The 122,581-nt window shown below is 41.6% G+C and overlaps 5 protein-coding genes, 1 long non-coding RNA gene and 2 pseudogenes across 13 annotated transcripts; 5 read left to right on the top strand and 3 right to left on the bottom strand.

The window, feature by feature from the left end:
• Positions 1-6,158: 6,158 nt before the first annotated feature.
• Positions 6,159-7,371, bottom strand: mcee (methylmalonyl CoA epimerase). Of its 4 annotated transcripts, none has more exons than XM_021607163.2 (3): positions 7,092-7,371; positions 6,480-6,823; positions 6,159-6,349 (listed from the first exon to the last, which is right to left on the bottom strand). In XM_021607163.2, exons 1-3 carry the CDS (start codon positions 7,117-7,119, stop codon positions 6,197-6,199), a joined length of 525 nt encoding a protein of 174 aa, XP_021462838.1. In that variant the 5' UTR covers positions 7,120-7,371; the 3' UTR covers positions 6,159-6,196. The 4 variants fall into 4 exon arrangements, with proteins under 4 accessions (XP_021462838.1, XP_021462837.1, XP_021462840.1 ...); XM_021607162.2 differs by having other exon boundaries at positions 6,480-6,829; positions 7,092-7,358; XM_021607165.2 differs by having other exon boundaries at positions 6,480-6,829; positions 7,290-7,314.
• Positions 7,372-9,103: 1,732 nt separating this feature from the next.
• Positions 9,104-13,801, top strand: LOC110526941 (annotated as a pseudogene).
• Positions 13,802-14,473: 672 nt separating this feature from the next.
• On the top strand, positions 14,474-25,184 carry LOC110526314 (IST1 factor associated with ESCRT-III). Of its 3 annotated transcripts, none has more exons than XM_036980660.1 (11): positions 14,532-14,619; positions 15,155-15,173; positions 15,272-15,368; positions 16,650-16,830; positions 18,692-18,779; positions 19,179-19,262; positions 20,731-20,841; positions 21,640-21,795; positions 22,062-22,187; positions 22,766-22,772; positions 22,905-25,184. In XM_036980660.1, exons 2-11 carry the CDS (start codon positions 15,171-15,173, stop codon positions 23,075-23,077), a joined length of 1,026 nt encoding a protein of 341 aa, XP_036836555.1. In that variant the 5' UTR covers positions 14,532-14,619; positions 15,155-15,170; the 3' UTR covers positions 23,078-25,184. The 3 variants fall into 3 exon arrangements, with proteins under 3 accessions (XP_036836554.1, XP_036836555.1, XP_036836553.1); XM_036980658.1 differs by having other exon boundaries at positions 22,727-22,772; XM_036980659.1 differs by lacking the exon at positions 15,155-15,173 and having other exon boundaries at positions 14,474-14,619; positions 22,727-22,772.
• A 410-nt stretch (positions 25,185-25,594) lies between these two features.
• On the top strand, positions 25,595-30,321 carry LOC110526317. Its single transcript, XR_005052191.1, has 4 exons — positions 25,595-26,176; positions 26,309-28,994; positions 29,537-29,582; positions 29,720-30,321. It is a non-coding gene; the product is annotated as an uncharacterized LOC110526317 (long non-coding RNA).
• An 8,614-nt stretch (positions 30,322-38,935) lies between these two features.
• Positions 38,936-48,355, bottom strand: LOC110526940 (polycystic kidney disease protein 1-like 2). The gene is made up of 19 exons (XM_036981771.1): positions 48,300-48,355; positions 48,108-48,170; positions 47,739-47,894; positions 47,464-47,582; positions 46,368-46,488; positions 46,163-46,285; positions 45,813-46,032; positions 45,373-45,554; positions 45,015-45,245; positions 44,812-44,913; positions 44,517-44,695; positions 43,515-43,661; positions 43,123-43,325; positions 41,951-42,138; positions 41,543-41,678; positions 41,255-41,450; positions 40,827-41,046; positions 40,632-40,716; positions 38,936-40,023 (listed from the first exon to the last, which is right to left on the bottom strand). The coding sequence occupies exons 1-19, from the start codon at positions 48,336-48,338 to the stop codon at positions 39,977-39,979; spliced, it is 2,757 nt and encodes a 918-aa protein (XP_036837666.1). The 5' UTR covers positions 48,339-48,355; the 3' UTR covers positions 38,936-39,976.
• Positions 48,356-51,628: 3,273 nt separating this feature from the next.
• dhodh (dihydroorotate dehydrogenase) lies at positions 51,629-60,684 on the top strand. The gene is made up of 9 exons (XM_021607154.2): positions 51,629-51,717; positions 52,171-52,380; positions 53,176-53,375; positions 55,588-55,670; positions 57,281-57,468; positions 57,974-58,087; positions 59,100-59,253; positions 59,390-59,549; positions 59,660-60,684. Exons 1-9 carry the CDS (start codon positions 51,700-51,702, stop codon positions 59,751-59,753), a joined length of 1,221 nt encoding a protein of 406 aa, XP_021462829.2. The 5' UTR covers positions 51,629-51,699; the 3' UTR covers positions 59,754-60,684.
• Positions 60,685-74,251: 13,567 nt separating this feature from the next.
• Positions 74,252-85,905, bottom strand: LOC110526312 (trace amine-associated receptor 13c-like). Of its 2 annotated transcripts, XM_036980657.1 has the most exons (4): positions 85,226-85,892; positions 84,955-85,116; positions 76,691-77,044; positions 74,252-75,973 (listed from the first exon to the last, which is right to left on the bottom strand). In XM_036980657.1, exons 3-4 carry the CDS (start codon positions 76,956-76,958, stop codon positions 75,054-75,056), a joined length of 1,188 nt encoding a protein of 395 aa, XP_036836552.1. In that variant the 5' UTR covers positions 76,959-77,044; positions 84,955-85,116; positions 85,226-85,892; the 3' UTR covers positions 74,252-75,053. The 2 variants fall into 2 exon arrangements, 1 of the variants encoding a protein (XP_036836552.1); XR_005052190.1 differs by lacking the exons at positions 74,252-75,973; positions 76,691-77,044 and adding an exon at positions 79,680-79,991 and having other exon boundaries at positions 84,955-85,905.
• A 20,214-nt stretch (positions 85,906-106,119) lies between these two features.
• LOC118964918 lies at positions 106,120-108,909 on the top strand (annotated as a pseudogene). Its single transcript, XR_005052189.1, has 4 exons — positions 106,120-106,285; positions 106,614-106,723; positions 107,779-108,045; positions 108,227-108,909. The product of XR_005052189.1 is annotated as a haptoglobin-like (transcript).
• Positions 108,910-122,581: the final 13,672 nt, after the last annotated feature.

The raw sequence follows: 122,581 nt of genomic DNA, 5'->3' as shown, positions 1-122,581 counted from the left end.
TGAGACCTTCCCAGGGCGCCCACCCCAACAAGGTTAATTGACCCACAGTCCCACACGGTGATATGATATCCTTGACGTGATGTAAAAATGAGCGATAGAAAATCGATCGTTCAAATGTCACCATGGGTATAGGCTGCCCATGTCGCCTATACCAAAATCCGCCACTGCTTTTATGGTAGTGACAAAAATAACTACAATGTAATTGTTGTAAAATTGGATGAGGTTAAATATTTTTTATCTAAAATTACCAGTCACATAACAGGGTGACATTTCTGTTTAAAATAAACAAATTTAAAGAAATGTCATTGAATGGGGAGAGATTGTATGTATAAGCCAGTAATTCTTCCTAACGCATCAGTGGGCAGCTCATTGAGTGATCATATTTAGCAAAACGACATTACACAACAAAAAGAGGACGAGATTGGAAACCATCGTACTTCATATCACGCAATAAAATCCATGAATCTTTGCCTCCAGTGGCAAGTTATGAATTAATTACAGTACCTTCAGAAAGTATTCACACCCCTTGACTTTTTCCACATTATTTGTTGTTTTACAGCCGGAATGTAAAACACATTAAATTGAGATTATGTGGTACTGTGTGTCAAAGTCAAAGTAGAATTATGTTTGTAGACATTTTTACAAATGAATTAAAAATGAAAAGCTGAGATGTCTTTAGTCAATAAGTATTCAATCCCTTTGTTATGGCATGCTTAAATAAGTTCAGGAGTAAAACTTTGCTTAACAAGTCACATAAAAAGTTGCACAGACTCACTGTGTGCAATAATAGTATTTAATATGATTTTTTAACCACATCCATACTATTATCTGTAAGGTCCCTCAGTCGAGCAGTGAATTTCAAAAACAGATTCAACCAAAGACCAGGGAGATTTTCCAATGCTTCGCAAAGAAGTGCACCCATTGGCAGATGAGCATGGTGAAGTGATTAATTACACAATTGGATGGCGTATCAATGCACCAAGTCACTACAAAGATACAGGAGTCCTTCCTAACTCAGTTGCCTGAGAGGTATTTCACCATGTGGCCAATGGTGACTTTAAAACAGTTACAAACTTATATGTCTGTGATAGGAGAAAACTGAGGATAAACCACAACATTGTAGTTACTCCACAAAATTAACCTAATTGATAGAGAGAAAAGAAAGAACGCTTTATCTTGAATACAAAGCGTTATGTTTGGGGAAAATCTAACACAACTGAGTACGACTCTTGATATTTTCAAGCATGGTGGTGGCATCGACAAGGACTACAGTTTTTTTTTTATAAAAAGAAATGGAATAGAGCTAAGCACAGGCAAAATCCTAGAGGGAAACCTGATTCAATCTGCTTTCCAACAGACACTGGGTGACAAATTCACCATTCAACAGGACAATGTAAAACACAAGACCAAATATACACTGGAGTTGCTTACCAAGACAACATTGAATGTTCCCGAGTGGCCCAGTTATAGTTGACTTAAAAATCGTCTTGAAAATCTATGGCAAGACATGAAAACATCTTGACAGAGCTTGAATCCTCTTTTAAAGAATAATGTGCAAATATTGTACAATCCAGGTGAACAAAGCTCTTGGAGCCTTACCCAGAAGGACTCACAGCTGTTATCTGTGTCAGAGGGTTGAATACTTATGTAACCAAGATACACCACCAGTCAAAAGTTTTAGAACACCTACTTATTCAAGGGTTTTTCTTTATACTATTTTCTACATTGTAGAATAATAGTAAAGACATCAAAACTATGAAATAACACATTTGGAATCATGTAGTAAGAAAGTGTTCAATCAAAATATATTTTATATTTCAGATTCCTCAAATAGCCTGCTTTGCACACTCTTGGCATTCACAACCAGCTTCATGAGGTAGTCACCTGGATTGCATTTCTATTAACAGGTGTGCATTCTTAAAAGTTCATTTGTGGAATTTCTTTCCTTCTTAATGCATTTGAGCCAATCAGTTGTGTTGTGACAGGGTGGGGGGTATACAGAAAATAGCCTTATTTGGTAAAAGACCAAGTCTATATTATGGCAAGAACAGCTCAAATAAGCACAGAGAAATGACAGTCCATCATTACTTTAAGACATGAAGATCAGTCAATAAGGAACATTTCAAGAACTTTGAAAGTTTCTTCAAGTGCAATTGCAGAAACCATCAAGCGCTATGATGAAGTTGGCTCTTGTAAAGACCGCCACAGGAAAGGAAGACCCAGAGTTACCTCTGCTGCAGAAGATAAGTTGTTCTAGGCACCAGACTGGTGACAAATTATTGGCAAAGCTACTGAATGTGCGTATTTCACATCAAATTAAACTATTACATGTTTAACACCGCAGAAAGTCAGCGACATAAACACATTGCCTGAAATGTAGTTCCAAAACAAGAGCCTGACTAATGTAATTAGGAATATATGCTGAGGGATATGAATTGATATTCATGCGGAAACTGTGAGGAGGTTCCTTTTGCATTTCTTCACTCCAATTCCTAACAGCCTGGAGAACTACGGCACTGAGGAAATAAGAAAAGCCTGCTGCAACACTAAAGATAAGACTGGACAGGCTTCTTAAAATGTTCCTGCAATTAAGCTTAAATGCTTTTAGTACACTGAAACAACCTTATTACCCTCAATATGCTTATCAGTTCATACATTTTTATATTAAGACATTTGTCCTGTTGCATAGCAAGTTCAAATTAGATTTCCAGAAGTTGCAAATCAAAAGGCCATTTTGCTTTTCTTCACAATGAGAGAGAGCATTCGTCTGAGAGCCAGCTGAAAGGTGCATGATTATTGAATTCTCTCCAAATAAATATTTCCACAGCAACTCTGTTTAAATCGGTGTGAAAATAAGTTATTTCATATAAAAACATTTATCTATGTACACGTGAAAATGAATTAATACATGTGAATTTACTCACCATAAGTGCTTAGAGTCGATCATAGAATTTATTCACAGCAGAGGCAAATAGACACTTCGTTTTAAGGCAGATAAAGCTTTTTCTTTTATTTTTAAAGGAAAACAAACCAATACACTACCGGTCAAAAGTTTCAGAACACCTACTCATTCAAGGGTTTTTCTTTATTTTTGACTATTTTCTACATTATAGAATAATACTGAAGACATCAAAACTATGAACTAACACATATGGAATCATGTAGTAACTACAAAAAGTGTTAAACAAATCAAACTATATTTTATGCACTCAAATGCATTTCAATTAACGGGTGTGCCCTCATAAAAGTTCATTTGTGGAATTTCTTTCCTTCATAAAGCGTTTGACCCAATCAGTTGTGTTGTGACAAGGTAGGGGGGTATACAGAAGATAGCCTTATTTGGTAAATGACCAAGTCCATATTATTGCAAGAACAGCTCAAAAAAGCAAAGAGAAACATCAAGACATGAAGGTCAGTCAATACGGAACATTTCATGAACTTTGAACGTTTGTTCCAAGTGCAGCCGCAAAAACCATCTAGCGATATGATGAAACTGGCTCTCATGAGGACCGCCACAGGAATGGAAGACCCAGAGTTACCTCTGCTGCAGAGGATAAGTTCATTAAAGTTACCAGCCTCAGAAATTGCAGCTCAAAGAAATGCTTCAGAGTTGAAGTAACAGACACATCTCAACATCAACTGTTCAGAGGAGACTGTGTGAATCAGGCCTTCATGGTCGAATTGCTGCAAAGAAACCACTACTAAAGGACACCAAGAAGAAGAGACTTGCTTGGGCCAAAAAACCAGAGCAATGGACATTAGACAGGTGGAAATTTGTCCTTTGGTCTCGAGTCCAAATTGGAGATTTTTGGTTCCAACCGCCATGTCTTTGTGAGACGCGGTGTGGGTGAACGGATGATCTCCGCATGTGTATTTCCCACAGTAAAGCATGGAGGAGGAGGTGTTATAGTGTGGGGGTGCTTTGCTGGTGACACTGTGATTTATTTAGAATTAACCAGCATGGCTGCCACAGCATTCTGCAACAATACAACATCACATCTGGTTTGGGCTTAGTGAGAGTATCATTTGTTTTTCCAACAGGACAATGACTCAACACACCTCCAGGATGTATAAGGGCAAATTTAACAAGAAGGAGAATGATGGAGTGTTGCATCAGATGACCTGGCCTCCACAATCTCCCTACCTCAACCAAATTGAGATGGTTTGGGATGAGTCGGACAGCAGAGTGAAGGAAAAGCAGCCAACAAGTGCTCAGCATACAGTGCCTTGCGAAAGTATTCGGCCCCCTTGAACTTTGCGACCTTTCGCCACATTTCAGGCTTCAAACAAAGATATAAAACTGTATTTTTTTGTGAAGAATCAACAACAAGTGGGACACAATCATGAAGTGGAACGACATTTATTGGATATTTCAAACTTTTTTAACAAATCAAAAACTGAAAAATTGGGCGTGCAAAATTATTCAGCCCCTTTACTTTCAGTGCAGCAAACTCTCTCCAGAAGTTCAGTGAGGATCTCTGAATAATCCAATGTTGACCTAAATGACTAATGATGATAAATACAATCCACCTGTGTGTAATCAAGTCTCCGTATAAATGCACCTGCACTGTGATAGTCTCAGAGGTCCGTTAAAAGCGCAGAGAGCATCATGAAGAACAAGGAACACACCAGGCAGGTCCGAGATACTGTTGTGAAGAAGTTTAAAGCCGGATTTGGAATGGAAGGAGTATCAGACCACTGCAAATCTACCAAGACCTGGCCGTCCCTCTAAACTTTCAGCTCATACAAGGAGAAGACTGATCAGAGATGCAGCCAAGAGGCCCATGATCACTCTGGATGAACTGCGGAGATCTACAGCTGAGGTGGGAGACTCTGTCCATAGGACAACAATCAGTCGTATATTGCACAAATCTGGCCTTTATGGAAGAGTGGCAAGAAGAAAGCCATTTCTTAAAGATATCCATAAAAAGTGTCGTTTAAAGTTTGCCACAAGCCACCTGGGAGACACACCAAACATGTGGAAGAAGGTGCTCTGGTCAGATGAAACCAAAATTGAACTTTTTGGCAACAATGCAAAACGTTATGTTTGGCGTAAAAGCAACACAGCTGAACACACCATCCCCACTGTCAAACATGGTGGTGGCAGCATCATGGTTTGGGCCTGCTTTTCTTCAGCAGGGACAGGGAAGATGGTTAAAATTGATGGGAAGATGGATGGAGCCAAATACAGGACCATTCTGGAAGAAAACCTGATGGAGTCTGCAAAAGACCTGAGACTGGGACGGAGATTTGTCTTCCAACAAGACAATGATCCAAAACATAAAGCAAAATCTACAATGGAATGGTTCAAAAATAAACATATCAAGGTGTTAGAATGGCCAAGTCAAAGTCCAGACCTGAATCCAATCGAGAATCTGTGGAAAGAACTGAAAACTGCTGTTCACAAATGCTCTCCATCCAACCTCACTGAGCTCGAGCTGTTTTGCAAGGAGGAATGGGAAAAAATGTCAGTCTCTCGATATGCAAAACTGATAGAGACATACCCCAAGCGACTTACAGCTGTAATCGCAGCAAAAGGTGGCGCTACAAAGTATTAACTTAAGGGGGCTGAATAATTTTGCACGCCCAATTTTTCAGTTTTTGATTTGTTAAAAAAGTTTGAAATATCCAATAAATGTCATTCCACTTCATGATTGTGTCCCACTTGTTGTTGATTCTTCACAAAAAAATACAGTTTTATATATTTATGTTTGAAGCCTGAAATGTGGCAAAAGGTCAAAGTTCATGGGGGCCGAATACTTTCACAAGGCACTGTATGTGGTAACTCCTTCCAAGACTGTTGGAAAAGCATTCCAGGTGAAGTTGGTTGAGAGAATGCCAAGAGTGCGCAAAGCTGTCATCAAGGCAAAGAGCAGCTATTTTTATATATATATTTTGATTTGTTTAACACTTTTTGTTACTACATGATTCCATGTGTTATTTCATAGTTTTGATGTCTTCACTATTATTCTACAATGTAGAAAATAGTATAAAGAAAAACCCTTGAATAAGTAGGCGTTCTAAAACTTTTGACCAGTAGTGTATATATTATATTTCATAGATCAATGCCCTGCTATTATACATGTAACATTTTTTTATCTTTGCTATCATTATTACTGGTGGAAAAGGCGCAATAATAAATCCATTTTCAAACCGGCTAATTGTGAACTACAGAGTTTATGAGACCTGTGGGTATTCAAGTTTGCTCCAGTTCCACAAGTACACCATCACAGTCTTTTGGGTGGAGGAACATGACAGGTTTCCCATGAGCGCCTATCCGTGGTTTAGCTGACAGGGTTCTAATGTTCCTAGCCTTCAGATCCACTATCGCTGCATTGATATCATCAACCTGAAATCACAAAAATAACATACAATATGATTACATTAGAGAACAGATGAGGGGACAAGGATAGAGAGTGTGAACACAGCCCATTCATGTGGGTTGAACAGCATATGCAGCATTGCTAAGACTGACTCACCTCAATGCAGATATGGTGCATCCCACCAGATTTGTTCTTCTGTAGGAAGCCTGCAATGGGGCTCTTCTCCCCGAGTGGGTGCAGCAGTTCCAGCTTTGTGTTACCCAGCTCCACAAAGACAGTGTAGACTCCATGCTCAGGAAGGGGAACTTTATCGCTGACCTGAGCCCCCAGTACATCTCTGTAAAGAGCAGTGGCTTTCTCCATGTCTGGCACAGCTATAGCGATGTGATTTAGCCTTCCCAGTTTCCATACAGATCCTGGAATACCTTGGCAGAGTGGTGTTGAGTTTGAAATTGCCCTCAGCATTGGAGAACAAGTGTGACGAACACACTTTGAGAGACCTGTAACTAAATAAATAAATAATTTAGTTCAGCCATACTGTTTTTGGATGAGTACGAATCTTATTGGATTGAAAATGCTACCTGGATAGGTCAAGTAGCTAGCAACAGGAAACACTTGCTAAAAGTAATTCTGCACTAACAACGGTGGATTTAGCTTACTTTGTTGTGTAGCCCGAGATAAAAGTCTAAAGAGACTGTTTCTTACATGTGAAACAATATTTATCAGCTGCAAGCTGGCTAACAACAACAGATAGCTATCTATACGTACGTGCAACCTTCAACACCGACGCCGCCATATTTTCGAAGATTCGTGCAACGTGGGAATAGCGAATTGCTTTGAATGTCAAGACAATGGGATAGAGTACACGTATATTGCTTTTCAATTAAACCCCGTACATTGCCCTTGTAAATACAGTTATTTAGGATATTAATGTTGTCTATCCAGCTAGCTACGTCTAAACCTGACCTGCTATCCGGATCTTTATAGCACAACAGATATTGTTTCCGGGGGGGAGAATATTTTCTTGTTATACACATGTTCCCATGTGAGCAAAAACTATGGCTACCGGGGACATAGGTAACAACGTTGGAGGGCTGTTTAAAGCTACTCAGCATAAGAAACTGCACATCCAGAACATTTCTTATGTAAGTGCAACATTTTATAATAATATCTCGATATGTTTAACTTAAAATCAATTAATTAACTTGCTGCCATCGTTACACAATGCTAAGGCTAGCTAGCATCTATCAAATCAAAGTTTATTTGTCACGTGTGCCGAATACTTTTTATTGTATTTTTTATCCGTTATTTTACCAGGTAAATTGACTGAGGACACGTTCTCATTTGCAGCAATGACCTGGGGAATAGTTACAGAGGAGGGGAATTAATGAGCCAATTGTAAACTGGGGATTATTAGATGACCGTGATGGTTTGAGGGACAGATTGGGAATTTAGCCAGGACACCGGGGTTAACACCCCTACGATAAGTGCCATGGGATCTTTAATGACCTCAGAGAGTCAGGACACCCATTTAACGTCCCATCCGAAAGATGGCACCCTACACAGGGTAGTGTCCCCAATCACTGCCCGGGGGCATTGGGATATTTTTTTAGACCAGAGGAAAGAGTGCCTCCTACTTGCCCTCCAACACCACCTCCAGCAGCATCTGGTCTCCAATCCAGGAACTGACCAGGACCAACCCTGCTTAGCTTCAGAAGCAAGCCAGCAGTGGTATGCAGGGTGGTATGCTGCTGGCGACAGGTGAAGGTAGACCTTACAGTGAAATGCTTACTTACAGGCTCTAACCAATAGTGCGGGGAAAAAAAGAAATACAACAATGGTAAAAAGACATTTGAAAATAACAATAGCAAGGCTATATACAGACACCGGTTAGTCAGGCTTATTGAGGTAGTATGTACATGTAGGTATGGTTAAAGTGACTATGCATATATGATGAACAGAGAGTAGCAGTAGCATAAAAAGAGGGGGTGGTGGGACACAATGCAGATAGCCAGGTTAGCCAATATGCGGGAGCTCTGGTTGGTCGGGCCAATTGAGGTAGTATGTACATTAATGTATAGTTAAAGTGACTATGCATATATGATAAACAGAGAGTATCAGCAGTGTAAAAGAGGGGTTGGGGGCACACAATGCAAACAGTCTGGGTAACCATTTGGTTACCTGTTCAGGAGTCTTATGGCTTGGGGGTAAAAACTGTTGAGAAGCCTTTTTGTCCTAGACGTGGCACTCCGGTACCGCTTGCCATGCGCTAGTAGGGAGAACAGTCTTTGACAATTTTTAGGGCCTTCCTCTGACACCGCCTGGTGTAGAGGTCCTGGATGGCAGGCAGCTTTGCCCCAGTGATGTACTGGGCCGTACGCACTACCCTCTGTAGTGCCTTGCGGTCGGAGGCCGAGCAATTGCCGTATCAGGCAGTGATGCAACCGGTCAGGATGCTCTCGATGTTGCAGCTGTAAAACCTTTTGAGGATCTCAGGACCCATGCCAAATCTTTTTAGTTTCCTGGGGGGGAATAGGTTTTGTCATGCCCGCTTCACGACTGTCTTGGTGTGTTTGGACCATTCTAGTTTGTTGTTGATGTGGACACCAAGGAACTTGAAGCTCTCAACCTGCTCCACAACAGCCCCGTCGATGAGAATGGGGGCATGCTCGGTGCTCCTTTTCCTGTAGTCCACAATCATCTCCTTAGTCTTGGTTACGTTGATGGATAGGTTGTTATTCTGGCACCACCCGGCCAGGTCTCTGACCTTCTTCCTATAGGCTGTCTCATCGTTGTCTGTGATCAGGCACTGTTGTGTCGTCTGCAAACTTAATGATGGTGTTCGAGCAAGCATCCACCTGCAAGCATTCCCTGTTTGGTTAGCTAGAACACGTCATCAAATATTCTTAAAGATAGCCCAGCAGCACCGATTCACTTTATTCTAGTAATTTAGCTACCCTTGATTAGTGTGGGTACTGGGATAGAACAAAACCCTGCACGCCCTGTGGTTTTCAAGGCCAGGGTTGGTTGAAGAAGACTGTTAACGTTATTAACCACTACTACTTGAAGAATACTGTTAACAACAATTGCTTTTTGTATTTTGTCTTTGTGTATAGTGTTCACTTAGTGAAGAGGAGATGAGAGATGGAGATTTGCAAGATGAAGATTGGCAAGGAGAAGAACCACCCATGCTTAAAACTGCTATGGATGCCTTGAGAAGGGATAACACAGACGAGGACTCTGATATAGATTTTTGATGTGGACGCATTAGAAAAACAAGCTCAACAGAAGAATGCTTCTGTGCTCAGAAGGGAAATGCTCAGCAGGGAGAGAGTCAAACCACTGGGTCCTCCATCAGAGGTTGATGACCAGTTCTTCAAGCTCTCAGAGATGGAGTCCTTTCTGGACGATATGGACAGAAGGGAGGGGAGTAGACTACTTCCAGGACTTGCCCTCTGCAGATGAAGATGATGGCGTAGACCTCTTCAGTGAAGATGTTTCTTCCAAAAAAAACAAAAAAACAAGCACAGTATGTATCATATAGTTTTTCTCTCTGCCAGACCTAACTACTATTCAGCTACTTGTGTTTGGTGGTGTTTCTGGTCATTATTGTAGACAAACACACTGAATTCCTATTGATGTACTATGTTCTTTCTGTAGCTGAAAAGTTCCAGGAATCTGAAGTACAAAGACTTCTTTGATGCTGTGGATGATGATCCTGTACAAACAGCTGACCAAACAGATGCAGAGGATGAGGACAACAGTATGGATGGACTGCAAGAAGATGATGATGATGAAGAAGAAAATTAGTAAGTGGCTGATGCAGGAATCATGTGAATGTCATGGTTGGAATTGCATTAATAGGGAATATAGGGCAGGGATATTTATTTTGTACTTAAGATAAGTTGTTTGTTCCTTTGCTGTTTTAGGGACTTCGTTGAGGATGACGGGTGACCTTTAACCTACCTGCAGAAAGTGATGACAGTGAGGGAGAAGACATGGCGGACATCTTTGGTGGAAAGTCTCAAAATGCAACAAAGCCTGAATCCAAATTATCCTTTGAGAAACGACAAGACAAGGCAAGCTTTTCCTCGAGGGCTGTTTTAGAATATGTAAATTAGGTTGGGTGTCATTTCATTTACTATTTTTTTCATCTGCCGTATATATAACTTTATGTAGCAGACTAATGAAATTGTAAATTCTTACCTTACACAGATGGCTGAAAAGATCCAGGATTTGGAAAAGGCTGCCATAGGAGAAAAGCCATGGAAACTAACAGGAGATGTGTCTGCTCAGACTCGTCCAGAGAACAGCCTTCTTGAGGTGGATGTGGCATTTGACTCGGCCTCCAGGATGGGTACGTACCACATGCTTGTCAGTCTGTTCAGTTTAAGCTGTCAGTCCCATTGGAGAAGGTTTAGTATTTTACTTACTGCAAGTTTGTGTGTCGGAGAGGGTGCTTGTTCAACATTTGCTCTGTTTTCTCTCAGCCCCTGCTGTAACAGAGGAAACCACTTTGCAGCTGGAAGACATCATCAAGCAGAGGATTAAAGACCAGGTCAGTGTCTAGACGGGTCGGTTGTTTAGCAACAAAAACGACGCATGCTCAACTATGGGGCAAAACAGACTGGGTTGGCTTAGATGTAAACTATATTTAGTCGCCAAAGTTTATTGAAAACATACATTTTCACAATGAGAATTGTCTTTCAAGTACATCGTTATAGTTGTTGGTTAGCTAGCTAGTGAATTTGAGCCATTTTAGCTTAGACATCAGTCAAAACACCTCAAAACAAGACATAGTATCGAGAACAAGATGAAACTAGCTGAAAAGAGTCACCTATGATTCCCCACATGGCAGCTTCTTGTCATTGTTGATAACTACTGTATCTGGCCATTCAGAATCACAACAACACACAAATGGTCTGCACCATTTAATCGCGTGCATTGTTTTCGTGACGTTGTCAGCTAACCCGTCTCTAGAGACAACTCAATCCTGACAACAAACTGAACAACTATTTTCAGTTGAATCCAGCTGAATATGTCATCATCGTTTCATTGTGAGTAAATGGGTCGAACAAGTATAGGTCTATTTCGTTCCGATGTAACCACATTGGGACATTTCAAAGGCAATTTTATTTTCTGACTTGTATTTTTTTCCAAGGTATGGGATCATGTGGTGCGCAAGGAGAAGCCTACGGAAGAGGTATTTGAGTACAAGAAGAGGCTGACTGGACCATGAGAAGAGCAAGCTGAGCCTTGCAGAGGTTTATGAGCAAGAGTACCTCAAGCAGAATCAGGTAGTTATTCCATTATATTTTAGTGTGAACATACTTGGCTTTTCTCTATATTGCAATTCATATATTTTTTGTTTGTTGAATGAATTATTTACATTATTTATATCTATTTCCCTTGTATTTCAGCAGAAGACAGAGGACGAAGAAAACCCAGCCCATGTAGAAATTCAAAAGCTTGTGGATTCTCTATTCCTTAAACTTGACGCTCTCTCTAACTTCCACTTCACACACAAACTGGTGAGTTTTCCTGTCAATGTTTCCATGTGCCCTGGATACTGCAAAGCTGCAGCTGGCTCAAAACAAAGCAGCACGCCTTACCCTTAACTGCACACACAGAACTAACATCAGCACTATGATAGTCTTTCATGGTTAACGGTTGAGGAGAAATGGACTACTTCTCTTCTAGTCTTTTTAAGAAACAGTTGTGTGTTGACAATGCCTAACCTTTTGTATAATCTATTTGCATACACTTCAAACAGACATGCATGACACTCCACTATGGGTTTCTTCATGGTACCCAAACCAAAAACAGATTTATAGTGTCACTCAGTTATGTATAGAGCTATGTCATTGTGGAACGCTCTGCCACCAGAGGTTACACAGGCAAAGTTTAGCTTTAAAACATCATCTTGTATCACAGCACTGCTCCTCTTTCTAAAGATCTAATTGAACTGTACCGTATATATGAATAGTGTATAAGTAGTATTTTTGTTGTCTCTGTGTCTTTCCTATATGTAACTTTTTAAAAAAAGAAGTAATGTCTTATGTTCTTGTCTATTACTGTTCTGTACTTTGTCATGTATTTGTACGTTTTATGTGGACCCCAGGAAGAGTAGCTGCTGCATGTAAAGTAGCTAATGGGGATTCTAATAAATTAAACACTGTAGCATTTGCATGACAACCATAATTTATGCTTGTCTTTTAAATATGGTATATTTAAGCAATAAGGCGCGAGGGGGTGTGGTATATTGCCAATATACCATGGCTAAGGGCTGTTACGCACGACGCAACGTGGAGTGCCTAGAAAATACATGTTTTTTCATACCTGTGGTATACAGTGCTATACTAGAGCTTTCAGACAATCAGGGTTTGAACAACCCAGTTTATATAATGAAGGATTTTGTACAAATGGAAACGCTTTTTACACCATATTGATATGTTTGACCTTTTCTTTGTGTCCTGCAGCCTGTTCCTGAAGTGAAAGTTGTCTCCAATTTGCCTTCTATTGCTATGGAGGAAGTTGTGCGAGTAATGCCACTCTATTGGCTCCAGAGGAAGTCAAGGTTAGTCATGCATCCCTTTCCAATATGTTTCATGTTATGAGAAATCATATTCTAGTAGAGTACACTGACGCGTACAAAAGCATTCAAGTGTTGAAGTCAACCAATGTACTTCTGTGTTGTCTACCATATTAGCCTTTTAGTAGATTCTTCTGAGGACAGGGTAACACTATTTCCTTTCTGATCTTAGGAGAAGAACAAGGCTGGTTGACTCTGAAAAGACCTCCACAGACAAGAAACGAGAGAGACGCAAGAAGAAGAAGGCGAAGAGCATCAAGATGAAGGAGAAGAGACGGAAACTGAAGGACAGAACTGGAGAGAATAAGAAACAATCAAAGGCAGAGGTGGCAGAAAACCTCAAACTCACAAAGGGAGTCAAAGCAACATTATTAAAGGTCAGTGTTTTCTTGTTCTCTTCATGTCTCATTTTTATATTTAGTTAACCTTGTCTTTCAAATGCAAGCACCTCCATTATATTTCTTTGTGATCAATATAGACTATAGGCCATTGTGTTCTCCACACATTTTCATTTGTATTTATTACAATAGCTAGGATTCAGCTGTCTGTCACAGTTGCAAATAGTTTCTTAAAAATATATATTTTTAAATTTGTTCTCTGTTCAAGGATGAGGGGAAGGATAAAGCTCTCAGCTCCTCCTCCGCCTTCTTCTCCCAACTACAAGACCAAGTGAAGAGCCAGATCAAAGGAGCCAAGGACCCAGGCTCCAAGAATAAGAAACACAGAAGTCTTAGCCAGCAAACTCAAGTTGTAGCATTTATTATGATGCATGTGTTATGATAATTCATATTTCTTGGTACAGATTTTTTTAAACAGGAAGCTGCAATTTGTTAAACAGTGGTCGATAGTTTGTAATTTGCAATAATAATAAAAAAACAAAGCTTGTCATGCTGTAATTTATTCAAACTTTTTGTGACCAATTAGATTCACACTTTTAATATGTTCAGCTAATCGATCTGTGGGCAGCAGGTAAAACATCTGCTGATGTGCACATGGGCAAGGCACTTAACCATAATTTGCTCCAGGGTTGCGATACGATTATGGCTGACCCTGTAAAACGGGTGCCAAACTCATTCCATGGAGGACCTAGTGTTTTTCGTTTCAATCAAGACCTAGACAACCAGGTGAGGGGAGTTCCTTACTAATCCATGAGCGAAAACCCGCAGATACTTGGCCTTCCATGGAATGAGTAGACATGCTGTAAAACCACATTTTGTTGCACCTATCCAGTGTATGTGACAAAAACATGTATAATTATTTAGCTAAATAGTTGGTTCAATGAATGAATATTGTTCAAGGTTCACACTACCACTTGCAGCTTCATTTTAATTTGAGTGAGTATTTAAAAGGGCTTTTCTGATCTAAAAATGTTGATCTGTGGGGTGTAGTTTTGAAACTCAGCCTTGCTGCCCTGTGCAGTTTGACCAGCTATATTGTGGTCGTCTTCCTCAAAGCATATCTGGCTATGTAGCAAGCGTACTGTACATTTATGGCATTGGGTCTAATTTCTTTGAAATCTAGTTTATGGCTCTCAAATCCACTATCGCCTTCTAGTGGTGTAAACAGCAGGTGTGACACGCCCACGTTTAGCACATTTCCCGTGACGTCACTGTCTTTCGGCGTTTATTGAAGGAGGAAGAGTCGCATTCTCGGAAGTCAAGCAACTCGACAAGTTGCTGTTAACCTAGCTAACGTCCCTAACAGGTAATGTCAAAAAAAATTGTGTTCATTAGATATGAAATGTAAAGTATAATATATACGATGCCTTTTATTGTTTGGTCGTTTTTTAAGGTAACTACTGTCGCTAGCTGGATACGTTTTATTCGAACAGCACTGCTTTGTTTATCAGACGTTAGCTAGCATAGCTAACGTTAGTAAACTATATTTCTTCATCCTTGTTGTGCAAACTAGCTAGTTAGTTCACTATTTCCTTTACTATGTGATCCATCAACATGGATTTAGTTAATTAAAATGGTTATACTTTCTGAATTTCTGATAGAGGCGATGTAAGCTAGTTAGACGGTTATTGGTTTCAGGGGTAGATACTGTTAGCTTTTTAGCTAGTTAAGTTAGCTACATAGCTCAATGTCTGTCAGTTTTAAATGTCCGCTCCAGTCCTACCTGCCTGTGTAGTTACTGGTGTGGCCATCAACCCGCTCACATGATGGTGATGACTCACTAGTGTCGAAACCTCTCCTTATTCCCTCATCTCCTTCATCTTCACGTTCTCTGAACAAAGGATAGGTGAAAACAATATGGTGGGTGATGACAGTATGTCAGTGTGGCAAAGAAATTGTCAGACTTGCCAGTATGTATTGGCTCCTCTTTTCAATACCAACTTATTTTGTTTCCTTAGCTGGCCATCATGCTTGGGGGAGGATTCAAAGCAGAAAGACTCCGGGTCAACCTCCGACTGGTGATCAATCGCCTGAAGCTCTTGGAGAAAAAGAAAAGTGAGCCAGGCAACAACAGTACCAGTCAAAAGTTTGGACACACTTACTCATTCCAGGGGTTTTCTTTATTGTTACTATTTTCTACATTGTAGAATAATAGTGAAGACATCAAAACTATGAAATAACACACATGAATTCATGTAACCAAAAAAAGTGTTAAACAAATCCAAATATATTTGAGATTCTTCAAAGTAGCCACCCTTTGCCTTGATGACAGCTTTGCATTCTTGGCATTCTCTCAACCAGCTTCATGAGGTAGTCACCTGGAATGCATTTCAATTAAGAGGTGTGCCTTGTTGAAAGTTAATTTGTGGAATTTATTTCCTCAATGCATTTGAGCCAATTAGTTGTGTTGTGACAAGGTAGGGGGTAGCCCCATCTTCTTCTACAGAAGATAGCCCTATTTGGTAAAAGACCAAGTCCGTATTATAACAAGAACATCTCAACATCAACTGTTCAGCGGAGACTGTGTGAATCAAGCCTTCATGGTCAAATTGCTGCAAAGAACCACTACTAAATGACACCAATGATAAGAGACTTGCTTAGGCCAAGAAACACTAGCAATGGACATTAGACCAGTGGAAATTGGTCTGATGGGTCCAAATTTTAGATTTTTGGTTCCAACCACAGTGTCTTTGTGAGATGCAGAGTAGGTGAGGTGATGATCTCCTCGTGTGGTTCCCACCGTGAAGCATGGAGGAGGTGTGGGGGTGCTTTGCTGGTGACACTCTCAGTGCTTTATTTAGATTTCAAGGCACACTTAACCACCATAGCTACCACAGCCTTCTGCAGCGATGTGTGGTTCCCACCAGATGACCTGACCTCCACAATCACCCGACCTCAACCCAATTGAGATGGTTTAGGATGAGTTGGACCGCAGAGTGAAAGAAAAGCAGCCAACAAGTGCTCAGTGTATGTGGGAACTCCATCAAGACTGTTGGAAAAGCATTCCAGGTGAAGGTGGTAGAGAATGCCCAGAGTGTGCAAAGCTGTCAAGGCAAAGGGTGGCTACTTTGAATAATCTAAAATATATCTTGATTTTTGTTTTGGTTACCACATGATTCCATGTGTTATTTCATAGTTTTCATGTCTTCATTCTACAATGTAGAAAATAGTAAACATAAAGAAACCCTTGAATGAGTGTGTCCAAACCTTGGACTGGTACTGTACATACACACACAAACACTGTGCAAGCTGTAGTCTCTGTTATTTAACATTTTTGTGTCTCTTGATTGTCTGTAAAATAAATGCTTACAGAATGGATCTTCTGTCTCTTTGTAGCTGAGCTAGCTCAGAAAGCACGGAAGGAGATTGCAGACTACCTGTCAACAGGAAAGGATGAGCGAGCACGGATCCGTGTGGAACACATCATCAGAGAGGACTACTTGGTAGAGGCCATGGAGATCCTAGAACTGTACTGTGACCTGCTGCTGGCTCGCTTTGGCCTCATCCAGTCCATGAAGTAAATGAGCCTGCCTAGAGGACTCAGGAAAGATTCTCCTTTTCCAATTGTTTATTTCCTTGCATCATGTCTCCTTGCTGCCTCCTCAAAACACATTGGATGAGGTTAGAGAGGGGAGGAGCCTTGGGACTTCTCTTCCAACGCATTTTGAGACGGAGACGAGAGAGGATGCAAGGAATCGAGTAAAGACAATTGAAAGAAGAGCCAAAATTTCTCCTGGTCAAGGAAAAACCCCTTTCCTTATTATGGGTGTTTTGAGTTTATCCTTCAGGGCTCGACATTAACGCTTGTCTGGGACAGGTAAACAATTAGTTGGACAAGAAGAATATAGATTTACTGTAAATTGTCTGGAAGGACAAGCTAAAAAAATGCAATCCTAAAATTGCACCGATCACAGTTTTGCGGTCACGAGATGATCAAAGCTCAGAGCCTATTTGTTGATATTCCTTGCTAGTTAGTGAGTTATTTGCCCACTGACGGTACATTTTTGATTAGCGAACAGATCATACGGCCATGATTATCCTGGAAAAGTAATGTGTACATCCCCTGCATTTATGCCAGTGTGATTGGGCCTGAGGAGAGAGATTGTCGCAGCTAGACTATGGCCTATAAAATAATGATACACTAACAGACGGATTAGTTAGCCAATTCAAAACATAACCAGCCAAGCTACATGATATCTTGGTAGTTAAGTATTTAGCTAATAGCATGTATTGATGTCCTTCAAAAATGTTGTCCAGCACTCCTGAATAAATGACCGTCGCGCAGTTGATGAATGGGTGCGTTAACCTACTCCTGTTATATATATATATATATATATATATATAAAACATTTAATTAAAAAGCATCTCAAACACAACACTATTCAACACCGGGCATGTCATTTTGACAGTGTTAAAAATATTCTTAGAATAGCTAGGGCTGGGATGAAACCAGTATCGCAATATTTCTTCCATGAGAACCCAAAGCAGTCCCAACTCTTTGGTCCTTTAAAAACCGTCTGTATGTAAAATATTGTGTGCTATAGCTTGTAAAATACAGAAATATGACTCTGGATGAAAAATGTTAGTTTTTTTCCAACATGGAGCGGATTTAGGTAAACAGCCCTGTGTTTTGTTTCCTTGCCCCGATAATGACGAGTATCGCCCCGGTCCTAAGAGTAGCCTAATTTTGAAATTACTCCTATCCTGTCAATAGATCTCCACGAAAACCTTCATATTTCAGCCTTACATGGTTATAGATAAACATGTCTTCAAGAGTTACCTTGCTTTGAAGTAGCCTACTTAAGCCATTTGATCCCTTAATCATTTAATAGTATTTGGTTGTAATTGTAAAGTTAAAAAATGATTTATGTTATTTAAGGATTGCCAACTATCCTCCAGGAGAGCCTTAAAGGGCGGCAGGTAGGTAGCCTAGAGCTTTGAGCTAGTAACAACTTGTTGATTGGAATGCCCGAGCCGACGAGGTAAAAATATCTGTCATTGTGCCTTTTGAGCAAGTTACTTAATACTAATTTGCTACAGGGGGCGCCGTACTACTATGGCTCACCCAGTAAAACGACACATTTCACATTTCACTGCACCTATCTGGTGACACAACATTTGTATTTTTTTAAGGGGCTGTGTTCTATTTTGAGACAGTCTGAATATGCAAAGAAGTCAATGGGCAGAGGGTGGCTTACATTTTTCTGATTCTCTGTATGGTAATGATAATTGTTTTGTAAAGTGGTTCCTTGCATCATACAACCCCATGTTAAGTCACCCTTTTGGCCCATGATGTTACAGACCATTTTTAATTTGAGCCTTCAGACAAGTAAAACATCTGTCAAGCCCTTAACACCTATTTGTCTGTTTCTTGACAGGGAGCTCGACCCTGGCCTGCAGGAAGCTGTGTCCACTCTCATCTGGGCAGCCCCACGTCTACAGTCTGAGGTCAACGAGCTCAAAATTGTGAGTAGTATGCATTGTGCGTTAACATGTCTAGCATGTCTAGTCTCTTGGATTAGTCTTATTATACTGCCTAATTTAAACACTTCCATCCTGCCCCTTACCCAATACACATGTAACTATTGAACTATAAATTGTGCCTTCCTGTATTATACTTATGTTACAATATATTATTCTATTCAACTGCCATTTACTTTATGTTCGTATTTTTATGTTTTATTGTTTCATTGTCGAAGAAACCTGCAAGTAAGCATTATGTTGTGGACCATGTATACCATGCATATCCTCTACATAGGACTAATAAAACTTAACTAGTCCTCAGTAAAATAAAAAAAGAAATGTGTGCATTTTGTACACTTTTTGCTGTGTTGTGATCCTTGATACTGTGCTTTGTCCATACAGGTGTCTGATCAGCTGTGTGCCAAATACAGCAAGGAGTATGGCAAGCTCTGTAGGACAAACCAAATCGGGACAGTCAATGATAGGGTATGCATTTTTAGATGGTCTGCTTCAAGATACAGTACCAGTCAAAGTTTGGACACACCTACTCATTCAAGGGTTTTTCTTTTTACTATTTTCTACATTGTAGATTAATAGTGGAGACATCAAAACGATGAAATAACACATATGGAATCATGTAGTAACCAATAAAGTGTTAAACATATCCAAATATATTTTAGATTCTTCAAAGTAGCCACCCTTTGCCTTGATGACAGATTTACACACTCTTTGTGGTATACAGAAGATAGCCCAATTTGGTAAAATACCAAGTCCATATTATGGCAAGAACAGCTCAAATAAGCAAAGAGAAATGACAGTCCGTTACTTTAAGACAGGGTCAATATGGAACATTTCAAGAACTTTGTACGTTTCTTCAGGTGCAGTTGCCATCAAGCGCTATTATGAAACTGGCTCTCATAAGGACCGCCACGGGAAAGGAAGACCCAGAGTTACCTCTGCTGCAGAGGATAAGTTCATTAGTTACCAGCCCAATAAATGCTTGACAGAGTTCAAGTAACAAACACATCTCAACAGCCACTGTTCAGAGGAGATCGTATGAATCAGGCCTTCATGGTCGAATTGCTGCAAAGAAATCACTAAAGGACACCGATAATAAGAGACTTACTTGAGACAATAAACACAAGAAATGGACATTAGACCAGTGGAAATCTGTCCTTTTAGTCTGATGTCCAAATTTGAGATTTTTGGTCCAAACACTGTGTCTTTGTGAGACGCAGAGTAGGTGAACTGATGATCTCCTCGTGTGGTTCCCACCGTGAAGCATGGAGGAGGAGGTGTGGGGGTGCTTTGCTGGTCACACTGTCAGTGCTTTATTTACAATTCAAGGCGCACTTAACCACCATAGCTACCACAGCATTCTGCAGCGATACACCATCCCATCTGGTTTGCGCTTAGTGGGACTATTTTTGTTTTTCGACAGGACAATGACCCAACATACCTCCAGGCTGTGTAAGGGCTATTTGACCAAGAAGGAGAGGGATGGAGTACTGCGTCAGATGACTTGGCCTCCACAATCACCCGACCTCAACCTAATTGAGATGGTTTGGGATGAGTTGGACTCTAGAGTAAAGGAAAAGCAGCCAACAAGTGCTCAGCATATGTGGGAATCCTTCAAGACTGTTGGAAAATCATTCTTCATGAAGCTGGTTGAGAGAATGCCAAGAATGTGCAAATCTGTCATCAAGGCAAAGGGTGGCTACATTGAAGAATCTCGTATTATATATATTTTGATTTGTTTAACACTTTTTTTGGTTACATGAATCTATATGTGTTATTTCATAGTTGATGTCTTCACTATTCTACAATGTAGAAAAAAGTTTAAAAAAATAAAGAAACCCTTGAATGAGTAGGTGTATCCAAACTTTTGATTGGTACTGTAGATATGTGTTTGTTTCTGCCTGAAACATTTCCCTGTCTCTACTTTACCCCATAGCTCATGCACAAACTGAGTGTAGAGGCTCCTCCTAAGATCCTGGTGGAGCGCTACCTCATTGAGATTGCCAAGAATTACAACGTGCCCTACGAGTCAGACGCCATGGTCAGAGTGAGTATCTGATGATGAAACCTGTCTGCCTCCCGCCATTCACCTGTGTGCCTGTCTCCCTGTGCCCACCCCCTGACTGACTCTACTATTTATATACTACCAAGTCTGGAACCAACAGGACCCTGAACAGCTTCTAGCCCCAAGCCATAAGACTACTAAATAGTTAACTAAATCCCTGCCCGGACTATCTGCATTGACCCTTTTTGCACTCTTGACTCATCACTCATTACCTGTCCTGTTGCCTAGTAACTTTATTCCTAGTTATATGTACATATATCTACCTCAATTACATTGGCCCAGTACTGGTAATCCGTGTATATAGCCATGTTATCAGTACTCATTGTGTATGCATTATTACTTTGATTACGTGTTATTATTTTTCCGTTTTCTTTCTCTCTGCATTGTTGGGAAAGGCCCATAAGTAAGCATTTCACTGTTAAAGCCAATTTATGCTTCATCTGAAAATGTGGTCAGAGGCTTCGTATGGAGGGTGTGACGCTCATTGCGGAGCCCCCTCAAATTTTGTAACAATGCAAAGGGCTCTGTTTAGCACCGCATTGACATGATTGGTTGACGGTATGTGAGGGAGGGAGGTCCTGTATAAATGCAAACTCACTACCTTGACAACTGCTCTGCTGCGCGCGAGAAAGTATGAATGCACCGACTTCTGCAGAGGCCATATCACCATAAACGCTGCACGGCCAATGCAGACGTTGGATTGATTATGCAGTCCTTTTAGTCTACACCTGTTTACGATGCATGTGACCAATTACATTTTATTTGTACCCACCCACGCAGCCGGAGGTGTGTAAAGGCGAAGAGGCTGACCTCATAGACGTGGACTCTGACTTCAGGAAGCGTGGTGGTGGCGGCGGCGGCGGCTTCACCGCTGGAGCTATGCCTATGCCCATGGGCCCCCCATCAGCGTTCAGCTACCCAACACACAAAGGAGCAGTAAGAATTTTTTTTTTCTCCCAAAAGTGGTGCCACTGACCGCTATTGTTCATGCAGCATGGGAAAAAAGTGCATTACGTATGTGCTTTTCTGTCGCGTGTGCGATGTCAGAGAAGAAAACAGTGTTAGTTGTTTGAAGTAACTTCGTTGTCGTAATATCTCAAACAGACATGGCTGTTTCACCATTAAGTATTCCAGCTGTAATAAATATAGAGATGTTGATTTATAAATGTGTTTTTATTTACATTCGGTTTTTTTTTCTTTAGATTCCCGGCCCCATAGGGTTCAACGGCCCCTCTGTTGGCACATATGATGCCTTTAACAACTTCCAGCCTCCAATGAGAGGAGGACACCCCCCTGAGCTGCCCAGCTGCCCCCCTACCTACGAGTCTGTAAGTGTCAGAGCCCCCTGCCCCTTCTGCTTCTCCAGACAGATGGACAGCCGGCCAGTTCACCTTTCAGGGAAGAGGAGTTCATTATAGTTTGCTTGTGCCATCGCTTGTCTCTGCAGCACAGTGCTATGATACAGGGACATGATAGAATGTGGAAACGGTCATAGCTGGTATTAACTGCTAATCACTAACCTTGTGCTGAACTGCATACGAATGTCTTTTGAATGCTCTGAGTGATTTATAATATGCTGAAACAGATCTACTTGCTGTCAAACTAGTATGTTACTGGATGTGGCAGGGAAGCCATGTTCCTCATAGTGAAGTGAATGCAATTTGAGGTTAATTATATTATTAGCTCTTGCTTTTTGCTCATTCTTACCCCAGCGGTGTTGACTTTTTCAGCAATGCACTACTTCAATGATTATTCCCCCTCCAATCACATACTAACATACAAAACATTGTTTTTCTCATGTATCTATACAACTTTAACAGTTCAACATGCAGGCAGGGTAGAGCGATCATGTGTGTGTATTTTTCAGATTGATGAGCTGTCTATTAAACCTTCTGATCGATCCCAGGTGTCTGGTAAGTTGTTTTCAATGAATATTTCCTTTCCTACATGTCAATCTCTTCAGCGATAGTATTGCTTTCTTTTTGCATAACGGTTGCATTGGGGTGTATTTGTAATGTCAATCTAAACATATGTTCTTTCCACAGGCCCCGGGCCTTCATCCCAGATCTACGATAACAACGCCCTCCCTGAGCTGCCCTCAGTTCCCGACACGCTTCCCACTTCCTCCTTTGGAGTTGGACGAAACACTGCGAGCTCTGATGACATCGACTTTGATGACCTGTCACGGCGCTTTGAGGATCTGAAGAAGAAGACCTAATCCTCCAGTATCCCATCATGCTGTGTTGTCAGTCACCGCAGTTACAGGAAATGTTTAAATATTTGGATTGGCACCCTTTGCAGTGAAACTCTCCTCACTGTGTAGTTTTACTGATGTAAACATGAACTGTACCTCATTCAAACACACGTGTCTGTCTGGCATACTGAAGGTGAAGGCCCTTTAGAGGGCTATTTGACAGTACATTTTGCAGTACACTTTATTATCGACTACGTCCAATCAACTGGACCATATAGGTGTCATCTTTATATGAGCACTTTGGATATAAAATGGCCTTCCTGATAGTAACTAGTACTCTATGTAACCTCTCAATCTTTCTCGTTGTTATGGTTGTCCCCTATCCCCTTGACTCACAGTATGAGACAATATTTGGTTAATAATCAAATAGTCTTAACTAGTAGGGTCTCTCGTCCAGAGACTGGATTGAGTAATCCAGAATGTCAATAGTGTGTCGTTGGTGGGTTTCATGAACCTGTTTTTTTACCTGCCACTGAATCGCCTACTAGAACAACCTGTTTTCTGGCACACCCATTATGTCGAAATATTCAGGCCTAGGACATTTTCAAGACCGGGTGCTACGGCCTGTCGGGTTTTACCCTCGTTACTCTCTGGGTCTGGACCTTTGGGGACATCTGAAACCGGTTCTTTGACATATCTGTTACCTTACATGGGGTGAAGGGATTTAATTAGACTTGATTGATAAAGTGGGGTATTGAGATATGAAATACACAATGCTATTTACAGGAAGGATTGTTTTAATTGTACAGCAAACAAATGTTGGTAGGAGGTTGAAGGCAAGAGTTGGAAAATATTTTTATTTTGTACATTTGTTCTAATAAAATTCACTTGATGTTTTAAAGATGATTTAGTTTAACCCTATACATGCACTTTCCATGTTTGTGTAAAATAACCCATGCAGTGTATTGGTGACTGGAATGCATGATTTCACTGGTGACAGAAATTACTCTATGACAAACCACTTGACCATGTAAGTTTGATGTAAATACGTTCCTCAAATGTAATGGGTTCTTCTTCCTCTTTGTGTAATAGAGGTTTATAGTGTGATTCAGTATGTTATCTATGTATGTGCGTCACACTGCATTTACCATCATCCAAGACCTTCCCATTCTGTAAGTATATTCAGACTATGTACACGTAACATGCTGTGGTGGAAAAATGACCCAATTGTCATACTTGAATAAAAGTAAAGATGCCTTAATAGAAAATGACTCAAGTGAAAGTCACCCAGTAAAATACTACTTGATTAAAAGTCAAAGTATTTGGTTTTAAAATACTTAAGTATTGAAAGTATAAATAATTAGAAATTCCTTATTTTAAGCAACCAGAAAACACAATTCTTGTGTTTTTAAATTTTGCGGATAGCCAGGGACACACTCCCAACACAGACATAATACACAAACTAAGCATTTGTGTTTAGTAAGCCCACCAGATCAGAGGCGATAGAGATGACCAGGGATGTTATTTTGATAGTGTGAATTGGACCAATTTTCTGTCCTGTTAAGCATTCAAAATGTAACGAGTACTTTTGGGTGTCGGGGAAAATGTACAATATTTTTTGGGGGGGAAAGTAGTGAAGTAAAAGTTGTCAAAATTATAAATAGTAAAGTACAGATACTCCAGAAAATGACTTAAGTAGTACTGTAAAGTATTTTTACCTAAGTACTTTACACCACTTGTAACATGCCTATTTCTTAATTTATATAATCTTTGTTAAAATTAGTTTTAAGTTTTTTTATTTTATGAACATTGAATCTTGGTGATGGAAGTAGTTTTGATAAAGGAGAGAAACGGGGCTGGATTTGCTGTTCCAGTCTTATAGCTTGTTTTCACTCATTTACTATGGATGGAAGTTAGGACTGTCTACTCCACCATCCTAAAATAAGACTTTAACACTACCGTACAGTGACCCGCTCACTGCTTTGACTGCTCATCCTCTTAGGTGTAATATAGGATTGTTTGAAGAGTGTTTGATACTAACTTTGATTAGCAAGTGTACTGTATATCTTGTCACAAAACAGATATTAGCCTATGTTTCTTATGTCTAATAAAGGACATATTTCTAATTGAAGTTCTGGGGTGGCTAATTTTCTTAGATGTAATTGTTTCTGTGTCATATCTTTTCAAGTGAATAAGTGCTACTGTAATCAAGGAAGTCGGTTGGTAGTGCAGTGTAGCTACTAGTGCTGCCACTAGAGAGGGTAGATTACCAGTGTTAGTTGTTTGCAGTAACTTTGTTGTTGTAATATCGCCAACAGACAGGGCTGTTTCACCATTAAGGATTCCGGCTTTAAGACTGAAATATAGAGATGTTGATATGAATGTGATGTTTTTATACATATTCGTTTTTTTCTTTAGATGCCCGGCCTCATAGGGTTCAACTGTTGGCACATATGATGCCTTTAACAACTTCCAGCCTCCAATGAGAGGAGGACACCCCCCTGAGCTGCCCAGCTGCCCCCTGCCTACGAGTCTGTAAGTGTCAGAGCCCCCTGCCCCTTCTGCTTCTCCAGACAGATGGACAGCCGGCCAGTTCACCTTTCAGGGAAGAGGAGTTCATTATAGTTTGCTTGTGCCATCGCTTGTCTCTGCAGCACAGTGCTATGATACAGGGACGTGATAGAATGTGGAAACGGTCATAGCTGGTATTAACTGCTAATCACTAACCTTGTGCTGAACTGCACACGAATGTCTTTTGAATGCTCTGAGTGATTTATAATATGCTGAAACAGATCTACTTGCTGTCAAACTAGTATGTTACTGGATGTGGCAGGGAAGCCATGTTCTTCATAGTGAAGTGAATGCAATTTGAGGTTAATTATATTATTAGCTCTTGCTTTTTGCTCATTCTTACCCCAGCGGTGTTGACTTTCTCAGCAATGCACTACTTCAATGATTATTCCTCCTCCAATCACATACTAACATACAAAACATTGTTTTTCTCATGTATCTATACAACTTTAACAGTTCAACATGCAGGCAGGGTAGAGCGATCATGATGTGTGTGTATTTTTCAGATTGATGAGCTGTCTATTAAACCTTCTGATCGATCCCAGGTGTCTGGTAAGTTGTTTTCAATGAATATTTCCTTTCCTACACGTCAATCTCTTCAGCGATAGTATTGCTTTCTTTTTGCGTAACGGTTGCATTGGGGTGTATTTGTAATGTCAATCTAAACATATGTTCTTTCCACAGGCCCCGGGCCTTCATCCCAGATCTACGATAACAACGCCCTCCCTGAGCTGCCCTCAGTTCCCGACACGCTTCCCACTTCCTCCTTTGGAGTTGGACGAAACACTGCGAGCTCTGATGACATCGACTTTGATGACCTGTCACGGCGCTTTGAGGATCTGAAGAAGAAGACCTAATCCTCCAGTATCCCATCATGCTGTGTTGTCAGTCACCGCAGTTACAGGAAATGTTTAAATATTTGGATTGGCACCCTTTGCAGTGAAACTCTCCTCACTGTGTAGTTTTACTGATGTTAACATGAACTGTACCTCATTTAAACACACGTGTCTGTCTGGCATACTGAAGGTGAAGGCCCTTTAGAGGGCTATTTGACAGTACATTTTGCAGTACACTTTATTATCGACTACGTCCAATCAACTGGACCATATAGGTGTCATCTTTATATGAGCACTTTGGATATGAAATGGCCTTCCTGATAGTAACTAGTACTCTATGTAACCTCTCAATCTTTCTCGTTGTTATGGTTGTCCCCTATCCCCTTGACTCACAGTATGAGACAATATTTGGTTAATAATCAAATAGTCTTAACTAGTAGGGTCTCTCGTCCAGAGACTGGATTGAGTAATCCAGAATGTCAATAGTGTGTCGTTGGTGGGTTTCATGAACCTGTTTTTTTACCTGCCACTGAATCGCCTACTAGAACAACCTGTTTTCTGGCACACCCATTATGTCGAAATATTCAGGCCTAGGACATTTTCAAGACCGGGTGCTACGGCCTGTCGGGTTTTACCCTCGTTACTCTCTGGGTCTGGACCTTTGGGGACATCTGAAACCGGTTCTTTGACATATCTGTTACCTTACATGGGGTGAAGGGATTTAATTAGACTTGATTGATAAAGTGGGGTATTGCGATATGAAATACACAATGCTATTTACAGGAAGGATTGTTTTAATTGTACAGCAAACGAATGTTGGTAGGAGGTTGAAGGCAAGAGTTGGAAAATATTTTTATTTTGTACATTTGTTCTAATAATATTCACTTGATGTTTTAAAGATGATTTAGTTTAACCCTATACATGCACTTTCCATGTTTGTGTAAAATAACCCATGCAGTGTATTGGTGACTGGAATGCATGATTTCACTGGTGACAGAAATTATACTCTATGACAAACCACTTGACCATGTAAGTTTGATGTAAATACGTTCCTCAAATGTAATGGGTTCTTCTTCCTCTTTGTGTAATAGAGGTTTATAGTGTGATTCAGTATGTTATCTATGTATGTGCGTCACACTGCATTTACCATCATCCAAGACCTTCCCATTCTGTAAGTATATTCAGACTATGTACACGTAACATGCTGTGGTGGAAAAACGACCCAATTGTCATACTTGAATAAAAGTAAAGATGCCTTAATAGAAAATGACTCAAGTGAAAGTCACCCAGTAAAATACTACTTGATTAAAAGTCAAAGTATTTGGTTTTAAAATACTTAAGTATTGAAAGTATAAATAATTAAAAATTCCTTATTTTAAGCAACCAGAAAACACAATTCTTGTGTTTTTAAATTTTGCGGATAGCCAGGGACACACTCCCAACACAGACATAATACACAAACTAAGCATTTGTGTTTAGTAAGCCCACCAGATCAGAGGCGATAGAGATGACCAGGGATGTTATTTTGATAGTGTGAATTGGACCAATTTTCTGTCCTGTTAAGCATTCAAAATGTAACGAGTACTTTTGGGTGTCGGGGAAAATGTACAATATTTTTTTTGGGGGAAAGTAGTGAAGTAAAAGTTGTCAAAATTATAAATAGTAAAGTACAGATACTCCAGAAAATGACTTAAGTAGTACTGTAAAGTATTTTTACCTAAGTACTTTACACCACTTGTAACATGCCTATTTCTTAATTTATATAATCTTTGTTAAAATTAGTTTTAAGTTTTTTTATTTTATGAACATTGAATCTTGGTGATGGAAGTAGTTTTGATAAAGGAGAGAAACGGGGCTGGATTTGCTGTTCCAGTCTTATAGCTTGTTTTCACTCATTTACTATGGATGGAAGTTAGGACTGTCTACTCCACCATCCTAAAATAAGACTTTAACACTACCGTACAGTGACCCGCTCACTGCTTTGACTGCTCATCCTCTTAGGTGTAATATAGGATTGTTTGAAGAGTGTTTGATACTAACTTTGATTAGCAAGTGTACTGTATATCTTGTCACAAAACAGATATTAGCCTATGTTTCTTATGTCTAATAAAGGACATATTTCTAATTGAAGTTCTGGGGTGGCTAATTTTCTTAGATGTAATTGTTTCTGTGTCATATCTTTTCAAGTGAATAAGTGCTACTGTAATCAAGGAAGTCGGTTGGTAGTGCAGTGTAGCTACTAGTGCTGCCACTAGAGAGGGTAGATTACCAGTGTTAGTTGTTTGCAGTAACTTTGTTGTTGTAATATCGCCAACAGACATGGCTGTTTCACCATTAAGGATTCCGGCTTTAAGACTGAAATATAGAGATGTTGATATGAATGTGATGTTTTTATACATATTCGTTTTTTTCTTTAGATGCCCGGCCTCATAGGGTTCAACTGTTGGCACATATGATGCCTTTAACAACTTCCAGCCTCCAATGAGAGGAGGACACCCCCCTGAGCTGCCCAGCTGCCCCCTCCCTACGAGTCTGTAAGTGTCAGAGCCCCCTGCCCCTTCTGCTTCTCCAGACAGATGGACAGCCGGCCAGTTCACCTTTCAGGGAAGAGGAGTTCATTATAGTTTGCTTGTGCCATCGCTTGTCTCTGCAGCACAGTGCTATGATACAGGGACGTGATAGAATGTGGAAACGGTCATAGCTGGTATTAACTGCTAATCACTAACCTTGTGCTGAACTGCACACGAATGTCTTTTGAATGCTCTGAGTGATTTATAATATGCTGAAACAGATCTACTTGCTGTCAAACTAGTATGTTACTGGATGTGGCAGGGAAGCCATGTTCCTCATAGTGAAGTGAATGCAATTTGAGGTTAATTATATTATTAGCTCTTGCTTTTTGCTCATTCTTACCCCAGCGGTGTTGACTTTCTCAGCAATGCACTACTTCAATGATTATTCCTCCTCCAATCACATACTAACATACAAAACATTGTTTTTCTCATGTATCTATACAACTTTAACAGTTCAACATGCAGGCAGGGTAGAGCGATCATGATGTGTGTGTATTTTTCAGATTGATGAGCTGTCTATTAAACCTTCTGATCGATCCCAGGTGTCTGGTAAGTTGTTTTCAATGAATATTTCCTTTCCTACACGTCAATCTCTTCAGCGATAGTATTGCTTTCTTTTTGCGTAACGGTTGCATTGGGGTGTATTTGTAATGTCAATCTAAACATACAGTATGTTCTTTCCACAGGCCCCGGGCCTTCATCCCAGATCTACGATAACAACGCCCTCCCTGAGCTGCCCTCAGTTCCCGACACGCTTCCCACTTCCTCCTTTGGAGTTGGACGAAACACTGCGAGCTCTGATGACATCGACTTTGATGACCTGTCACGGTGCTTTGAGGATCTGAAGAAGAAGACCTAATCCTCCAGTATCCCATCATGCTGTGTTGTCAGTCACCGCAGTTACAGGAAATGTTTAAATATTTGGATTGGCACCCTTTGCAGTAAAACTCTCCTCACTGTGTAGTTTTACTGATGTAAACATGGACTGTACTTCATTCAAACACACGTGTCTGTTTGGCATACTGAAGGTGAAGGCCCTTTAGAGGGCTATTTGACAGTACATTTTGCAGTACACTTTATTATCGACTACGTCCAATCAACTGGACCATATAGGTGTCATCTATATATGAGCACTTTGGATATAAAATGGCCTTCCTGATAGTAACTAGTACTCTATGTAACCTCTCAATCTTTCTCGTTGTTATGGTTGTCCCCTATCCCCTTGACTCACAGTATGAGACAATATTTGGTTAATAATCAAATAGTCTTAACCAATAGTGTCTCTCGTCCAGAGACTGGATTGAGTAATCCAGAATGTCAATAGTGTGTCGTTGGTGGGTTTCAGGAAACTGTGTTTTACCTGCCACTGAATCGCACCTGTTTTCTGGCAAACCCATTGTGTTGAAATTTCCAGGCCTAGGACATTTTCAAGGTCGTAGCACCCTGTCTATGTCAGGTTGAAGCAGTGCTACTGTAATCAAAATGCAGTGTAGATACTAGTACTGTCACTAGAGGGTAGATTACTATATGAACAGTGAATGATATGGATGCCTCAATGGATGAGGCAGGTAAAGGGTTACACACAGGACACAGAAACGAGTCTCCTAAGCCTTGAGGGACCCATCTCCAAGAGAGCAGGATTTCATTCAATGACCTTGAAAATACTTTGAAACAAACAGAAAATAAAAATAAGTGTACTTCAACTAAGTTTGAAGTGGACCCTTCGTTTTAGGAACTTTCCCAAGGTTTGAGCTTGCAGAACATGACCCAGGATCCTGCAGAGGGAGGCTTGTTTGACACTTGTCTTGCGTAGATCTGTAGCGTTGCAATGGGGTGTTTTCCTGGAACTCAGGAGCTTGAGGCTTTTTTCAACGCTGTCACAACATTTTGTCTTGATGTGTTTTTCCAGTGGATGTAAAGGAGTTGGGGTGACTCGGTGAAGTGGACTGTCCCAACAGTACAAAGCTCTATGACAATATTACTTTGGATGATTTCTATGTGGAATGCCTACTCTCTGTGCCAGTTGCGTTAAAGTGGTTCAGAATAAGTCCCTCAGAGTCACAGAGGGCTGTTGAGGGGAGGACGGCTCATAATGTTTGGAATGGAGTAAATGGAATTGATGTGTTCGATACCATTTCATCCACTCCGTTCCAGGCATTACTGTGAGCCTATCCTCCCCAATTAAGTTGAACTGGCCTACTGTGCTCAGTCCTTATAACTTCAAAGAGAAGATATGCTACATCAGAGTGGTCTTTGATCTGTGGCTCTCCAGTTGCATTCATGGTCACATCGCAGAGCATCCTGTCCTGTCCAGATTACTGTCTGAGAGGTTATTTTTTTTCACCTTTATTTAACCAGGTAGGCGAGTTGAGAACTAGTTCTCATTTGCAACTGCAATCTGGCCAAGAAAAAGCAAAGCAATTTGACACATACAAAACACAGAGTTACACATGGAATAAACAAACATACAATCAATAATACAGTAGAAAAAAGTATATATACAGCATGTGCAAATGAGGGAGGACAAGGGAGGTAAGGCAATAAATAGTCCATGGTGGCGAAGTAATTACAACATAGCAATTAAACACTGGAATGGTAGAATGTGCAGAAGAAGAATGTGCAAGTAGAGATACTGGGGTGCAAAGGAGCAAGATAAAAAAAATAGTTAGTTGGATGGGCTATTTACAGATGGGCTATGTACAGGTGCAGTGATCTGTGAGCTGTTCTGACAGCTGGTGCTTCAAGCTAGTGAGGGAGATAAGAGTCTCCAGCTTTAGTGATTTTTGCAGTTCGTTCCAGTCATTGGCAGCAGAGACCTGGAAGGAGAGGGAAGAATTGGCTTTGGGGGTGACCAGTGAGATATACCTGTTGGAGCGCGTGCTACAGGTGGGTGCTGCTATGGTGACCAGTGAGCTGAGATAAGGCGGGGCTTTACCTAGCAGAGACTTGTAGATGACCTGGAGCCAGTGGGTTCGGCCATGAGTATGAAGTGAGGGCCAGCCAATGAGAGCGTACAGGTCGCAATGTTGGGTCGTATATAGGGCTTTAATGACAAAACGGATGGCACTGTGATAGACTGCATCCAATTTGTTGAGTAGAGTGTTGGAGGCTATTTTGTAGATGACATTGCCGAAGTTGAGGATCGGTAGGATGGTCAGTTTTACGAGGGTATGTTTGGCAGCATGAGTGAAGGATGCTTTGTTGCGAAATAGGAAGCCGATTCTATATTTAATTTTGGATTGGAGATGTTTAATGTGAGTCTGGAAGGAGAGTTTACAGTCTAACCAGACACCTAGGTATTTGTAGTTGTCCACATATTCTAAGTCAGTAGTGATGCTAGGCGGGCAGGTGCGGGCAGCGATCGGTTGAAGAGCATGCATTTAGTTTTACTTGCATTTAAGAGCAGTTGGAGGCCACGGAAGGAGAGTTGTATGACATTGAAGCTCGTCTGGAGTTTAGTTAACACAGTGTCCAAAGAAGGGTCAAATGTATACAGAATGGTGTCGTCTGCGTAGAGGTGGATCAAATAATCACCAGCAGCAAGAGCGACATCATTGATGTATACAGAGAAGAGAGTCGGCCCGAGAATTGAACCCTGTGGCACCCCCATAGAGACTGCCAGAGGTCCGGACACCAGGCCCTCCGATTTGACGCACTGAACTCTATCAGAGAAGTAGTTGGTGAACCAGGCGAGGCAATCATTTGAGAAACCAAGGCTGTTGAGTCTGCCAATAAGAATGTTGTGATTGACAGAGTCGAAAGCCTTAGCCAGGTCGATGAATACGGCTGCACAGTAATGTCTCTTATCGATCGGCGGTTGTGATATCGTTTAGGACCTTGAACGTGGCTGAGGTGCACCCATGACCAGCTCTGAAACCAGATTGCATAGCGGAGAAGGTACGGTGGGATTCAAAATGGTCGGTAATCTGTTTGTTTACTTGGCTTTCGAAGACCTTAGAAAGGGAGGGTAGGATAGATATAGGTCTGTAGCAGTTTGGGTCTAGAGTGTCTCCCCCTTTGAATAGGGGGATGGCCACGGCAGCTTTCCAATCTATGGGAATCTCAGATGATACGAAAGAGAGGTTGAACAGGCTAGTATTAGGGGCTGCAACAATTTCGGCAGATAATTTTAGAAAGAGAGGGTCCAGATTGTCTAGCCCGGCTGATTTGTGGCGGTCCAGATTTTGCAGCTCTTTCAGAACATCATCTATATGAATTTGGGTGAAGGAGAAATGGGGGAGTTTTGGGCGAGTTGCTGTGGGGGATGGAGGGTTGTTGATCGGGGTAGGGGTAGCCAGGTGGAGAGCATGGCAAGCCGTAGAGAAATGCTTATTGAAATTCTCAATTGTAGTGGATTTATCGGTGGTGACAGTGTTTCCTCGCTTCAGTGCAGTGGGCAGCTGGGAGGAGGTGCTCTTGTTCTTCATGGACTTTACAGTGTCCCAGAACTTTTTTGAGTTTGTGCTACAGGATGCACATTTCTGCTTGAAAACGCTAGCCTGAGCTTTCCTAACTGCCTGTGTATATTTGTTCCTAACTTCCCTGAAAAGTTGCATATCACGGGGGCTATTTGATGCTAATGCAGAATGCCACAGGATGTTTTTGTGCTGGTCAAGGGCAGTCAGGTCTGGAGAGAACCAAGGGCTATATCTGTTCCTGGTTCTACATTTTTTGAATGGGGCATGCTTATTTAAGATGGCGGGGAAGGCAATTTGAAAGAATAACCAGGCATCCTCTACTGACGAGATGAGGTCAATATCCTTCCAGGATACCCGGGCTAGGTTGATTAGAAAGGCCTGCTTGCTGAAGTGTTTTAGGGAGCGTTTGACAGGCAATGAGGCAGTGATCGCTGAGATCTTGGTTGAAAACAGCAGAGGTGTATTTGGAGGGGAAGTTGGATGGGATGATATCTATGAGGGTGCCCGTGTTTACAGATTTGGGGTTGTACCTGGTGGGTTCATTGATAATTTGTCTGAGATTGAGGGCATCAAGCTTAGATTGTAGGATGGCCCGGGGTGTTAAGCATGTCACAGTTTAGGTCACCTAGCAGCGTGAGCTCTGAAGATAGATGGGGGGCAATCAATTCACATATGGTGTCCAGAGCACAGCTGAGGGCAGAGGGTGGTCTATAGCAAGCGGCAACGAAGAGAGACTTTTTTCTGGAAAGGTGGATTTTTAAAAGTAGAAGCTCAAATTTTTGGGGTACAGACCTGGATAGTAAGACAGAACTCTGCAGGTTATCTCTGCAGTAGATTGCAACACCGCCCCCTTTGGCAGTTCAATCTTGTCGGAAAATGTTATAGTTAGGGATGGATATTTCAGGGTTTTTGGTGGTCTTCCTAAGCCAGGATTCAGACACGGCTAGGACATCCGGGTTGGCAGAGTGCGCTAAAGCAGTGAATTAAACAAACTTAGGGAGGAGGCTTCTAATGTTAACATGCATGAAACCAAGGCTTTTACGGTTTCAGAAGTCAACAAATGAGAGCACCTGGGGAGTAGGAGTGGAGCTAGGCACTGCATGGCCTGGATTAACCTCTACATCACCAGAGGAGGAGTAGGATAAGGGTACGGCTAAAGGCTATCAGGACTGGTCGTCTAGTGCGTTCGGAGCAGAGAGTAAAAGGAGCAAGTTTCTGGGCGCGATAGAATAGATTCAATGCATAATGTACAGACAAGGGTATGGTAGGATGTGAGTACATTGGAGGTAAATCTAGGCATTGAGTAATGATGAGAGAGATATTGTCTCTAGAGACGTTTAAACCAGGTGATGTCACCGCATATGTGGGAGGTGGAACAATGGTAGGTTAAGGCATATTGAGCAGGGCTAGAGGCTCTACAGTGACATAAGACAATAATCACTAACCAGGACAGTAATGGACAAGGCATATTGATATTAGGGAGAGGCATGCGTAGCCGGGTGATCAATAGGGGTCCAGTGAGGGGTTGGGCTGGCTGGAGAGACTGCGATTCAGACAGCTAGCGGGTCGGGGATAGCAAGCTAGCAGAAGGGCCATAGAGGCACGTCTCAATGGAGGAATCTCTGTTTTAGCCACCGCGTGCAGTGACGTCGATAGACCAGTCGTGATGGATTAGTAGGGTTCCGAGTAGCAGAGGGGTCCAAGTCCAATTGGCAAAATAGGCATAGTGGCCCAAGAAATTGGCTGATGGATCTATACAGCTAACAGTCCAATATGCTCTAGACAGCTGGCGGGCTGCAGCTAGCAGATGGGCATTCAGGGGATGTTGCGATGTAAAGGCCAGGCACCGCTCATCATCATCCACAGTCAGAGAGGTTTAGTGCCGATGCACAATGACTCACCTAGCTGGGTCAGTTTGACACTCTCAGAATAAGCAAATTCATGCAGCTACAGACACCTTAGATTAGAACTAATAAACTAATAATCCAAGATGGTGTAGCAGTCAGACATCTTTGTCAGTAGTAACCACATTTGTTTTAGCAAGTCAGCAATATCAGCTATGTTTTTTTAAAAGTCAATAAACAAAACAAAATGTATATACTGTATATATATATACGTATAAGGCTGAATGAACTGTTTCGCTGCCAGACAAGGCTCCGCTGATAGCCAGGTGTAGCAGTGGTAAGGTGTTGGGACTCTGCTGTTGAGACAGCTTTATGGCGGCCCTAACAGTTTGTGGGCATCGTATGTCACCGCTATAGTGCAATTAATGTATTGTTTAGGGTTGTGTTGTGTAGTGGCTTTGCTGGCATGCATCCCACATTTTTTGGGGGGCCCCACGAAGATTTACATGGTAAAATTGCCACTTACTAAGACAATTAGGTTATTGCTATACACAATATAATATTAAAACCATTCTTATTACATTCTACCTGAGGACAACACAACCCACTCTCTGTAGAGTTTAGAGTTTGAGGGGAGAGAGTTTAGTTAAGGGTTTTAAAATAGTAAGAATAAAAAGACAACAACCAATTGAAGAAGGCTGCTTCCCTGCCATGAGTCACCTAGGCGGAGGTTGAAGGCCTGAAGCATTCTCTTTTCTGCTCATGGCCAAACTCAATTTGTACTACGCTAAAGGGGAATTGACTGACTCAATATAGGCTCAGAGAATATTAATATCCCCTCTTCCAACATTTAATTAGCTGGCAATTCCCCAAGAAATGTACTAAATTCATTTCTCACATGGACTTGAATTCATTCATTTGTGATTTTAATTAAAAACAAATTCTGCACAGGGCCCAAATCATTTTAACTGAGGTTAGATATTAGTTTGGAATGGATAATGTTCTGTCTGACCATTGGACCACCAATCATTTCTGCCCTCCGAATTCATATTCATTATATAAACAGGCCCTTTTAATTTTGTCTGGCTTGCCTTTCCAAATAAAATGGAATATTGTTTGTTCATATAATTTAAATAGCAGGTCACTAGGTGTAGGGAAAACCATAAGCAAATAGGTAAACTGTGATTTGACTAAAGAGTTAATCAGGGTGATTTTTCCACAAATAGACAGGTATTTTCCTTTCAATGGTATCAAGATCTTATCTATTTTTGCTAAATTTCTATTAAAATGTATTGGAGTGAGATCATTTCTTTCTTTTGGGATATGTATACTGAGTATGTCCACATCCCCGTTAGACAATTTTTTTGGTAAACCACACGGTAATGTAAAAGTAAAAATGTTTTGTGATCCAATACTACACTTATCATAATTTGGTTTTAATCCAGAGGTTAGAAAAAGTATCTAGTATCTTTTTTTTTGCATTTTTTGTTGAAGATTGAAAAAGAATGTGTTACATTTTCCCCCATATTCCATCCAGTTTGTTTTATTTTTATAATATATTACACTGGATCTGTCGCTGTTGCTGGTCAACTACATAGCTTGCAGTGACACACAGAGTTACGGACGTGAGTCAGAGGAGTTCTTAGACAATCTCTACCATGGCATTGAGATACAGTAACGTAGATAACTGTCTGGGGTGATATGAGTGTCTTACTAATAGGTGTAACACTTTCTTTCATAACAATCTGCTGTGCACAGTGAAAGTAGGACTCATGTTGTGATGGGGATGAGGGGAGAACACGGGAATACAACCTTATTTATGGAAAAACAGTTTCAAAGACATAACTTGTTTTAATAATTTTTCAAATGTATTCAAATAAATAAATATACTTATAATACTAAGTGAGCCCACAGATACAGTCACCTCCAAAAGTATTGGCAGCCTTGACAAAGATGCAAAATAGACTGTATAAAATAAATAATACAAATACTAAGGTTTATTGTATGCTCAGATTTTTTTTCAATAATATTATTTTATATTAATACAGCTGAAATAGATTTGGTTGAACGTTTTACTGCAGTGGGTTAAGTCAGGGTCACACAGTCTTAAACAAATCTACTTTGAAACAAAAGTATACACACGTGGTTATTTTATTAATATAATTTTTTTTTTGTGGATTTTACCCCCTTTTCTCCCCAATTTCGTGGTATAGTGTTAAGAAGCAGTGCGGCTTGGTTGGGTTGTGTTTCGGAGGATGCATGGAATTCGATCTTGTCTCATCGCTACAACTCCCGTACGGGCTCGGGAGAGACGAAGGTCGAATTCCATGCATCCTCCGAAACACAACCCAACCAAGCCGCACTGCTTCTTAACACAGTGCGCATCCCGGAAGCCAGCAGAACCGGAGGAAGGAAACACCGTGCGACCTGGTTAGCGTGCACTGCGCCCGGCCCGCCACAGGAGTCGCTAGTGCGCGATGAGACAAGGATATCCCTACCGTCCAAACCCTCCCTAACCTGGACGACGCCAGGCCAATTGTGCGTCGCCCCACTGACCTCCCGGTCGCGGCCGGCTGCGACAGAGCCTGGGCACGAACACAGAGTCTCTGGTGGCACAGCTACCCTAGACCACTGCGCCACCCGGGAGGCCCTCACACGTGGTTATGGGCTGAAAAAAGCAAGATATAGAGATGAAATGTATTACATTTTGAGTTTGCATCCCAATATTACAGTTTATATACATCACAGAAGACTGAAATATAACAAAACCGTTTGACATAGAAACACCGGATTTTCAGAGACTTTTTACAAATAATGTTTATTAATTATGAAATTATGAAAAATATGAATAACATTCCACCCATGAGGCCACTAGGTCGTTTCACTGCAGGAAAGGCTACCAAGAAAAAACAAAATAAAAAAAATACTGTAGGTGTTAAAATGATTGGTACCCGTAAATATTCTTATCAATAAAATGCATTTGCATTAACATTCTACTTACAGTTCTTTAAACTGAGATTTAAAAAAAAATATCTTCCATGGCTTCCTGTTTCACTGGGGTATGAAAAGAGGTAACACCCTTTGTCATCCATCACCGTGGGGAAAGGCAAAGCGCTCACAAAGAAAAAAAACAAATGGCTGTTGACTTTCATAAATCAGGCAATGGGTACAAAAAAAAACACACAAAAAAACGAATATACCACTAGCCACTATTAGGGCAACAATTAATAAGTTTAAAACCACTGGAGCAGTGGTGAATTTGCCTGGTAAAGGACCCAAGTGTATCTTGTCCATACTCACAGTGATGAAGATGGTTTGTGATGAAAAGAAAAGTCAGAGGGTCACGGTTGCCATAAAAAAAAAGCTCTTTTGAGAGAAACCAACAAATGTAAACACTTGGAGTTTGCTAAACGTCAATGGCACATGGATTGGAACCAGGTGCTATGGTCAGATGAGATGAAAATAGAGGTCTTTGGCCACGCACACCAGTGGGCTTTGAAAATATTATTTTAATTTAACCTGGCAAGTCAGTTAGAAACAAATTCTTATTTACAATGACGGCCTACACCGGCCAAACCCAGACGACGCTGGGCCAATTGTGCGCCGCCCTATGGGACTCCCAATCACAGCCGGTTGTGATACAGCCTGGATTCAAACCAGGGTGTCTGTAGTGACACCTCAAGCACTGAGATTCAGTGCCTTAGACCGCTGCGCCACTCAGGAGCCAAGACCATATGCATCTTTCTTTTGTAAGAGAGATGCAAATGCAGAAAATAACCCCATGCCTACTGTAAAATATGGTGGTGGATCTTTGATTTTATGGGGCGGTTTTGCTTCCTGGTGATAGTGACATTGAACGGTACCATGAACTGTACCAAGTACCAGGACATTTTAGCCCAAAACCTGGTTGCCCCTACCAAGAGGCTGAAACTTGGCTACAAGTGGATCTTCCAGCTAGACAATGACCCCAAGCACAGATAAAATCCACAAAGATATTATTAATTGACAACAAAAAAAAATCTACATTTTGCAATGGCCATCTCTGTCTCCGGACTTGAAACCCATTGAAAACCTGTGGTTTGTACTGAAGAGGGCTGCCCATAAGTACAGACGAAGGATATAAAGGATCTGGAAAGATTCTGTATGGAGGAGTGGTCTAAGATCATTCCCAATGTGTTATTTAATCTCAGAAAACATTCAATATAGCTCTGGTTTTCTAGTATTTATTTTATACAGTCTTTTTTGCTCATCTTTATCAAGGGTGACAATGATTTTGGAGATGACTGTATGTTACTTAAAAGTAAATATAAATGTACAGTGTAAAATAATATATCAGCGGTTTGTGATAAAATAAATATAACAGAGTAATTCCATACATTGAGTAACTTCATACAATCCACAAGAATAAAAGTTTCTAACTATCAGCTTATTACTAAATATTGCAATTTCAATGATACAGTAGTTTTCAGTACATTCATACATATTATGCCTTGTACCTTTCTTATTAAGAGTAACAAGTATTCAATAAAAACCTAACAACTATATTTTCTAATAACTTATATTCTCAGTTTGCCACGTTGATAGTCAGTGCAGCAGAGCAGAGGATGTCTGTTGTAGGGCATCAGGTCTTCCAAACCCATCGATCCTCTGGAGACAGCGTGTAGAGCTAAATTGTGTTTCTTCAGTGCATCTCCCTACCAGAGTACAATTTACACATCTCCTGTTGTTCTGTAAGACAGATAAGACAGGCCTCTTTGTGAGGACTTTTCTTTTCAACATCGCAGAAGGGAAGCTCAACAGAATCCCTGTGAGCCTGACATGGTGTGGCACACTAACACAGGTTTTAGATATTTGTACCTTTATTTTAGCAGGTTAGTCTCATTGATATTAAACATGTATTTTACAATAGAGTCCTGGCCAAAATGGCAGCAAAATACTACCATAATTCTATGCTTCTCCTACTATCTGAGGGTAAAACAGACTTATACAGCTCTATTGCAGTCTAAAATGTCTAAAATATACCATTAATTATGCATAATAGATAGGTTTGACAGAAGCCATTTATATTCAAGGCTTTGTTGTTCTGTGAGAGAGTAGGCATGGATATGAAAAAAAAATTGTATTTTCTCTCTATGACAGTCCCTTACTGACTGTAACCCTTCTCTCTTTAAAACCCTTCATCGACACTGAGATTTTGGTTGATGTAAATGCCTTTTCAGAGATCTAGTACTGAGAAACCCAGATCAATTACGCCTTTGTAAAACTGACACTAAGGTAAAGCATAATGGTTTCGTGAGAGCCCTGTACAGTAGGTCTTCTGTGCTCGAGGATCTTACCTTTCAGGAGTAGTCCAACCTCCTCACTGTCTTCTACTGCCACTGGTTTGAGGAGGAGGGCAAAGAAGATCGCCATACCAATCACCTAAGAATAAACACAAGCATCAAATGAAATTCTTCTTTTTACATCAGCTGATGATTGAACAGAACTTCAGGACTACGTTCTTCATGTAAGACATAGAGCCCTGGTCTTACCTTAAGAGGCTGGAGGATGAAGATGCTCTGGAAGAGGGACATGGCCAGAGAGATAACCCACTGGATGGACTTCTCCCTCCCATAGGCAAAGCCATACATCAGGGTAAAGTACGTGGACACAACACTGATGGAGACGAGCAAGAACCAGCCCACAAACACAAACCACCAGGGCAGCCAGCAGCTCGAGCTTTTCCTTTTCTCCCTAGCAACACGGGGAGGACTGGGAGAGGAGGCACAGAGGAAACACAGGTATGTTTAGGTACTTGGTCAGAGTAATGTATGACAATGATATTCACATAAATACAGATCAATTTAACTTGATTGGAAACTGAGAGGAAGGGAATGACGTGTAAAGTATTTTTTTTGAAAAGCTTAACTTTTAATTCCGTTATTTATATTCCCTTCTCTACACAGGTATATTGTCCAACCTGTAAGCCATGTGGCTGGTGAAAACCATCTCGGACGTCTTCTGCTGCAGGTGGACGGTGTTCAGGATGTGTTGACGGGCCTCTGGGGTGGGGAAGGCACTCTCATCCAGCCGCTCCAGGCACATGGACAGGTGGTGGAGGAAGTACAGGACAAACTTGCTGCAGTAGACCCAGTGTGGCTCACTCTCACTCAACCCTAGTAGGCAGACGCATCAAATCTCCAACAATTACAATGATGTCAAAACCTGTGTGACTTGTAAGGTTGCTCTTGCAGTGTCAGGGAAGCACCTTGCATAAGCTGAATGACCCCTTGCACTCTGCCCAAGGCTGAGCAAAGGTCATCGCATGACTCCAGCTTCTTCTCTAGCTCAGGCACTTTGTTCCTCTGGCTCTTACAGAGCAGATTCACCATCTCCTCTGTGTCCTAGATAGGGACGTAGTATGCAGGAATACAGTACTTAAGGACAGAACATACATAACAGTTGCCAGTATCAATGTTGCCAGTATCACAGTTGCCAGTATCCATGTTAATGGTTGCTATAACCAATAAGATATTGTATGGCCTTGGAGGTAAGAAAAAAGGCAGGCACAGCTGAAAGGAGTAAACGATGGGAGTGTTTGAAGGTTATAGACAAAGTATAGCGCAGAACTATAGCACAGCAACAACACTTTATTTTGAAAAGGTAAAGAGAGGACCTTAAGAATGGTTGGCATGGTAACAGCGAGGGGTTTCAGGCCCTGCATATCGGGGTTCTTCTCCTTCGGTTGGACGAATCGTGGCTTGATACTACGGAATATGGTGATGATGAGGATGTTGATGGGGAACATGAGCAAACCGCTTTCCACCCCCACCATGATCTCCTCCCAAGTGACCTCCAGCGAACCTGGGACATGAAAGCACACCATTATGGAGTCAAGGCACAATAACAGAAGCTATAACACTCAATATATCATTCAATGTCAAAACACTTGTTGTGTTGTTCTGGGTCAAGTATTTCTTAGCCATATGAAAGGTTTATCAAGGGCTTGGGTTCATTGAATAACCACTCTGTGCTGTGTGACAAGGTCTTTCAGGTCTGGATAGTCAAAGGAATGTGGCTGAAACATTGTCTATTGAAGGGTTATGAAGAGCCTTCCACTGCCTACAACTACTAGTCCTTGTAACTCTGTGAACACCAAGGAGAAAAGAGCCTTGAGTTGGATCTAACATTTATAATTGAGACCAGTCCTTGTCTTTGATTCTTAACGCAGCTGTATCTAAAAAGTCTGATGTGTCATCATCCACATTGCAGGCTAATCGTAGTTCCCATGTACTGCACTGCTCTCTTTTTACTGTCGAAAAAACTTTTTCCGGGTGGCCAAATTTTCCAATTTCTATGTGAGTGGAGGATAAAATTGCCCATCCTTATCAGAGGCAGCTCATTATTGCCCATCCTTATCAGAGGCAGCTCATTATTGCCCATCCTTATCAGAGGCAGCTCATTATTGCCCATCCTTATCAGAGGCAGCTCATTATTGCCCATCCTTATCAGAGGCAGCTCATTTTTGCCCATCCTTATCAGAGGCAGCTCATTGCTGCCCATCCTTATCAGAGGCAGCTCATTATTGCCCATCCTTATCCGAGGCAGCTCATTATTGCCCATCCTTATCAGAGGCAGCTCATTACTGCCCATCCTTATCAGAGGCAGCTCATTATTGCCCATCCTTATCAGAGGGAGCTCATTACTGCCCATCCTTATCAGAGGCAGCTCATTAGATGTGGGCTCAGATATGAACGGCACAGTCACAAAAGAGGACTGATTGACTCACCCACAATGACTTATCCAGTACCCAATATAAAATATAATGTTGTATCTCTATGGACTTACCAATGGTGAAGATGACAGGAGACTGCTGGTTTTTGGGGATCTTCCAGAAGGCGATGTTGATTGCCATGGTGCAGAGCAGGAGGCTCATGCAGCAGGACACCCTCTGTGCTCGGGTGAACGGGCTACGCCAGGGAGGGTCTACGATGGACACCCAGATGTGCTGATCTCTAAAGCCTGTCGACGTCCTGGTCTGGAAAATATTTCTAGGACATAGAAAGTGTGGGACATTAGGGGATGACCAGGGTGGAAGTCAGAGGAATTACATTGAAAAAGTAGTCTAGGATACAAGGGTTCAGAATTAAAACTCTATGGCACATTGCAAGATATTTGACCTAGCCTATAAATCCTCTACAGACATGTTGTAACATTGTACTCTACTGGTGGTCAATCACCTAAAGCTTCTGATCTCGTTTTTCTTGGCAGCGTTGAGGGTCTTCTTGGTCAGCCCGTCCCCCCTGTCAGAGCTCAGCCACGATGAGGACAGGAAGTGCCAAACCTTCTTTCTCTGCAGGTCTTGGATCGTCACCTTGTTGAGATACCTGGTGGGAGGAAACGTGACCTCACACTCAGGAAAATACTTATTATTCCCTGTGTAGAGATAGAGATTCTTAGACTGTAGAGATAAAAAATGAAAACAAGTCCCTGCCAGCATAGCAGTGGTTGCAATATTTTTGTTGTGGTATTCAAAGACCCAGTGCAGTCAAAAACAGGATTTTCCTGTGTTTTATATATCCACATGATGAGGTTGGAATAATACTATGAAATTGATGATAATGCCTTTTTAGTGTAAGACCTGTTTAAAACGATACCCTGGAATTTCAGGCTGTTTTGGTGGGATGGAGTTTTGGCCTGCCTGGTGACAACAGACCAATAAGAAATAGAGTTCCAAACCTCTCTGTCAATAACAGCTAGTTTTCCGCTTCCCACTCCCAGGTAGTCCTAGAAAAATATTTTGCTAAGAAGCTATTTTGTTTCTTTTTGACAATTTTAATTGAAAACAATCACAGTAAGGTACTTAATTGTTACCCAGAAGTTATTTGATATTGTGATAAATACGTCAACATTGGACCTTTAAGACAGGTATTAAACAGGAGGAGAGGAGGAGAGGAGGTGAGGAGGCAAGGATGCTATTTTGAAGTGTCATTGTGATGAAACTCTACCAGGTCTCCAAGGGTGAGGGGAGCAAAGCTTGATAATGTCACACCTACACTACTTTAACAGCTCAGTATTTATAGGTCCTAGTTGTCCCTGCAGATTCTTAACCTGAACCTTAGAGTTTAGTGTGCCACAAATCATTTTTAAACATGACAATGGAAAGTATGGAGTGATTTCAAAAAGACCTTGACTTTAAACAATAATTACAGGGATGATGTGTCATCTGTCCTGGTGCTTACCAGGAGGGGTGCCCCCCAGAGTTGTCATGGCACAGCTGGATGCCTGTCAGCTCCCCCAGGGGAAAGGGTGTGGTCACCAGGAACAAGTCCACACCCCTTCTCTCAAATACTGGTTTATCAGGGTCACTTAGGTGGTGGGGCTCACTCTCCCCCTGTGTACCCAACAACTTGACTGTAACCTACATAAAAAAAAATATACTCTGATTAGCATGGATACTGGTATTGATATTCCTATGCTAAGTAAACTGACCACAGAAATGAATGAAGGATCTATTCAGTTACCACCCCATCTTACATTGGCAGAGGTACCCGCCCCTCTCCGACTGCCAGTCTGGACATTCAGTAGGTAGTTATAACTGGCACATGGGTGGTTATCCTTCAGGAGTGTCATCTTCCTCTGTGGACAAAACAAGTGTTTCAGTGTTCGTGTGTATGTGTGTGTGAGCATCAGTTTGTGTGTGTTTGTATTTGTGTTTGTACACGCCTTGATAAACTCACCCTGGTGAGGGCCCTCCTGTCTGCATAGCAGGCCCAGAGCAGAGTGACCAGGTACAGGCCAAAAAAGGCAGAGAGCAACGCCACCACCACATAGTTCTCATTCACTGTGGCAAAGTACTGAGCTGTGAGCGACACGTCTACGTAGTTGGGCATCACAAAGATAGAGCTCCCAAACGATGTCAGGTGGTTACACAGACAATGTGTCATCCTGGGAGTTGACTGTATACCCACCTAGAACAAGACATCACAGACAAACGCTTTCACAATGTCACAAACACATACCGACGCTTACCAATTAGGTTTGTTCATACTCTGATGGAGACAAAGGAGGGATCGGTCTCATTAATAGCAGCCTCACCCAGCAGCCAGCTATGCTCCATGTCAGCTGTTTAGTGTTCCAGTACATGCACTTAGTAGTGAAGGTGGTGATCTGTAGTGTCAGTCCCTTGCTCCAGGTTGAGTTAAACAGACTGGCATTCACATACCAGGTGCCTGTTCCCTTTTCCATCATCTCAGGGGTGACCAGCCAGCGATAACCCTCTGAAAGAGCACAATAGGGTTTTGAACATGGATTACTCTATACCACCCAGGCTAAGAAAGCAAACCAACAATACGTTTGAGAGCCCGACCTCCAATTACAGTGTGAAATGCCAGACAGACATGTCTTAAAGCTTGTGAATATCAAAAGTAGTATGTGAATCTATGTACATACCAGACAGCTAGATTGACTGAAAGCAGTAGCACAGTGGATGTAATGTTTTGCCTAGCAGTAACTATGGTGATGGAATCCTCCTCTACCTGTGTGTCTCAGGACGGTGCGGTGTTTATAGTGGGTGTCATTGGGTGGGGAGCCCAGGCCCAGCAGCAGTTTTAGGGACACATTGACACTGGGCTGTATGGTGAATATGACTGTGATGTTGGGGTCCGTAGTGTTGAAAGTGGTCCCAACGCGAGCCCCTTCCTCCAAGGATACAGTCGTGCCAGAGAGCACAGGAGCATCTGGGCGTGGAAGAATGATCTATAGAGAAGGGAGAGAAACAACCAAATCTATTTGCATTCATGGTTCCCTCATCTCTGTTAAGGAAATGAGGATGGAATGACAGCAGGCTAAAGTTAAAGTAGTTGGCCTGTTCTATCCTGTAGCCTACCTCAATTAGCTCTGTCAAGTTTTCTACACTGATTTCCGTCAATCCATCCCTTAGTACAAGGGTACACACCGTTCCTGTGATGTTTTCAGACGATGAATATGGGTTGCCTATAAAAGTGGTCACCTGAGAGGAAGAGAAAAAATATGAAGATAAAATACTATTTGCACAACAAAACAGCATCATCAATGTTGTTTATTGTACAGACCTGTACATTAACAAGTGAGTGGTTTTCCAGCGAGGAATGCAATGCAGAGAAAGGTGGAAGCTTGATGTATGCATCGTCCTCTGACCCTAGAACATTGTTATCCATTTGTGATGGGGTGAGGCTGAGGGAGACGAGACAAGAGTCAGATGGCTCGCATTCAAGTAGAGGACAGCAAGAAGCATAGTTTTACAGGTGCTAAGTAGAACCATACAGGGTTATTCGGTTTGTTCCAATAGGGGAACCCTTTTTGGTGCTAGGTAGAACCCTCTGAAGGGTTCTACCAAGAACCCTTTTATCCTCTAAAGGTTCTATCTAGAACCCTCTATGAAGGGTTATATCTTTGAAGAGTTCTTCCTAGAACCCTCAATTAACGAATTAACCGTTTCCACCAGTCTTATAATCCTTTCAAATTAAACTCTTTATGACAAAACATTAAGCGAATCATAAGGCCTTTCTTTGAGGGCTTAATTATACCCTAACACAGTGGTGTTAAGAAACTCCTGGTTTACAGGACACATGCTGGCTTGTAAAGTGATGTGCAGTTCTTATTTATTCATTTTTTTTACCGTTATTTTACCAGGTAAGTTGACTGAGAACACATTCTCATTTACAGCAACGACCTGAGGAATAGTTACAGGGGAGAGGAGAGGGATGAAAGAGCCAATTGTAAGCTGGGGATGATTAGGTGACCGTGATGGTATGAGGGACAGCTTGGGAATTTAGCCAGGAATCCAGCCAGAGTGAGGATATCCAACGGTTGGCAATTTTAGTCAATTACAATTTTAGTCAATTACAACAATTACAATAATAAAGCTTATTCAGATGAAGAAGGGTTCTATGTAGAACCCTTTCCTTCCAAAGAATCTGCCTTGCCTTCCAAACAATTATCAAATAAGTATGAAAAAGGTTCTAGGTAGAACTATTTGCATTACAAAATACCTTGTCTTTCAAAAAGGTTTCTTCAGACAAAAACAGTTCTTGGTAGAACCCTATCCCTCCGCAAAAAAAACTTTTAGAACCCTTTTTTTCTAAGAGTGTAGAATTGGAGGCTATACCAATGAGTGAGATGGAGGAGCTCCGGGTTGTAAACACTAACCTGATCTGGTAGATGCTGCCTGTTGGGTGCTTCACGAAGAAGGGCTCATTAGATTCTGTGGTCACCACCAAGCTTACTGCCTTATAAATCTCAAAGGCCAAATCAAACATTTCCGTGTCCTGTTTGAAGACAGCAGAACATCAGCGAAATGCACTCTCAATGAACTCCACATTTGTCATATGTCACAACACTAAAAACAGATGTATAGGTTTACAGTAATATGTAGGCCTACATGTTAATGTTATAATAATGAAAGTTATCATTGCTTGACCCACCACATTAGTGTCACTGTCCGCCCCACATCTTTTCATTTTGAGGAGTATGACTCCCCCAGCGCAGCTGATGATATTGCTAGCAGTCGTGTTGTCTAATTTCAAATTACTTGGAAACAGCATCTGGGCTCCCTGTAGTAGAAGCTCAAGGTACTTTTTCTGTTGGGGGAGGGTTCAGGTTAGGCCCAAATTGACCAGGTACAGCAGTATCATTTATTTAATTACATTCACTGTTTTCTGATTTGATAATAATTTATCTCTGTGGTGAGAGAGAGCACTATGACTGAAAGTTCCAGTGGCCCTAAACTCTGTCATCTACTCCACTGACCACACCCATCTTACTACATGTCCATTGTCATTGTGATACTTTACCCCATTGGTGTCTGTAGGCTCTCCTATAGCCTTTTCCATTCTTTCCAGTTCCATCTGAGCCTCCTGAAACAAAACAGAGGATATAACCGCAAACTTCCAACCACTGAAAACTATAATTGTGTTAACAATTGATAACAAAAAGAGTTTGAAATATGTGTCACACTGCACTTTTAACACAGCAGCATTTCTGACCTTGAGGAGCATGTTGATGTTGGTCACCTGATTCTCCATGCTTGACAGACTCCTTGACATACCTGTAGGATAAGAGAGAGAGAGAGAGAGAGAGAGAGAGAGAGAGAGAGAGAGAGAGAGAGAGAGAGAGAGAGAGAGAGAGAGAGAGAGAGAGAGAGAGAGAGAGAGAGAGAGAGAGAGAGAGAGAGAGAGAGAGAGAGAGAGAGAGAGAGAGAGAGAGAGAGAGAGAGAGAGAGAGAGAGAGAGAGAGAGAGAGAGAGAGAGAGAGAGAGAGAGAGAGAGAGAGAGAGAGAGAGAGAGAGAGAGAGAGAGCGAGAGCGAGAGAGAGAGAGAGAGAGAGAGACGTTTAGTTCATGGGAGTACATGAATGGTTGAAACTGTGAAACAAACTTGCCAAACAAACTCACGGTTGACTTCAATTTGATGGCTTCTCCAGTGTCTTGATTTGCCACTTGCTCCCTGTTTGTCCTACGAAAGTCAACAAGAACCATTCATTTTGATAATAACTTTACTGACACTTCACCAAAGAATTACAATAACGGATAAAGGCCATTAATAAAAGTCACTTACCATACTATTTGATGGATTTGCAGATAAATTCAAATCTGTAGAACAAGAATTATACAGCACAGATGTCATGCAGGATATCATTCAGGCCTCTACACTAAATAATTTTGGAAAACATTGCAGCATGTCTGCTTACAATAAGGATCAGGACACAGTCTTTTTTTTAACATGTTAAAATGGGGTTAGTGAAGGTGCTGTACCCAGGGTGCAGAGGTAGCCACGCCAGGCACTGCAGTTGGTTGAGGTCACTAGCTGAAAGGGATCCATCATCACATAGGTGCAGAGGAGTGGGGTACTCCCGTTCCCCGTAGAAGCACCATTCTCTCCAGTAGCATTATACACTACAGACACATGAAACAATTATTGAAAAGCTATGAAATGTACTATTTTCCATACAATACTGTTATTTTAATATTGTTTTCCAACAACAATGTATCATTAAAAATGTCCTTATATCATAGCTGATGGATCAAGTGTGAAAGCTTGGTTCTATGCTTTCCCTATGGCTATGATGTTCCAAGACTGGTGGAGATGTGTTATATGAGCTTATGAAAATAATGGATTTTGCTAACATCATTTGACACTGATAAGCGATCAATAGTGAAGATGTGCTTCGTACATGGTAGCTGTCATTTACAAATGGCCTCTGTATAGCTCAGGAATTCCATCAAGACCATAAGCAGTGGCTTAATTAAGATGACTCAACTTTCTCATTTAATTAGAAAATCAATTTAATGTTCATGGTTCACAGAGTGCCTAAAGAGATAATCAGCCATTGAAAGAATAACAAAGCATACTCCCCGCCATTGTTTCACTAAAAAGCTGAGGGATGTGGCTGGAGAAATGTCCCCACTGGGCAAAAAAACGGGTTGGATCAATGTTGTTCCCACATCATTAAAACATTTTTTTGGGGAATGTGACGAAGTTGAATCAATGTTGTTCCCACATCATTAAAACATTTTTTTGGGGAATGTGACGAAGTTGAATCAATGTTGTTCCCACATCATTAAAACATTTTTTTGGGGAATGTGACGAAGTTGAATCAATGTTGTTCCCACATCATTAAAACATTTTTTGGGGAATGTGACGAAGTTGAATCAATGTTGTTCCCACATCATTAAAACATTTTTTGGGGAATGTGACGAAGTTGAATCAATGTGGAAAACTGATTGGATTTTTTTTTAAAGTAATTAATATAAGGAAATGTTCTTCTTTTTTTCGCCCAACTTTTAACATTGGGGTGGCAGGTAGCCTAGCGGTTAGAGTGTTGGGCTAGTAACCGAAAGTTTGCAAGATCGAATTCCCAAGCTGGCAAGGTACAAATATGTTGTTCTACCCCTGAACATTGGCAGTTAACCCACTGTTCTTGGGCTGTCTGAAAATAAGAATTTGTTCTTAACTTACTTGCCTAGTTAAATAAAGGTATAAAAATGAACTCAATGACATGGTGAATTTTTGTTGTTGAATTCATGTTAGTTGACAACTCAACCAAATGTAAATCAAAACTTGACATTGAACTGATATCTGTGCCTAGTTCATAGACAGGGCTATGACTGCAAGGACTGACCGTCCATTATGTCAACATTATAGTTTAAACATGTTTTGAGGCTATAAAGTGTTTTTTTACATTTAGTTTGTTTAAAACATTGGAGTAAAACAAGCTTATATTTTGGGTCCTGACGGCACTTGAACTGAGCTCATGAGGCATTTATAAATTATATTCTTCAGGAATCAATGGGTACATATTTTGAATTTATAAGTCCAAAAATGGTTGTAGTTACAGCAGATTGACCAATAATTTTTCAATTACAACTATAGAGAAATTAGTGTCTAACAAAACCTGTTCAAAAGACAGAGCAGCCCTGGAACCATAGTATAGAGTGGTTTACTATTATTTTCGAGTGGTTTACCATTATTTTTACTCACCGATCACCGGCCCCTGGTACTGCCCTAACACCCCCGTAGCCACCCACCAAGTAAGTTTTTTTGTGTGTCTCTCATTTGAGAAGTCCTCAAGGAAGCTCTTAATCTTGCAATTCAGGGTCATCAGAAGTTTCCCTCCTCGCTCCTTGCAGGACTCCTGGGCTTGATACCAGCTCTTTGGCTTTTGAGAAAACTCATAGGCCATATTTTCGAACACATGTTTGAATTTCATTGAAGTGGTATTATCTGCATCCTCTTCACTGCATGCTGTACTGGCCGTAGATACAATCCCCACAGAAATCCACAAAAACAAAGAGGCTCGTATGAACAAATCCATTATAGATGGTAGAGCTATGGTAGCCTACAAACTGAAACAAGTACTGGTCTTGGAAGAAAGGCACACTGCCCATCTTATGGAAATTAGAAAGCTTTCTTTCGAAAAACTGTGAATACACTCTTACTACATTAGGAAAATCACTACAGACACTCAAACAACATGCAAAGTGAAAAAGTGCCTTTACGTCACTCAAGGGTAGAAATTTTGAAGAAAAACCTTTCTCAATCTACTTCACTTTATGTAGCCAAGGCCTAATATTGACATTGGCTTATGAAATTAATTGAGGCTTATACACTATCCCTTCATCTTTAACATCTGCCATTTTATTTGATCTTATTTGTGATAATTTACTCAGTGAATTACTAGAGTTACTAATGAGTCCTTTGTCTTACTCATATTAATTTATTATATTAATCATAACAAATTGTAATTTTTATCTTGCAGAATCATCATTGAACTCTGACTTGACATGTTCATAGCTGCCTTTGAAGTATCGTGAGATTACATTCAGGAAGTGGTTCTCGGCAATGTGAGAGAAATGCTTCCAGACATTTGCAAAGTGATGTAACATCCATGGCGGGACAACTGAAGGTAACGTCATTGATGAAACTGTGATGTTTTAATAGTTTGTATTTGTCATGAACAATGTTTTTACTATTTGGTAAGCGAAACTGGACAGTAGCCACTTCACGTTAGCTTCTACAATCAGAGTGTTGAATGAAGTGAGCTAGCTAACTTAGCTTGCTACCCTGTGACTAGCTAGCTAACGTTAGCTTTTTCATGTAACCAGCCTCTGTGAAGTGGTAAGCTAGTTAACTGTTTGCTGAATCCTGAATGACTAGAGAGACTCCGACATGCTGAATTATACCCACTGGGTTGTTCAAAGCTGGTAACGTTAGTCTCTCTGGGTATTCAGGATCACTCTCTGTCATCTAGTAATAGAAAAATAATTGCAACACCCCTCAGTTCACCTGATGTGCTTCAACAACAGTATGCATCATATTTCAGTTTATTCCCATCACATTGTTTGATTTCTCTTTGCAGCGTCTAAAGGACGCAGTGAAAATCATAGGGTCCGGCAGCGTCCTATTTGTCTCCTACCTCACTGCTGTGGGAGATGAGCGCTTCTACACCAACCAGCTCATGCCCTTGCTGCAGAGGATTGTGGGAGCAGAGACAGCCCATGTCATGGCTGTGAGGTTAATCGGCCTGGGTCTGGTGCCTCTGAACCGCTACCAGGACCCAGCATCACTGGTCAGTGTGGGAGGAGGTGTCCTCTAGCCTGGCATGCAAACAGATTTAGCTATGTTCAGTCTGGTTTAACCAGGCTAGGTTCGTTCCTGTTGGGTGTTTTCACTCTCCTTGCTTACACTGAATTGCCTTTGTGCTGATGTAAGATTAGAACGGAATGTATGCTTTGTTTGAGAACCTTCACTCCCACTGTCTCGACTCACCCTAGTCAAATCTCATTATAAAAAAAAAAATGTGTTTGTTTTTTGTTGTTGAATTTGACCCCTTTTTCTCCCCAATTTCGTGGTATCCAATTGTTAGTAGCTACTATCATGTCTCATCGCTACAACTCCCGTATGGGCTCGGGAGAGACGAAGGTTGAAAGTCATGCGTCCTCCGATACACAACCCAACCAAGCCGCACTGCTTCTTAACACAGCGCACATCCAACCCGGAAGCCAGCCGCACCAATGTGTAGGAGGAAGCACCTGGCAACCTTGGTTAGCGCGCACTGCGCCCGGCCCGCCACAGGAGTCGCTGGTGCGCGATGAGACAAGGATATCCCTACCGGCCAAACCCTCCCTAACCCGGACGACGCTAGGCAAATTGTGCGTCGCCCCACGGACCTCTCGGTCGTGGCCGGTTACGACAGTCTCTGGTGGCACAGCTGGCGCTGCAGTACAGTGCCCTTAACCACTGCGCCACCCAGGAGGCCATTATAAACATTTTTAATCGAAGTTGTAACTGTTATTTTGGTTACTGTGTACTTCCATGGAATTTAGGTAAAATTTTAACCTGGAGTTGTTACTTCTTATTCCAGGAAGTGAACGTCATGGGCCGTAAGTTCAAGAACCCCATAGGGATAGCAGCAGGATTTGACAAGCATGGGGAGGCTGTTGACGGGCTGTATAGACTAGGCTTTGGCTTCGTGGAGGTGGGGACCATCACCCCCAAACCCCAGGAGGGGAACCCCAAACCACGTGTGTTCAGACTGACCACTGACCAGGCGGTCATCAACCGGTACGGTTTTGAATGAATAAGACATGGCTACTGAACCATGGCATGGCTGACTGTCATTCATTATAGATGAATGTTTTTAGCTTGTGAATTCTGTGTCAAACGGCAGCGAACAGAGACATCACAGGTAGTTTATTTTGTCATTCTCCACTCTGTTCAAAGGGGATAAGCCTGCCACCTACACATTTATAAAAAATAAATAAAATAAAACTTTTTTACATTGAGGCTAGTGACAGACTATAATATGAATTCCCTTTTATATTTGTTGTAGCACAGCTTCTTCAAACTGAAAAGAAGGTACCAAATTAATGTTATCAGGGTGTTACACTGCTACTTCGTTGCGCTCGCTTTCATTCTCTGAAAGTGCTGTGAAATGAGATGCCAAGGCACAAACATACATTGAGTTGTTAGAACACAGTACTTTGTGTATATGAAGGGACATATTGGTTGTCAGAGAAGTTAATCCTCAGTTCAGGAAAAAGCATCCCAGATCCAAATGTAAATCCATATATTCAAGTATTTGTAAATAATTGCTACACAATAAAGAAGTGTGCATTTTGTCATGGCTGTCTATGCTTGCTTGACATTGTTCTAAACATTTAAGAGCAAACCACTGAAAAAATATCCAGAACCATCCCATTTCTTCAGGGGTGAGTGTGATACGTTCTGTGATTTTCTTAAGTGTTTTGAATAGCAAATTCCACAGACTGACTGATGTTAACACTGCCCTAGAACAACAACAATAGGGCTAATACAGTGAGCTCAAAGTATTGGGACAGCGCCATTTTTAAAAATGTTTTGGCTCTGTACTCCAGTACTTTGGAATGATATAATGTCAGCTTTAATTTGAGGGATTTTTTTTTTATCCATATCAGGTGAACCGTTCAGTAATTAGAGCATTTTTGCTCATAGTCTCCCCATTTTAGGGAACCAAACATTTTAGGAAAAATTCACTTGTGTAGTAAAAAGTTAAGTATTTAGTTCCGTATTCATATAACGCAATGATAGCATCAAGCTTGTGACTACAAATTTGTTAGATGCATTTGATGTTTGTTTTGGTTGTGTTTCACACATTATTTTGTGCCCAACAGAAATTAAATTGTGTATTTTGTTACTTTGGGGCCCCCCCCCCAAAAAAAAAAATGCTAGATGCTAACCTCACATGCCATCGTAAGAGTGAGCGGTTATAATATTTGTGCATCTAACATTCTTATTCATCGTTATTCATGATTCATACAGGATTGTCCGTAATCATGGTAGCATCCACATTAACTTAGAAGTGTTTACAATATAATAGTGGCTCAAAAATGCCACAATATATTTATTTTACATTAATTTCTTTAAGTTTTTATCTTCTCTTAAAAAATGAATAATCCCAAACCAGTTGCAAACATACACAAACTAGCAACAATTTATAGATGCACACAAACAATTTACCATTCAATTCTATTGGGCACAAAATAATCTGAAACAAAACCAAAACAAACACCAATTGCATCCCAAAAATGTGTAGAGTAACAAGCTTTGTGTAGTATTTGCGTGCTATGAGTCTGGGACCAAATACTTCACTTTTTACTACTTTAATACACATGTAAAATAATTTGTTCCAATACTTTTGGTCCCCTAAAATGGGGGGGGGACTATATACAAAAAGTGCTGTCATTTTTATATAATTTAAAATCCAAAGTGCTGGAGTACAGAGCCAAAACAACAGAAAATGTATCACTGTCCCAATACATTTGGAGCTTTGTCTTGTATTTAATGTAGTTAGTAAATGACAATAAGTCTTTGTATATTAGGCTCAAATCAATACGATTAATTCAATTTAGCATGGATGATATGCCAGGATGTGAGATGCTCAGACTAACAAGCCCCTCATATAATAAAATGCCAGAGTGCTTCTTTCACTCCTCAGTGTACAACAACACAGCTTCCCAGAAGTCAAGATGAGTGCATTAGATGATTAAAGGCCTCATTTCCTTATGGTGGTGTTTAATACAGTTTTACTCAACTGACTGCAATTATTTTTTTCATGTATTTTAGTAGTCAAATGAATTGAATGTGCACCCTAGAAAATCAGGGATTAACACGTACTGTATCATAATGGCATGATAAAGGAATGGATCCCAAATTCCTTATAGTTGCTTTTTTGGCAGATGTATGGCTTTTTGTGTGTTACATGAACTTAACCTCTTATGTTGTGGGTATGTTTCAGATATGGGTTCAACAGCTGTGGTCTTGCAGCAGCACGGGAGAGACTAAAGGCAAGAGAAGGCACCCAGGTAGAGCTGACTAAAGGTACTAAAGACACAACTCCTGTTTCTGTCCTGTCTGTCAGACTGATAGATGGGTTTGACAGTGAGCTTATAAGTGTCTCAGGCACACAGCCAACTACACTACACTATAATCCTCTGCCTGTATTTTTATATGGACATTCCCTTTCCCCTGCCTCAGAGAGGTGTTCCTAATACCAGTCGCACTCTTGCAGATCAGCTAATAAACACTTACAAATGAGTCTATCCTGCCCATACTGTCTTGTATTGACAGTCAAAAAGCAAACAACTGAAATGTTTTTGTCAACAAAACATTTTCACCGTTGTATTTTTAAAACATTGCTTTATATCGTTGATGAAGAGCGTTTGATTGAATTCAATTTGGCATATTTCACTAGTTTTCAGTAAAATAGAGCATTCGTAACAAAATGTGCCCCACTGATTTCGATTGGGACATTAAGCCGAAATCACAAGGGGGGTGTCCGTCAACCGCGTGAATTTGCTTGTGCGAGACTGGCAAGCATTAATTCACATAAACAACGTAACGTAAACGAGTTATTAAGCCGTAATTGTAATGGAAATCGGTTTATAAACAGTTGTATAGTCTCTTGAAATCTGTGTTACCTCATTCTAGGTTTTCCAGCCATAGTAGCCTAGAGACTATATGCCCATCATCAAAACAGGTAGGCCGCTGTATTGCTTTCAAATAGGCAATCTATTTGTCAGATAAACCATAGCCTACAACCCAATTGACCTTTTTAACCATACAACTTTACTTAGTGAAGTAGGGAAGAGCGTAACAATTCCTCAAATTCCCTTTGTACCAACAACCCACTCAATCTCTGGAACAGATTTAATTCATTTCAACCAAGGCACTCGCTAACCATGCACGTTGTTTCAGCTGCATTTCAATCCAATCGGCTGTCAGCAACAACGGTGATACTGTTGTTCACGTGATATATCATTCCCAAAACCAAATCCAGTTTCTAAATGTAGAATGTCGTTGCGTTCATGCATTGCTACACCGTTTTTCACAAGCACCAGCCTACATGATGTTGGCGCACAGTTAAACACTAAATAGACACGTTTTAATTATACATTTCACAATTCCAGAGGTAACAATGCACCAACAGTCAATTATTATTATTTTTTTTTTACAATTGATCTGCTAATTTCACCAGCATTGCTCCGTAATGTACTTGCTTCCTAATGCCTCGATCACAACGACAGTGGTGTTGCCCAAAATGGTACTCAGCATCATCTGGATACGTGTGCAACATTCACCTTCGCCTACCGTCTCTGTCAAGCTGTTTATGCATACAGGTTAATGCATACATTCGATATATCCAACTTATGCGCCACACAGAGCGCACTGCAACTGCCTCTGCAACTCAATGCTGCAAGGCGAACACAGCGTTCCATTGGAAATGCGGGTACTTCTGGTGTACCAAAATGCAAAGACGCTGTTGGTTTTATCGAGGCGTAATTTGATGCACTATACGCTCGTGACGCAGTTGACGCTTGCGGACAATGTATTCTCATTAATTCAGTCGCTGGCATTCTATTTATGTTCTGACCTTAACCTCTCCCAGGGACTTATAACTGGAATAAATCCTGTTGTCTGTGTGTTTTTAGCTGGCCTGCCCCTGGGCATCAACCTGGGAAAGAACAAGCTGTCGCAGGATGCAGCAGCAGACTACCTGGAGGGGGTGCGGACGCTGGGCCCTCTGGCTGATTACCTGGTGGTGAACGTGAGCAGCCCCAACACCCCAGGCCTCAGGGACCTGCAGGGGAAAGGGGAACTGCGACAACTGCTGTACAAGGTCAGTGGCTGGCAATTTTTGGCTGACCTAGATGTGATTTATATATCCTTTATTTACCCAGGATGTCACACTCAGATGTGATATCATATATGTTATTTATTTTATGTTTACAGTTGGCTTTCCAGAGAGCATGTTGTTGCAACTTTTCCTTTATTGAAGTCGGGTGTTTCTGTTCAGTTCTGTTCAACTTTTATTGATATAGCCGGTGAGCTTTCATATAGATTTCTATGTCAAAAGATAATTGACTTCCCATTAGACAACATACACATCACACAAGCAAGTACAGCATAGCGCTGTTTGGCTTGAACACGATTAACCTTAGGAACAACTGCTCAGCTGTATTGCTCTTGTTTGGTCTCCGTGTTGTGCTGTACATTGTTAAATCTTATTGACCTGTGTGGATGTGATGGATCTCATTGACTGTGTGTCTGTGGTGGCTCGTGTGTATCCCTGTACCCTCCTGCCCCCCCCCCCCCCCCCCCCCCATTCCACCTCCCCCATCCAGGTGCTGAAGGAGCGTGATGCCCTACAGGGGGGGAGCAGGCCACCTGTACTGGTAAAGATTGCCCCTGACCTCACCGCCCAGGATAAGCAGGACATTGCTGATGTGGTCACAGAGGTCAGTCAGAGGCCGAGCCACACGGGTCAGTCAGAGGCCGGGCCACGCGGTGGTCGGTCGGAGGCCGGGCCACGCGGTGGTCGGTCGGAGGCCGGGCCACGCGGTGGTCGGTCGGAGGCCGGGCCACGCGGTGGTCGGTCGGAGGCCGGGCCACGCGGGGTTCGGTCGGAGGCCGGGCCACGCGGGGGTCGGTCGGGGGCCGGGCCACGCGGGGGTCGGTCGGGGGCCGGGCCACGCGGGGGTCAGTGTGGTTCTGTGGGCTTCTCTATGTAGCCTACTCACCAAGCCTTAACCTACAGTATATAGCCCCCAATGACTTGGGGCTGGTTACTTTGGTCATCTGTGTTTTTCCTGTTTGCTGAGCACACTTCTCACCCCACTCACGTAGTCGGCTTCTGTTCTGTAGCCGTCATCAGAGCAGTCCTGCTGCCGTGGGTCTTAGCCAGCAGAGGACGTATATCACCAAATTGATTTGAATGCATTAGTGTTGCCTCCTATCCACTCTCTATGTTAAGGGGACTGTTTCTGTTTTTCTGTGTTCATTTAAGGGGACAGACTCCAAATGGAAAAAGACCAATAGAAAGCACAGCAGATATTTGAAGAGTATTGGATACGTTACAATAAATTTGTCAGACAGTCCAATCATTGAGAATTAAGATGAACAAATCGTAACTTATTTTTCATGATCCTTCTGTTTAAAACTGTATTCCATTGGAGTTAGTGTAGCATCCTAATTGTTCCAGGCACACGTGAACGAACACACTACGTTTAGACAGGCAGCCCAATTTTGATATTTTTCCAACTAATTGGTCATTTGACCAATCACATCTTTTCACATCACATCTTTTTCAGAGTTAATCTGATTGGTCAAAATACCAATTAGTGAAAAAAAGATCAGAGTTGGGCTGCCTGTCTAAACACAGCCTGAGTGTATTCATTCAAGTGTGCCTGGAACAATTAGGTTTGGTATTATGGGGTAAGGTCAAATGGGTAATCATGATTTGTGTTTTAGCTTGGTGTGGATGGGCTGTTGGTCTCCAACACGACAGTATCCAGGCCTGAGACCCTACAGGACCCCCAGAGTAAAGAGGTGGGAGGGTTGAGCGGCCAGCCCATCAAGGATCTCTCTACACGCACTGTGAGAGAGATGTACAGCTTGACAAAAGGTAGGTAGGATAAATGAAGGATCATCACAACACTGCTAATGGCTGTTGCTGCAGCTGATACTGGCCTGATTGATTGTGGGTGGTGGTGTATAGAATGTTCTCTTCATTCATCCAATATTGCTCTTTCTCATTGAAGGTAAGGTGCCAATTATTGGAGTTGGGGGTGTAGCCAGTGGACAAGATGCCATGGACAAGATCTGTGCTGGAGCCTCATTGGTCCAGTTGTACACCTCTTTAACCTATCAGGGTCCGCCAGTTGTCACCAAAATCAAAAGGGAACTAGAACAGCTTTTAAAGTAAGTGTGAACTTGCATGTGTTTTTCTTTTACCTGCGTGACTTAATGTGGTTTCATCTAATCAAATTGCTTCTATTTGTAATATTCTGACTGTATCCTATGTTTTACAGAGAACAAGGATTTGCGAACATATCGGATGCTGTTGGAGCTGACCATAGACGAGCTGAGGGGAAATTTCAACAACAGTCTAGAGAGGGACAATGATCAAGGCTCTGAGTGTCAATATCAGTCGGTTAGACTGACTACAGTACAGACTGATGCCTTTGTCAGTTTCCTGCCTTTACTTGAAGTCTATAATACATGAAGTGGTTTGCCTGGTCAATTCATGTAACGCCTGGCTAGAATGATACCTGTGCACACAAATATTACAGCAGTAACAGCAGTATTGTGCTAAATGACACCAAAGTGCTAACGGTATTTTGACACTAGAAGTCACATTGTCATGTGTAATGTATGTGAAAAGAAAATCTGTTTTTCTGTTGAAATTATGTAAATATAATGTGTGTTCTATTCAGAAATACTGTGTGCTGCTATTTATAGAACTATGTGACTATAGAAATTGAACATTATTTCACAAATAACTTCCATTCAAAGTGCTTAACTGCACGTCTCTTGTAAATCGCTGAACTGCTACCCACATAATGGAGACCTCGTCTGAAATTAGAGCTGATCACCTAGCAATGAGAGGAATGACAATTACCTGACAATTACCATTTAGCCTTGCAGCAGTAGTCAGTTAAACACTGAGGAAATATAACAACTTTGACATTTAAAGAAAGGGCAATGGCACAATTCCTTGCCTAATGTCAGCAGGCTTTAAATACACATGATCCCACTGTAAGATGGTAAAAACTGCCTTAACTCTCAGCGGTATAACGGATGAGAAGTGTACCAGAATAAGAGGTGAGTGACAAAGAGAGCCAAGTCCAAGAGGATGCACTGATGGTTCTCTGTCCTATTTCTGACCTGTTACATAGATTGCATTGTAATGCCTCCTGTTACGAGTCTAATGTCAAGGGGTTACTTAATGTATGTTAAGTCATGTACATTAAACTATATAGTTGAGCTATTTGAGAAACATTAACCTTCGAGCACGCGCCTCAGGCAAGAATAAATGTCAATTTTTAAATTCTTATGTCTTGACTGTCCATATCTTATTTTGGTATTCCATGCTCAATGTGCATGTTTTTTGGGTGGCACGGGAAATGCTGTCGTTGATCATCAAAGTCCGAGTCGACCTTATTGAGGCTCTATCGGAACCTGTTGGTACTCTCCTGTTATTCTCAGAGCCTGGCTTGTACTTCTTCTCCCCCAGTTGACTTCTTTAGAGATTGCCCACTTCATGTCCCTTATGGCCTTATAAAAGCCCTGTTACGGCATTATAGCTCTTTTTCAGTAGTTACTCACTCACCATCCCCTGAGCAAATGTTTTTGCCAGAGTTTGTCCATTGTACATATATTTTTCTGTGTCAGAATAATCTCTCACCACTACTCTCATGAGTGGGTTCGATACATTCCTAGGGTAAAGAAGGTAATGCTCTTAACGTTGAGTCCTGCCTAAGGGGTCATGAGAATTCAAGCAGGCACAAAAGCAATCTTACCTTCTCTGATAATCCATGTTGACTGAATGTCTGGTCTGACTGCTGGGTTTTGAATAGAGAGGATTGATATAGGGGAATTTTAATGCTTATAAAAATGGAATTGTCTTCCCCTTAATTGAACTGCATCTCTGCAATATATAGACTAGGCATCGGTGACAACACAGTGCTCGTGATTTAGATATCAGCCTGGCTTAACTCAGAGGCACAGTACTGTAGCATTGTGGGTAAATAAATGTTATTCTTAGTGTGCTCACACACTAACACATTTCCTGGAGGGTCTCCCTAGCTCCTGATTCACTGACTCCGGGGGTCCTGCTGCCGATCTATTGGCCACTGCCTCTGATCTCAGAATACATGTAGGTCAGAATGAACCAGCTGTGGGGGGATCCTTCTCTTCCTCCTGAGGGTCCAGTGCAGACAGACAGACTTACTCCCCAAAAGCTGGATTTGTCAGAAAAGGAGTGTGTTGACAGAGAAGATTGGCCTCTAAACAAAACAGACCCATCTGACAATCTGAGGAGAGACCACTTTTCAGAGTTAGTTCATAGATGATTCTCTAAACACCATTCCTATTTAGATCCAGTGCACATCATCTTAGGGTTATACAGATCTGGTCAAATGCACACAAAACATGACAGACTGAGGTGAAAGCTCCTATCCCTTATTGATGTCACTTGCTAAATTCACTTTAATCTGTGTAGTTAAAGGGGAGGAGACGGGTTAAAGAAGGATTTTTAAGCCTTAAAACAATGTTGCTGAGTTTTTCACACTCAGCAGTTTCCCGTGTGTATCGAGAATGGTCCACCACCCAAGTGAATTTGTACCCTTTATGCACCTGCAAATTACCACAGGTGAGATAAATTACACAGTGAACAAGAACTTGCCTGCAAACAAATTAATTACAATTTTTTATAATTTAGTCCAGGCCATTTTTTGACTTCCGAAGTGAAAAATCGCCATTTCAGTTAGGATTTTTCAGTTCATTTTTTCAATTGAATGAAAATCAATTTAAAAATATATTGTGAACCGTTTAAGGGTGTTATTATATATGACCGCATGCATCTGCACTTCTCTCCAGTCATCAGGTGTGCTGTAAGTGTGAATCTCTGCCTGCTGTCAGCAGTGGTTCATAGTCACTCCTGTTCCCAGATGGTGTGATTCAGCGCCTTCTGAGCAGTAGCAGCTGTGTGGAGACATGTCTTGACAGCTGCCCTCAGCCCCCAGGAATAGCACTGAATGACTGTAAGTACTTACCTTCTCTGATTTAGGCATCCTCGTTCGTTCAGAGAACACGGACTACAGTGAGTCAGTCCAACAACACGTGGATACCAATACACATAGACTCTCGCCCCTAATCTGCATGCAAAGCTTGTAAACAAAACATGTTGACCAAACTTAACAGCTGCTCTCTGTTCCTGGAGCATGCAAAAGAACGTGAAAAAAGAAAAATGGACTACCCTCATTTATTTTTGGGTCCTGACTCTTTGACTTTCCCCTGAACGAATTAGGAGACTGCGTCACATAGCACCATATGAACTACTCACTGCTGGCGGAATACACTGTGGCTATAATATTCAAATTGCTGGTCTAATTCTGTACTGATGTCCCCTCGCTCTCCTCTCCTCTCGGTCCAGTCCAATGATAGTTCTCTTTTATAGATGATGCCGTTTACTTAAATGTGATATTTGTGTTTCCATTGATGTGCATTGAACATCCAACAGCAAAGTCAACAAACTATTGTTTAACTCGAAGGGACTCGTATCTAGTTGTTTCATATGCTCCAATCATAAGAGAAATTAGAATTGAGTAGAGCTGAAACTAATCAACCTTGAAGGTTGTGGCTGGACATGATCCAACAATAGTGGATATATGGAGAATACAGTATAAACTGTAGCTACATTAGGTGGTATTTTTAATACTATTTCTCAATCACTGCGTCTGATCTTTTCACTTCAGATATTTTTCAGAGCTGATCTGATTGGTCAAACATGTAGACCCGGGTTTACTCCTGGCATTCCATACAGAGCTTTTCTCTCATGATTTACAATTGGATTGTAAAGTAGGAATAGGTCAGACAGACAGCGTGACATAAACAGAGCACCTGAGGCAGGAATGACAGCGGTCATCCTTTCAGGTCACCTAAATCACCTGGTGCTCTGTGAGTGTGTCTCTGTGCTCAGTGTTCAAAAGGATCAGAACGATTCTGCTGCTATGCCATGATACAAGGACCATATGGCATCGTCATTGAGTTGAGTAAATTACACAACCGCGTGTTGGAATGTAGTTTGATTGAAGTGGTTGCTATACCCTTGTGTCTTATCTTCGTAAAACATCTGCCCTGCTAGAGCTGCCCCAGTCAATATTAAGCACGGTTATTGTGAAGTAGAAACGTATAGAGCAACAACGTCTCAGCCGCAAAGTGGTGGGCCGCACTAGCTCACAGAATGGGACCGCCAAGTGCTGAAGTGCGTAGCTCGTAAAATGTCCTCGGTCGCAACACTCACTACCGAGTTTCAAACTGCCTCAGGATGCAACGTCAGCACAATAACTAATTGTCGGGAGCTTCATTAAATGGGTTTCCATGGCCGAGCAGCCGCACACAAGCCTAAGATCATGCGCAATTCCAAACGTTACCTGGAGTGGTGTAACGCTCACCGCCATTGGACTCTGGAGCAGTGGAAATGCGTTCTCTGGAGTGATGAATCACGCTTCACCATCTGGCAGTCCAACGGACAAATCTGGGTTTGGTGGATGCCAGGAGAACGCTACTTGACCCAATGCATAGTGCCAACTGTAAAGTTTGGTGGAGGAGGAATAATGGTCTGGGGCTGTTTTCATGGTTCGGGCTAGGCCCCTTAGCTCCAGTGAAGGGAAATCTTAATGCTATAGCATACAATGGCATTCTAGACAATTCTGTGCTTCCAATTTTGTTGCAACAGTTTGGGGAAGGCCCTTTCCTATTTCAGCATGTCGAGATTGGTGTGGAAGAACTTGGCCCGACCTCACTAATGCTCTTGTGGCTGAATGGAAGCAAGTCCCGACAGCAATGTTCCAACATCTAGTGGAGGTTGTTGTAGCAGCAAAGCAGGGACCAACTCCATATTAATGTCCATGATTTTGGAATGAGAGGTTCGACAAGAATGTGTCCACATACGACAACTAAAGACACACATTCAAAAAAAGAAACGATACAACCAAATAATAATAATGTGTGTGTTAGTGTGAATGCCAGGGGAGACACTGCCTCTGGGTCCTGGCATTCACAGGTGTGAGAGGCAAGGGCTGTGTCATCCATACTTCCCTTCCAAGCCCATTATCAGATACTCTCTTGATAGAATTACACACACACACACACACACACATAACAGTTCAGAACGTATACAATAAAAGCAATGGACAAGGTTGTAAAATGCTATTGTGGGTCCTGTACTAATATTTGGGTTCTATTTGATCTTTATTTAGCTATGTCCTGTAGATATTTGGGTGTTATATAACAACACAGCTGCTGATAACCCAAGAAAACACAGAGTACGGAGCCATGCAGGGAAAACATATGGGACTTCAGCTGCTCTTATCGGCTCAGGAGACTGTGAAACAAACAGGGTAGTAGAACATGGGAGAAAATAGTACGAACAACGGCGGTTCAGTGACTGACAGGGTAGACTGAGCTGTTTCGTTATCAAGTGAGTTCTTCCGTGCTCCATCTAAAGTTAAGTATGGGAAAAACAGCCATCTTAGACTTGGACAAAAATCCCTTTCTCCATCTGTCACGCTCTCTCTTCCTCACACCTGCAGTAGGATGGTGGGTCTGTGAACATCTGGAGCTGTGAGTGGAGGATGTATTATTCTGTGTTTTGATGCTTTTCTAAAGAATAGAATCAGTCTTTCATAGTTATTTCAATGTAATTTACCCCTAGATTATATGCCTTTATGACTTGGAGGCAGTGTGAATAATCAAGTTGACATGGCGGTAAGCTGGGGGAGGGGAGGTGGAAGGGAGGGTGGCAGTGGTAGCCTACCTGGTCTCTTCCTGTCGTTGCTCTGCTGTGATTGTATGATGCAGGCATCCTCATATGACATCCCTATTGGAAACTCAATTATCCTTCAGGTTGAAATGATGCAGCATCTCTATTGTTCATTTCAATCATTGCCAGGGGACAGAAATGTGTGTCCCTGAGTTAATTGCCTAGCTGATTGTTTGTGATTCAGTCTACATTTCTGTCAGACTTTTGAGTATTGGAGTGAGGAGAAAAGGTAATAAGCATTGACTGTGAATGTAGCTGATGTCAAGGCTAAGACTGGGATGAATGAATTGACCTATTAGTCTGAGAGGAGAGTATGAACTAAAAACTCTTTGCAAACACACATAATAACAAAACATCATGTCCCTGACCCACTTTTACTATTTACTGGTTATTGTAGAAAAAGTCTGTCTTCAAATTAGTTTGTTGATTTAAAAAAATATATATTTTCAGACTTTGCTACTGTTGACCAACATCATCTTTCCCTTCTGTGTCTTTTAGGTATGAATGCTATTGGCTACTTTTAAGCTGCAATCAATACTCATCACTTTCTCACTCAAGCAATGACTCTTCAGTCAGTAAAAACTCATTGATGGTTCAGAAATAGAAAATGTATCGCTTACAAAATAAGCTAGATAATTAGCTCAAGTGTGTACGTTTCTGTTCCCTAGCCTCATCAATCCACATACATGGAGAGGAATGTCAGCAGGTCAGATTTTCAGAAAACATATTTTCTGGCATAGCTTTCAGACATCAGTAGCAGAGCAGCATTTTTACCTCAGCATCTTGGTGAAATATTAATGGCCCATTGAGGGCATATGAGTTTATACTTCCTGATGTTTTGTTTCTGTACCTGGAGAGAGATTTGTTGTATAGTTTGTAGGTGTTCCCCCTGAGCGATCTCTGACTCTGTTTTCTGTACTCCTGCCAGAGACAAAAAGAGACCCGGGCCACAGGTGGACATTGTTTAACAATTCAAAAGCCATGAAGTGTAGAGGGGAAAAACACAACAGACTTCACGTACTGATGCTAAGGCTCTCAATGTGCTCTAGAAAATGACCTTGCTGGCGGCATTGTTTTCAAAGACCTGATTTCCATGTTTTGTTCATATGAGAGTGGAGGGGTTTGTGAGCGGAGTACAGATCTCAAATCAAGAGAACAATACTGCCCTGTTGTGACCCAGACTGAGATCACACACCAAGAGCCAGTTAGGTACCTGCAGACAGAGATAGGAACCAGGAACCAATACACTATACTGCTGCGTTAGGATGTATTTATAGTGACGGCCATCCATTGTGAGCCAAGTTGTTGTGATATGAGAAGTAGTTACATAAATGAAGTTGAACCATAGGCTTTGATCCCACAGTACACTAATGGACATCGGCTTAAGGAATGTGTAGGGGAAAGTGGCCACTGAATGAGAGATTAATATTAGAAGGCTTTTATTTTTGATTGAGTTTTAGATGTGAATCCAACTTATAACTTGTTAGGTTGTCGACAAGTTAAGACAATTTATTGTATTTCAAAAGTGATATTGAATTGTGTTTGGTTGTCACTGCAACCAAATTTCAACATTTGAAGAAGATACAATACAGTGCATTTGGAAAGTATTCAGACCCCTTCCCTTTCTCCAAATGTTGTTACATTACAGCATTATTTTATAATTGATTAAATAAATAATTCTCATCAATCTACACACACGCTCCAGAGACAGGAGCTCTATGGACACAGATCTGGGGAATGATACCAAAACATTTCTGCAGCATTGAAGGTCACAAAGAACACAGTGGCCTCCATCATTCTTAAATGGAAAAGGTTTAGAACCACCAAGACTCTTCCTAGAGCTGGCCGCCCGGCCAAACTGAGCAATCTGGGGAAGGGCCTTTGTCAGGGAGGTGACCAAGAACCCAATGGTCACTGACAGAGCTCCAGAGTTCCATCTGTGGAGATGGGAGAACCTTCCAGAAGGACAACCATCTCTGCAGCACTCCACCAATCAGGCCTTTATGGAAGAGTGGCCAGACGGAAGCCACTCCTCAGTAAGAGGCACATGACAGCCTGCTTCTAGTTTGCCAAAAGGCACCTAAAGACTCTCAGACCATGGGAAACAAGATTCTCTGGTCTGATGAAACCAAGATTGAACTCTTTGGCCTGAATGCTAAGCGTCATGTCTGGAGTGAACCTGGCACTATCCCTACTGTGAAGCATGGTTGTGGCAGCATCATGCTGTGGGGATATTTTTCAGCCGCAGGGACTGGGAGACTAGTCAGGATTGAGGGAAAGATGAATGGAGCAAAATACAGAGAGATCCTTGATAAAAACCTGCTCCAGAGTTCTCAGGACCACAGACTGGGGCAAAGGTTGACCTTCCAACAGGCAGTGGTGGAAAAAGTACCCAATTGTCATACTTGAGTAAAAGTAAAGATACCTTAATAGAAAATGACTCAATTAAAAGTGAAAGTCACCCAGTAAAATACTACTTGAGTAAAAGTCTAAAATTATTTGGTTTTAAACATACTTAAGTATCAAAAGTAAATGTATTTGCTAAAATGTACTTAAGTATCAAAAGTAAAAGTATAAATAATTTCAAATTCTTTATATTAAGCAAACCAGATGGCACAATTCTCTTGCTTTTTTTTATTGACAGATAGCCAGGGGCAGACTCCAACAAACGAAGCATTTGTGTTTAGTGAATCCGCCAGATCAGGTAGTAGGGAAGACCAGGGATGTTCTCTTGATAAGTGCGTGAATTGGACCATTTTCCTGTACTGCTAAGCATTAAAAATGTAACAAGTACTTTTGGGTGCCAGGGAAACTGTATGGAGTAAAAAGTACATACGTTTCTTTAGGAATGTAGTGAAGTAAAAGTTGTCAAAAATATAAATAGTAAAGTACAGATACCCCCAAAAATCAACGTAAGTAGTACTTGAAAGTATTTTTACTTAAGTACTTTATACCTCTGCCAACAGGACAACGACCCTAAGCACACAGCCAAGACAATGCAGGAGTGGCTTCGGGACAAGTCTCTGAATGTCCTTGAGTGGCCCAGCCAGAGCCCGGACTTGAACCCGATCTAACATCTCTGCAGAGACCTGAAAATAACTGTGTAGCAACACTCCCCATCCAACCTGACAGAGCATAAGAGGATCTGCAGAGAAGAATGGGAGAAACTCCCCAAATACAGGTATGCCAAGCTTGTAGCATCATACCCAAGAAGATTTGAGGTTGTAATCTCTGCCAAATGTTCTTCAACAAAGTACTGATTAAAGAGTCTGAATACTTAAGTAAATGTGATTTCATTTTTTTATACATTCGCAAAAAATGTGTTAAAACCTGTTTTTGCTTTGTCATTATGGGGTATTGTGTGTAGATAGATGAGCGAAAAAAAACAATTTCATCCATTTTAGAATAAGGCTGTAACATAACAAAATGTGGAAAAAGTCAAGGGGTCTGAATACTTTCTGAATGCACTGTATCTTCTGCTTGTATAATTCCATCTGTGCCACTGACAGTCTGTCTTTAATTCCAGTTTGTCTACAAATTAATAATTGATATGTTGGATTCACATCTCCATCTCAACCAAGAATCATAGTTAAAGAATAGTACTAAATCAAATCAAACTTTAAATGCACTGTAAATAAAGTTTGAGATGATTTAGTCCAATTCTTTAACTTACATTTTTGGAGATGTGAATCCAACATTTAAATTGTGAATTTGTGAGACAAACTGGAATTAAAACTACACAAAGTCAGTGGCACAGATGGAATTATCCAAGCAGAAGAAACATCTCCTTCAAATGTTGATATTTGGTTGCATTGACAACCAAACACAATTCAATGTCACTAAATTTCATGACATTTAAAATCCAGGGTAGAAACCCTAGGCCTATTGTATTGTCTATTTTGAGTTGAATTCTGGGTTGAATTGAAACAGCTGTTGATGACTTTGCAAATGTTATAGAAGCCTCAATAGCATCCTTGATTTTATATGAGTGGTTAAGTATGGTCACATTTCATTTGTCTCTGTTAAACCTACCTTTAGGAATGACTTTGATAGCAACAGTGAATCTATTTCGTTTTTTAAGTGGAGATCTCGCAATAATCATTCTCACAATAGCATTTTGGTAATAGTCAGTGACTAATATCATAGCTAAGCAGGGTTTGGTTAAAACATGCTGCTGTTGTTTGTTGTTAATTTCACAATCTAAAAGTGGACCTATAATTTGGGTTGTATCATTACAGCACAACTAACAATCTGACAACACTGTTTGTAAGTCGGTTTGCATACTGTATATACCCAGGAGAAGATCCGACGTTGTTTTAAAGGTGCAAATTCAACATATTTTATGTTTTGTCTATGTTGGAATTTGGTTACCATGATATTATCCTGTTGTGAAAACACACCAAAACAACCGTTTACATTGATGACCTTTTTTCAAATCCAATGTTTTTTCCACATCACAAGTGCTCACAAGAGTGAGGGTGGATGAATATTTTAGATATAGTGAATTGATCTTTGTCTTTATCAATGGTGCCTCTGATCGTTGAATGGCCTGTATGGTGCACCACCCCACCTTCAGACAACAAACCTGTGACAGCTCTCCAAACTGTGACTAAAATACACTGTCTGGCTCCATGCACGTGTCGTAAACATATTCAAATCTCTCTGTGAATAACAAATGCCTTAAGGTCTCTCCTTTTTTTTACTGGCAAATGTAATTTATTTAGTTTAAAGGAAAGCATCTTTGTGTCCTTTAATTAAAAAAAAAAAGGAATGAATGGCGATATTTGACAGGGAGGTTTGTTTGTTGATGTTGTTCCAAGAGCGCTATCAGTAGCTGACACAATGTTCTTCCTGTTAATTGTCTGGGTCCTATTTACCTGGGTGGTAATAATAGGAGCTTCCCTCAGGCACCTTGCATCCGAAACCTACACTCTCTAGAGAGTAACAGGAGGGATTAATGCCAGCCTGCCTTATCTCCAGAGTTGCTAGAAACATGATAATTGCAATGGGGAAATGCACTTTTTTAGCACTTAAAAAAATGCTACAGTCCATCTGCTTTTCAACCTTTATCTTTTGGTAGAATACAAGCTTAAAGTCATGTCCATTCCCTAATACACAATTCCAAGACGGTAAAACATTTTCATTACGTTTTTTGATGTCTTGCAAAGTTTTTGACCTTACAATTTCACTCAGCGATGTGAATGGGTACGTTCACTAACCTCAGACTGGCAAGTCACACAGCGAGAGCAAGCAGGCTACGTCATCTCTTTTTCCATAAAAGTGTAGCCACAAGAAACATTACATTTTGCCTGACTTCCTAACAGTGCTCCCACCTGTGTGTAATGGCTGAACCAACTCTAATGTAACCTCGCCAAACACAATGTTGCTAAGATGCCTACAAGGACTCTGTGTTTCTGTCCCTCACCAGCACACCAATAGACCATGAAAATGAAAAACATCAAAATGAACCAAAACATAATAGCTTTTGCTAGAAATTCAATACAATGATTCCCATGTGTTTATTTCTTTTAAGCCTAAAATGTGTCTGTGAATCACTTGGCAGGTTAACAAGACATTTAAAGTAGCACCTTGTTTACTAGAGAGTTGCTCGTTGTTACTGGAAAAAAATATACAACCTGTCAAGTTACCCAAAGACAGTGCCTGAAGTGAAATTCATTACCATAATTGGATTTCTCATCTTTATCTGGCAGCATATTTGGTGCCAACTATTTGAGATTGACAATTAGGCAGTAGGAACTTTAACTTTGAGCTGAGAACGCCCTCTCATTAATAACTACCTTTCAGCTGGTTGGGTGGCAGAGATGTCTGCAGGGGCAGTTTAAGGATGCAATTAGCCAGTAACTTTCGAGGTTTCCTAAACACAAAAAGGAGTACTTGTTGTCATCTCAAATCATAATTAGATGAACCACAGATGGGCTGTCAATGTCCAGAGTGCCTGGGGAAATGAACAATGCTGTCATTATGGTGGCCACGGAGTCAAAGTGCTGGGTATATACAGTATGCAAACCGACTTACAAACAGTGTTGTCAGATTGTTAGTTGTGCTGTAATGATACAACCCAAATTATAGGTCCACTTTTAGATTGTGAAATTAACAACAAACAACAGCAGCATATTTTAATCATGTCTCTCTCTCTCTCTCCTCTCTTTCTCCCTCCTCCCCATCTCTCTCTTTCCCAGTAAGCGGTTCATTTGACAGTCCAGTGTTCTCCTGAGCCTTGCCTTGTGTCACATGACCAGCCATGTGTCAGATAATGTATGTCATGGTAATGCTGCAGGAGAAATATGCTTTTATCTCATCTCTGCCAGCAAGACCTCTGCTCTGACATATCAGCCTCTCCCCATCCATTTCCATCGAATGCTTCCTCGCAGCATCTCCAGATGTCTCTGATTATAAGGAGGGAATGTGATATCCAACCACCCCCTCTTCTCTGTCACCAGAGGGATAAGATGAAGCACGGCTGTACGGAGCATGCATCTAACATATTCCATTTTCAGCAAAGAGTATTTCTCTCAAAGAACATGCCATTCACTGCTCAGTGATGATGGGCCTGGTGCCAATCATGGCCTATTTATTGGGCTCCCGGGTGGCGCAGCGGTCACTGCAGACCCTGGTTCGATCCCGGGCTGTATCACAACCGGCTGTCCCATAGAGCAGTGCACAATTGGCCCAGCATCATCAAGGTTAGTGGACCGTGGAAGGCCGTCATTGTAAATTAGAATTTGTTTTTAACTGACTTTCCTAGTTAAATAAAGGTAAGAAAAAATATATATATATTGTCGGCATAATAACCCTGTCGTTGACATAGTTTGTGAGGCCAGCACATGGGAGCGAGGAGTTGCTTCCTGATTATATGCACATTTAATAGGTCTACCATATAATAGGTCTACCATTTGGTATCTGTATTCAGGAAAATAACACATATTCTGGGACGGCATGGTCGTACATAAATAGTAATGGTAGATAAAAATATATTATACATTATCTTTTTATACCACATTTGTAAACTATGACATGACTCATAAGGATTTGTGTGAGAGATCACATTGTCAGGATTCCTGAGACATCCAGTGGCTTGTTGACAACAGCTAGCAGGGTGTTCCCTTCTCCACTAACGTTTCTCAAATGGAAGGAAGTTGGATCCTGATGGGGCAAAAAGATGAAAATGATTGGTTCTAGTGTAGCTTGTGTAACTGCTGAGGCGGTGAATTTTAGAGCAGATGCCTGAAAGACATTTAGTACTGTCTGAACACATTACTCTCATGAGTGAACACCATTAAAAACTCCCAAAATGAAGTGTTTCCAAATGCATTCATGACTAAATCTGACGTCATCATCTGATGAATAATGAAATACTGATAAAGTTCTGTACAGTGTTTAAATATTGACACAGAGGGCTCCTGAGTGGCGCAGTGGTCTAAAGTACTGTACCGCAGTGCTAGCTGTCGCCACTAGAGATTCTGGGTTCGAGTCCAGGCTCTGTTGCAGTTGGCCGTGACCAGGAGATGTATAGGGAGGCGCACAATTGGCCCAGCGCTGTCTGTGTTAGGGGAGGCCAGCAGGGATGTCCTTGTCCCATCGCGCACTAGCAACTCCTGTGGCGGGCCGGGCACGTTGACATGGTCGTCAGGTGCACAGTGTTTCCTCTGACACATTGGTGTGGCTGGCTTCTGGGTTAAGTGGGCATTGTGTCAAGAAGCAGTTGGTTGGGTTGTGGTTTTGGAGGACGCACCTTTGCCTAAGCTCTAAGCTTGTAAAATATTTCAAAACAGATTTTATTTTTTATTTTCACTGTGACAAAATGTACCAAAAGAGCTTTTTAGTACAGTTCATATGGAAATGATCCTGATTTCTTTGGGTGAGGTTTATTGAAAATGCTACAAAATGTTTATCAGCATGTTTATTTTGAGTTAGACATGATTTGAATTTAAATAAACTGATTTGCATTTATTCGATCAACATTGTTTAAGTGCTGTAAATATCTTGGGCATGTTTTTCCTTGAATAATAATAATAATCTTATAAACAACATACGTATAATGGTATGAGAATATTCAGAGATAGATTGTGTAACTTTACAGCATCTAAGCAGAAACGTTTAAACAGAGGATTGTCTTTGTGGGTCCGTTCACTCTCAAAACATAAGATATGGCATCTGAATTGTTTTGTCTATTTCAGTGAATTTATAATGCTTCGTATTCATTTTTGCTTGTTGTACCATTCATATTCATTTTTCCGTGTGTACACTGGCATCCATGAGATGAATAAGGTACATTTTATGTGAAAGGACCCATGAACACCAACATGTGAAGGTCATAGGGGCGGCAGGGTAGGCTAGTGGTTAGAGCGTTGGACTAGTAACCGGAAGGTTGCAAGTTCAAACCCCCAAGCTGACAAGGTACAAATCTGTCGTTCTGCCCCTGAACAGGCAGTTTAACCCACTAGGCCGTCATTGAAAATAAGAATTTGTTCTTAACCGACTTGCCTAATTAAATAAAGGTACAAAAAAATAGGAGAATGTCAAATGAAAACTAAGAGTCTATATATATTGTTGAAACTTTTTCCCGTCCTAAAAATTAGGAATAAGCAGAGTCACCCTTTTTCTGGAAAAGGGGGCTTAGAAAACAGCTACCAGAAAAAGACATCAGAATACATCAAAACACAATAATGACCGTGTGCCAACTAATATCAACACATATTTCATTTGGAGAAATGTATCTGCCTTCTGTATGTTTAAGAAACATTGCCTTGTGCCTTGAAATAGTAGTCACAAATCACAGTTTGGACAGCACAGTACAGTAAAGAAAAGTAGAGTATAGTTCAGTTCAGCACAGTACTGTACAGTACACAGTAGAGCATACTACAGTTGAGTACACTAGAATGTACTCTACTGTACTGATTTCTACTCTACTGTATTGTACTCTACTGTGCTGTACTGTACTCTACTGTGCTGTATTGTACTCTACTGTGCTGTACTGTACTCTACTGTGCTGTATTGTACTCTACTGTGCTGTATTGTACTCTACTGTGCTGTATTGTACTCTACTGTGCTGTACTGTACTCTACTGTGCTGTATTGTACTCTACTGTGCTGAACTGTACTCTACTGTGCTGTATTGTACTCTACTGTGCTGAATTGTACTGTGCTGTACTTTGATGTCTAAACTTGTGAAACAAAGACATCTATGATTGGTTCAGATTTAATTTGGTCTTGTTTGGGGGCAGAGCTCATTAAACTAATAGCCCGTGTGCAGAATAATATCCAAATATGCAAAAGAAGATCTTGCATATGTAAACCTTTCTGTACCTATTTAGGATACATCACCTTGAAGAGAATGATATTCCTAACCATAATTATGCATTACTGTGTAGTACAGATGACAGACCCGTCGAATGGCCCATAACTGTACAAAACATCAACATCTCTCTTCATTTAGATTCAAAACATTCGTACAATTCATTCACTCACATTTGATTACGCCATCCTCATGAATATAGTGTGGTATTGTAGCAAAAATAAAAGCTATTATAGAGAAAATTGTGCAAAATTAACATGTTTCTGGACGGTCACAAAACAAATGAAAACCATGCATTACTTACTTATGACTTATGATAAAGTGCATGTTATTAAGATATCCCCCACAGATATCTCACCTAGTCCAATGAGACGGCTTGAGTCATATGATTTAAATGATGCTGGGAATAGCTGGCAACTACTAGATCCCACATAGGGTAGCTACAGTTATCTTTCATTATTTAGACACAGTGAATTTTTTTTACCTGAAGTTAAATGCTGATTAAATCCCTCTCTCCATAGTAAAGTTAAAGAAAAGGGCACTGGTTGTCTTTTCAAAATAGTTTAAGGAGGTGGGGTTGTAGTCACAAGGTGAGTGGGGGGGGTAGCTCCGCCTTTCTCCCCGTGGGTAGGTGAATGCTCCCTCTGAAAAAGCAGAGTCACTCCTTTCCTGAAGCGCTGGTCTCTCACGCTGTATATTATCACATTACAGCAGCTGTTCCCAGTCAGGATCCAGAAGGCTACAAAGGAGAAGTTGCACCAGGTGAAGCCCACCACGTTGCCCAGCACAAACACAGCGATGGGGGTGAAGGAAGCCGTGAAGGCAAACGTCAGAATGCTGATCGTCTTGGCGGCCTTGATGTCAGAGAAGGAGGGTCTATGTTGGCAGCCGCCTCCCCCTCCCTCGACCCCCACATTCCCCTCTGACATGAGCTTACGTTTGCGTGTGTAGCGGCGGATGCTGGTGAAGGACAGGATGTTGAATACCAGGGTGCCGCCCAGCAGCGTAAAGTCAAACACGGGGAACAGTAGGAGGATGTTGGCGTCAGAGGGCAGAGTGACTCCATCCCACAGGGGGACATAGTTACACATCCGGCTGCACTCACTGTACTCCAGTGTGAAGTTGTTGCTGAGGATGAGGGGGGCTAGGGCCAGAAGGTAACTGCCTGCCCAGGAGAAGAGGATGAGAAACAGGGTGCGTCTCCGTGTCACCAGGTGGTCCTTATGTAGGGGCCATAAGATGGCCACACAGCGCTCTACCGTCATCAGGAAAATAGTACTGATGGAGACAAACGTACAGCCAGCGAAGACTGGACCAATCAGCATGCAGGGCTGCCAGGGTCCCACCAGGCCCCCCATGGAGGGGTCAGTGCCCCCCTGGTACCAGACAGGAGAGGAGCTGGTCACCATCAGAGAGATCTCAGTGTAGACAGAGAAAGGAACCACCAGCACTCCAACCATCATGTCCGCTATGGCCAGAGAGACTGTCAGGAGAGAAAGGTCATTCACAGTTCACACTCAACCACATACGGTACAAATCCCTGTGTCCTAAAAGCTGATTTTACATTCAAGTCCATGGAAAACAAATCTACAGTGCTGCGTCGAAATGGTTTTGCGTCCTTTGAGGCAATGCACAAAGGGATCCCTGATTGTGACTGAACAGCATTGAAGATTGATTTAGTTCTCTGCTAAACAACAAGCACTGACCGTCTTAATTAATCCTGCCAATATAACCAATACAGGGTGGCAGGTGGCCTAGCAGTTAAGAGCATTGGGCCAGTAACCGAAAGGTCTCTGGTTTGAATCCCTGAGCTGACTTGGTGAAAAATCTGCCGTTGTGCCCTTGAGCAAGGCACTTATCCAGAGCGACTTACAGGAGCAATTATGGTTAAGAGTATCTGCTAAACTACTAAAAAGTTAAATGTAACTAGCAGGCAACATAAACAAACATGCGACTCTAGAAACAGAACATTAAACCAGAAAGGTGTTTGAATTTAAATGAATTTCACCTTTCAGTGTCAAGAACACCAAAGGTTGTTCTTCTTCCATGTCAGTGAATATATTGCACACATGTGTGTAAACATAAGCAACTGACATGTGACTACCATTCTCTCCTATCATAAATCAACAGCATTTCTAGAGAGTAAATGAGCTCATTCTGAATGAACAAGTCTGAATCAGTGAGTTTTTTGTTTGTTTACCTTTGAGGTATCCCTGTGGTGTACGGACCTGTCTTGTCTGCATGAAGACGGTGAGCGTGACCACGTTGCCCACCACTATGGCGAAGGCCAGACTGACCATAAACACCACGGCCAGGGTACGGTTCAGCAGGCCACAGCAGCAGAAGGTGCAGAAGGGGGCCAGAGACTTGCCTGACCCCGGCACAACCAGGGCTGCTGCTGTCAGGTTGGGGCACACAATCGCCTGTGTGCCCCATGGAACACTCAGGTTGGCCAGGAGGTCAGTCATGGTAGTCCGGACGAGGCCCAGGACAAACCTCACTACTAGGAGAAATGTGTGCTCCTGGTGCCCATGTGCTGGACTGAGAGATGCTCCTGGAGAAACAAGCAGGAACATTATAAACCAAGGTAAACCATCAAACCTGTCCAAAGGAAAACAACAAACACTGCTATGTAACACATAATACAAAGTTGATTTGCATGATAATACTCATATCACCTACTGTGCTATCTAGCTATATGTTTCCTAAAATTACCTACAGGTAACTGCCAAAATAAACGAAACACTTGAGTAAATGAGGAATACAAAGTTTATTGAAAGCAGATGCTTCCGAAAAAGGTTTGTGTGCGTCTCAGTCACCTGATGTCAACCCAATTAAACACTTATGGGAGATTCTGGAGCAGCGCCTGAGACAGCGTTTTCTACCACCATCAACAAAACAGCAAATGATGGAATTTCTTGTGGAAGACTGGTGTCGCAACCCTTCAATAGAGTTCCAGACACTATGCCAAGGCACATTGAAGCTGTTCTGGAGGCTCGTGGTGGCCCTATTGAGACGCTTTATGTTGGTGTTTCCTTTATTTTGGCAGTTGGCATACAGTATGTTCTGCAGATGGACACTACTAACGACACCTCACAAATCCCCATCAACGGACAACCTCTATTATTACACAACAATAAAGAAATTTGCTTGCCTTTGAGGTGTTGAATATACTGCAAAATGGGCAATCATGATGTATTCAAAGGAAACTACATGTACTGTATACTTCCTAAATCATTGTAAGTACACAGTGTACCCCACAGGTTTATGTATGGTGTTTATTTTTTATAGTACTTCTGATTCATTACTGCATTGTTGGGAAAGAGCAGGCAAGAACGCCATTTCACTGTGCTTGTGTACGTGACAATAGAAACTTTGTTGCACTGTACTGTAAATTTGTCATAGGCACATCATATTCAATGCACATCACAATGCTTGATTAGGGAATTTGTGAGATATGTTGTTTTGTTTCACTGCCATATACAATCAGGTCCAAAATTATTGGCACCCTTAATAAAAATGAGAAAAAAAGACTAAAATAACAGCCTGGCCTCAAAGACTAGACGTAACATAGTAAATGTAAATTTGTGACACTCAAATAAGTCCAGTATGTTATGTTATGTTCACTGGCGTAGCGCAGTTTCTCTGGACCCCCAGCAAAGTCAGAGTTGCCCCCCCCCCCCCCCCCCTTTCAGATTATGTGGTGCTAGTGCTTCTAGTAGCCTGTAGCTTTGCCTGAATGGATGCATGTTTATTTTTATTTGGTCCTCATTTTCTCATGTTAAGTCTAACGTTTATGTTTCATGAAGCTATAGGCCTACGGTGTCGCAATGCTGCTATTTCGAATGCTGGCTGGCGGCAATAATGCATTTACTTGTTCAGTAATTAAAGTGGAAAATTCAAACATTTCAGATTGTAAAATAAATGTGATGCAACAACATACTAAATCAGTACCCAAAATATATTTTTTAGAATATACAACTTTCCTGTAGGACTATAGCCTACCAGCCATCATTGCACTCTCTCGCAGTATGGATATAAAGTTTGTGCTCCATAAAACCAGTCTATTAATGCCAAATAATCAGTCCATTGTCAAAACAATAGCTTACTAGGGCTTGTTTCATTATGCAGACAATGCAGTCAAGCCTACTAGCATATCTATAGCTATATACAGTATTTAGCTGGTAGCCTATTTATATTACACATTGGAACTCGGGGCTAGCTGTCGTGGGCTATCAGTCTCATCACTCATAGGCTTTTACCAGTGTATACAGAAGGGGGGGGGGGGGGGGGGGGTCACTCTCATGAGCGCTGCTGGGTCAGTGACAGTCATCAGCTTGGTTTTCTGGGAGAAGAGGAGGACTGGTACTCTCTCTAGAGGAACTGTCACTATTCTTGAGAGGAGGAAGAAGAGGAGAAGCAAGGCCACTGTCATTGCCAGGCCCGGGCAGTGAGATCTCTGTGGGGACTGGGAAGCTTTAGTGTTAGCTGCTGCATGACTAGGTCTACTAGCTTCCACCTGCGATTGTGTTTCGTCAGTCGAGGACGAGGTGGTAGCTTTGCTGACGTGGTTATTGTCTGTAATGTGGCACGGGCTTGATCAGATAAAGCTTTTTTTTGGTGGAGTTTTTGTTCACCACTTGATCTTGCCTTTTGTTTATCCATCAAGAACAACTCACTCACTGATTCACCTAACTGTCACTGAGAAATAGGCTAATTAGATGCATGAAAACGATATTGTCTGACTCAGCTACTACGCATGTTTGTTGGACAACACGAACGCTTCGCTCGCTACATGTGAAAATTAAAAAGGATGGTTACTTTTTTTACTTTGCAACTACTTACTACTTTTTTAGCTATTTTGCAACTACTTAGCATGTTGGCTAACCCTTCTCTAACCACTATCCCAGGGGTTCTCAAACTTTTTTGTATTAGCAAATCCTTCACTGACCCCCTCATAATCAGAACACAACTCGAGTGAGATAAAAATATCATTAAGGAGTTTTACCATGATTTCGTGTGCAAGGCCAGACAAACCAAGTCTCGGGCCCTGGGAAGGAACATTTTAAAGGTCCTCCTCTTGGAGGGGAAAAAAAGCTAATATCCTGCAGTTCTACACGTTGTCATGAGGCAGAGAGAAAACGACTGTGTAACAAAGACGCTGTGAGTCAAGAAGCAGGTGAACCGTTTAATAATACATCAAACGAGACAAAATAACAGTAGCGTCTTTGCATGAACACAGGATCAATACTGACTGGGGAAGGAACCTAAGGGAGTGCCAGATATAGGGCTGGTAATAAGTAAGGTAATTGAGTCCAAGTGTGCCTCATGTCAACGTGCAGGTGCTTGTAATGATTGATGCCAGGTGTGCGTAATGATGGATCCCAGGACCAGTGGTTAGTATACTGGCGACGTCGAACACCAGAGGGGAGGAGCAGGAGTAGACGTGACAGACTGCCACCTCTCATTGAAGCCATGGAAGTTCAAGGCCGACCACGCCACTGCAGGCATTGTGATCAGAAAACAGGATCGCCCATAATAGTGAAATAAATAAAAAGTCAATCATGGTACCAATAAATGCTTCTAATACACCAGATGTATGTCCTTGAACCGATTATGTTTAAATCACATTTAAAAAGCATTTTTGAAAAGGTCTGTTTGAGATACAAGTTTGAGGTGGCTTTTTTAAAGTATTTTGTCTCCAATTAATGCGTCGGCCACAAATACGAGTATAGTCAAAATTATTTGGGTATGAGTTAACAGAACATCAACTTTTAAAAGTTTGATTTTCACTGAACAATTTATTTAAATCACAGTGCATTTATGTAAAAAAAAAAAATATAGTATTGAAGTATTGAGATGAAAAATGTGTAATAGGTGGTGTACTGTGGATACCAATAGGCCCATGTTGCCCAAGGTTTAATAACATAAATTGTAGATTAATAATATTACATTGTATTACACCCTCTAAACTTCCACGGATCCCTTGGGCAAAATGTGTTTTTTCAGTTGTTGGATCCCCCCGCCCCCTTTTGCCCTTAGAACAGCCTTAATGCGTTGGAGCATGGACTCTACAAGGTGTCAAAATCTTTCCAAACGGGTGCTGGCCATGTCGACTCAAATGCTTCCCACAGTTGTGTCAAGTTGGCTGGATGTCCTTTTGTCCTGCCCATTCACCCTCCGAAAGGCACACATACACAATACGTCTCGATTGTCTCAAGGCTTAAACATCCTTCTTTAACCTGTCTCCTCTCTCTCATATACATGGATGGAAGTGGATTTAACAGGTGACATCAATATGGGATCATATCTTTCTCCTGAATCCCCTGTTTTCAATACAGGTATAACGACACAGCTTTTTTTGAAAATCTTTTAGAAGGTTGGAGAACACATTGGGAGGCATCTTGAAACTTTGCCGCAAGTGGATCTTTTATCAAGACAATAACCCCAAGCAGACATCAAAATCAAAAAAAAAATGGTTAATTGACCACAAAATAAACATTTTGAAATGGCCGTCTCAGGATTTGATCCCCATTGAAAACCTGTGGTTTGAATTGAAGAGGGCAGTCGATAAACGCAGACGAAGGATATCAAGGACCTGGAAATATTCTGTATGGAGGAGTCGTCTAAGATCACTCCCAATGTGTTCTCCAAAAAATGTTTAAGGCTGTGCTGTTATCCTCGCAAGGGGAGGATGCTAGAGTATTCTTTTATTACTTGTTAAACAAAATCTCTTCCTCTGAGCACTTGCATTAGTATAAAATAATATAATGTTCCAAATGTTCCTTCTAAATCTTGTTATTGCGTAACATTTTCAAGAGTACTCAATATTCAGAACCAGATTTTGGTTTCAGATGACAAATAAAAGCCTTTCAATCTCCTACACAATATCCCCTTGACTGGTGTGCATGAAGATGTCAAGAGAGACAGACATCTAGCAAGAAAAAGGCGATTGGAGGGAACACTGACAGATCAGCGCAACAAGACCATGGATTTTTACACTGACTGCAGTGAGCAGAAAGCAAGAAAACAGTAAAAAAAAAAGTGAATGTGGAAATGTGTAAAAGAACAATTGTGAATCCGACTGAGTGAAAACAACTCACAATTCTCCTACATTTACAGTCCTAGTTATCATTGCCCAAAACTAAGGGAATCATTTCAAACATTATCATTGCCCAAAACTAAGGGAATCATTTCAAACATCTCACACATTTTTGCTTATTGTGTCCATTGACTAGAATTCATATATATTTGGGTTAAAAGACCAATTTAGTGGAAAAACAAAATGGGGTAAAAATAGCCCAGTTAATATTGACTGCAGCTGCAGCTCCTCAGGCAGCAGCACTCCCACTTCATCTTACGTTAGGGACACAGATCAAGGGTTCTCCAGGGACTGACAGTATTCTTCAAGCTAATTACATCTAGTTTATTTGGGGCGTCAGGTAGCCTAGTGGTTAGCGCGTTGTGCCAGTAACCAAAAGGTTGCTGGATCGAATCCCTGAGCTGACAAGGTAAAAATCTGTCATTCTGCCCTGAATAAGGCAGTTAACCCACTGTTCCCTGGTAGGCTGTCATTGTAAATAAGAATTTGTTCTTAACTGGCTTGCCTAGTCAAAATAAAAGGTTAAATTGAGAGCACCTTGTCTCTGCAAGCCAGGTAGGAAGGTTAGTTCACCTCACAAACCAGAGTGCATTTTTTTATTAACATCGAGGATGAGTGCCATGGGAACTACCGATATGTCCCAGCAGGACCAGCCTAAGTGACACGCCTCACATGTTTAAGATAATGCACACAAAATAATGGAGCCCTTAACCTTCACGGGCACATTCAAATGTTTTTTTTCTCTCCATGCAATCTTCGAACACAGACGTATGTATGTGTGTGTGCAACAGGCTGAATGAAGCTAATGAATCCAACATGGACAGAGAGGCTGCATTGTTTTGTTCATTATGGACCATGCCTATAGACCAATCACCATGACTAAATAGCTCAACTAAGAGTAGCAATTTACTCTTCAGGCCATAATGGGAGGTGGAAGCTCAACTTGCAATATGTAATGGTCTTATATAATGACACATAACCAGTGGTGTAAAGTACTCAAGTAAAAATACTTACAAGTTCTACTTAAGTCATTTTTTGAGGTATCTGTACTTTACTGTTTATATTTGACCATTTTTACTTCTACTTCGCTAACTTCCTAAAGAAAATAATGTACTTTTTACTCCATACATTTTTCCTAACACCCAGAAGTACTTGTTACGTTTTGAACGCTTAGCAAGACAGGAAAAAGGTCAAATTCACACACTTATCAAGAGAACATCCCTGGTCATCCCTTCTGCCTCTGGCAGACTCACTAAACACAAATGCCTTGTTTTTAAATGGTGTTCGAGTGTTGGAGTGTGCCCCTGGCTATCTGTAAAAAAAAGGCATTAAAAAAAAATGTGCTGTCTGGTTTGCTTAATATAAGGAATGTGAAATTATTTATACTTGTACTTTTAATACTTAAGTATATTTTAACAATTACATTTACTTTTGATATTTAAAACCAAATACTTTTAGACTTTTACTTTCCCTTTTACTTGAGTAATTTTTTATTAAAAAAGGTATTTTTACTTTTACTCAAGGATGACAATTCATTACTTTTCCCACCACTGCACATAACTGAGATTTATAGCCGGTAAGATCCCTGAGTGGACCAAATCAAAATGGTGGGGATAGAGAAAATCTGATTACAGCTATTATTATAAATTAAACTGAGCCTTACACTAAGCATTCCATCTCCAATTATATGAGGATTAAGCACGACTAAGACTTGAAATAAAAATGCTGAACGAAAGAACAGAAGCATTTTGTTTGATGGCATACAGATTTATCTTTTGAGCTTCGGGGAGGTACAAGATCTGTACCCTTGTTAACCGTCTGGTTGTAACTAAAGTGGAGATGACAGGCGGAAATGTCCCCTGTGTGCCCATAGCAATGCCTGAGGCTGTGGGGGACACTGTCACAACAAATACACAACTGATCCTCACAGCAAGACATGACTTCATCCACGCAATCTTTTAGTTTTACAACAAAACAAAAATCTCACAAACTCCAAACCAATGCAAATGACAAAGGAGAAGCAGTATAACAATAGACGAACAAATGTCCTTGATACAAATTAAAATGGATATACAGGCGTCTGTGCAAAGTGAAATGCCTAAGTGGTAGGCAGAAGTGTGTGGTGAACCTTTGAGGAGCAGTGGTAGCTAGCTGGGTAAGGAGGGCTGACTGACCACGGGGCTGACCACGTGTTTGTCATACATGCAGTGGATGTATATTTGTTTGTGTGGCGGTCTCCTTGGGTGAGAGGCAAGGCGTGGAGAAGGCTGTTGGATTAGGGGCTAGGTCAGGGCTCCCACCCTGGAGCAGGAATAATGGACTGGCCATCTCTACTCGATGTCCCCCCAAGCCAGGGCTGTCTTTACTGTCATGGCCTAGCTGTACTAGAACACAGCAGTGACTCCTTCATCTCTCTCACACTCCCTCTCCTCCTTTTCTCCTTTCTACCCTTCTCCAAAGTCCACCCAATCTATGAAGACTCCCCATACTGCACATCTCTTCCCAGCCTTCCCTTTCCACACCTTCTCTCATCTACCTCTTACTTTCTCTATCAATCCATTTTATTTTGCTGTTACAGGATGTGTGAAGAGCATTGTGAAAAGCGCTTTATTCCTGAATCTAGCTATCCGTTGATCTATAGGTAACTCCCCGCTTGCTCTGTTGATCTTTGTTGTGTTTGTTAATCATGTACAGTAGTCTCATTGTTCTACTCCCTGTCAATATACTGTGGTCTCAATCACACTCATCTAACGAACAGGCACCCCACCCAGAGCACGTTACTCCATCAACTGTCCTGCTGTCTACAGCTCTAGGGAGAGACAGCAGCACAGGACTTAATGAACAAAAGCAACACATACTGTGAGTGTGACTGTATCTGTGTGTACGGTATGAGAGAATGGAAAGAAGAGCGATACAGAGATACAGTACGTCATTGTTCTCTACACTCAATCATAAAAGTTCACTTTCCAAAGCACATCTTTGTTTTTTTGTTTTTAACCTGGAAGCCATATCAAATATATCTCAGATTATAAATAAATGCATAGCAACAGCTCATTACCACAATTAAACTAAACAACACAGCTTCTGTCGACAGATCATATGGCTTCAGACAGAAGCTGTGGAATATTTTTTTTTTTACTGCAAACATAACATACAGTCTGCAAGCGCATGAAATATACATAACTCAGCATCTGGTAGATATTCAGTTTTCCCGATTATAAACAGATAGAAATGCCATGCACCACAAGTGATTAATTTCAATCAAAAGGCTTACTTCGAGTCTAGCAAACCAAACACTATAATTTCAGTACAACATGCAGTTGAACACACAAACAGTATATAAACAATCAAGAGAATCTCACCTGCATTGTCACTGCACTAAAAGTCCACCTTTAGTGCCTGCAATATTGTGGAGAAGTATATGGTCCAATGGTCATTGATGTCCTTTTCGGAGTAAATCCGGCTGATAGGAGACAGGAAATGTATAGTCCTTGTATCACACTGCCTCTACAGAATTCGTACACCTAAAGTAGACAGAGAAGCACTGCGTCACTGTACAGTCTTTCTTGCATTCTTTATTTACTTCACTCTCTGTGTTTCAGCCTTCTCTATCTCTGTCTGTCTCTCTCTCACCCTCTTTTGCTTTCTCTCTCTCTCTCTCTCTCTCTCTCTCTGGTAGTCTCTGAGTCTCTCTCACATGAGCACGCTTTCTCGCTCTTCCACAATTGCAGCTGCAAGCCACAGTCCACACACAGCAGCTTCTCTCTCCCAGTCTCTTTCCCCCACATCCCCTCCCCCTTCTGTCTCTCACCACTCCAAGCGACTTATATGCCTTATGTCTTGTGCACTCTCTACACTCATATAAAAAGGTGCTATCTGTCCCCATAAGAGAACCATTTGACTAAACCTTTTTGGTTCTAAGTAAAACCCTTTTGGTTCCTGATAGAAACTTTTCGGGTTCCATGTAGAACCATTTCCACAGAGGGTTCTACGTGGAACTAGTGCTGAGCGATAAGTGTTTTTTGAGGTCGATTCGGATTCGGTTTCGGTTCACAATTTTCTATTTTTTTAAATTTTGTTTACGATAATTTTTTTAACATTAAATGCATGATGAAATAATGGCATTCAAATGATTTTAGAGCTTTTTCATGGAAATTCTGAAGCCAACAACAGTGAACATTCACATTTTTTTCTGTCAGGTCCACATTTGGTAGACATCAATAGAAAAATAGGAGATTACTATGAAATATTACAATATTTCACTTGTGTATATTACTTAGTTTTTATTTGATGGCTTTATTATTTTTAATTCCTTAAAGTCATCCTCTCATCTCTGCTCAGGCAGTAGCAGCTAGCCAGACAACGTTATCTCTGTTCTTCCCATATTGTACTGTCTTTAGTCATCCTATTCAGCTTGGAAAGCCTGCCTAAGTAAGTTGCAAAGTTGTCTGACAAAATAATTTGACTTGCTCTTCAAAGTAGATAACCAACCTGGCCTGGGGGGGTAGATGTAACTTAGTAAACGAAATCTGGGACATTTCAATCATACTGAACAAAAATATAAATGCAATGTGCAACAATTTCAAAGATTTTACTGAGTTACAGTTCATATGAGGAAATCAGTCAATTTAAATACATTCATTAGACCCTAATCTATGGATTTCACATGACTGGGAACACAGATATGCATCTGTTGGTCATAGATACATAAAACAATATTGACCTCATTATGGGCCTCAGAATCACGGTATTTATGAGCATTCAAATTGCCATCGATAAAATTGTGTTCGTTGTCTGTATTTTATGCCTACCCATACCATAACCCCACCGCCACCATGGGGCACTATGTTCACAACGTTGACATCAGCGAACCGCTCGCCCACACAACGCCTTACATGTGGTCTGTGGTTGAGAGGCCGGTTGGTCGTACTGCCAAATCCTTTAAAACAACGTTGGAGGCGGCTTCTGGTAGAGAAATTAACATTAAATTATCTGGCAACAGCTTTGGTGGACATTCTTGCAGTCAGCACGCTCCCTCAAAACTTGAGACATCTGTGGCATTGTGTTGTGTGACAAAACTGCACATTTTAGAGTGGCCTTTTATTGTCCCCAGCACAAGGTGCACCTGTGTAATGATCACGCTATTTATTCAGCTTTTTGATATGCCCCACCTGTCAGGTGGATGGATTATCTTGGCAAAAGAGAAATGCTCACTAACAAGGATGTAAACAAAATGTGAGAGAAATAAGCTTTATGGAACCTTTCTGGGATATTTTATTTCAGCTCATGAAACATGGGACCAACACTTTACATGTTGAGTTTATATTTTTGTTCAATGTAGTATGATGTTACGAATTACAATTCATATTATATGTTGCTAATTGCAATTTGTACAATATGTTATGAATTGCAAATAATACAATATGTATTTGAATTTGCAAAACTTCAAATTTGTTGTGGCTAACGTTAGCTAGGTGGCTAACACTAACATTAACTATGTGGCTAACGTTAGCTAAGCTAGAGGATAGGGTTAGGGGTTATTGTTAGGGTTAAGGTTAGGAGTTTGGTTAAAGGGATAAGGTTAGGGGAAGGTTTAGCTAACTACTAAAAAGTAGTTGCTAATTAGCAAAACTGTTACATTTGTACATGATCAGATTCAAATACGCAACCTTTGGGTAGCTAGACCCATCCACCCCGACCAACCACCTAACTTTTGTTTTTGCCATAATTAACCTTGTCTTATGTAACCATACCAAACATAAAACATCATACTAATTTGGAGGTCCCGGATTTACATTTACTATGTTACATCTAGTCTATGAGACCAGGCTGAGATAAGGCATACTTTCACAAACTGTCTATCCCTCTCTCGTTGTTGTGTCTGTACATCTCTCATGTGGTTTATGTGGTCTGTGTGTATCTAACCTAAAATAGCAGGCGTAAAAGTGTATCTCTGTCCGAGCTGGAAAGAACAGCCAGCTTGCAGTGGTGGAAAATGTACTCAATTGTCATACTTGAGTAAAAGTAAAGATACCTTAATAGAAAATGACTGAAGTAAAAGTGAAAGTCACCCAGTAAAATACGACTTCAGTAATTAGATTTTAATTTTACTAGGAAAGTCAGTTAAGAACAAATATTTATTATTTTGACCCTGGTCAAAACCGGATGACGCTGGGCCAATTATGTGCCACCCTATGGGACTCTCAATCACGGCCGGATGTGATACAGCCTGGATTCAAACCAGGGACTGTAGTGACACTTCTTGCACTGAGATACAGTGCCTTAGACCGCTGCGCTACTCGCTACTCGGGAGTAAAAATCTAAAAGTATTTGGTTTTAAATATACTCAAGTATCAAAAATAAATGGAATTGCTAAAGTAAAAATAATTTCAAATTACTTATATTAAGCAAACCAGATGGTACAATGTTCCTGTTTTTTTTATTCCAACACTCAGACAATGCATCTGCCCCACCTGCCCTGAATGACGGGTTGCCACTGGCTAGTACACATGATTCAATTACTTTGGATATGATCTAGAATATTTGTATTTGTCAAATGGCAGTTGAGCATCGTGTCACCAGAATAAGACCCTCGATATTTATTGGAAAGGAGCACCGAGCTCACCACCGTGCACTTTCAACACTGTGAAATGCATCATAATATATTGAATCTGTTGCCTAATAAACTGCATGGTTTCCTGAGTCGTAGTGGGAGGGCCACACACAATATAATCGCGTGACAAGTTTACTTCGATATGATGGAAATTACATAAATATTTGAGCATAAAGGCGTTTCCACCGCCATTTCTCCCATAAATAATTTTACGGACACAAAACTATCCCATGTCGAACGAACAAATTAAAAACTGTATATGAAAACGTGGTTAATGTAGTTAATTCCGACATTTCTGCGCTGAACTAGGTTGAATATTTGGTTAATGAAAACTACAACTCCCTTCAGCCCACTGTCCCACAAAGTTCTTGACTTGATTTCTCTTGTGAATGATTTGATTTCTCTCTAGAGAAACGACGCGTTGGGATCACAAAAATAACGAACTAAATGGAATTCAAGTCATTGAACCGATATCGGTCAATTAGTTGTTGAATAACCCGAGGAAAAAACGAAATTTCGGTTAATCGCTCAGCACTTCCCCTCTCTCCATTCCTCACTCCAGTGCTTAATTTTAGCCGGATCCTACCGGAACAGGATCTGGCACCTCTCCGCCTTGGACAGTTTCGTTTTGGCCTGATCCGGTACCTCTACCTCCGCGCAAAGGGTTGAAATACATTTGCCAAAGTTATAGTTACCGCTGTCTGTTCAGAAATAAATTAAATAATTCAGAATAGCCTTCTACACCGTAAATATCTTATTTAAAAAATAGCCTAGCTGTGAAGTGTAGCCCAAAGATAAGGCATAGCCGTCAGGAACGTGCAACAAATATGTCCGCGAACAAACAGTTTGCAGACAAAACTGGCCTTTCCCAATATTTCAAATAGTCTACAATCGTGGGAAAACACAGGTTGGAAAGCAAATGGCTCCTGCTGAAAAGACAATTCACTAGTCTGTCAGCTGTAGGCTACCAAAATATTTGATCAACTTGTCTTCCAAAAAAATGTTTTATAAAGTATAATGAGAGAAAGTGGGAGAGGCTTTCGACACTAGCACATAGCCTTTTTAGGACTATAATGTACTCCTCATTTTGTAACATACAATTGTCTCCACACACCTAGGCAATTGATGGATTCAAAGTCGTTTTCATTAATCTCAGTTTGTCAGTGTCTAAATTGCCTGTCATTTCGATCATGTTGTGCTTTCAAGACAACTTGGAACTCTAAAAAAAAGTAAGCTGAATCATGATGTCAGTGATCTTCAGGTCGGAAAGTCAGAGCTCTAGAAGAGGCCAGAGTTCCCCACGTGGAATTTCAAATTGGATGACATTCAAAAACAAATGTTCCCAGTCAGCTCGTTTTTCCCCCAATTTCACAGTTGTCTTGAACGCACTAAAGTCAGAAGTAGTAGATTTCCCAGCTCTGAGTTCACAGTTGTTTTGAACGCAGCATTAAAAAAGATTGTGCCAAAATCTCTAATCGTAAAATGACGTAGAATTGCATTAAATGCGTTTATAAATAGGCCAACAATTTTTTGGACCCTAGGCACCTTTTTTCCCATGTGGGCAACTTCTGTAAATGCCTCTACTTACTGCTCTATGCCACTATTAAATGTGATGATATGCATGCAATGCTTTCTTATAAAGGTTATATTTTTTTCTCATGCATTCCGGTTACTCAGAGCTCCCCAGGTCACCCCCCTCTCGTGCTCACTTGTTCCGGCAACTCCTGATTTACAAATTAGGCACTGCCTAGCTCTTTTTTTCTCCCTCAGTCAGTCATTTTGCAGTAACTCCACAGTCAACAACTTCACAGTTAACAACGTCTAGCCCAGGGGTGTCAAATTCGATTCCCAAGTGTCTGCGGGTTTTTGTTTTTTTCCTTTCAATAAAGACCTAGACAACCAGGTGAGGGAGTTCCTAACTAATTAGTGACCTTAATTAATCTATCAAGTACAAGGGTGGAGGGATAACCTGCAGACACTTGGCCCTCTGTGGAATGAGTTTGACACGTGATCTAACCCTTACCGAGCTCTCTCTCTCTCTGTGGCTTGTATTCTTTCCCCTGGCTTCCTTGTTTGGGCACTCTCTCCCTCCCCTACTCGCTCTCTCCTCTCCCCCCACTCGCTCTCTCCTCTCCCCCCACTCTCTCTCCTCTTCCCCCTTTCTCTCCTTTCTCCCCTTTCTCTCCTTTCTCCCCTCTCTACTCTGTTCCTCTCTCATTCTTCCACCACTAGCAGTGCACTCTTAATCCCCCGCCAGAGTCCATGCCCTTGTGGAGCAGAGAGCATACGCTGGCGACCGTCAGCCCAGCTCCAGTAGATGAGGTAGCAGCATATCGCTTAGGGGCCCTGGCATGGGTCACATCCTGCCACGGCCCTACCGTAGCCCTCAGGGAGGCACCATCCCAGTCAATTCCCCCCTCCACTATCACTGCACTTCATGTGTAAGCACTGAGCATGCATGGCTGCTTCACCCAATCATAATAATTTATAATTTATCACAATAAAATAACAACAGTTTGCAGTCAACGGTAGATCCACATAGCCAGGTAAAACACTTCTTCAATCACTAGATGTAATATTGGGGTGGTGAACGATTAATGACTTACCACATAATTGTTAACAACATATAAATGAACTTCATATAAATGCACACACTCAATCTCATAGCAATATCACAAGGTCATTCTTCTTTCCGATTTGGATAATCTGGCAACGTCAAAGCATTCCCCCTGGCATGTCCATGTTTGTCTTGGCTTATAATGCATTTGTGTGGTATGGAGTCCACATACCTACAAACCCATAAGGCTATATTAAAATGGCGTGCTGACTGTTAATGGACTGGGACAAACATATGACTTCACTGTCTGTTGTGGCTTCAAGCTCATGTAATGAATAATACAACAGTCAATGGGCCTGACAGTTGCTGTTTATATTTATATTTTCAGCACAGTGTCTTCCCTCCAAGATCACACTCAGTCAACTTGTCCTTGAATTACACAGACAAGATAGCAAAACAATACACAGAGAAAATACAGTTAATTATCCTCTTTTAAAAGCTAATCAAATCAAATGTCTTTATATAGCCCTTCGTACATCAGCTGATATCTCAAAGTGCTGTACAGAAACCCAGCTTAAAACCCCAAACAGCAAACAATGCAGGTGTAGAAGCACGGTGGCTAGGAAAAACTCCCTAGAAAGGCCAAAACCTAGGAAGAAACCTAGAGAGGAACCAGGCTATGAGGGGTGGCCAGTCCTCTTCTGGCTGTGCCGGGTGGAGATTATAACAGAACATGGCCAAGATGTTCAAATGTTCATAAATGACCAGCATGGTCAAATAATAATAATCACAGTAGTTGTCGAGGGTGCAGCAAGTCAGCACCTCAGGAGTAAATGTCAGTTGGCTTTTCATAGCCGATCATTAAGAGTATCTCTACCACTCCTGCTGTCTCTAGAGAGTTGAAAACAGCAGGTCTGGGACAGGTAGCACGTCCGGTGAACAGGTCAGGATTCCATAGCCGCAGGCAGAAGAGTTGAAACTGGAGCAGGAGCACGGCCAGGTGGACTGGGGACAGCAAGGAGTCATCATGCCAGGTAGTCCTGAGGCATGGTCCTAGGGCTCAGGTCCTCCGAGAGAAAGAGAGAATTAGAGAGAGCATACTTAAATTCACACAGGACACCGGATATGACAGGAGAAGTACTCCAGATATAACAAACTGACCCTAGCCCCCCGACACAAACTACTGCAGCATAAATACTGGAGGCTGAGACAGGAGGGGTCAGGAGACACTGGCCCCATCCGATGACAGGAAGGATATAAGGATATAACCCCACCCACTTTGCCAAAGCACAGCCCCCACACCACCAGAGGGATATCTTCAACCACCAACTTACCATCCTGAGACAAGGCCGAGTATAGCCCACAAATATCTCCGCCACGGCACAACCCAAGGGGGGGGCTCCAACCCAGACAGGAAGATCACGTCAGTGACTCAACCCACTCAAGTGACGCACCCCTCCTAGGGATGGCATGAAAGAGCACCAGTAAGCCAGTGACTCAGCCCCTGTAATAGGGTTAGAGGCAGAGAATCCCAGTGGTGAGAGGGGAACCGGCCATGCAGAGAGAGCAAGGGCGGTTCGTTGCTCCAGAGCCTTTCCGTTCACCTTCACACTCCTGGGCCAGCATGTAGTGACATAGCCTGATGCAAAATAGAAATTCCAGGAGAAAAACTCCCCATGTAACTAAATTGTGCTCTGAGTGAAAGTAAGCTCACCCATGCGGTTAATTTGACTAATTTTCTGAAATGACTTCTGTTTCTCATGAGGGGATGTAGCTAGCTAATGAGTTTATCGGTCCACTCCAGCTGAATAATATGTATAGAGATCCTATTAAATAACTATTCTAGTATTCTAATTCATAATTCTATGGTCATATGACCCACAATGAGAGACAACTGGGGAATGAGCTGATCGGTAGACTACTACGCTGACATCACAATGTCAGACCCGGGAAGCACTGCTCCCATTGCCTTCCCATGCCCTCTGCCCATTTTCTCGGTCGGTCACAGCACCCCACCCACCCTTTTCCCCACCCCCTCCCACTTAATGACCCCATACCTCATTATGATCTGCAAAGTCCCTTGGTGTCCTCTCATCATTTTTATTTTTAATTGAACCTTTATTTAACTAGGTAAATCAGTTGAGAACAAATTGTTATTTACAATGATGGCCTACCAAAAGGCAAAAGGCCTCCTGCAGAGACGGGAGACTGGGATTAAAAAAATAAAAATAAATACAATATAAATATAGGACAAAACACACATCACAACAAGAGAGACAACACAACACCTGGTCCCCCACAGCACAGCACAGCACAGCACACCCTATCTCTTTAAAGGTACAGCACCCTGGTAAGAATGTACTGTATTTTCAACCACATGGCTGTCAGGTAGAGTCATAGCATCTGTACTGAGAGTGGTGTTATTGATATTTTTGCTACGAGTGCTTTACTATGTAGATTCTCCTCTTGCCATTCCTGTCTTATAATCAATTTGATGTAGCCAATGGTAATCTGCAGTTTGAACCATAACAACATTTACATTGTTTACTAACAATGGAGTTAAACAAGAGTATAGTTTGCATTCGGATGGGGTACAACAGTTAAACGAAGGACATGAGGCAATCCATAAATGATAAATGTATTGAAAAGTTATTGACAAGCAGCTAGCAGACTGCCAGACAGCTGCCTGAGTGTCTTTGTCTGCTCACACAAGCTGTGCTCTGCTTCGATACCAGCACAGAAATATATAGAAAGTCATTGATTTAATATTTGATATTTGTAACGAACATCTAACAACAGATGACTCGGTGTCTGTTTGTATGTGGTCTGACAGAGGTTTGAGGGCAGTGAAGGTCAAATGCATAAACATCATAAATGATTTCACTCTGAAGCAACAAATCTGTAAATTAAACAGGATTATATCTTTGCCCCTTGGTGGAGTCATTCAAACTAAAAGACGTCAAGAAAAGTCAAGAAAGTAGACAGCCCACTTGCTATTCAGAAGAGTATTTTTTTTTATTAAGGATCTGGAAAAATACACTGCACTATTTACATAGATAGAGAGGCTCCTCAATGGGAGCATCACTTGTGAATACAATGAATTCAACTGAAATACAATGAACCCTTATGACTCAGAGCAATGGATTGGACATATTCTTTCAAAATAAAATATCAAAGAAATGAATGACGTCCAGAGTTATGAAATTCCTGTAGTTGTCATTCAAGACTATGTGATAACTTGTTGATCTAAGGAGGTTTTGAATGTTATATGATCACATGACTCGGGCATGTGAGTAACCTGGTTCAAAGGGACAGTTCAAGGGCGGTTCACCGGGGCGGCAGGGTAGCCTAGTGGTTAGAGCGTTGGACTAGTAACCGGAAGGTTGCGAGTTCAAACCCCCGAGCTGACAAGGTACAAATCTGTCGTTCTGCCCCTGTTCCCAGGCCGTCATTGAAAATAAGAATTTGTTCTTAACTGACTTGCCTGGTTAAATAAAGGTAAAATAAATAAAAAAAATCCTTGGCAATCAGTGAATCAACCTTTGTTGATTCCGTATTGAATAGCAGTGAATAGCTTTAAACATTCGTGACTAAGACCATTGTATCGACAGACGTAGCTATCCTGATTTGTGCTGCAGAGAAAATAGAGAGGATCCCGAATGCATAGGCTCTAGGCAAGGTCAAAGTGTAAACCATACAGAGAACAGCTAACAGCTAAACCTTTTACAGCAGAGGACTAAATCAGCGTCACACAGAGTGTTTCTTGGTAGTCAAACAAATCTACTTTGAAACTCGTAGGAGTGGAGTAGTTTGTTCATAACCATCCTCCTTTTTTGAGGCCACTAGGTCATTTGACTGCAGGAAAGGGCTACAGCTGGAATCCTTAATTGGTGAAACTGCCATGTCCGTTTGGGATATTACAACCACAAAGAAGTTACTGCAAACAACCAACACTGTTTTTTTCCCCCTCTGACATCATTGCACGCGTGATAGAACAGCACAATATGTACTGCAATTTTTTGACGTCGCTGCCGGAGTCTCCTCTCCTCTGTTTCAACAACTAAAACAAAAACAATAACAAAAAAGACGCACACACACACAGACAGATTTGGCCCTCAGATCCTCAAGAAGTTCTACAGCTGCACCAATGAGAGCATCTTGACTGGCTGCTTCACCATCTGGTACGGTAACTGCACCGCCATCGACCACAAGGCTCTACAGAGGGTGATGCGGACAGCCTAGTACTTCTCTGGGGCCGAACTCCATGCCTGGACGTTTATACCAGGCGGTGTCTAAGGAAGGCCCAGGAAATTGCCAAAGACTTCAGCCACCTAAGCCATGGACTGATTTCTGTGCTACCGGAGCAACGGGTCTGAGAAAAACAGGCTCCAAGAAAGCTTCTATCTTGAAAGCAATTTGACTGCTGAATAGCTACTCAGACTATCTGTACTGACTCTACCTAACTGGCTATATACAGATTCACATGTCTCTATCCACACAACACACACACGTAACACACTCACGCGTACTGATGTCACATGCAGTCGTGGCCAAACGTTTTGAGAATGACACAAATATTAATTTCCACAAAGATTGCTGCTTCAGTGTCTTTAGATATTTTTTGTCAGATGTTACTATGGAATACTGAAGTATAATTACAAGCATTTCACAAGTGTCAAAGGCTTTAATTGACAATTACATGAAGTTGATGCAAAGAGTCATTATTTGCAGTGTTGACCCTTCTTTTTCAAGACCTCTGCAATCCACCCTGGCATGCTGTCAATTAACCTCTGGGCCACATGGGCTGATGGCAGCCCATTCTTGCATAATTCATGCTTGGAGTATGTCAGAATTTGTGGGTTTTTGTTTGTCCACCCGCCTCTTGAGGATTGACCACAAGTTCTCAATGGGATTAAGGTCTGGGGAGTTTCCTGGCCACGGACCCAAAATATCGACTTTCCTGGGCGCCCTGAAGCCTTCTTCAAAACAATTGAACCGCTCTCCTTGAAGTTCTTGATGATCCGATAAATGGTTGATTTAGGTCCAATCTTACTGGCAGCATTATCCTTGCCTGTGAAGCCCTTTTTTGTGCAAAGAAATGATGATGGCACGTGTTTCCTTGCAGTTAACCATGATTGACAGAGGAAGAACAATGATTCCAAGCACCACCCTCCTTTTGAAGATTCCAGTCTGTTATTCAAATTCAATCAGCATGACAGAGTGATCTCCAGCCTTGTCCTGGTCAACACTCACACCTGTGTTAACGAGAGAATCACTGACATGATGTGAGCTGGTCCTTTTGTGGCAGGGCTGAAATGCAGTGGAAATGTTTTTGGGGGATTCAGTTCATTTGCATGACAAAGAGGGACTTTGCAATTAATTGCAATTCATCTGATCACTCTTCATACCATTCTGGAGTATATGCAAATTGCCATCATACAAACTGAGGCAGCAGACTTTGTGAAAATTAATATTTGTGTCATTCTCAAAACTTTTGGCCACGACTGTACACACGCCACCACACACTCACTGCTGCTACTTTTCACTCTTATTATTATATCCTAATGCCTAGTCACGTTATATATTTATTTAACCTTTATTTAACTAGGCAAGTCAGTTAAGAACAAATTCTTATTCACAATGATGGCCTACCCCGGCCAAACCCAGACGACACCGGGCCAACTGTGCACCGCCCTACAGGTCTCCCAATCACGGCTGGATGTGATACAGCCTGGATTCAAATCAGGGACTGTAGTGACACCTCTTGCACTGAGATGCAGTGCCTTAGACCGCTGCGCCTCTCGAGACCCCAGCCTCCTGTACATATTTACCTCAATTACCACGGATCCCTGCACATTGATACGGTATTGGTACTCCTTGTATATAGCTTCATGCTTGTGTGTTTTATTTCTCACATGCTTTTGAATCTTTTTATCTAAAACTCTACATCTTTGGGAAAGAGTTTGAAAGTAAGCATTTCTCTGTTGTATTTGGCGTATGTAACAAAGAACATTTGATTAGACACACGCACGCATGCACACACACACACACACACACACACACACACACACACACACACACACACACACACACACACACACACACACACACGTGAAAACGCTAAATTAAATGGCTGCTGGCAGATGGCTGTTTTTATCTGTACACGTACCTGTACATCATGTCCTTTCCTGTAGTGTGATACCCAACACAACACACAGGTTCCAGCCTGGAATCACAAGGCCTAAGGACAGTCAGTGGTTGTGAGAGTGAGCCACAATGACCTTACCAGTCTTATGTAACATCAGGCACTAAGAGCATGACAGTTCAGAGACATCAACAGCATTACAGTGCCAGGCAAGCAAGCAAGCAGGCAGGCAGGCAAGCATGGCATCCATCCCTCTGTCCTTGCATCAGTCATTGCCCATCTGTTTCAAAAACATGAATGAATGATACCAATGAGACCATCAGAGAGACAATCTGCTAATTCGTTAGCCCTGACACAGTTCCTATTAACAATGGCTGTTTTAAATGTTGTAATTACACTGATGAGGTACATGATACAGTTCAGCCAGTATCCATCCCTAGATCTACAGTAATATAAGTACACGACAACATACTGTACGCTGTACGCTCACCTATTTGCTACAAAGCACGTCAGCTTTTTTCTGTTTGTCAATGAAAGCCTCTCATTTTACATTTCATCGATACTATAGCAAACTAATTTTGCACAGAAAAAAGGGAGGATGGCTATGAACGAACTACTCCACTCCTACGAGTGGCCATAAGAATGAGATCGCACACTGATACATGTCAGAAGGTGCTTTCAACTGGGATGTGGTAGTAGCCCTGTCCTGCAGTCAAATTATCTAGTGGCCTCACGGGTGGAGTGAAATTCTTATTTTTCATAATTTAATAATTTATCAACATTATTAGATTTTTTTATACAGAAAATCCGGAGTTTCTATGTCTAACGGTTTTGTTATATTCAGTATTCTATGACGTGTATAAAGTGTAATATTGGGATTCAAACTCAGAATTGAATACATCAGATTTCCCGGTGGAAGAAAGTCACATAATACTACAATTTATTTTCCCAACACCAGCAAATTCTTTAGTTGCAAGGCTGGACTTTTCCTAATGTTGAGCCAAGAAGCATGGCAAAAGGACAGACAACTTGTTTACTCAACTTTACTCTACTAGGCTACCTGTTCTTTCTCCCTCTGTCAACAGCCAAGTTGAAAACACATGATTTCACAAAGCTGGTACTCAGTCAGCTGTATAAGGAAATAAGCAAACAGGAAACCACTCACCCAGAGGCGACGCTCCTAGTGGGAGGAGACTTTAATGCAGGGAAACTTAAATCAGTTCTACCAAATTTCTATCAACATGTTAAATGTGCAACCAGAGGGAGAAAAAAATCTAGATCACCTGTACTCCACACACAGAGATGTGTACAAAGCTCTCCCTCCATTTGGTAAATCCGACCACAGCTCCTGACCCCTCCTGTCTCAGCCTCCAGTATTTATGCTGCAGTAGTTTATGTGTCGGGGGGCTAGGGTCAGTTTGTTATATCTGGAGTACTTCTCCTGTCCTATTCGGTGTCCTGTGTGAATCTAAGTGTGCGTTCTCTAATTCTCTCCTTCTCTCTTTCTCTCTCTCGGAGGACCTGAGCCCTAGGACCATGCCCCAGGACTACCTGACATGATGACTCCTTGCTGTCCCCAGTCCACCTGGCTGTGCTGCTGCTCCAGTTTCAACTATTCTGCCTTATTATTATTCGACCATGCTGGTCATTTATGAACATTTGAACATCTTGACCATGTTTTGTTATAATCTCCACCCGGCACAGCCAGAAGAGGACTGGCCACCCCACATAGCCTGGTTCCTCTCTAGGTTTCTTCCTAGGTTTTGGCCTTTCTAGGGAGTTTTTCCTAGCCACCGTGCTTCTACACCTGCATTGCTTGCTGTTTGGGGTTTTAGGCTGGGTTTCTGTACAGCACTTTGAGATATCAGCTGATGTACGAAGGGCTATATAAATAAATTTGATTTGATTTGATTTGATATCGTCCTGATTCCTGCTTACAAGCAAAAATTAAAGCAGGAAGCACCAGTGACTCGGTCAAAAAAAAAGTGGTCAGATGAAGCATATGCTAAACTACATGACTGAATTGCTATCATAGACTGGAACATATTCCTCGATTCTTCCAATGACATTGAGGAGTACACCACATCAGTCAGTGGCTTTATCAATAAGTGCATCAAGGACGTTGTCCCCACAGTGACTGTACGTACATACCCCAACCAGACACCATGGATTACAGGCAACATTCACACTGAGCTAAAGCTGCCACTTTCAAGGTGCGGTACTCTAACCCGGACGCTTACAAGAAATCCTGCTATGCCTTGCGACGAACCATCAAACAGGCAAAGTGTCAATACAGGGCTAAGATTGAATCATATTACACTGTCTCCGATGCTCGTCTTAAGTGGCAGGGCTTGCAAACCAGTACAGACAACAAAGAGCAGCACAGCCGCAAGCTGCCCAGTGACATAAGCCTACCAGACGAGCTAAATCACTTCTATGTTTGCTTCGAGGCTAGCAACACTGAGGCATGCATGAGAGCATCAGCTGTTCAAGACGACTGTGTGATCATGCTCTCTGTAGCCGACGTGAGTAAGACCTTTAAACAGGTCAACATACTCAAGGCTATCCTCCCGAGTGGCGCAGTGTTCTAAGGCTAAGGTGTGCCACCAGAGACTCAGGGTTCAAGCCCAGGCTCTGTCGCGACCGGGAAGCCCATGGGGCGGCGCACAATTGGACCAGCGTCGTCCGGGTTAGGGAGGGTTTGGCCGGCAGGCATATCCTTGTCTCATCGTGCACTAGCGAGTCCTGTGTTGGGCCGAGCGCAGTGCACGCTGACCAGGTTGCCAAGTGTAAGGTGTTTCCTCCGACACATTGGTGCGGCTGGCTTCCGGGTTGGATGTGCATTGAGTCAAGAAGCAGTTGTGTTTTGGAGGACGCATGGCTCTTGACCTTCGCCTCGCCCGAGTCTGTACGGGAGTTGCAGCATTGAGACAAGACTAACTACAACTAATTAGATACCATGAAATTGGGGAGAAACAAGGGGTAAAAATTATTATTATTATTATTATTAAAGTGCAGATGGATTACCAGGACGTGTGCTCTGGGCATGTGCTGACCAGCTGGCAGGTGTCTTCACTGACATTTTCAACATGTCCCTGATTGAGTCTGTAATACCAACATGTTTCCACCATAGTCCGCCATAGTCCTTGTGCCCAAGAACACTAAGGCAACCTGCCTAAATGACAACACGCCATGTAGCACTCACGTCCGTAGCTATGATATGCTTTAAAAGGTTGGTAATGGCTCACATCAACACCATTATCCCAGAAACCATAGACCCACTCCAATTTGCATACCGCCCAAACAGATCCATAGATGATGCAATCTCTATTGCACTCCACACTGCCCTTTCCCACCTGGATAAAATGAACACTCATGTGAGAATGCTATTCATTGACTACAGCTCAGCGTTCAACACCATAGTACCCTCAAAGTTCATCACTAAGCTAAGGATCCTGGGACTAAACACCTCCCTCTGAAACTTGATCCTGGACTTCCAGACGGGCTAAGTGGTTAGGGTAGGTAACAACACATCTGCCACGCTGGTCCTCAACACTGGAGCTCCTCAGGGGTGCGTGCTCAGTTCCCTCATGTACTCCCTGTTCACCCACGACTGCATGGCCAGGCACGACTCCAACCTCATCATTAAGTTTGCAGATGACACAACAGTAGGCCTGATCACTGACAACGATGAGACAGCCTATAGGGAGGAGGTTAGAGACCTGGCCGGGTGGTGCCAGAATAACAACCTATCCCTTAACGTAACCAAGACTAAGGAGATGATCGTGGACTACAGGAAAAGGAGGACAGAGCACGCCCCCATTCTCATCGACGAGGCTGGAGCAGGTTGAGAGCTTCAAGTTCCTTGGTGTCCACATCAACAACAAACTAGAATGGTCCAAACACACCAAGACAGTCGTGAAGAGGGCACGACAAAGCCTATTCCCCCTCAGGAAACTAAAAAGATTTGGGTCCTGAGATCCTCAAAATGCTATTTTAATTTTTTTTACCTTTATTTAACTAGGCAAGTCAGTTAATAACAAATTCTTATTTTCAATGATGGCCTAGGAACAGTGGTTTAACTGCCTGTTCAGGGGCAGAATGACAGATTTGTACCTTGTCAGCTCAGGGGTTTGAACTTGCAACCTTCCGGTTGCTAGTCCACCGCTCTAACCACTAGGCTACCCTGCCGCCCCAAAATGCTATCTGCATTGTGTCCCGCCATCCACCACCCGCCAACCCCTCTTTTACGTTACTGCTACTCTCTGTTTATCATATATGCATAGTGACTTTAACCACATCTACATGTACATACTACCGCAATCAGCCTGACTAACCGGTGTCTGTATGTAGCCTCGCTACTTTTATAGCCTCGATACTGTATATAGCCTGTCTTTCTACTGTTGTTTTTATTTCTTTACTCACCTAATCAATTTTTTGCGCCATTGGTTAGAGCCTGTAAGTAAGCATTTCACTGTAAGGTCTACTTTACACCTGCTGTATTCAGCGCACGTGACAAATAAACTTTGGTGCAAATCTCCTAGAGATGAACGTACTTGGTACAAAAAGTGCAAATCAATCCCAGAACAACAGCAAAGGACCTTGTGAAGATGGTGGAGGAAACAGGTACAAAAGTATCTATATCCACAGTAAAACAAGTCCTATATCAACATAAAGCCACTCAGAAAGGAAGGTCGCTCAGCAAGGAAGAAGCCACTGCTCCAAAACTGCCCTAAAAAAGCCAGACTACAGTTTGCAACTGCACATGGGGACAAAGATCGTACTTTTTGGAGAAATGTCCTCTGGTCTGATGAAACAAAAATAGAACTGTTGGCCATAATGACCATCGTTATGCTTGGACGAAAAATGGGGAGGCTTGCAAGCCAAAGAACACCATCCCAACCGTGAAAGACGGGGGTGGCAGCATCATGTTGTAGGGGTGCTTTGCAGCAGGAGGGACTGGTGCACTTCACAAAATAGATGGCATCATGAGGTAAGAAAATTATGTGGATATATTGAAACAACATCTCAAGACATCAGTCAGGAAGTTAAAGCTTGGTCTCAAATGGGTCTCCCAAATGGACAATGACACCAAGCATACTTCCAAAGTTGTAGCAAAATGGCTTAAGGACAACAAAGTCAATGTATTGGAGTGGCGATCACAATGCCCTGACCTCAATCCTATAGAAAATCTGTGGGCAGAACTGAAAAAGCATGTGTGAGCAAGGAGGCCTACAAACCTGACTCACACCAGCTCTGTCAAGAGGAATGGGCCAAAATTTACCTAACTTATTGTGGGAAGCTTGAGGAAGGCTACCCAAAACCTTTGACCCAAGTTAAAAATTTTAAAGGCCATGCTACCAAATACTATTTGAATGTATGTAAACTTCTGACCCACTGGGAATGTGATGAAAGAAATAAAAGCTTAAAAAATCATTCTATTATTCTGACATTAACAGTCTTAAAATAAAGTGGTGATCCTAACTGACCTAAGACAGGGAACTTTTACTTGGATTAAATATCAGTAATTGTGAAAAACTGAGTTTAAATGTATTTGGCTAAGGTGTATGTAAATCTCCGACTTCAACTGTATATCTCCCTCACTAACTTCAAGCATCAGCTATCTGAGCAGCTTACCGATCGCTGCAGCTGTACATAGCCCATCTGTAAATCACCCATCCAACTACCTACCTTATTCCCATACTGTTTTTATTTACTTTTTTTGCTCTTTTGCACAACAGTATTTCTACTTCCACATCATCTTCTGCACATCTATCACTCCAGTGTTAATTTGCTAAATTGTAATTACTTCGCGACTATGGCCTGTTTATTGCCTTACTTCCTTACTCCATTTGCACACACTGTATATAGATTTTTTTTATTGTGTTAATGACACCTACTTTTGCTTATCCCGTGTTGTTGTTTTATGTCGCACTGCTTTGCTTTATCTTGGCCAGGTCGCAGTTGTAAATGAGAACTTGTTCACAACTGGCCTACCTGGATAAATAAAGGTGATTTTATTTATTTTTTTATAAAAAAAAAATATCTGACATCAATGTGTGCGCAATTACAATAATTGAATATGGTCAATTTCAAACATTTTTATATAACATAAACATACTGTTGACATGTAGGCTATGGTGTAATGGAATGTGTTGCCTTGTGTGGTAGGTTTTCTGGGTTTTGACTCTCTTATGTACAGTGCCTTGCGAAAGTATTCGGCCCCCTTGAACTTTGCGACCTTTTGCCACATTTCAAGCTTCAAACATAAAGATACAAAACTGTATTTTTTTGTGAAGAATCAACAACAAGTGGGACACAATCATGAAGTGGAACGACATTTATTGGATATTTCAAACTTTTTTAACAAATCAAAAACTGAAAAATTGGGCGTGCAAAATTATTCAGCCCCTTTACTTTCAGTGGAGCAAACTCTCTCCAGAAGTTCAGTGAGGATCTCTGAATGATCCAATGTTGACCTAAATGACTAATGATGATAAATACAATCCACCTGTGTGTAATCAAGTCTCCGTATAAATGCACCTGCACTGTGATAGTCTCAGAGGTCCGTTAAAAGCGCAGAGAGCATCATGAAGAACAAGGAACACACCAGGCAGGTCCGAGATACTGTTGTGAAGAAGTTTAAAGCCGGATTTGGATACAAAAATATTTCCCAAGCTTTAAACATCCCAAGGAGCACTGTGCAAGTGATAATATTGAAATGGAAGGAGTATCAGACCACTGCAAATCTACCAAGACCTGGCCGTCCCTCTAAACTTTCAGCTCATACAAGGAGAAGACTGTTCAGAGATGCAGCCAAGATGCCCATGATCACTCTGGATGAACTGCAGAGATCTACAGCTGAGGTGGGAGACTCTGTCCATAGGACAACAATCAGTCGTATATTGCACAAATCTGGCCTTTATGGAAGAGTGGCAAGAAGAAAGCCATTTCTTAAAGATATCCATAAAAAGTGTCGTTTAAAGTTTGCCACAAGCCACCTGGGAGACACACCAAACATGTGGAAGAAGGTGCTCTGGTCAGATGAAACCAAAATTGAACTTTTTGGCAACAATGCAAAACGCTTTTACGCCAAACATAACAACACAGCTGAACACACCATCCCCACTGTCAAACATGGTGGTGGCAGCATCATGGTTTGGGCCTATTATTGGATAGAAAACACTCTAAAGATTCTAAAACCGTTGGAATTATGTCTGTAAGTATAGCAGAACTCACAGGGCAGGCATTCTTCCAAACTAGTTTTTGTGGCCATGAAAGTTGGAGCAACTTTGACGTCATGGCCCCCACCCTTCCCAACCAGTTATGATTCTGTGGAGACTTTCTATCTCTTCCGCTAGATGTCCTCTTTCAGTAGAAATCCCGCGAGAATTGACCCTATGGGAGTGAAATTAGTGCGTGCCACGAGAAAATAGGCTGTGCGTAGGGGCGCGAATTGGTCCCAGCCATTCCTTTGTTCCAGCACTCAAGAGAAGGGCAGACGATGGCCGATTGAATTGAAGTTTGTTTTGTGTGTCTAAAACATCATAAAGCTTGCTTCTGCACTTAGTTTGACCTGTTTAGTCGACATATAATATGTAATTTTGAAGTTTTGATGCGCAACTTTTCCGGACCAGAGGACGTTTTGGGTGCATTTCAGCTGATGTTATTAGCAGTAGCTAATACAAAGACACAAGACTTGAAACCAAACGATGTATTGGGTAAGTATGAAGCCTTCCAGAACATTCTGAACGAAGACCATCGAAGGTAAGGGAATATTTATGCTTAAATCTGTGTTTCTGTTGACTCCAACATTACGTAGAAATGTAGCTTGGAACTGAGCGCCGTCTCAGCATATTGAATAGTGTGCGATTTCTGTAACGTTAAAAATAAATCTAACAAAGCGGTTGCATAAAGAAGCAGTGTATCTTTCTAACTATATGTAGAACATGTATATTTAGTCAAAGTTTATGATGTCTATTTACGTTATCTTGCCGCGCTACCTAGATTTCCTGCGGGCATTTTTGAGTAATTTCTGAACGTGAACTCACTGTAAATGGACATTTATGGATATAAATGGCATATTATTGAAAGAAAAAAAAATGTACTGTGTAACATGTCATATTACTGTCATCTGATGAAGATTTTCAAAAGGTTAGTGAACGATTTATTTTTTAATCCTGCGTTTGTTGATTGCATGTTTTGGCTATTCAAATGAGCTGTGTCTGGTGGTGGTTTTACATATATATGTGCTATGTTTTCGCCGTAAAACATTTTAGAAATCTGACTTGCTGGCTAGATGAACAAGGTGTTTATCTTTCATTTGAGCTATTGGACTTGTTAATGTGTGGAGGTTAAATATTTGTAAGAATATTTTTGCGTTCCATGCGCCACCGTTTCAGCTGAACGTGGGAGGGTTGATTCCCAATTGGGAACCAATATCGTAGACAGGTTTAAGGGGGCTGAATAATTTTGCACGCCCAATTTTTCAGTTTTTGATTTGTTAAAAAAGTTTGAAATATCCAATAAATGTCGTTCCACTTCATGATTGTGTCTCACTTGTTGTTGATTCTTCACAAAAAAATACAGTTTTATATCTTTATGTTTGAAGCCTGAAATGTGGCAAAAGGTCGCAAAGTGCAAGGGGGCCGAATACTTTCGCAAGGCACTGTAGGTGTTATAACCAGCCATAAAATAACGCAATATAGTGTTATGACCATATTATAACTGACAAGTTATATCAGCTGTTATGACATATTATGACATGGTTATGACTGTGTCATAATGTTTTATGACGCTGGATGTCAAGTACAGTGTTACCAAAGTGAGTCGGAAACAGCAAATGTGAGTCAACAACAAACAACAACAACTATTTTTTTCGGGGTTTTCCAAATAGCATAATCAAGAAAATGTTTGTGGATTATGATGGTACCACATTTTTTAAATAACACACTCTGATGCGGAATTTATATGCTCCTCATTTACTTTCAATAAACCAAATTGACACACAAATTATAGATGTGCTGTGTCCTGTTCTGATTTCATAATTCATACCCTATGAAATGATTTATCCCTCCGATGATCTTCTCTGATTCTAGTTGGCAGTGGCTGAACTCCAGATGGGGCCAGGGTTAGGGTTTGGACACGATTCCAATAACGGGTTGGCATAAACAGAGATTTTGCAATCTCTCCGATTTTCGGGAATCAGAACTGAAGCTGTGTCCAGCAAAATTCCCATGGGTGGGCAGACAGGGGGTGAGTTCTCTCTTCAGTAGATATAAGGCCTTGGTCCTATAACTTCTCACGGAGTACATCGTCTTTACAGAGGAGACACAGCTCAACATACAAACTCATAAACAGATATTTCCATCAAATGTGGTATGTTATACTTTTCATATTATTTCCTCAACGAAACCCTAGTAGCCTGGCAATTGTTGTCTTTGCAGTACCAATCCAAATTCATCTCTGGAATGTCTTTGGAAAATGGATCTTTGTGAAATGGCAGGGAAACGCAGCTACTTAAATCTTTCAAAAAACATTCAAACTGCTCTATCTAGAGACCTTTTCTAAATATAAGTAAACATGCAAGCCCCAAGAGGCCTTAAGTAAAGGAACCGTTAGTTGTGGTACCCGTGAGTGTTTGGGCTCTGTCTGTCAGTTGACTCTGTGTGTGTGTACTGTACTCATGTGTTCCTTCTGTCCGCAGGTCATCCCTGGCAGTGCTCCTCGCGGTCTCCTGTGTCTGTCTGGCAAGAAAGGACAAAATCAAAATCAAAATCAAAATCAAATCAATTGATGAGATCCCAAACAATTCAGGTCTGTCTAACTGACACATAACCAACTCCCTGCTTTATGCCAATACGGGCTTACTTCTTCTGATTTAGATTGAAATGTCAACAAAGTGAGAGGAATGAAATGTTTTCAAACAAAAACATGTACATTTTAAAGATCAAGGAGCCATTGACAACTTTTTTTTAAATCTCATGTCTATGTTAAGGTGGGTATTAGTGACACCATTGATGCAGAATATCGCCCAAAAATATTGGACATACACATTCCACATGTGTGTTTTCGCACGTGCAATTTGTCTGCTGGCCCATTGTGACTGGTTCGTGTAAGGATATCACTCACATTTCAATTACACTGTCATTCTCATCGGATGTTCTGAAGCCAATCTTCACTATGGCTCCCCTTACGCTACTCTGAGCTGAGCAGGACACAAGCTGTTCCTATTCAGCTTGTTGGCCTCTGTAAGAGGAAGAGAATACAGTAGCTGTGGCCAAAATGAGTATGTCACCATCACTTTCAAGTGAAAACCATGTTAAGTCTCACGGCTCACAGCTATTATCCCGATTATCTTAAAAATCGATTCAGCAGCGACACACATGAGATGCATGAAAGCCTTGAAAAGTAAAATTCCTCCAAAAATCCACCTCTCATCAAGCGTTTCAGGAAAATGTTTGGGAAGAGAAATGACACTAATTCCATCCTCATCTAGGTTTCTGAGTATTGTGACCTCCAAGGTAATTCTGTGAAAGCCAGCCTTGTCTGGCTCAAGTCAGGTCAACACTTATTTTTTCAGATAATAGTAGATGATTAATGAATTTACTGAACTTTTGTCAGGTCAAAGCTAAAAGGTTCCACAAAGCTATTACCAAATGCTGTGTGTATTCAAGTGAATAGTGCTGATTTTAGCAAACTCAAACTAAAACTAAGGTTGAATTGTATTGAGCCACATTTCATTTTTCTGCAATAATCTTTTACAGTTGTGTTTGAGTTGCACAGCAGTATGTGCTAGGTGGTGCTGAGTTGGGGATGTTTTAACCATATAGAGATTGTATAGAAATAATGTTGTTGTGTTTCTTGCCCAGACCTGCGCTTCAGGCGTATGATTAGGGGCACCCTGGCCCCTCATGTCCCCTGGCAGGCCATGGTCTACCTGAGTAAAAAGCGTCATGAACGGGGGCTTCGCTGGGGGAGCTCTAATCTCTGACCGCTGGGTCCTGACCGCTGGCAGAACTTGTTTGTCAGGAAGAGTAGACAGGACACGCAGGGAAAGAACCAATCATCCCCAAGGTGTACTTAGGCATCACGCGACAATCCAAGCCGATGACTCCAAAGAAGTTGCTGTAGAAAAGGTGAGGCTAGTATGACCATTACCATCTCTTTCAAACAATATTCAGACAATTCAGTATTTTCAGCAAGCAGAACTGCACTGGGCTCTCTCACCTACATCATCACGTTCAGTCTTACAGGTAGTTAGAGCACAAAGAGATCATCAAAAAGAGGTCCTATGAATTATTCCCTTCCCCCTTCTAGGTGGTTCTGCACCCAGGCTTCCAGAACGTATCAGACTGGGGACAACGACCTGGCTCTGATTCAGCTGAAGGAGCCATTCACCCTGAGCGAGGCTGTGATGCCCATCCCTCTGCCTGAGAGGGGCCAGGACCTGGCTGAGGCAGCCCAGGAGAAAGGCATCATCACAGGCTGGGGTTGGGGGGTCTTCTTCACCCCCGCTAAGTCACTGAAACACCTGGTATTGCCTGTGGCATCGCATAGCTCCTGTAAGGCAGAGTACAACCCTGGTGGCCAAATACTGAGCAGCACTCCAACCGTAGATGACACATGTTCTGTACTGGAGCCAGCAAGTACCAGGAGAATGTGTGCTTTGGGGACGCAGGCGGTGCCCTGGCAGTCCAGGACCCCAAAGACGGCCGAGTGTATGCTGCAGGGATCCTGTCCTTCGATAAGACCTGTGCCGTGGAGAAATACGCTGTCTACATGAAGCTCTCTGCCTACATGCCTTGGATCAACAGTGTCCTCAGGGGCGACAGTGAGACATCAGCCAGTCTCCGCTCCAGTGTAATGTCTGAGATGTATTCGAGGCAGTTGTAGCCTCCACGGGGCTCATAATCTCCATTATGCCTTTGCTAACAAAGTCATATTCTGACTTGATCTTGTCAAACTCTCTCAAGTTATGACTTTCATTGAGTGTGTCTTCCGATGTTTGGTTTTCAAAGGATTTTCAATAAAATTTGGTTTCTGATGTTTCACCTTATAACTTTTATTCACATTTTCTTCAACTCATATTAGAATGCTGGGAAACATGTTTTAGATAATCTCTACAAGCTGTAATATGAGAGCATGTTAGAGCCATTAAAACAAGTAGCCTAAAGCCAGGGACATGAGACGATTTTTAAGTTCATTTAAGCAATGGAATTATTAAGGACAATTGTTATCTGGCCAAGGAGGATATTGTGTTGAGACCAGCAAGGATTTTTTTAAGTGGATTGTCATGAAAATCATCCAAGAAGGAAATAACTTGTTCTAAAATAGAGCTGCATAACGAGGGTCTAGAATCCCTCCCAGCAGGGAAATGGAGGTCCTGTCACTCCTGGTTAGTGACTAATTTAAATACAGAAGACAAAAGGCTTGTCACCATAGCTCAACACTAGTTATAGCTCTCTTGCTTTGGAGCAGCCTGCTGTACCACAATCTGTTCAGTTTCAAACAAGAGATATCTCAGAAATGGCACTGAAGAGTATGGCTGACGTTTTACATGCCCGTAATCAATTATGCTATTTTGTTCATTTTTCTGCGTTGTTTGTAACCTTTTTTAAAAACTTATTTTGTACATAATGTTGCTGCTACTGACTCTTATGACCGAAATAACTTCTGGACATCAGAACTGAGATTATTCACCATTTACTCCTGCTGTCCCGGGAACAGGCCCAAATCCCTGTCATTTTGCGTGAAGAAAAAGAGGAAAAGGAGGAAAAGAGGACGCAGATCGGGATGCGTTCTGAGAATCCGTAGGCGAGTGAGTAAACTCCCATTGCCATAGATTCTACTTGCTAACATGCAATCATTGGAAATAAAATGGATGACCTAGGATTACGATTATCCTACCAATGGGACATTAAGAACTGTAATATCCTATGTTTCACCGATTCGTGGCTGAACAACGACACGGATAATATTGAGCTGGTGGGATTTTCAATGCACTGGCAGAACAGAGAAGCTACGTCTGGTAAGACGAGGGGTGGGGATGTGTGTCTTTTTGTCAATAACAGCTGGTGAGCGATGTCTAATATTAAAGAAGTCTCGAGGTACTGCTCATCTGAGGTAGAGTACCATATGGGGCGGCAGGGTAGCCTAGTGGTTAGAGCGTTGGACTAGTAACCGGAAGGTTGCGAGTTCAAACCCCGAGCTGACAAGGTACAAATCTGTCGTTCTCCCCCTGAACAGGCAGTTAACCCCACTGTTCCCAGGCCGTCATTGAAAATAAGAATTTGTTCTTAACTGACTTGCCTGGTTAAATAAAGGTAAAATAAATAATAAAAATGATAAGTTGTAGACCACACCATCTACCACAAGAGTTCTCAACTATATTATTCATAGCCATCTATTTACTAGCACAGACCGATGCTGGCACTAAGAGTGCACTCAACCAACTCTATAAGGCCATAAGCAAACAAGAAAATGCTCAGCCAGAAGCGACACTTCCTAGCGGCCGGGGACTTTAATGCAGGCAAACTAAATCAGTTCTACCAAATCTTTACCAGCATGTCACATGTGCAACCAGAGGAAAAAAAACTCTAGCTCACATTTACTCCACACACAGAGGATGTATACAAAGCTCTCCCCCGCCCTCCAATTGGCAAATCCGACCATAATTCTAGCATCCTGATTCCCGCTTACAAGTGAAAACTAAAGCAGGAAGTACCCTGTGAGCTCACTCAATACGGAAGTGGTCAGATGCCACGGATGCTACGCTACAGGACTGTTTTGCTAGCACAGACTGGAATATGTTCCGGGATTCATCCAATGGCCTTGAGGAGTATACCACCTCAGTCATCGGCTTCATCAATAGTGCATCGACGACGTCGTCCCCACAGTGACCGTACGTACATACCCCAACCAGAAGGCCATGGATTACAGGCAACATCCCCATCGAGCTAAAGGCTAGAGCTGCCCCTCCAGCTATGCCCTCAGTCAAACCATCAAACAAGGAAAGCGTCAATACAGGATTAAGATTGAATCCTACTACACCAGCTCTGATGCTCGTTGGATGTGTCAGGGCTTGAAAACTATTATGGACTACAAAGGGAAACCCAGGACGCGAGCTGCCCAGTGACGCGAGCCTACCAGATGAACTAAATGGCATTTTATGCTCGCTTCGAGGCAAGCAACACTGAAACATGCACAAGAGCACCAGCTGTTCTGGATGACTGTGTGATAACTCTCTCGGTAGCCGACGTGAGCAAGCCCTTAAACAGGTCAACATTCACAAAGCCACGGGGCCAGATCTATTACCAGCATGCGCCAGCATGCGCTGACCAACTGGCAAGTGTCTTCACTGACATTTTCAACCTCTCCCTGACTTAGTCATATAATACCTCATGTTTCTAGCAGACCACCATAGTCCCTGTGCCCAGGAAGCGAAGGTAACCTGCCAAATGTTTACCGCCCCGTAGCACTCACGTCGGCAGCGATGAAGTGTATAGCCTTGACATAGCATAGCCTTGACATAGCATAGCATAGCCTTGAACATAGCATAGCATAGCATTAACGAGAGAGGTTGACGCGGCACATTTATTGTGTGCTCAGGTAGGCTTTCCACTTTCCTCCGTTATTTATTTAGCAAAGATAACACAATCACTCCGGACATATACGTGCAAAAACTCACGACATAAATGTTGCAGCAGCCTAGGCTACACCTAAACGTTAGAAATCTGACATGCTGTATCGGATGAAAACGAGACAATATTTCCATGTGATCAACTATTAAAAATTGTCCCACTGCTCTGGGACCTATGGTGCACCAGTCTGCTTGCAGTTGTTATGTTGATGATCATTGATTTATTCAGGAACGTTTCTTAGTCCACTTTGATGTGTCAAGTGGGTGAGATGCGCGGTCTGTGTTTGACTTTAGGAATTTTGAGATGTCTGATGTCTGATGACGCTTCTGTAATGGAATGTATCTGCTATTTGTATTTCCAGCTAAGTCCCCTCCTGTTCCTTGATTAAGAGGTGATGACCACTCCACTACCATTGTCAACTTTCTCCTGACATAAACTGAAGCCTCGTCTCATGTGCCCGCTCACATTTCCCCTCCAAGTACTGTGAGTAACCCCTATCAATTTACTCTCATTACTGTATGTAGAGTCAATCACATACAAAAACACAATCACAATATTACACATCAATGATTTTACTCCTTGCTCAGCTTTTCACCAAAATGTCTCGAAAGCCTAGCTTGATAGGAGCAATACCTCCTCGTTGTTTAGCAATATACAAGTGACAGCATTTAGGCTAGTATTGTGAGATATCAAATTCTGAACTAAATTGAGCTTCTTGATGTTAGTCTAGAGGGAGACACAATAGGTGCAATATGAATATGTCCATTTGGCTCCACAGTAGGACGGAATATTCTGTAAACTCATCACCACCTAGTGTTGAGAACTGAGGAGAACAGAGGAGAGGGCCATTTTGACATAATGAAATTCCAAGAAGGAGGTGCGCTCTTCCGCTGCCACATGTACAAAAATGACTCGCTGTGGTTCTTGGTACTTCAACATCTACCTCTGTTGACAGCAGGTTGTCCAATTCCCTAAATTAAACAGTGGGGGGACGGAAGCATTGATCTCAGGAGAAAAGAGTAGCTTACCTCAACCCAGAGGCTGTTATGACAGATGGGAAGATTCAATTCATACTTGATCATTGAAAATGTACTTTAGCCACTCTTCTATAATGTAGCTATTTCATTACAAGTGCATGTGCATAGCAACAGGAAATGGTTAACCAATCCTATTCCACTATCAGAATGACTCAACACGATTTCGAAGCCATTTGTCAATGAAAACACAACCTTCATGTTTGAGGATTAAGAAGGCATTTTTAAAGCAATCGGTAACAGAGGGACGTGGTGGGTGCACCTCTGTCAAGTTAAAATATCAATGTCCCTGTCAGGGTACATTACGCTCTACTAGTCTCAGTGTGTGCATCATGTTCCTGATGTGCTAGTTACATTAACAGTCCCTCGCCCCCGGATCAAGGGCTAGGCCTCATGGTTTCTTGCAGCACATTGGCGCTTAGACTCCATAGCTTGTTCGTGTCATCACCTTATCCAACACATAGTCTAGCCTAGGCCGGGTTCCTCAGGGGCCTACTGATAAAGTGCTCTCCCTCATCATTGTTACTACGTGACTTGCTGTGTACACTTGACATCTGTGTGAGCTTTTGAAATTGTGTTGTCTTTTCCTGCAAGGATACACTGACAAACAACTGCAACGCTACTAGTGATGCAACTATTATAAAGAGAACATCAGGCATAATTAGTACTTTGTGTTAACGTTTGTACCTATTTTAAAACACACAGACAGCAGTTCTGATATAATCACAGTCTTCTGAACAACTCTGATCTCCTTCATGGTCAACAGTGGAGCCCTTGTGTGCAGCGGTTGGCTTACCATTAGGCAGAAGAGGCAGTTGCGTCAGGCCTCACATATTGTATCATCAAGGGTGAGCTGGGCATAATTGAAAAAATAAATTACTTAGGTAAGCAGATATTTTAGTTATCTAATTTCTTCAGTAAAAAGACAGGTGCTGTTGATAATACTGCCATAGTCGTCGAGGCAGAGGCCATGTGTCTGATGCTGTCTGGCCAAAACGAGCACGGCATGTCAAACCTCAGACTGGACTCTGCCTGGAGCCTCCAAATCACCTAGTCCCCCCTGCTTGCATGCAACTCTTTGAGGGAAGGTTCACAGTTCCATACATTACATATCATGAACTATTGCCCTCTCGCACACAGTTAAAAGCACTACCTCCTACACTTCTGATCCACTAACTGGCCTCTATAACCTTATACGACCTAGAGGGACCAAGACCACAGGGGAGAGTGGGTTTAAAGGCTACTGACACTCACTAGTTTCAATACCAGCATATCCCCACTTATATAATCAGAGGCTAAGCAACCAAGAGAATTCCTCTGTGTTAAGTAGCTGACAATTTGGCCCTGACATTTTTTGGACAACTTTTCTTTTAGACCCTGAATGGTGGGTTTTGAGGGTTGAGAAGTTCACCAAGTTTATATACAGTGCCTTCAAAAAGTATTCATACCCCTTGACTTATTGCACATTTTGTTAAAAAATAATAATTCTCACCCATCTACACACAATACCCCATAATGATAAAGTGAATGCATGTTTTTAGAAATGTTTGCAAATGTATTGAAAATTAAGTACAGAAATATTTCATTTACATAGTATTCACACTCCTGTGTCACACCCTGATTTGTTTCACCTGTCTTTGTGATTGTCTCCACCCCCCTCTAGGTGTCGCCCATCTTCCCCATTATCCCCTGTGTATTTATACCTGTGAAGTCTGTTGCCAGTTTGTCTTGTTTGTCAAGTCAACCAGTGTTTTTGTTCTCAGCTCATGCTTTTCCCAGTCTCTCTTTTTCTCGCCCTCCTGGTTTTGATTCTTGCCTGTCCTGACTCTGAGCCCGCCTGACTGACCACTCTGCCTGACCCTGCCTGCCGACCTGTACCTTTACCTCACCTCTGGATTTTTGACCTCTGCCTACCCTGACCTTAAACCATTGTTTATTTGACGTGTCTGCATCTGGGTCTTACCTTCATACCTGATATCCTGAGTCAATACATGTTAGAATCACCTTTGGTAGTGATTACAACTGTTAGTCTCTAAGAGCTTTGCACACCTGGATTGTGCAACATTTGCACACTATTTTTTAATTCTTCAACCTCTGTCAGGTTGGTTGTTGATCATTGCTAGACAGCCATTTTCAATTCTTGTCATAGATTTTCAATCCGATTTAAGTCAAAACTGTAACTAGGCCAATCACGGACATTAAATGTCGTCTTGATAAGCAACTCCAGTGTATATTTTGCTTTGAGTTTAAGGTTATTGTAATGTCTATTATGTTTATTTTCATCCTAAAAAAATCCCTAGTACTTCCTGATGACAAGCATACCCATAACATGATGCAGCCACCACCATGCATGAAAATATTAAGAGTGGTAGTAAGTGATGTGTTGTGTTGGATTTTCCCTAAACATAATTATTTGTATTTAGGACATAAAATACATTTCTTTGCCACTTTTTTTGCAGTTTAACTTTTTATTTTATTTTTCTAAGTGCTCTTCTTTGTGAGGCATTGGAAACATCCCAGTTCTTTGTGGTTGAGTCTGTGTTTGAAATTCACTGCTCGACGGAGGGATCTTACAGAGAATTGTATGTGTGGGGTACAGAGATGAGGCAGTCATTAAAAAAGAATGTTAAACACTATTATTGCACAGTGAGTTCATGCAAATTACACTACAGTATATATACAAAAGTATGTGGACACCCATTCAAATTAGTGTATTCGGCTGATTTAGCCACACCCATAGTTGACCGGTGTGTAACATCGAGCACACAGCCATGCAATCTCCATAGACAAACATTGGCAGTAGAATGGCCTTACTGAAGAGCTCAGTGACTTTCAACGTGGCACCGTCATAGGATGTTCGTCAAATTTCGGTCCTGCTAGAGCTTCCCTGGTCAACTGTAAGTGCTGTTATTGTGAAGTGGAAATGTCTAGGTGCAAGAATGGCTCAGCCGCGAAGATGTGGGCCACACAAGCTCACAGAACGGGACTGCCGAATGCTGAAGCACGTAACGCGTAAAAATCGTCTGTCCTTGGTTGCAACACTCACTCCGAGTTCCAAACTGCCTCTGGAAGCAACATCAGCATAATAACTGTTTGACAGGAACTTCATGAAATGGTTTCAATGGCAGCGGCATACAAGCCTAAGAATCTGGGTTTGGCAGATGCCAGGAGAATGCTACCTGCCCCAATGCATAGTGCCAACTGTAAAGTTTGATGGAGGAATAATAATCTGGGGCTGTTTTTCATGGTCCAGGCCACAGCATACAATATAATTCTAGACAAATATGTGCTTCCAGCTTTGTGGCAACAGTTTGAGGAAGGCCCTTTCCTGTTTCAGCATGACAATGCCCATGGAATGGAATGGTATCAAACCAATCAAACATATGGGAACCATGTTTGACTCCGTTCCATTGACAACATTCCAGCCATTACAATAAGCCCATTCTCCTATAACTCCACCCACCAATTTACACTGTGCTATGCAAAAACATTAAAAACAACAAACCCCATGTACAAAAACAGACTTAAGACACATGTATCCTGTCCATTGTTTAGGGAAAGGAATGTGTCGCTACCTCGCTCTTCAACCAAAGATGATGAATTGAGGTGCAAACTGAAGTGAAGAGGAAATATTGTTAAAACAGGCTTATTGCAACCACAATTGGCCACCGATTTAACACAGGGTAATCCATTGTTAAACCATCAATTTACGCAAAAATCACCCGCACATCTTGTCTCAATTGCAACCATCATTATCATTGGCCACTGAATTACCGCTCCCTAAACCTGATGTCAGTGTTAACTTTTAGTAGCCTATTGCTTGCTGTCAACATCTTTGAAAAAATATTCTCCCTCTGGTGTGAATTATCATCGGTGTAGATTTTTGACAATCATTTCATGCAACTGAAATAAAGTATTTCCTCATTTACCATGGAAAATCTACTGTGGCAATTTACCCTACATGTTTTATGAATGGAAAACTCTTTGGTGTAGCCGACTCTGTTCTTTTTGTTCCCATTTATGTAATCGATTTAATTATAACTTGTCTTGAAAAGTTGTGTCATTTCTTATCAAGATCGCGGGGGGGAGATATCCCTGCACTCTCCATATTTGAAATGTGTAACTAAATCAACCCAATTGTGATTGAGTGGAATCTATTATTTTTATTAAATTAAAATGTAGTCTAACAAGGTTATTTCAAATGGCACAAATATTATTAGGTCATTTAAGATGAAACGTTTGAATGAAGTGTAAACCTACTACTCCTTATACTGGTATTTTACATTGATCAACCTTACGGTTTCCGATCCCCTGATTTCAACTGGGATGGGAATAGATAGCCTAGACTAGGAAAGTTGCAGCTGCCCAGTATCAACGTGAGATCAGCTAAATCGCTGGTTTATGTATGTGGGTTTTGTGTTGCAAACAAGCTTCTTTTAGCAAGCTGGTGCATGTAATCTCCTGTTTAGTATGGTTTTAAGAAAGCCATCGCTAACACTTTCTGCCCAGTCTTTAAACGTACGTAAGACACTCTCTCTCTCAGTCTCTCTCTCTCTCTGTTCTCGTAGTCTCACCTAAACATCGCAGTGCCCTGTAGAAGATACTGGAGACTTGAATGCAACTTCTGGGGCTATGTGCCCAACACAGTGACACACACACACACACAGACACGCACACACACACACACACACACACACACACACACACACACACACACACACACACACACACACACACACACACACACACACACACACACACACACACACACACACAGCTCATTCCCCAGACATTTGTCTCGTGTTTATGAAACGTGAGGCACTTTGTACTTTTATGTTGATATTGGGTGATCACAATGTGTTCTGAGGTCTGATTGGGAGACTGACTTTAATTTCCTGTCTTCCTGTTTCCCTTCTCATCTACATCCCCAGGAATACCTGTGTGTGTGTGTTTCTGAGAACATGTATGTGAGTAAAATATATTTTATTTTCCATAGGGCCTGAGTTATCATACCATTATTAGACGAGTAGAATGTGGCTTTTAGAAGGAGCCTTATCGGAAAGCCTTTCATGTTGCTGAACTGACAAATAAAAGTCAAACAGCCATTCAGAGTAAAATCCATTACAGTTTTTTTCGATTGCTAAACGACAGTGGGCACAACTGGAGTCACATGTGCAAAACTCTAACTACAGTCTGCACTACCAACAGTCACCTGAGCTAAACAGTTCACATCACCTGCAAAACTCATTCCAAGCAACACAACTCTTAACACATGGCTCAAAACACGCTCAGTGCAGCCAAACACTATGCACAACCCTCACTGAGATAACACACACTGTCACTCAGAACACACTGAGAGTAAAAACACTAGCATCAAACACCAATACAGAAAATACAAACTTTTCATCTTTACAGTTTGAACAATTTCAGTGACTTCATACAAAGTAATATTTTCTTCAAAGAAAAGAGTGACATTCTTTCACATGATTTATTACAATTTTTAGAACATAACAATTCTTTAAGGTCAATGAAAATTCGCAGTTTGCTTCAATAGTCTGTAGTAATTTACGGAATTACAGTAATGAGAAAAAAAAGGTAGAAACTAAAAGTACATACTGTAATTCGAACAAATAATTGAGGGGCTAATCCTGCCTCTCTCTAGCATCAGGCCACAGGTTTTCTTCAACATCACATCTAATGTTTTCTCTTGCCATGCACCTGGGGAAGAACCTTCTGAAGTGCCTTATCCATCCCTGGCAGTCCTCTGGACTCGTGTCCTCACATCCGGCACGCATGGCTTCCAAAGAGACATTTGGTCATGTGGGTGGTGACCAAACACTTTCCACCTCCAGGCAGAGAAAAACTCCTTTATTGGGTTGAGGAAGGCTGAATATGCAGGCAGGTACAAAACCATAAATCTGTGATGTGCTGCAAACCAATCTGTGACAGCTGCAGAGTGGTGAAAAGCAACGTTATCACAAACTATGACAAAAACTTGGGGTTTTCTACTGGCTCCCCTGTTCTGCTGGCACTAGCTGAGCATAGAGCTGTTCTAGGAAAGCTATAAGCCTTTCTGTGTTGTATGGGCCAATGAGTGGTGTGTTGAGAAGCAAACCATCATTGGCCATTGCAGCACACATGGTGATATTTCCCCCCCTTTGGCCTGGAACCTCCACAGTGGCCCTTTGACCTATAACATTCCTTCCTCTGCGCCATGTTTTGGCAAGGTTAAATCCAGCTTCATCGATAAATACAAATGAATGTGGTCTTTCCAGTGCTTCCACCTCCATTACTCTCTGAAAAACAGTAAGTGCACAGTTTTACTGTAGAAATGCTAGTGTTTTTTTTTTACTGTAAATATTTTGTATAGCTGTGTACGTAACCTCAGACGTCTTACCTGGACATATTGGTATCTTTGCTCTTTTACCCGTTCACTGTTTCTCTCGAACGGTACAGTGTATAACTGTTTCATTGTAACTTGGTGTTTTCTTTAGGACTCGAGCAATAGTTGTTGTGCTGACAGAATTAACATTTTCAATATATCATTATCAGCCAGCACTCTATCTTGAATCTCCCGCAGTTTTATTGCATTGTTGACAACAACCATGTCAACAATAGCATTTTCCTGCGCATCTGAAAATATTTTTCCTCTTCCCCCTGTTGGGGGCAGCCTTTGGTCCTGTTGTAAAAATATATTTTACAGTCAAACTTACTGTAATATATATCAGTGTAAATATTCTATAATTGCAATACAAAATAGATTCCTGTAATGTTTTCATTTACTGTAAGGATGTAACTCACCTGTTTGCATGATGGAAAATTCGCATTACAGATGCCACTGTGGATCTTTGCAGATTGGGTTGCACCCTCAACCCTGCTTCTCTCAATGAGAGACCATGGTTCATGACATGGTCTATAAGTGTAGCCCTTATTTCATCTGAAATAACAGCTCTTTGTCTTCTTTGTCTTCCTCCATGCATCCGCCCTCTCCCTGCCACCCTTCTCCCTCCACGAACCCATCTTCCTTGTTCCATTTCCAAAATGAGTCTTTCTGAGCTCTACCTATATATACTGTAATATGTGTGTGTGTTCACTAACAAGTCTAAAACAAGACACACTGCTTAGCCTTTCAGCTGAAATTGCAATCAGCAGTGTTTGAAAGGCACAAGGCTGAAATCTATTCCGTGTTGAATGTGTGGTTCACAGTTTTGACAGCAGTGTGTTAGCATTTGAACAAAGTGCTGTAAATCCACAGTGTTGTGCAGGTTGCGGTTAAAGTCATGGGATAAGTATGTAGAGTTTTGAAAACTGTGTTCAAGCAATGAAAAACAAACTAGAGTTTGGTCCACATGAACTGCTGCTGTGAAGACTGTAGTTAGAGTTTTGCACATGTGACTCCAGTTGTGTCCACTGTCGTTTAGCAATCGAAAAAAACTGTAATAATATTTGTTCTCAATCGCTCTGACGTTGTGGAGAGGACACTGTGCAAACAGCTGTTTGGCTTTGTCTCATGTCCTCCACTGTATCTGGGAAACTAATATCTGCCAAGCCAACCAGGAAACATTCACAGCTGACATATTTACAGTGCCCGACCACACAAATGTGCCTTTTCAACATGCAACAATATCAGAGATAGTGTATATCCACAGAAGCCTGTGAACTCTACCAGAGCGACCCCGTCTTCCACAGAAAATTCATATTGAACTAGTCCGATATTTAATTGTTATAGATATGGCTGGTATACAAACACGCATTTGATAATGCTGGTACACACTTAAAGAGTGTCTGTCGAGTGTTCTTTGGTAAGGGTAATGGTGTTATGTGGAATCATAATGACTCAACGAACCCTTCAAGCCCTTCAATGGTTATTGTCCTCCATCCACACCTGAGAAGCTGGGACAGTTATGACTGGTTGTGGTGACTGTGGCCAACTCTCCCATGACTAAACTACTAGACTAAATGTGTTGTATGAGTGACAGCCCCTCACTCCAGGTGGGAGCTGAGGGGTAAGGTTTTCCCAGTGGACAGAATAAGAGAAAGTAGAAAAGAGAGCTTTATATGGAGTTGAGAGGATTGCATGACAGGATGCCAGAGACACCAGCATGCAGAGATCAAGTCACTGAGAGATATGATGTAAGATAATACTTTATCATACAGGGCATCAGAAAACTCTAACTAGTGAAAATTAAATAAAAAACTGAAAATATTGCACCTTTTTGACAATTCTTCCATGTGTCCGAACCCCCTGCAACCCCAATCCCCTCCCGTTGAATGTAGTGTTTTATATCACACATACAGTGGGGATAATTGAATTAAGTCACTAATAGAGACAGGGAGTTATCACTATCTCCAAAAGCAGATTATCTGATTTGCTTATATCCCTGGCCTGTGCATAAGGGCTGAACAAACCTTCACTCTGAAAGTTACTGGATTTAAATAGATTACTATTCAGTGTTGCAGACAGCACCGTGTATGTGTGACATGTTTCATCTGTCCTTCTGTGGTTTCTCTGCCTTTGTCATCGATTCGGATTGAGTTGCAGATTAGGTTATATAACATTACATGATCAAAACATCGATAAGGTAGATAAGCAGCAAAAGAATTACAATCAAATCACGTCAAATAATAACAAGAATTCGCTATTAGTTTTGTCTGTACCTGTCGGAATAATATAATAAGTACTAGCACATCCTATCATTAACAGAATACAAATGATTTTCCTTCTGACCCTAGATTGGCATATCTCACCCTTTGACTGCACCAAGTGTAATTCTGTCTGACTACTGACATTACAAGCACTATGAGGTTCAGTGTAGCATTTGAGACCCAGTATGACTGCAATGATGCTGTCTCTGTTGGAGGACACCAGCTTTCAGCCGCTTGATTATGTTTGAGAACCTATTTATACATTCAGATGAAGGACATGATTAATTATTGACTCAGGAGACGGCATTTCAGAGTTGTTACTTAGTTCACTGCTTCTTAGTTCCTGTATGTCAACATGCTGCCAAATAAGAAAAGAGGGGAGTTGAAATACGATATTGAAGCCAAATGGCTGAGAAGATCAGACATGAAATGATGTTTTTGACGGTCTGAATCTCTTGCAGGAAACGTTGTGGTTCTGTTTCAACTGAGCAGCAGCCACTGTGCACAAACTCAACTGCTTCATTCTTCATTCATTTTCTTCTTGGGTCTGAGAGGCAGTGCTCATTGGCTTTGATGTCAATTGGTAATGCATTCCCGATTTAACAATGTTCTGGCTGACAGAGTTTGATTGAACAAAAAGGCCAAGGCTTAACTTCCTGAAGTGGATGAGATTATGTTGTAATTGGGACCAATTTGGATAGAGGCACAGAGAGGAAAGGCAACTTACACGCGACACTTACCTCTAGTCCCTTTCTATGCTGAAGTGAGTAGCATAGCCAATGAGGTTGACTTTTTAGGGAAGATCAAAATACGAATTATTCTGCTGCTGTTGGGAGTGGTTTGATGGTCTCCCGTTCATCACTATTCCTGATAAGTTGTAGTGATTCAAATGAATAATTCACCTAATTCACATTTTTTAAATGTTCCATCTTACCTCTTCCGGAACATTTTTAATAATTTGATGCAATTTACAGGAACTTCATTCGGAATTGGAAACAGCCGATGATTCAATTTACTACCCTAGAGCATCCCAAATCTCCGGGTGGTCTGTTTTTTACCCAATTGTAAATTATATATTTTCCATATTGAGTTCCACATGGAAAGCTTTCAAAAGTTGCATAGTTATTTTATGTAAACATGTTTCTCTGGCTAAAAGCTCTGATGTGTGAGACCGAGTGATGATGATGATAATCATTGGACAAACAGACAAACAGACAGGGATGCAGACAGGCAGGCCTGGTTTGGAACTTTAAGAACTGGGGACGTTGGTCCCAGATGGCACAGGAAGCCTGGCTGTCTCAGTGGCTCTTCCAAGACACCCCTCCACTCATGAATGAAACGCTCATTACTGC

Source organism: Oncorhynchus mykiss, chromosome 6 (genome assembly GCF_013265735.2).
Source record: "Oncorhynchus mykiss isolate Arlee chromosome 6, USDA_OmykA_1.1, whole genome shotgun sequence".
NCBI lineage: Eukaryota > Metazoa > Chordata > Actinopteri > Salmoniformes > Salmonidae > Oncorhynchus > Oncorhynchus mykiss.
The sequence above is the reverse complement of the archived record's forward strand: the minus strand, read 5'-3'. Positions and strand labels throughout refer to the sequence as shown.

Bases quoted from the DNA above. Each gene is read 5' to 3' on its own strand.
- mcee (XM_021607162.2), bottom strand. From the start codon at position 7,119: ATGGCGGCGTCGGTGTTGAAGGTTGCAC. The intron at 6,830-7,091 runs GTACGTATAGAT...TTATTTATTTAG, and splicing joins GTCGGTGTTGAAGGTTGCAC to TTACAGGTCTCTCAAAGTGT. The intron at 6,350-6,479 runs GTGAGTCAGTCT...TTGTGATTTCAG, and splicing joins TGCACCATATCTGCATTGAG to GTTGATGATATCAATGCAGC.
- LOC110526314 (XM_036980658.1), top strand. The intron at 19,263-20,730 runs GTATGCATTTTT...TTTACCCCATAG, and splicing joins TCGGGACAGTCAATGATAGG to CTCATGCACAAACTGAGTGT. The intron at 22,773-22,904 runs GTAAGTTGTTTT...TTCTTTCCACAG, and splicing joins TGATCGATCCCAGGTGTCTG to GCCCCGGGCCTTCATCCCAG.
- LOC110526940 (XM_036981771.1), bottom strand. From the start codon at position 48,338: ATGGAGAATCAGGTGACCAACATCAACATGCTCCTCAAG. The intron at 45,246-45,372 runs GTGAGGCTGCTA...GTCTTGTTCTAG, and splicing joins GGAGCATAGCTGGCTGCTGG to GTGGGTATACAGTCAACTCC. The intron at 40,717-40,826 runs GTAAGACCAGGG...GTTTATTCTTAG, and splicing joins TCATCCTCCAGCCTCTTAAG to GTGATTGGTATGGCGATCTT.
- dhodh (XM_021607154.2), top strand. The intron at 53,376-55,587 runs GTACGGTTTTGA...GGTATGTTTCAG, and splicing joins GACCAGGCGGTCATCAACCG to ATATGGGTTCAACAGCTGTG. The intron at 55,671-57,280 runs GTACTAAAGACA...GTGTGTTTTTAG, and splicing joins CCAGGTAGAGCTGACTAAAG to CTGGCCTGCCCCTGGGCATC.
- LOC110526312 (XM_036980657.1), bottom strand. From the start codon at position 76,958: ATGACTGACCTCCTGGCCAACCTGAGTGTTCCATGGGGCACACAGGCG. The intron at 75,974-76,690 runs GTAAACAAACAA...CTCTCCTGACAG, and splicing joins ACCACAGGGATACCTCAAAG to TCTCTCTGGCCATAGCGGAC.